Source organism: Haemorhous mexicanus, chromosome 25 (genome assembly GCF_027477595.1).
Source record: "Haemorhous mexicanus isolate bHaeMex1 chromosome 25, bHaeMex1.pri, whole genome shotgun sequence".
NCBI classification, from domain to species: Eukaryota; Metazoa; Chordata; class Aves; order Passeriformes; family Fringillidae; genus Haemorhous; species Haemorhous mexicanus.
The window spans coordinates 139568-261463 of NC_082365.1; the positions used below are offsets into that span (position 1 = coordinate 139568).

The following is a 121896-nucleotide window of genomic DNA, read 5'->3' on the forward strand; positions in this document are numbered from 1 at the left end:
AAGGTAACAGGACTACACATGCAGTATCCTCGTGTGTCCAGGGGCAGGGGGGCTTTTATAGTCTGGCTTTTTAACAGTAACATGAATGTACTAATATGTGCCTTACAGTCTCCATATCTAGCTGAATCTGAATGAGCCTTAACTCTAAACTGTGCTTTAGCTCTGTATTCTGCTTGGGGTTAGGGGGCGGGGGGATATGTGTGTGTTTTGGGGAGTTTTGTTGTTAAAAAGCCATAAAAAGCAGGATACTGGATTTGTTGAAGCACAATGGGCTTCAGGGCCGGCCCTAGATGAATACTGCTTCACACGCTTCTTACTGCAGGTCCTCTGCAGGGGAGATGCAGGCATGGGGCAAGGTGCTCCTTAACCCTCATGCCCAGTGCCTCCTAGCTCTTTAGGTGGTCTTTAGGTATGTTTTGAAAACACTTTAGCTACTGTAGTTCTTTAAAATCCCTGTTTTTGTAGCTGTTTTCTCACGGGATATTCAGGTTGAAGAAAGATGGCTGGGGTTATTGCTGGGCAGTGTCACCCACTCCAGTGCTGTGGCAGCCCTGCTTGCCCAAGCCTTCCCTGGGGACTGTTGGGGTCCCCCCTGCCTCCCCACTCTGCCTCAATCATGCCTGTTCTCATCCCAGTGCTGGGTGATGTGAAATGGGCTCAGGTTGTGGTGCTGGCATTCATGCTGTTGGCTGTGCTGCCCCATCCTGCCCGTGGCGTGGGCTTCCACCAGAGCATCCCATCCAGCCAAGTGTTTTGGGTGCCTGACCTTAGGCAGAGTGGTGAGGTGGGTGGAGATGGTACATCCCTGAGACTTTTTCTGCTTTTGCTCTTTTATCTGTTAGAGAAACCTCTTTTACTTGCTTCTGTTCAACTGAGATCTTAAGGCGATGGATGCTGAACCTCTCACATCTAGGACACGTAAGGGGGAGGAAAGAATTTGTACGTATTTATTTTTTATTTTTTAGTGTTGGAAAATATCTCAACGTACATGGAGCAGGTTAATGGCTCTCAAGTTCTAGCAATGTTGATCAGAATTCATGTTAAGAGGCTTGAGTTTTTTCAAATAAATTTGTTTTTTTACAATTTACTCATCAAATGTTGAACTTCTTTCTTAGAAGTGAGATTTCTATGCGCCAGATCACATAGATTTAGGATCAACTTTAAGGATAGGGTGAATGGGGATGTGGTGGGGCCTGGCTCTCCACTTTCTGCTCCAGCAACCTGTGGAAGCTGGACACGTTGAGAGAGTGAGATGCCCCTTTCCAGCTGGAAGAGGAGGCTTTGCTCAGCAGTTAGGATGGCACCAGCATGGTGTCCTCATGCCACTCTGGTTTTAGAAACCTATAGAAACCCTAGAGAACTGTCTTGATGGTGTGGGGGAGGGACATGCACTTAAAAGCCTGAATAATGTGCAGATGCTCCTGCTGTTTCCTTCCAAGCTGAGTGGAACCACACCTGTATGGGGCTGAAACTAAATGAAAGGTTAAATGAAGGTGGTCTTGAGGGAGTTGTTCTGGGGTCTCTGAGTCTGTGGCAGGTTCAAGCGCTGCATTGCAACTGCTTTCCTTGCTTTCCCTTGTCTGCAAGGCCCATTTTGCTTTTTTTTGGTATAAATATCTCATAAAGCAGCCTGAATTGTTGGGGGTTTTTTTTAAGACTAGATTATTAAGCCAGGGGAGTATTTTGCAAAAGAGGATGTTGTACAGTTACTGAGCTGTGATATTGTAAAGCCAGGTAACTCTATTTTTATAGCTGGGGTGTCTGGTGGACCACAGATATGGGCTCACATCACAATAACCAACACCTGGGAAACTTGCCCTGTTATCCAGATTTCTGCAGCTACAGACAAGGTCCCCTGTGTGTGGGATGGTCTCTGGTGGGACTCAGACTGCAGGAGGGCCTGGCCTCTGCTGCCATACCAAGCACTGGTGATGCCTGTTGGGAAGAGCATCTGTCCTGTGAAATGCAGAATGTGCTGAGCCCTTTTCTGCGGGTCCCTACCTCTTGTGGTCACTGGGGGTCCTGCCTGGGCTGTGTCCACAGCTGACATGGGTGTTCCCGTAGCCAGGGCCACTGGAAGAGGCTCGCTTTAGCTAGGGTAGGAAGCCAACCTTGCTTCTAAGGAAAAAAGTGTTTAAATAATTTCCTGCTGCTTGGATGTGGCTGGCTCGGAACACTTCAGTAGTAAATCCTGGTTGTTCTCTACTGGTGATCTCCATGCCCCCTCTGGAGCTGAGTGTCAGTCCTTGTTCCAGGATCTCCTGTGGGACTTGTACCTCTGATCCAATGCTGTGGAAATGGAGGTGAGAGAGGAAGGTGTCTGTTGGATTGGGAGGAGAAACTTGCTCTTGCCCTGCATTAGGCTATAAACAATAAGTGCCCTGACTGGGGTGGAGCACAGTCCTTGCTATGGCAGGCGTGGCATCCCTTCCAGGCCCAGCCTCCCCCACCGGGCAGTGGCTGTCCCTGTGCCTGCTCCTAGCTCAGCTCTCAGGAGCAGCAGAGCTATATTTAGTCATGTTATTTCTGCAAGCAAAGTTATCTACAGTGCTGGGAAGTACATGACCTGGGCTCCCAGAGCCTCTCAGTGCTATGTACCTGTAAAACAGGAGCTAAGATTAGGCACAGGGCTCCAAAAAGCAGATGGGAGCCCTGGCTTTACCCATGGTGATGGCTGAGTGGGCAGTGGATGCTCAAACCAGCCCTTGTGTTCCAGGGCTGCCCTGCAGGCTGAACCCTTTGCACTGCCTAACTGGAGGAGATGGAGATCTGCTGGATGTGGTCCCTTTGGAAAGGACCACAGTACATCCATGGGGACATGTGTGCTTCACTGCTCCCCATGCCAGGAGCTGTGAGGAATGGGAGTATTGCTGGCCAGATTCCTGCCATTCTTCCACAGGTTTCCTTTATGCACCTGGCCACGTTGCCTTCCTTCCTCAAGGGCTAGTAAAATAAAATTCTCTTCATAGCGAGCAGAATTGAGGAAATACTTGGGAGCTAATTTCCCTGGAGTTTGTTTTCCCAAACATCTGAAGTTGCCAGCCAGGATTGCTCAGCAGCAGCTGGGGGCGTTTGGGGCCTCCTAGAGGAGCAGGGTGTGCTCCAGCTGCTGGCTGGGAACTGCTCCTGGCTGCTGACTGCTGGTGGCAGCTAGGCCTGTTGATGGTGGGAACTGGGATGGGGCAGGCAGACCTCAGCTGTCCTCACTCCTTTCCCTTCTTCCCTGTTAGGGAATGTGGGGGCAGTTCACCTGTGAGCTCTCTGAATGCAGTGGTTATGGGCTGGGAGGCTGCTGCTGCCCCTGCTGTGCTGTTGATGGGCCATCCTCCATCACCTTGCTGCCCAAATGCACCCCAACCCCATGGCTGCCTTGAGCCCATTTTCCCTCATCTGTGGGGCCAGGGTGTCTGTGGTTCTGCAAGAGGCCTGGCAGCCCTACAGCTCTTAACCCACAGCCATTCCCAGCCTCCCGAAACAGAAACAGCCTAATCCTCTCTGCAAGGCATCACAATCCCCTTCCTGGGGAGAGGGGAGCCTGGCTGCCGAGCTCATTCATGTGACAAGCATGAGGAGGGGATCTGGGTCCCTGCCTGCTCCTGCTCTGCCCAGGGACTTTATTCAGTTCTTTTGGGAGATTTGGGTTATGCTGAGTGTGCATCTCTGTCCAAGCACTCTGGGCTGCTGCTCTGCAAACAAATGCTGCTGTTCCCAGCTGCTGCCAAGGTGCTGGTGGGGCCTGGCAGGGTGGGCAGCTGCTGGCAAAGGTCTGTCAGTCCCATAGCCAGCACTGCCTCTGGCTGTGGCTGTCTGCCCAGGCTGGGACCGGGGCAGAGGGAATTATAGAATCGTGGAATGTTTGAGTTGAAAGAGACCTTAAAGCTCATCTCATTCCACTCCATGATGTGGGCAGGGACACTTTTCACTAGACCAGGTTGCTACAAGCCCCATCAGCCTGGCCTTGAACACTTCCAAGAAATGTCAGGGTGATTAGTGCCACCCACATTGCTGCTGCTAGCTGCCACCTTCCTGCAGCAGGTGGGTGTATGGGGATGGCCACAGCTGCTCAGTGCCCATCCTGACTCCCACAAAGGCTTTGAGATGAGCCATGGCTGCAGAGACATTTCCTCCAGTATCACTCAAACTGCCCTGCTTGCAGCTGAGGAGCAGGAGGAACCTGTAGGAGGAGCTCCTGGCCCACGGGGAAGGCTCCCTCTTCTTGGGCTGCCTGTGGGACAGAGATGTATCCAGGTTTGTGCCCTGGAACAGACCGAACACCCTTGCACAATGAGCAACCTGATTTAGTCCTGATGTTGGAGAGTCCTGTCCGTGCCCTGGCACGGCGTGGAACAGGGATAGGTGTACAGGAACGGGCAGAGGGAGAGGGCCATGGCTCAGCCTTTGCTGCCTGGACTGGGCTCTGTGGAAAAACAACAGCCCCTTAACAGGAGCAAAGCTGAATTGCAGGAGACAGAGCATCAACGGCTGCAGGATGTTCGCCAATTATTTTCAGTGCACGTTCTATTCTGTTAATGAGAGCCCTTTGCTGTGTTAGGGTGGGGGGCTGAGCAATGTCCCACTGTCATAGAGCCTGGGGGGGGGAGGTGAAGGATACCCAGCTGTCATGGAGCTATTCCAGAGGAGGTGAGGGGTGCCCCAATGCCACATGGAGATGGGGCACAGCACATGCCCAGGGTGGCTCTGTGGGGCACAGGCTGTGTTCACTGCAAACACTGCCAAGGACAAACTCTGCTGCACTTTGCTCAGGCTTGTCCCCTGGGCGGACCCAGGACCTTTGCTCTGCTTCAGCCAGAGATTTTGGCATCCCTGTGTTGCTCAGGTGCAGCCTTAGGGAACAGCCTTGCAGTCTGGGCTCTGTAGTGATGTCCAGGCAAGGCTGGGATGTTGCTACCATATCCCCATGGAGGGCTTGAGGTGGTCTAGGCCAATGAGTTAAAGGAGGAGAAGCTGTTTGGAGGCACACAGTGGGCAGACTGGTCCTGTCTGTGCTGTGAGCTGGACTGCATGACAGGAGGAGGCTGCACTGGCCCCATGATGTGCCCAGGCACATCCTGAGCATCCCAGGTTTTTGGGAAGTGTGTGTACCTATGGGAGAACTGCAGCAGTTCTGGGCAAGCCTCCTATGCACCCCAACCACCATCCTGTTGGTGTTCCTGCCACTGCCATGGGCATATGGGGCTGGCATGCAGCCTGTTGTGGCCATTGTCCCTCCTCACCATTCCACGTGCTGCCCACACTGCTGTGTCCATGTAGACTTCTAAGCTTCTAGTCACCAGAGCGTCTCCTTCCTGTCACCCCAGACCTCGGGACTCTGATGAGTGCTAATCATAGAGGGGGTCTCTGACCTGCTTGCCTCAGCAGGGAGGACTTTGGCCTGGTGGGCAGAGAAGCAGCTCCACGATGCTAGGGGCCAGAGGGGAAACAGGGACACACAATTCCCCAAAATAGCTTTTTGATGCTATGGCCACACTGCTGTCAAAGAGAGCATCCATGCAGCGGCATGGGGGATCCCAACACGGGTGGCCAGAAAGGTCCTGGGGGCTCGGTGGGGGCTCAGGGCGCACTTGAGGGTCAGAAAGGTCCTGTGGGGGCTCAGGGGCACTTGAGGGTCAGAAAGGTCCTGGGGGGGCTCAGGGGCACTTGAGGGTCAGAAAGGTCCCGCGGGCTCGGTGGGGGCTCAGGGGGCACTTGAGGGTCAGAAAGGTCCTGGGGGGGCTCAGGGGCACTTGAGGGTCAGAAAGGTCCTGGGGGGGCTCAGGGGCACTTGAGGGTCAGAAAGGTCCCGCGGGCTCGGTGGGGGCTCAGCGGGGGCTGCGGGGCCGGGGCCGAACCCTGCGGCCGCTCGCGGCGGGGCCGCCAGAGGGCGCCCTGCGGCCTCGCAGAATTCCCGGGCTGAGAATTCCCAGGGCCGTTCCCAGCCCGGACCAGTCCCCCCAGCCCTGCCCCAGCATCCCACCCAGATGACCTCCGACAGCGTCAGGATATTCCCTCTTGTCCCGCCACTCCACGCTTTTGTCCTAAGTCCCTCTCCAGCTTTCTTTGTGCCCCTTTAGGCGCTGGAAGGGGCTCTCGGCTCTCCCTGGAGCCTTCTCTTCTCAGGCTAGAAAGAGAGGGCACGTCCTACAGTTAAAGTAAAACACTTCCTGCTGACACACCGTGCTGTGCTGGTCCTCTAGCTAGTTCGTTGGTAGAGGTAATGGACTTTGTCTAGAGAATAGGAGGCTTGGGGGCACCTTACCACTCTCCACAGGCGGCTGTAGTGGCACGGGAGCTGGTCCCTTCTACTCTTCTACCCAAAAAGTAGAGTAAGGTCCAGAGGAAGAGGCCTTAAACTAAGACAGGGAAGATTCAGATTACACATTAAAATTTTTTTTCATCGGTGAGAGTGGCTGGGCACTGGAATAGATTGCCCTGGGAGGGTGTGGAGTCTTTGTCTCTGGAAGAGTTTAACAGGAGTCTGGATCTGGCAGTGGGTGATGTGGTTTAGTGGCTGAGGGGTTAGAGGGGCAGTGATGGGTTGATGGTTGGACTGGATGATCATAAACTTCTCTTCCAACACTGATGATTCTATGTTTCTATAATTCCATTCTATGACAGCTTTCTTTAGCCTTGAACTTCAAAAAACCAAACTAACCAAAACAAGAAAAAGTGGGAAAAATAAGTACCAGCCCTCTCAGAATGTCTCTGTGCAAGTAGAACAAGTAGGATGAATGCACAGCAGGGTTGAATACATAAGTGCTGCTCTCCAAGGCTTCAGAGAAATAAAAAAGAAGGAATGAAAGCAAAGTGTGGGAGGGGAATTAAACTTCCTAAAGATGGAACTCTGAGCATTTCACTGAAATGACCTTCACCTGTGAAGCCTAGAGGAAACCCACAGGATTCAGCATTGCTGTCCCTCAACCTTTCCTGGGAGGCTGAGGGCAAGTGCCTGGCCCTGATACTGGTGAGAATTAAAGCTTCCTCAAGGCAGAAAATCCATCTGCTGCCACACAAGGACCTGAGCACACAGCCACCATCATTTGACACACAGAGTTACTTAATTTACAGGATTTATGGCCTCCAGCGCTTCCTATGTTTTCTCTACCCTCTCCTATTAATTCATAATCCACTATTATAACCCTTAGGAAATGATTTATAGATTTTTTTTCTTCCATTTCCATCTTGGAAATGGTACCTGTCAGCATCACAAATGGCTCCTGAGCTCTGGGCTGGGAGGTTGGATAGAGATGGTGGGAAGGGCCCGAGGAGAAAACAGGGGTGCCTTCCTGGCCATGAAGTTGTCCTGAGCCCCTGTGTCCCTGCACAGCACCAAGCCACAGATGGCCTGGTCCTGCCTGGACCAGAATGGTGTGGCATGGTCTGGGTGGGAGAGCACTGGGCACCAGCTGGACACAAAGCACCAGTAGCCCAAATTCCAGTGGCCACTGGGCTACTGGTCTGTGTAAAGTCATTTTCTGTCACTGCAGCCACTCTCGGCAGTCTGAGCACAGCACAGCTCAGTGTGCTGTCTCCAGAATTAATGCTCAATTGGCCAGGGGCAGGGATTGTTACAGGGAAACTATGCAACTAAATAGGTAGTTAACAAGTTGATTAAAATTCATAAGTGGGGGGGGGAAAGATAACAGGGCAGAGAACAGCAAGCTCAAATTAATTTAAACTGTTTGATGAGGAATCAGTGAGGTGGGGAATGAGATAAGGGAGGAGGATTAAAGGGAGTTCCTATTTTAAATCAGTTTGAAAAGGTGCCAGCACCCACTCCACTGGGACGGTCATTTTGAGACTTCATTGCTCCTTTCATTAATTCCCACTCTTTGGCTGTGCTTAGTGGATCCCAGACAGGGGGAAAGGGCGGGCAGGGGCTGACCTGCCAGGGGCTGCAGAATGGCCTTTCTGCCCCTAATAGATTTACTCAGGACCACAACAGCCTGGATGCTATGCCAGGGGACATGGAAAGGCAGAGTCGTGTCTGAGGAGGGCCCAGTGGTGGGTCTGAGGATGAGAGGAGTGTGGGGAGGGACAGAGGAGGAGGATGGAGCAGAAGAGCAGCGACAGAGACAGCTCCAGGTGTGGGTTGGTGCTGGAGAGGCACAACTGCTGCAGGAAACTGAGGAGGAAAGGAAAGGTGGCTACAGTGCTTCTGCCAATGCTCCTCCACCATCACCACCCGTCTTCTCATGATGGGTTTGCATAGATGAGGCTTGGAAGACCAAGCTGAACACATCCAGTGACTCCTGTCCTGGCTCAAGACATAAGCAAAGCAGAATAGAGAAAGGTTCCAGCCTTGTCCTACTACGCCTAGTCCTTGCTGAGAATGAATACATGCATTTTAAAAAATAATTTTCTAAAACATCGTAGAATCCCAGAATAGTTTGGGTGGGAAAGGACATTAAACTCACCTTGTCCCACCCCCTGCTATGGGCAGGGACACCTTCCACTATCCCAGGTTGCTCCAAGCCTCATCCAACCTGGTCTTGGACACTTCCAAAGATGGGGCAGCCACAGCTTCTCTGGGAAATCTGGTGCCAGGGCCTCCCCACCCTCACAGGGAAGAATTTCTTCCATATATTTAATGTAAATATGTCTTTATCTAGTTTAAAATTTTTCCCCCTTGTCTTATTTGCCTGTGTAAAAAGTCACTCTCTCTCTAATGTATAGGCCCTCCTTTAGGCATGGGAAAGGGCTCCAAATTCTCCCTGGAGCCCTTCCTTCTCCGGGCTGAACAGCCCCCACTGTCCCAGCCTGTTTTAACCCTTTCATGGTAAGCTTTGTGCATCTCTTGGGAGAGGCAGCTCCATGGCAGTGCAGGATGTGCTGCAGGGACACAGCCACAGCCTGGCGTGCTGACTTCCCACCTCCAATAAAGACCTGCTCCCAAACAGTTTGCAAACAGGAGACACACGTAAACTCAATTACAAATATTCCAGCTTTGTTTTCACTCTTGGTGACTTGTCAGTTTGGCAAACATTGGTGTTCAAAGCCATTAATCATCTGGGCTCCGTTTGTGCCATCTGGCTCCTCACCTCCTGAGCCAGTGGGTCTGAAATACTTCCACTGTGTCTTTAACTTCCAAATGATTTATCAAACACAGCACACAATTAAACTGCCCTTCTGTATCCATTAGCCACTGTATTGATCTTCTTCTTGCTGCCTTCACTGTGATCTCTGGGTATCAGATTGGGTTAAACCATAAATATTATTGCACATCTCCCTAAAATCCTTCTGATGAGCCTGCATGGAGCATCACCTGGGTTTGCTCCACTCTGCCTGTCCCCAGCTTTACAGGACATTCTATCAGCCCCTGGGGTCAATCCTCAGCTGCAGGTGACAAAAGGCAAGAGTGGGTGCAGAAATAGCAGACTTCTCAGTGAATCCAAAGTTTTCACTGCAGGGAACCAGTGGAGAGGGAGGAGGAGGCTCCTGCTGCTCCAGCTCTGGAGACAAGGGCCACTCTGGGATGTGCACACCACTGGGTTTGGGGACTGTGGCTGTCCAGTGCCAGCACCAGGAGGAGGGATCTCAAAGCATTCCCAAGCTCCAGAAATGCTGTCGAGCTTGTGGCTGGTTTATCTCAGTGCAAGGTTAAATGGCACAAAAAGGTAATTTAGTGATTTGCCTCAGGCTACACAACACATCAGGGAAGGCTGGAATTAGAAACCAGGTGTCCTCAGCTCCTCTGCTCTGCCCTTCCCACCAGATAAGCTACCTTTTTTGTCTTCTTTGCACAAATCTCAGTTTAATTAGCTGCTGTTAAATACCTGTTTTATCTCTCTTCCTGTGGCCTCAGAAACTGATTTCTCTCTTCATACCAGTGGGCTGTGTGTGCTCTTTGCCAAGACCACCCTCTTCACCCCAAGGAGAGGCAATAAATGAATTTACCCTTTGGACTAAGGAATATTCTTCTTGATTCATCAACGCACCAAAGTGGTTTGTCTCAATTCCTCTCAGAAGCATCCCAAGTAAGACAAGTTTCCATCTGTAATCCTGTGCTATCTCATGGCTACTTGGAAATAACACTTTAAGGAAAAACCCTGTACCATGTCAAACTGTCTGGGAGCGCTGAGTTAACAGCAAAGATAATTAGATACCAACACATTCCATGTTGTCCTCTGAATTGTATTTTTTAAAAAAGCTCTGGATCAAAGCAAAATGGAAAAAATGCTGCTCAGGTTTTTTTGTTTCCACAAAATCAAACGGACTTTAATTGCTCTTGTCCTCACAGCCCAACTTCTGGAGCCTGGAATACTGGATGGCCGCTGGAGGAGGGATGTCGGGAGCTCCTCTTTCCAGTACCCTGTTCTGGTTATACCAGGAGAGCACGTGGGTGTCCGAGGGTCTGTGCTGACCCCAGGGCAGACACAGCCTGACACTGGGGGGCACCAGGGGGAGATCCTTGCCCCTGCCCAGCCTGCAGCCAGGAGATGCGTCAGGACTCACACAGGAGAGTCCGTGGCATCGAAATTAATCAATTTATTTATTTACTTAATTAAATTGAAGTGGTGCCATCAGAGAGTCAGCAGAAAGAGGAATGAGAGTTATAAATAAAAGAGGAAAATGTAAACTTTGTCAGTGATCCCATGGCTTAGCTGGGAGGGTACTAGGGGCTGCAGGGCAGGAACAGACCCTCTGCCTGGAGCATGGAGGTCTCCGTGGGGCTGTCAGGAAGGCTCCTCATCTTCAGAAGTCCCATCCAGAGCCTTCCTGAGGCAAGCCTGTGTCTCTGCCTCTGCACAGCTTGCCCAGCCACCCACCTACTCAGGGGAGGATTAACATGGGGCAGTGCAAACTCCTCTGGCAGCAGCTCTCCCTTAGCCCTCTCATTCCTCTCTGAAGGGAATGAAGAATTACCCAAGCACATTCCGATTATTTCCACATTAATATTTTCTAATTTAAAATGCCAGAGCACATTAATCTAATAGGAGCAGAAGAACTTCTTTCCTGCTTTGGCCCTCCAGCAGGTTTGGCACGTGCTGGATTATTGCCATGTCTTCTTCACCCCAAAATTGCTGAAATCAAAAGGCTATAAACTAGGAGAACTTTTGCACATATTACTTTGAAATGCAAATTCAATGCCGTAATTAAAATTAGATACCTGTTCAGTCTCACAGGGTTAAAGGACAAAGGCCAGTTAAGAACCTGAAAAACAATCCCACATAACACTTTGTACTATCAGGCAGCTTTTAGCCCTTGTTTCTTTTACCTGTTTGATTTCCACATATCCAAGAGCAAGAACTCCTTTGTACTTTGCAAACAGCGTGGAGTTCCAAGCAGTGGCTGGTTCTCATTTCATCCTGTTGAGATTCACAGGGAATGTCAGATGCTGTGGTATGAGGGAATTACCAGGCTTTGCCTGTCCCTCACAGGGAGTTCCCCTTTTCCTTCCCTCTCCTCTCCTCTCCTCTCCTCTCCTCTCCTCTCCCTCTCCCTCTCCCTCTCCCTCTCCCTCTCCCTCTCCCTCTCCCTCTCCCTCTCCCTCTCCCTCTCCCTCTCCCTCTCCCTCTCCCTCTCCCTCTCCCTCTCCTCTCATGATTACCTAAAGCTGCCGGGTTTTCCTTCATTGTTAATGTTACTTAAACCCAGATGGATTTACAAACTCCCAGTCCTAGTCCTGGGCACAGGCTCCTCTCCAGCACACTCCTCAGAGGGGTGTTAATTAGACAAGGGGGATGTTAATTAGACAAGGGTGCGGTGGCAATAGCACGTAGTGAATGTTCAGTCCTCCCACTCTCTCGTGTGAAGCGGATCAATAAGCAATTCAGCCATTAGAAATAAGGCTACTCCTATTATCTGCTGATCAATAATTCATTAGTCTTGGACGTACCTGCCTTGGAGCACCTCAGGAAGGAGAGAAGCTTGCAGCAGACCAAGGGCAAGGCAGAGGATGCAGCAATGGTTTTCCCCTCCAACGCCCCTGTGAACCTTTGGTGCCTGAGGCCAGTGGGATTTTCTGCCCCCCAGGTCTGTATCTATGATTAAAATGCAATTGTAAAAGGCTTTTTATTATTGCACACACCCAGCCTCCCATCCCCCTGCCCTGCCATCGCTGCTCCCCACTGCCCCGCCTGGAAATGCTGTCAGTGATAAATGCCTGGCAAAGCAATCATACACATTAAGCTGAGAAGTATGAAGCTGAGGTCAAAACTATTTTCTTTCCCTAATTACATGGAGAGTAGATTGATTTTCCAATAAAAGCACGCAGAAGGTCATTGTGAGCAGGTGGTCACTCTGTCCCATCAGGAGCTGCCTCTGCAGCCATCCTCCCTGTGCCCCAAAATCAAGGTGTTCAGCTGGGGCATTTAACTAGAACATTGAGCTGGGAGAAAGCCCAAACCTCGGCAAGAGCTTTTTGCTTCATTTATGGTTCTTTTTTTACTTTCAGACGACTTCCCAGCGTCCTGAGTCAGCGCTCAGCTGGCTGTCCTGCTCTTTGAGCATGAGCCAGACCTGAAACAAGGGTGTTCCGTCTGAGCTCCTGTTTATGAAACTGTAACAGGGTTTGTTACTCTGTTAATGCACCACATAAAAAAAGCTGTGAAAGTCAACGGCCAGGTATAACAACCTGCTCACTCCAGCTGAATTGTCTTGGCTGCTTTTTAACTGACTTTATTCTCTGCAGAGGAGGGAAAAGAGCCTCATTCTGCAGAGCTGGGATGTTGTGCCCATCCTGCCTCATACCTGCTCCTACCTGCAGCTGGGGTGACCCTGGGTACTCCCCAGGACGGGCTGGGGAGCAGAGGTGAGTGGAGCACCCGTCCCTGTGCCCCTCAGGTGTGTCCTCCTGTGGACAATGTGGTGATGGTGCCATCAGAGGTGGCCTTGAGCTTCAGAACCTGAGCAGATTCAGTTTTTCCTGGGTATTAACAGAGTCTCCTGGGGAAAAGCATGTCATTGGCTTTCCAGGTGTGGGGTTGCATTTCACTGGATCTCACGTGTAGGAGTCAGCATTTCCCACCACCTCCCTGCCTTGGGGAGGGCCTTCGAGCAGAGGTGGGACACGGCAGCAGCCTTTGCTGGTCTCTGGTACCCACCATGCCTCAGCCATCATCCGTGGGAAGTTTTCACTTCCAGGAGCAGCTCACTCTGCTCCTGGCAGGGGCACAGGGCTGGGGGGAGCATCCAGCAGCACCAGCCCGGTGTCCTGGTGAGGAACAGCTCATTCTGCTCCTGGCAGGGGCAGAGGGCCAGGGGGAGCATCCAGCAGCGCCAGCCCTGTGTCCTGGTGAGGAACAGCTCACTCTGGCAGGGGCACAGGGCCAGGGGGAGCATCCAGCAGCGCCAGCCCTGTGTCCTGGTGGCCCTGGATGGGGTGAGCTGGGCACAAACCCCAGGACTCTCCCTCCACTGGTTAACGTTTCTACTCAGGCCTCCTGCTGGCTGGCTCTGGAGTATCTGATTGTGTGCTGGGACAGCATTTACACACCTTGAAATTAGCTTTGATGAGTTTATGCTTTCTTCGAATCCAAGACCTGAGACAATTAATCACTGCCTGCCTCCTTCTTGTGCAGTTAAAGTGTCCAGTTTGAAACAGAGACCAGGAACAAGAATTAATCTCTCTGTAACAAGGTCTTCAAACCAATCATCAGTGCTACTGTTGCACTGAAAGAGCGGTTGTGTTGCCTTGCAAATGGAGAGGGTCCTGCTCCAGGTTCCACCAGCAGCCAGGAGTGACAGGATCACCCTGAAACTGCTGCCAGACTTCTGCTCTTCCCACTCAGGTGCTGAGTGTGTCCAGAGAAGGGAAACGGAGCAGGGTAGAATGGAGGGGAGGTTCTATGATGAGCAGCCAAAGGGGCTGGGGTTCTTTAGCTTGGAGAAAAGGAGCTCAGGGGAACCTTGTGGCTCTGCAGAACTCCCTGACAGGAGGGGGCAGCCAGGGGGGTTTGGGCTCTGCTCCAGGGAACAGGGACAGGACAAGGGGAAATGTCTTCAGCTGTGCCTGGGAGGGTCGGGTTGGGTAATGGTAATAATATCCTGACTGAAAGGGTTGTTAAGCACTGGAATGGGCTGCCCAGGGCCGTGGTGGAGCCCCCAGCACAGGAGGTGTCCAAGGAATGAATGACCAGACGTGGCACCGGAGCTCAGGGCTGGCTGCCAGGTGGGGATTGGGCAGGGCTTGGTCTTGACCGTCCTGGAGGGTTTTCCCAAGGGGATTCCTCCTGCATCAGGGTGGGGTCAGGTGCTGCCCCTGACTCCTCAGCTGCATCGGGGCAGCCGCTGTTCCTGGAATCATGCGGTGCGCTGGAGAGGGAGGAGGGGGGACAAAGAGAAGGAAGAAAGTATTCCCAGCCTTTCCAGGCACCATGCTTGTGCCAAGCCCTCCCACAGGGCAGGGCAGCGCTCAGAACAGCTCCAGGGCTGTGCTTGTCACGGACGGGGTCCCTGTGTCCTCAGGAGCCCTCTGCTGCAGGCAGAGGCTGGGTGTGCCACGTTTCCCTCCCTGGCACCGCTGCCTCGGCGGGCTGGCGACCTCCTGCTGCTCTCAGAGTCAACATCTGGCAATACCTAGTGAAACTGCAGTTTATTAATGACTTCCATGCAACATTTACTGCAAAAGGGCCTTTCCCACAGCTGTTTAGATTTCAGCAGCAGTGTGTGCAACCTTTCTGTGGGATCCCCAGGGCTCCACTAAGGTAACAGCGTTTGATAAGGAGAATTCAAATCAACTCTTTTCCATTTTCCCCCTTTCTTTTTTAGTTCACAAACCACAAAGGAAACAGATGGGAGTTAAAGAGAGATTGAAAATGACAAAGGAAGTCTAGAGACACTTATTTCCACTTAGAACAAATTAATTAGCATGTCTGGGGACAACTGATTAAATTCCTGACAGAGAAAGGGAAAGCACCATTCCCTCTCTGTACAGGGAATGCTTTTGCACACTCAATCACCAAAGCAGAGTGACTGGGACGAGGGGACCCCAGCACAGGCAGGGCCAGGCTCCCTGTCCACGGGATGGGATCTGGGATGCTGTCCTAGAATCCTGGAATGGTTTGGGCTGTGAGCTACATTGAACTCATCTCCTTCCCCACCTTGCCACGGTCAGGGACACCTTCCACTATTCCAGGCTGCTCCCAGCCCTGTCCAGCCTGGCCTTGGGCACTGCCAGGGATCCAGGGGCAGCCACAGCTGCTCTGGGCACCCTGTGCCTCCCCACCCTCACAGGGAACAACTTCTTTCAGCCAGTCTGCTTTCCAAACTCCCAAGACACCTAAAGACTGGTTTTTTCTTCCTGAAGTTTTCTGAAGTTTCTTACCTGCATTATTTAGACAGAAAAAAAAAAAAAAAAAGAAAAGAAAATTAAGTTTTTAAAGATGGTAATTTTTCTCTTTCCCTTTGATATTGACCTTTCTCTCCTTCCCATTTATTTTGCATGACTGCCAAAGTGGAAGATAAATAAAGAAATCAAGAGTTCAGAGAGTTAAACCTGAAGTCAAAAGGAGAAGCAGTGGGAGAAAGACTGGGAGCAGCCTTTAATCTTAGAGATGTTCCACCTCAGGGGACTGCCCTTCCTCTCACCAGGCAATTAAAGCCTTTATTAGGGAGCCCTTCATTGAGACTCATCTCCTCGGAGCTGCTGCTGCACCAAACGCCTCTGCAGCTGCAGCAGTGACGGGTCTGACTCGGAGCAGAGGAGCAGGAACACCATCAGGCGTTAATCATCACCTTTAGTGGGAGTCCCGTGTCTCACTTGGGCGCTAATTGGGTGTGACACTACAGGTCCTGGCCCATACAGCAGCAGCTGTTCCGAATTTTGGGAGGCAGGTCAGCACTCAGAGCTTTGCAGCTGGCTCTGGGTTTCATTCAGCTTTGTTTGGTGTTCGTTTAGGCATTTCCAGGCAATTTCTGCTCAATGTGCTTATGGCTCAGGCAGAGCCAGGAAGGGTCTCGTTTGCTCCATTGGGGATGTAAGAGGTAGTTCCTGGTTACCTTGCTGGGATGTGCCACAGGGATGTCAGGTGCTAAATGGGGTCGTGGAGAGCTTGGCAGGAGCCCCTTGTGCATGCTGGAAATCACATCACCACCTCAAATTAATTAACTCACTGCTCCAGACTGCCCTGCAGCAGAGAGCCATTGCAGCACCAAAGGTTTGTGTTTGCAAAGCAAGGCAGGACGGGGGTTTCCATCCATTCTTGCAGGCTGGGAGGTAAGATCATGGCTACAAAACAAAATGCAGCTTTTCAGGATTCCCAGCATCCCTTCCTGGTGCTGCTGCAGCCAAAGGAGGAGAGTGGTCCCTGACCTGTGGTGGTCTCCGAGGCCATCACTGCCACAGGGTTGTGATGCTGGTGCCAAGCTGTGCAAACGCCTCTTGCCTATCCTGAAATGACAGCATAATGAGCCATTTCCATGTGCTGTCTCCTAATCTGGCTGGAAACATCACAGCACATGGCAGCAAAATGCTGTGTTTAAATCTATAATGACTCCTGGCACTATTCCTAATATAAATCAAGGGGGGTGCAGTTATGGAGAGAACGTTTTTATGACCCTATCTTCCTATCATCTGTCAAAAAGACAATTTGGCCTCTGCAGTATTCATCTATTTTTATCTAGACATGTGCAGTTGTTACTTCTATGCTATCACCTTCCAAATGGTGAGATTTATTTTTTCCCTGTTAGCCTCAGGAATTGCTTCCACTCCCCTGGATGCTGTGGGTGGGTAACTAATGGATCCACATTTATGGCCTGATGTAAAGTGTTTGAAAAGGCCCTTGAAACCCACTGAGTGGGTTGAAGATGGCACAGAGTGCCGGGGAAGTGGCAAAGTGTTGGTTGCACTTCTGCTGCTGTGACAGTTTCCTGTTCCCCATGGAAAGCTGTGACAACACCCTGAAGGGGAAGCAGTCTCTACCCGGGCCTCTAAAAAAGCTGTTCCAGCAAACCAGCAGCTGGAAATTGCTCTGTTCTTTCCCTCCCATTCTGTGAAAATGGCCTTTGGGCATCACATTATCTAAGTGGAAATTTGCCCATTTTTCCTGTAATAGAATCTGGTAACAGTCCTGGCATAGCCTCCTTGTGCCTGTTGTGTGCAAGGGGACACCAGGACAGAGACTCACATCTTTTAACTTCTGCAGCCCCTGCTGTTAGATAGCAACATAGATATGGAAAGCGTGAGGGAATCACAGAAATAATAATTTTTTTCAAAAAGATATAATTTGGAAACAGCTTTTCTATTTCCACTTTATTGGATATTTTCAGCTGAGCAGCTGTTGTCTTGGTGTTGATCTTAAACCTGTTTATTTCACTCCTAAAGAAAGAAATTTTTTATTTTTGTGGCTATAGAATTCAGCTTCAGAGGTCACTTACTGTTTCCAAGTTCAATGCACTCTGGAAGGAATCTATATTCTTCTCCTATGGTTCCTGGGCATGAAAGCAATCTCTAAATACTCAGAGGATGAAATGAGGTCAAACCTGCAATTCCACACGGCTACTGCCGAGGGAAGCCAGCACTCAATGCACTGCTTTGTTTCTGTCAAAGCAGTTTAGAAAACAGCAATGGGAAATTATTTCGCAATAAATAGAAACTTACAAGCGCAGATGGGCTGCAGCCTTGGGTTTTCCTTCTAGCTATTTCCCTAAAAAGAGATTGGGAATTCCAATTGGCTGCATTAAATTGGTAGGTGAAGGACAAGCTGTTTTACATACAAATTATTACAATTGCTTCATTTACAAATCCCTCTCATGCACTAAAGCCTTCATGTGTCCCCCAGCACAGGGCTCAAGCCTCAAGATTTCCCTTTGCACGTGGGTTAAAATGGTGCTCAGAGGTGGGGACACGGCATCCAGCAGCTCAGAGCTCCTGGGAATGGACATTTCTCTCTCTGTCTCTCTGAGTACTGAAGCAGGAGCTGAGGAAGAGCTGCCAGGGTTTGCTCAGAAGAGCTGAGACACTTCCTGGTGAGCTTGGAGGAAATGCTCTCCAGTGCTCATCCAGGGCTGGCTCAGGCCAGCCAGGCCAGACCCACGCTCCATGTCCCAGGGGAGGATCCAGAATCCTTGTTGGTAAGGCTGGAGGATCTCCAAGGTACCAAACCCAGCCTTTGGCCCAACACCGCCGTCCCCGCCGGGTGTGTCTGTGTCCCCGTGTCGTGGGGGGGTGTCCCGAGCCAGGTGCTGCAGAGAGACCCCTTCACCCCAGAGCTGGGGGCTGCACCTTACCCTGCAACTGCTGCCACAGCATTTCCCTTTCTTCTCTGAGCTGTTTGTCTGGAGCCTCCATTGCATCTGAGGCTCAGCGCGGGTGTTAATCACACTGAGCTCATTCCCAAGGTGGCTATTACAACGCTTTCCCTGCTGCAGCTTGGGGATTTTACAAAATTGTTAATACCCCTTTCTGGAGAAAATTGAGCATTCTGAACGTTTCCCAAAATGTGTGTAAAAATTTCACACAATTCAGCATTTGCAGGGGCTGCAATTAGCTAAGCCAGTGCAGAACCTCCCAAAATAACCAGCTCCTTTCTTTTCTGGTGCTTGTTATGACACACAGAGGTTGTTAGATGTTTTCTCACCATCAGATTGTAGTTAGATTCAATTCATATAATAGAGGATATAAAACCAGTTTCTTTTTAAGCCTGTTCTTACAAAAAAACTTCCTTTCCTCCAACCACCTGCATTTGAAATAGCCTGAAATACTGACAGATTTTTGCTATATGAAATCCAGGAAAATTTCAACATTCTTGGAACATACACCTGCTTAAGTTGTCCCTTTATGTGCTCAGAAGCTTAAACCCTTTATAAAGTTAAACGGATACACAAACTAGAATTTATGTATGTATAGATATACATACACAGTCTACCTTATCTCCTGCATTTCCTATTTCACGTGTCAGCAACTCTGTGTAGAAAAAATATTATGTGTATAAAGAATCTTTGCTCAGGCTGTAAAGCTGCAGGTGTCTCTGGGTGAGAAACATTATCTGTTTAACTGTGCAGAGCAGCACTACAAATCCATACAACACGAGGCAACATTATGACATTGTTATTTCCCACGGAGTTTGGGCAGCATCCGGCAGCCTGGGTGCTACTGATTTTCTGTATGAAATAGCAGAATTTGGGCAGGGATCGGGTAAGGTTTAATTTCTTCCGTAATATTCCTGGAAATGTTCAAGGCCAGGTTGGAGGGGACTTGGAGCAACCTGATCTAGAGGCAGTGGTCGGAATGAGATGAGTTTTAAAGACCCTTCCCACCCAAACCATTCCAGGATTCTGTATATCCCCTCTCTTGCAGGAAGGGTTATGAAACCTTTAATTGCCTAAGCAACTGGGTTTTTTCCTTACCTGGAGGACGATGTGGCTTTCTGTGCCCTCAGACTCCTGCTGTGCCATCACTGATATAGCCTAGCAGTGCTGTCTGCTGAAATCATAAAGTTTGCTTTCAGGAGCTGCCAGTCCTTTTTTTTTTTGAATCTGTCAGCCCAGAGTTTTGACCAACAGTGAAAAATAAGATGTTTAAAAATAAGTTTAAGCAACTCTGTATGTGTAGCTCATTGAAGTAAAAAAATTGCCCGCTGCATTTTCATGATCTTCATAATTAATACACGTGATTGATTGACCTCAAAACTTTGTGGCAGAAAATATATTCACTTGTCAATCATCTCAAGAAGAGCTGCCATTTAAAAAGGACTAAGACAGATGGCACCAATGAATTGTGCCACAGTAAAATGAAGCCAGGAATGCGACATCAATTTCTCACTTTCATCTGCACTGGAGTGTCACCGTGTTCATTTACAGAGCCTGTGCTCAGGACCACGCGCTGTGTGTAAAACAACAGACTGAGGCTGAGGGAGGGGTAAGAATTTGGTAACAAATTGCAGCAGGAGATGGAAAGAGAATGAGAAATGCTGTTCCCAAAATATGGTTTGCCAAAGGCCAGGTCTAGAGCGCCTGGTGGAAAGGAGGAAGCTCAGTGCTGCTCCCTGAAGCTGGGGGCTCTGAACTTCTGCAGGATCTTTTGTTGTCACCCCAGGAAGAGGCTTAATCAGCCCAAGGCCCTGGTGTTTGAAAAGCATCACCAGCAGAGAGCCCTAAGCTGACCAACAGCAATCTGAGCAGGGACCAAGGGACAGAGGAGAGCAGCACCATCCTCTGATCCCTCAGAGCTCTGGCTGTTCACAGAGGAGGCTTGGTTCAAGTTATCTCCCAAGGACTGCCCATATTGAAGCCCAGCTTTTATAACCACATTTTTGTAAAGTGATAAAGATGACAGCTTTATCAGCATCCTATTCCAGCTCCTGCCAGGCTGGTTTTATCACCCAGCCAACTGCTCCCATTCATTCCTACCTGGATGCTGTAGCTGGTGTTTTGTGATTCATACTTTTGGTTTCCCTAAATTAGATTATTTCAATCTGAGGTCCTTTGGGCTGCTGCAGACTGTTCTGGCATATTGCTGGGCTGCAGCTCAGTGTAACACCGAATTTTTGGCTGTGATCCCTGTTATGGATAATCTTCATCCACTTCCTTGCAGAATAGGTTGAGCTAAAGCTCTGCTGGGTGCTCTGCCCTCTCCACCCCACAGGAATCTCCCTCCTTCCTCTTATAATTTATGTGGTTTTGAGGCAGCCATGGGGCTGCAGAGCTGGGGTGTGTCCAAGTCATGTTCTGAACTCCACTCTGAACTTACTCGCAAAGAAAATTTCACCAGGTTAAAACTACTTTTCCCTTCCTGAGTGGAGTTGCTCTTGGTTCTGCTGTGTCGGTCCACCTCCCATTTTCCACACTGACAATAACCCCATCCAGGATCCCGGGCTGATCCTGGTGGGACTATGTCAACATCCCAGCCTTCGTCCTGCCACTGTGTCACTCAGTAGGTAGTATCCAAAAGATTATTTTGTTGGCATATACTGTATTTACTGTGCACAGTAAACAGACTTAAGTACTTGATTGAGGGAATCAAAATGTTTTTGCATGCTCCTTTACAGGAGTTTGAGTTGATTTTTAGTTTGTTATTAGTAATTAAGAGTGGAAATTACGGCTTCTAATTCCTCATTTTATTGTCCTCTGGTGCAGACAAGTTTCTGTGGTATCAGGGAATTTGCTGGCTGTGCCAGGCACTCCCACGGGTGAGAGATGGTGTGGAGTTCGCTGGGTAAAGAACCATTAAAAGTGACTCCAGGAGTCAATAAGCTCCCAGTTTCAGTTGTATTATCAGTATTGATTCAGTTAAAAATTATTTATCTTAATCCCAGGCCTGCGGCTGCTGTTGGTTTAACCCTTTGGAGAAGGCATGTTATGAAGGCATCTGCCTGGCTTCCAGGCTGGGAGAGGTTTTCTCCACGATGAGATTTCTCAGGGATTTTCTGCTGTGCTAACCCAGGTGCTCTGCCCTGGTAACTGACTGGAAGCTGGGGTGAATGGCAGAGTGGGTGGCTCTGGCTGGCACCTGGCTGGGATGTGAGCACTGATCCCACTCCACGGAGCTGGAAGGGACTGGAGCACCCTTATTCCCATCCAGGGGGTGTCCATTACTGCACTGGTTTCTCCTAAGACATTCATGCCATTTCTTGGCTTGACTGTGCCCCTTCACTCCCTTAAACTCCCCTACACCTTCCTCCTTCTTTCACTCTCCAGTATTAAACACTTGTTTCCTGTTTATTCTCAAGAAAAAACATTCTTTAACTTCTAATAGCTTTCCTAAAGCCATAACCTGCCTTGTCTGCTGTTTAATAGGGAATCAATATTGTTGTAATACAATGAAATTTACATTGATTTGTCTCATTTTAACTGGCAGCTAAACCAATAAGGTATTAGTCCATGTGCTCCTGCCGAGAGCCCCAGCCGGCTTCTTCAAGCCCGGCGCGTTTCTCTTTGCTAATAATTAATAACAAAGATCTGGCATAAGGTTTGTGAAGGAGGTTGGGACAATTACTACTTGCAGTACTTTTCTAAATTAATGCAAATGTGGAACCTGTCAGACTGAGATGTCTTTTAAATGTGCTCACACAGGCAGATGCAGGCTGGACAAGGACACCCACCTTGCCAAATCATCAAAGAATCCCAGAATAGTTTGGGTGGGAAACAACCTTAAGGCTCATCTCCTTCCAGCTCCCCTGTTATGGGCAGGGACAACTTCCACCATCCCAGGCTGCTCTGAGCCCCGTCCAACCTGGCCTTGGAACCTTCTGGGGATCCAGGGGAGCCACAGCTGCTCTGGGCACCCTGGGCCAGGGCCTCACACTCAGGTGGGTCAACAGAGTTGTGTGGAGCCACCAGTGAGTGCCCAGGGTCCTGATGATCTTACACTGACTTTCACTGCACCTATCTAATGGCCATCATTTCAGCTCCCTGATGCACACCCTGTTCTTCCACTAAAAATGTGGTTTTAGGATGAACTGTCTGCTCTGGAGATGGGGGAAGTCTGTGTGAGCAGTGGTGCTCCTCTGCCAGCCTCAGCCCTGCTCTGTCCCTACCACAGCACAGGCAGCAAAGTGTGGGCTGGAGAGCTGGGCCTGAGGTGTCCGTGCCATGCTCTGAATACCTAATGAGGCAGCAGCTTCTGTAATTACAGCAGCACAGCCTGTGCAGGAGTGTTCCCTAACTGGCAGCTTCAGGGAGCCCACTGCACATCCCTGGCTCAGGAGGGACCTGAGATCAGCCATGGAATGACACAGGCAGGGGGAAAGGGCAGGGCTCCGCTTGCTTTTGTTTCAAGAGCCAGCGTGGATCAGCCACCAAGAAATCAGAAGGTAAAATGGATTTCAGGCCAAGGGAAAAGGATGTTTGTCTCTGACTCAGGGGACTGGGAGAGCCATTTCTCATTCTAACAAAGCAGTGATTAACTCAGAGACAGGAGGCACTGCTCCTCTGAGACTGGAATGTTCTCAACTGCAGTTTACATGGGAGCTATGGTAATTCTGTTGTATTAATATAATTACCAGGCAATCCATTTCAATAACATAATCACAACCCATATTTCATTCCTCAATTAGAATTCTGATGAGAACAATTTCTAAGCCATAACCTCCTCACAAACCCACCACTAAAAAGAGAGCAATCCAATAATTTGTCTCACTATGTTAAGCCAATTAGTCAGTGGCTACAGAGCAGAGGGGATTTTTCCTACTGGGTACTCATCAGCAGTGGAAAGAGAAGTTTCAGGGGAAGAACATCTGTCTCTTCAGAGGCCTGTTTTTAGACTGAGCCATTTCTGCGGTCTCTCAGTTCTGCCTTGGCTGTCCTTTTCAATTTTGCTGTGGGCTTTTCCACTGTTTTTCCTGCTTCACCTTCCTGCCCTTCAGTAGTGTTTTCATGCTGATGATGACACCAGGCTTGGCCAGCTCCTGTTTCTGCAGCCAGTGGAGGGAAGGGGAAGGGTGACAGCTGAGCTCAGGGAGAAAGACACCTAAACTCAAAATGTTTGGACTCTCCCTGTCTCAGAGCTTGATCTGTTCCCAGCTGGGATGCAGCAGGTCACATCACCCTCCTGCAGGTCCAACAGCCTCCAGAGCCTGCACTACCTCCTGCTCCAGAGCTGCTTCAGTCATCAGCTCTGTACGTTCCAAATTTAAACAAATTACATTTCCACCTGTCCAGGAGATCACAACAACATGCCTGGGATGTATCCTGCTTACCTCAGCACTAGAATTAAGGAGCAGAAATGTGATTGTTTGCCACAGGAAAGCAGTTCAGAAAGCTGCACAGTACACATTGTCATGTTATACGTGATGACTTTGCATTGCAGTCCTTGGAGATTGTAATGAATAAAATCTTGACAACATTTTCTGCTGCATGAATCATTTTAAGCTGATCCTACAGGATACAAGGGCAAATTAAATTCTATTTGCAATTTCATGCATGATGCCCGGCACGGCCAATGCCTGAGCCAGCAGTTTTTCAGTAAGACAAGCATGTAAGCTGCAATTATGCAGTTACTTTCTCCCATGTGCCAACTCTCTTATTACTGACAAATTTATAAATGAAAATGTATGAATGGTATTAAACTCACCTTCAAGGAAGGAGCAAATGAAAATGAATGGTTTACAAGACAGTATTTGAAGAAAAACACTACTTTTAATGGTTCAAATGACAAATGGAACATGTGTGCCTTCACAGGCTGCAGAGAGCAGGAAGTTCTGATTCCAACCTGCTGGGACCAGCAGCCAGTCTCACACCTGGAAATCAGCAGAGGCACATCTGGCTCCATGGGATGGCTCTACCCTGTCCTGGCTGCTCCCCAGGAGCGCTGGGTGGGACACCCTGCTCCCAAGCAGGCTGCACAGGCAGCTCTCAGGCAGCACAGGGATGGCTCTTCACCAGGTGGGATTTTCCAGACACTTCTGGCTCCTTGTAGTGATTCCAGCATGCTTCCTTCTTCCTTTTTAAACTTCCTTTTGGTCCCTTTTCCAAAGGACTGATCCTGTACCGTGGGCCTATGGCTACTTCCAAATTAAGAATCCCCTGTTCCAGGGAGAGAGGCCCCGGGGGTGCAGAAGCATCCTCTGGGGTGGGACCACCCCTCGGTGTCTGAGCACTGGGGCTCATGCCTACCTTGGCAATGGGTGAGCCTTCCCAACACACAGAACCTGCTGGGACCCCAAAAGGAACCAAATGAGAAAAGGCTCTTGCTCGTCCCCTTCTTGTTTTGGTAGCGTTATGAGGCAGAGATGAGACAGCCCAAAGTTTCCTTTTAATTCCAATAGCTTCATTCTCCTCTGTTCTCATGGGGCACTCACACATCCACAGAACCAGGGCTGGAGGTGTGAATCCCTTTGGGGGCATTTAGGATATTTTTCTGATTTTTGGATATTCTTCCTGTCAAGGAAGCTGCAGCAGTAAGCCCAGAGCTGCTGTTGAGCAGAGGAGGCAGGTCTTTCATCTAAACAGAAAATTCAGAAAATAAGCAGGGAAAAAGCTTGGCTTAAAAACTCTGAGCAAACTGCAAATTATTCTGTTTAAAATAAATTAGCCTGTGGGAAATTTCCAATTGGACAGTTTGGTTTTGAGTGTTGGCTGATCAAAAGCTGCTTGTCCTTGGTGGCTGGAGGCAGTGGAGTGTCAGAAGCAATTCCCAGGCTCTGTGGGGTCCCTGGGCTAGGCTGGTTATTTGCCTGGTGGCTTTAACAAGAGTTCACTCAGGCTTATCTGTGATTATCGGGTCTTTAGGCTAGTCATGGTGAAAATGAAACAGCAGCACAGCAGAGGCAGACTGAGCTCCCTGTGCTCAGCAGACCCAGAGCCCCCTGCCTGCTGGGCCACCAGGGCACAGAATGGTCCATTTAACACTGGAACCAAAGCCAAACAGGAAAAAATTTATTCATGGCATTTTTGCAGCTTTTGTTTGGGATCTGCAGGGGGGAGTTCAGTGTAAATGTGCCCGGCTAGGCTTTTCCTAACCCTTGGTTTTCCTTGAGTGAGGGAAAGGGAAAAGCAGAGCTTCAGGCAGACTGTGTGGCTTCTGGCATCCTGTAAAAACCAGGGGTAAATTCCCGGAAAAAATTTCCCTTGAAATGTGGCACAGAAGCAGAGAGAGGAACAAACAGTCTCCTCCTCAGCTCATGGGCTCTGACTCAGCCCTATAAGTGTGCAGGGCTCACACCTCCTCTGACCTGGGCCATTTCCTGCCCTGGCAGGGCTCTGGGACCTGCTCCTGCAGGTTGGTGTGTGCTCCATGCAGAGAGAGCTCCCTTGGGGTTTCCTGCCACACCAGCTCTTGCTCTCACTACAACACTGAGGATTATTTTCCTGATTTTTTTTTCCTCTTTGTTTATTTTCTCCTGAATTCTCTAGTGTGTTTGGAGCACATTTCCGTTTGCAGTATTTATGCCCCATCCCTGGAAGTGTCCAAGGCCGGGCTGGAGGGAGTTTGGAGAAACCTGGTCTAGTGGAAGGTGTCCCTGCCCACGGCATGGGGTGGAACAAGATGGGCTTTAAGGTCCCTTCCAACCCAATCCACTTTGTGATGCTGTGACTGCTCTTCCCTTGCTGCTCCAGTCTGACCAGGCTGCCTGAGGCTCGCCTGGAGGCTCCTCAGAAAATCCCAGGAAAGGCTTTTGTACCCATTTATTTCATTGCTGATTTAGGCTTAGGAGTGTGCATTGTCACCTCAGTTGTAACACATCCTTTATGGCTCGGCAATGCAGCTGCCTCCCCTGGCAACACAGAGCAGCAAAGGTGAAGAGCCTGGGAGGGTGGGGCAGCCAAAGGCTTAGAAAGTGACATTCTTCAGAAGAGGTCTAGAATAAGCATTTCCTCCAGGGAAAGGGGACAGCATCCCTGCTCCAACCAGCACAGCAGGGAAATAGGAATGGTTATAATGCACTGGTGGTTAAAAGTATCCTGATGGACCAAATGTTTTACCCTTATGTAAACATGTAAACATGTCACTTCCAGAGCAAGGTTAGGGTGTTCAGCTCTGTGGAGTGGCAGCCAGCTGGTGTATGAAGTTCTGTACATTTGCATTATAAAGGATCAGATTCAGATGCAAATTATATGTCTTGTTTCAACAGAAGTATTAAGCAAGTGAAAATTGTCCTTTGAAGAGCTGATTCCTGTGATAGCAGACCTGTACCACCCTTGTGAGGAGCACCCTCCCTTGGCAGAGCAGGGATGGCCGAGAGTGCCCCCAGGAGCTGGTGGGGTATAAACAAAACCAAAATCTCTGGCCAAGAGCCACAGCAAGGTAGGAACTGGCACCTTGGTGCAGGGAGCTCCCCTGGCACTGCTGGGCACAGAATGAGTGAAAGCCTGCAGTTTTTGGCAGCCTTGGCATTGAAACCTGTTAAAGTCTAGTGCTGCCCTCACCTGCTTGAGGGACAGAGAAAACTCACTGTCATGGTCCCAGGGACCTGCTCGGTAATTTCCCAGCTACATAATTTTACTGAGCCTGTCCGTGCCCACTACCTGTTAGGGCTGCTCACAGGTGTGCCCAGGAGGAGGCAGAGGGCAGGGGCAGCCCAGCTCTGCAGTCACCCCTCGTCTCTTCCCCTGGGCAGCCTGCATGGAGCAGACCTCCCCCCAGGTGGAAAAGAGGGAAAAAATGAATGTGCATGCTGTGGAGCTGGGGCTGCACATAAATGCCTTTGCTGCCAAAGGGTTCCCTTGCTCTGGGGGTGCACAGAGCTGTCCCCCCAGCTGGGCTCTGCTGTGCCCCCCCGTGCCCCTTGGCTGGCTGCCCTGCCCCTGTGCCCTTGCTCTCAGCCCTGCTCTGGCCCCAGGGCCGTGGGCAGCCCTGCCAGCGTGTCTGGGGCAGCTCCTGGCGCTGGGCAAGGGCAGGCACAGCCTCTGCCCACTCACAGCTGTGGCTGGGGCTGCAGAGGTCCAGAGCTGGTCCTGTACCACAGCTGGAGAGAGAGCTTCTTCTGAGTCCTTGGGGAGGTGAAGAGGTGGTTTCCACCCCGGGAGACACAATCTGTCATGTACATGTTTTTGTTGTCTCCTCTGAACATATCTAGAGGATTAGAGAAAACCCACATCATACCAGGGATTTAAAGGTTATTAAGGGAGAAATGCATTTTTCAGCACCTGCTGCCTGAAAAGTGTGCAACCAAGTGTTTTAAATACTCTGGTGCTATTATTCATAGAAAATACTTTTCTTTCCCTTTTTTTTTTCCAGTGTAGCTGTAGTCATCACTCAGCCTTATAACTGTAATGGATGGTTGCTAGAAGCTTTCCAAACAAGGCAGCACAATAAGATACAGACAGTTAACCCACATCAATTCTCTAAGGAAATTTCATGTTGGGCCCTTTAATTCTCTCCTTTTGAAATTATTCTGATCAGTCAGTGCATAGGGCCCTGCTGAAGGGAAAAGATTGAACGTGGAACAAAGTGGAATGAGATTCAAAATAATAAAAATAAAGAAAAAACACAGAGGAGAGATTCAGGTACACTTCCAAAATTCTAATGAACTCATTTGCAGAGCTAAAAATTTCTCAGGGACTCCAGTTGATTCAAAGAGAAATGTACTTAATTTAAAACAACTCACTTCAGGGAGCTCTGCACTGGGATGAAATGTATTAAATAACTGATCAACCAGAGAATAAGAAAGAGGGGGGAAAAAAAGAAAGGAAAAAAAAAGGGGAAGAAAGGCACCTGGATGGTGTGTGACCTGGAAATGAAAGACACCTCTAGCTGGGGGGTGGGTGACACACTGAGAGGGTGACAGGGTTCCCAGGGCCACCACACTGTCCCCAAGGCTTGGTGGCACCAGCCAAACCGGGGACACAACCCTGTGCCCCTCCAGCTCTTCCCTCATCCCACTGGAATAACACAAGTTTGTTTACATTTCCTCCCAGTCCCAAAGCCCCAGAGAGAGCCTGCACCCTGTGTGGCCTCTGCCACGGGATTGGTTCCCTTTCTGCTTCGTTGGGTGTTTTACAGAGAGTTCAAAATAAAAACATATACTTCATCCCTTCTCCTCAGCAGCTCCAAGGGCAAATTATGATGGAGCTGATATGAAAACATACACACTGATAATTTTTGTGCAGTGGCTTGGATTTGGATGTAAAGTGGAAATACACATTTAGTGCTTGGCTGTGGCACTGCTGTGCATGCAAACAGCAATTAAAACCTGCAGCCAAATGCCATAAATCCACCAGTGACAGAATAAATGCTGTTAAAGAAGGAAAATGAAAAGGAACTGCAGCTCATTTGCATTTTGTAAGAGTAATTTTGTTCAGGCTACAGTTGTTCTGAATGAAATGTAACTTCTAAGTAAAGTTTCACTGCACTGAGGCCAGTCTGACAGTGCAAGAGGCTTCAAAACACAGATGGGCTGCTCTGAAGACTTAAGACAATTCCTGAAACACCAATTATTTTTTGTCCAACAAGTATGTGCATCTGTGGCATCATTCAACAAGTGAGCTAAACCCTTGGGGTTTAAAGCACATATTAAAATACAAGACTGAAGTCATAGTGACAAATTAAAGGAGATTATTTCAGTAAGTGTGAATGTGAATTTTCAGTCCTTTTCTTGCAGGAACATTTTTATCCTCTCCTCATCCAATTTCCATGGCAAGCTAATTGTTGTAATTGCAACAAATTTTTTGTATGTAAATTTAATGAAAGACTGTTTTCAATGTTTAACCAGCTCATTAGAAGGTTTTATCTTTGTGGAAAGGAAAATAATAACACATGCAGTGACTAGAAACCCCAGTGGGATGAGCCTGTATGGATCAGCCTGAACCCAGGGCTCCATTTCATCCTCCAGGGGTGAGGGGCTCCCAGGACTGGCTGGGCATGAGGGACCCCGTGGGATGGGGATGCTCGTGAGGCCAGGCACTGCTGCTGCAAGGAGAGGGCAGTGAGGGAGCAGGGGCTCCCACCTGGAGGGATCTGTCTGGGCTTTGGGTTGGAAATGTCCTCGTTATGCACCTGAACTCTGTCAGGCTGTCCCCACAGAGGGGCTGGAGAAGAATGCTGTTAACAGGGGCATCCTGAGGTATCAGCTGGGGAACAAATTTAGGCTGGAAATAACAAAACAGTTCCTGAGCTTGTAGCAGGGTGGGTCTAGGGTGTAAAACCCTTCCAAGAACAGAGGGGAAGAAATCCACTCTACTTCTCCTACATCTAAGGCTTGATGAGTTTCCGCAAAGATTTGCAAGGAGCAGTGCTGATGGTGGGACAGACAGTGACAATCAAAAATCTTCTTGCACTCTCCAGAGAACACCAGCAGAAGGTAGCCTGTGCACAGCATGGCTTTTGCACTGTGCTCCCTCCCGGAGCCAAATGCACCCCTTGGAAAAATTACTGATTGCATGGAAGTGGATTAACAGGAGGCAGGCAGCACCAAGGAAAGCAGTTAACTGCTTATTGCACCTTCCTTTGCCTGGTGCCTGGTGATTTTTTCACCAATGAATAATTCAACAGCCACTGACACATGAGTAACAGCTCCTGATTTGCATTGAGCATCATTCATTAGGAGGAGGATGAAAATCTATCTGCCAGCTAACACCTCACCTCTGGAAGTGTCCAAGGCCAGGCTGGACAGGGCTTGGAGAAACCTGGGCTGTGGGAAGTGCCTCTGCCCACGGCAGGGGGGTAGAACTGGGTGGGGTTTGAGCCCATCTATTGCAAGCCATTGCATGATTTGATGATAGTGCTGGTTCAGGCTCTTGCCCAGGACCTGGTGGCATGGCATGTCCTTCTGTGGGCAGGAGGAGAGCACCGTGCCCTGATCCCAGGCAGTTCCTACCCCATGGGAATTTTGGGACTGTCACCCCACTCAGCGCTGGCCGCCCGTGGCCTCCAGCCTCCATCACCCTGGCAGGGATGGGAGCCTGCCTCTCCCAATCTGCCTTACTTCCAGCATCAGCCTTTTGGTGTATGAAATCACTGAGTGCTATGCAGAGCTGATAATCAGATTTACTGATGGTGCTTCTCTGTCTCAGAGGCTCAACTAATCCCTTTTTATCCTTTTCTTAAACTCTTTCTTACAAGTGCTTACAACAGACTTTATCTTTCAGCTTTGCATCTAATTTTGGTTTCCAAATGTGGGGTTTTTTTTTCAAGCAAGCATGTAGCTCTACTCGTTATTTCTAAGTGGCTGAACTGGAACATATTAAACGTGCTTTACAATTATTCCCAGCTCATGCACCACCTTGAAAAATGCATCCAAACTTACCAAAGGAGCTGGGAGAGTCATGGACAGCAGCTTTGCCTTCCTAAAGGGTTTGTGGCAGCATCTGACTGACATGGGGCTGAGGCATGTCCAAGCTCCTGGCTGACAGAAGGGAGGTTTTCAGCTCAGGGATCATTTTTAGGAGAGATTTATGTGGTTTGTGGTGTATGATACACTGTCAGGATTGAGGCTCGGCACTCCTATGGTTTCTTTTGTTCCTTTCCATAGCTGGCAATAATCTCTCGAATGGAAAAAATATTCCATATTTAACCTGTGACCATTAGTGGTGAGATCAAGGCGAGCAAGGGCAAGGAAAGGAACAGCTTCTTGCCTTCCCACCAGCAGCAGGTGCTCCTCATGCCTGAGCAGTGACCTTTATGAATGAGGCTATCAGGGAAATGTCTTTGCTGGAAGGGTGGTCAAGCCTTGGAGCAGGCTGACCAGGGAAGTGGTGGAATCACCATTCCTGAGAGTGCTCAACAAACATGCAGATGTTTTAGTGGTGTACCTGGCAGTGCTGGGTAATGCTGCACTCAATGACCCTACAGGATTTTTCCAGCCTTAATGATTCCATGATTCTAAGTTAAATGTGATTTAGAAACTAGTGGACAAAAAATAAATCACCCATTTCCCATTTCCTTTTATTTTTTTTTTTAGTAGGCGCTACAATCACTTCAAGAAGCGGTGAGATTGTTCTCCTGTGAACGCCTCCTCACTGCATTCCAGCTCCAGTGCCCAGGCACCTTTTGGGATGGCTGAAATTATATAAAAGCCCAGCCTGAGTCACACCAATTAATCTCTACATCCGCAGCCCCACTCACTCCTTCTCCTGCCTCTCCTACATGTGGGATCCAATCAACCAGCTCAGCCTGTTCCCATAGAAACTGAGTAGCACATCACTACAGAGCCAGGCTGCTAGGGCTTTTTAAGTTCTCATCAGAGCTTTGTTCCCCCCCTCAGAAAGCCAAGCTGTTCTCTGTGACCAGGGACAGCCACTTTGCCTTGGCTGCCCGCAGATAATGGGACTCAGCAGCCAATGACCCCATGCCAGCACCCGGGAAACTCAGGAGTTTCTGTCAATATTTGCATCTCATTAATCAATTCCAGCTGCAGATGAGGCAAGAAAGAGAGGATACAAGAGAGGGTAAAGCTAGGGATGTCTTTTGGCCTATTGGCACCAATTTTGGTTCCTTTCCTAGTAGGTTAAAAACTGTTTTCATCATCTGCTATGAAGATCTTTAAGGTCCTTTCCAAGCCAAACCATTCTATGATCCTGTGGTTCTAAACCAGCAAAATTGCACATCCTCTTCCATCCCTGCCTGTTCCATGACAGTGTCCAACGGCTCTGCAGGCACGGGCTGCATGCCAGCTCTTGGATCAGCAGGAGGATTGGGGCAGTCAAGTCTTTTTGCATCCCACCATCTCCAGAGCATCCCCTGAGGCTTGACCCAGGCTTGGGCAGCAGCAGCAGCTCCCTAGTGTTTCTCAGCTGGGGGTTCCAAAGGGCTTTGGAAAAAGGAGGCAATGACCACTCACCAAGCCCTTCACACAGGGAAATTGAGTTTAAGGCCTTCAGTTAGGGTGACTAGTTGTTGTGAGCAAAGGTCTTTGAAAGATGCTTCTGAAAAAGCTGTCCCCGGGTTCAAGGGGATCCCTCCACAAAAATCCAGGCAGAGTCACCCAAAAAAATCCCACTCCACTGGGGAGAGCAGCAAGAAACCAGCAAGTTTCAGAGCTGCATCTGGTAGGAAACCTTAGTTCTTCTGCCTGGAGTTTTGGTTTTCTATCTAAAGCTGCTAATATAAATATTTACTGGCAATTTTTCCCATTCTATTAATGACAGCACTTTGCGCAGGCTAGGTTTCTTAAGGAAATACTTAAAAAAATCTACATATTCAAATAGTCTCCATTTTTTTTCCCCCAGGAGTAGAACTCCTGCACATATGGCTTTGCTTATACAACTAGTTTGATTAGATTTTATATTTCCATCTGTAATTTATGGTAAATTGGCTACAGATTCATTAAAAAACTCACCCTTTAAATATGTTCTGAATAATCTCTTCCATGTGTTTTATATATAGAAGAAAAGTGGGGTGATTCTGTATTCTGAAGGGACACCTACTGATAAGAACACGTTGCATTTGTAGCAGTTTAAATGCAGGATATAGCAAATGTCTATCTTGCTGGGATTTTAAATCCCCACTAAAATGCATTTCAAGGAATCAATCAGTACTGAGTCAATGTACAAGAATTGCTTTAATAAATCTAGAGGTGTCAGACTCTAAGTGAATTGCACATTAAATAAAATCTGATTCTTCATTGAATGTATTGATTATTACCATTAAGAGCAGATCTGCTACTCTTGGTGAGCAGAAGGCTGACAGGATGACAGCAGCACTGCTGGGCTCCAGAGAAAGGATGTTTTGTGTGCAACCTGGGAAGCATCACAGAATCTCAGAATAGTGCAGGTTGGAAGGGGCCTTAAAACTCATCTGGCTCCCTCCCCTGCCCTGGGCAGGGACACCTTCCACTGGACCAGGTTGCTGCAAGCCTCACCCAGCCTGATCTGAAGGGCAACTCCACGCACGTGCTCCCCGCTCGGGTGGAGAGCCCAGGGGTAAAGCAGGAGCTCACCTCGGACTGGGGATGGTGGGGACAGAGGGGATGGCTCACACCTCTGCTCCCGACACAGCACCATGCCCTGCCCTGACCCAAAGCACTGTGCCATGACTGCCCCAAGCTCATATCTCACAGATAATGATTGTAAAATAAAATTCAACCCACTGCCCTTGCATTTTCTTTAACTCCTTTACCCAGCTCAGGACCGATATTCCATAAATATATATTTTCCCCTAAAGGTCATTTTCCACGTATGGGTTTGATGTAAAACAAACTATTACAATGTCTGATTTATAAGGCATGTGAAGTCTCTAACTGGAAAAAAAAGATGATGAATTTCTCAGGTGTCTTGCTGATTTATTTGCCATGTGGCAATTGATTAGTCATGTCAGCAACTTCATAAGTAACACAATTAATTCTGAAGTTATCCTCAAGTTATCCAAGTCCGGTGTCACTGATGAATGTGTGATGAGTCTGAGTTATAGGTTTTCTCTGAACTTGACTGACTTGAAATAAGTCACCAAGCTGAGTTGTAAATCACCAGAGACGGATCTGAGTACATGGCTGAGTCACAGGCAGGTTTTAGATCACACACATCCCGATTTACAGGCGGGTGAGGTGGCCTCTGCTCTGCCTCATGGTTTGGGAGTAAATGTCACAGTGTAAATCTGGGATACCCATATCAAACAGCACCTTGGGGACATGCAGCACCTGGGCAGAGCAGCGATGCTCCTGCCACACCCAGGATCACTCTGGGATCAGCAGGGATGCTCCTGTCACACCCAGAGCGCTCTGGGATCAGCAGCGATGCTCCTGTCACACCCAGGATCACTCTGGGATCAGCAGCGATGCTCCTGTCACACCCAGGATCACTCTGGGATCAGCAGCGATGCTCCTGTCACACCCAGGATCACTCTGGGATCAGCAGCGATGCTCCTGTCAGACCCAGGACAGCTCTGGGATCAGCAGCGATGCTCCTGCCACACCCAGGATCGCTCTGGGATCAGCAGCGATGCTCCTGTCACACCCAGGACAGCTCTGGGATCAGCAGCGATGCTCCTGTCACACCCAGGATGGCTCTGGGATCAGCAGCGATGCTCCTGTCACACCCAGGATGGCTCTGGGATCAGCAGCAATGCTCCTGCCACACCCAGGATCGCTCTGGGATCAGCAGCGATGCTCCTGTCACACCCAGGATGGCTCTGGGATCAGCAGCGATGCTCCTGTCACACCCAGGAGCGCTCTGGGATCAGCAGCGATGCTCCTGTCACACCCAGGATGGCTCTGGGATCAGCAGCAATGCTCCTGCCACACCCAGGATCGCTCTGGGATCAGCAGCGATGCTCCTGTCACACCCAGGATCACTCTGGGATCAGCAGCGATGCTCCTGCCACACCCAGGATAGCTCTGGGATCAGCAGCGATGCTCCTGTCACACCCAGGACAGCTCTGGGATCAGCAGCGATGCTCCTGTCACACCCAGGATGGCTCTGGGATCAGCAGCGATGCTCCTGCCACACCCTGAGGGCTCTGGGATCAGCAGCGATGCTCCTGCCACACCCAGGACAGCTCTGGGATCAGCAGCGATGCTCCTGCCACACCCAGGATCACTCTGGGATCTGCACCTGCTTTTTCCTGCAGAGGGAGAGCTCCAGGTGTGCCTCATGTTTCCCTTCTCACCGTCCTCCCGAGGTACTCACAGGAAGCCTGACTGGTGCCAGCAGATATTGCAGGCTATTAATTAAGATGTCATTTACAGGCCCACTGGGTGACCTTAATTAAACTATAAAATGGCAAACACTAATAAGGAAGATCATATTCCTGTGGGGGGTGAATCAAACACATTAACCTCCTGGCGAGGAATTCTTTCTTTATCTGACAGACATAAGAGACCTCACAGCTTCATGCGAGGCGTCCTCAGGGTCCCTGCTGGGCTGCTCATGGCACAGCTCCTCCTCCCAGCTGTGGCTCCTCCCGTGGAGCACAACTTGGTGCAAAACTCCTGCAGACTTCACAGTGGCACAGGGATGGTCCTTGGACCTTTCCTCAGTGCATCAGACACTGCTTTCCAGGAGCATCAAGATGGGGGTCCTTTCTCCTTGCCCTTCTCTTTTTGAGGGTTTTCTCCCTTTTCTGTTTATTGCCACAGACTGAGGTGGAGATCACCAGGAGCTCTGAGGATGCCCATGAAGCTCTTCAGTTTGTTTTCCTTACTGTGCTTCGTCCCAGTGCTGTTACATCAAACACTCATTTCATATTCCCAGGGGGTGAGGGAGATGCCATGAGAGACACATTTACATCTGTAAACTGCAATCAAAGCTAATTGAACCCAACACAAATACTGATTAATAGAAGAGGGAACCTGATGTCAAGTCCCATGGCTCCATCCCAAATGACAGTGGCTTCTATTTTAAGACACAGATTTGCTTGTTCTCTTTAATTCCCAACATCTGGTGGCACATCTCCAGCTCCTGGCTCCAAGGCAGCTGTACTGCATTTGGAAGTGATGCAGGGCAAACCATCTGACAGCCAGAGCTGCCTGAAATGCAGCTTCCCTTTAAAAACTCACCACTGGGACACTACAGTACAACATAAGCTCCATCCTTGCGCTCATTTTGCACCAGGCCACTGGCTTATTTTTATTTCATTAAAGCTGAATTTATTCCAGCAAAGCAGTTAAAATATTAATTAATAGCCTTGCTGCATTTAAGAGTCCTGGATTCCTTGCTTCCAGGCATCAGCTTTCCAGATGAGGTCTCAAATGGAAATAGGTGCTATCAGGAGAGATGAAGGTGCAGAAGCAGCTCACACTGGAGTGAGTGGCCACAGCAGTTCCTGCACAGTTTTCACAACTCATAGGAAAAAGTTCTTACAGAACTGAGTATCCACAATATTTATTATTGCTGTTAATGAACATGGTCTCAGCCCCTGTAATAATCACAGGATTCCCAGTGTATTTAAGTATTATTGTACTTAAATAATTGATTGACTTAGAGCTCACTAATATGAATACATCCAGGAGTGTTTAATTGGATCATTACTTAATCCTGGCTCCGTGCACTATATCATGTTACCAATAAATCAATTTTGCTTCTCTCTGCCTGTAAGATCTCACTCCTGATGGCTCAGAGGACCAGGCAGGGCTGGGAGCATTGCAGAGAAGGTGACACAAGGGAGGGGGCCAGCCCTGCTCCACAGGGCTCCAGGGGCAGCTGGCTCCTGGCACACAGGGAGAAGCTGAGAGCAGAGAAAAGCATTTGAGGGAAATGGAGCATGTGCTAATTTGTCTGTGTTTGCAGTTAGCACGCATTTATTAGGATGTCTGACTTGCTCATATCCAGGTCAGCCTGGTAATATATTAACCTCTGGTGCCACAGACATGCACAGGAAAAAATCAAACCACAATTCCCAGGGATTTTACTCACTGCCCAAGGCACTTCCTGCCCATGCCCAGCACTGGCAGCTGGAGGCACAGCTGGCTACCACCACAGCATCCATCACCCTGACAGGGGAGAGATGCTGAGGCTCCTTATTCTGGGGCTCTGGGCCAACCAGCAGGGGATTGGGACCCCTGTGAGACTGGGAGCAGGGGACTGAGATGTCCATGAGACAGAGAAGAGGGGATTGAAACTATCCTGTCATGGGGAGCAGGGGATTGGGACCCCTCTGAGACAGGGACCAGGGTGTTGGGAACCCTGTGAAATGGGAAGCAAAGGATCAGGAAGCAGGGGATGCTGAATGGGTCAGGAGAGCCAGTGCTAGCTCACAGACTGAATGCTCCTGCAAATGTCAACAAAACCATACACATATTTTCATTTCTACCTATTTGACCCATGAACTAACTGCAAAATTTCTCTCTAATCCCTAGTAGATGAGCATCAGAGCAGACCTATGGTGCAGGCTAATCCCTTTATTATGAAGCAATGCTATGGAAATCAAATACCAGCAGTAAGTCAGGAGATTAACAAGCTGGGAAATGCACAAATTAAATTGCATCCTCCCTCTCTGCTTTGGCCCAGTCAATGGCTCTTTTTCTGCTGTGGCCACTGCAGCTGCCCCAGCAGGAAATCAAGGCTAGAAATCCCTTTATAAAAATGAGCCTCTGTTTAATCCCTGATCCAGGCAGTAAGCAGAGTCTGCCCAGGATGAACCCATGCTTGTGCAGCCCCTCAGGTCTATGTGCCTTTCTCCTGGGGAGGGGAGAGCATGATTCTATGATTCTGTGATCTTTTGGCAGATGGTGGGGCTCTCGGGGACGTCCTGTGCAGGGCCAGGAACTGGACACAATGGTCCTTGTGGTCCCTTCCAGCTCAGGATATTCTGTGATTCTGTGATCCCCAGGGATCCTCCTGGGGTGTGGCTGGAGTCAGGCCTGCAGCAGGGCCAGCTCTGCCCTGACCCAGCAGCATGGCTTCTGCCCTGACTGCCTTTATTGCACACTAGCATCTAAATGAATATTTTATTCATTCCCTTAAGAGCATCTTCACAAATGCACAGTTGAATAAAACATGAGGATGCATTTTTGGAAGAGCCATCTAATGCTTCCAACAGCCCCATCACAGTGTATTAACCAGAGAAGAGACTGTGCTGCTGTTTTTATCTTGGTGATTCTAATGGAGTCCCGTGGCATGCAAGGCAACGGGGAAGGTGCCCACAGGCCCGTGTCCCTATGGCCACGTGTCCCCACATCCTGGTGGTGGGGGCTGGGGCTGCTGTTGGCTTCTGTCCTGAGGGCAGGAGGGATGGGGCAGCATGTCTGGATGCTGAAGCCACTCGGTTCACATCCCCAAAACAGGGATATAGCAACTTTCAAACAAGCCAGAGAGGGGGGAAAAAAAGTAGAGTTCTTAGTGAAAGGTGTTGGCAAAGTAGAAAAAACCTGACCCACTTGCTCCTGTCCAAATACCCTAGTGCCAGAACAGCCACGTGCAGCTGCCATCTCTGTGAATCCTGGAAGCTGGACGAGACAGGCTCTGCTCCTCATCTGATAAACCAATTCCAGGTTCCTCCAACCCTGAGCACAGCACAGGAGATGCACAGGGATGTTTTTGCATAGCTGAGGTGATTCTAACAAAAATCTTTCTCCTTCTGGAAAAGACAATTCTTTTCTTGTTTGAATTCATTGAAAAGCAACAATAAAGAAAATAGGCAGAGAGGAGCAAGCAGAGCCAGGGCAGGAGAGTGGAGGGGGCAGAGGTTATAGGGAACAGGAGCCAATTAAGGCTGAGAGGAGGAAATTTAGCACAGTTAAAGAAAATGTTCCTCCAGCCCTAAATTGGACTTCAATTCACCAGTGCAAGAGGCCACTGATGGCAGGTTCCCTGTGGGATGCCATAGGAGCAAGACTTGCAAAAGTCACGAGGGTGGCACTAGTTAGAGCAGCAAAGCACCAGGGAAAGGAGACAGCTTTTGGGGAAGAGGACAGACCAGGTGTGGCCCAAATGCACCAGGGCTGGGTGAAGGAAAGGACACCAAAATGTGACCCTTGGAGGCATCACCTGCTCCTACAGTGACACAGAGTTCACCATCCAGGAGGGCACAGCAGCTGCAACGGGGACAAGGTGAGGTCACTGTGAACATCCTCCCTTGGAAAGCTCCTGTTCTGGAATAGCTTGGCATCACTGCTGACAGGTAGCACCGATTTATAAAGCAGAAATAAATGAGCCTGCTCTGCAATTTCACCTAATTTTGTCTCCCATTTCAATTTGCCATCTTTCAGCATAATGCTGGGTGGTTAATTATGTTTCCATCTTATTTCTTTGATAATGCTGAACTTTGTACTGCTCAAAGGGTTTCGTTTTACCTTTCATTTCACCTCCTAGCACAGCTCTACATTTAGTCAGCTTGTAATTTGGGGGTATTTTATGCATTATGCTTTTAGTATTTGTAGGTAAAATGGAATCCTTGTCTTTTAATTCACTCTCTAATAATTCTCCACCAAATCTTAATACAAAAGACTTTTTTTCCCCTGAAGACTAATTGAATGGGGTGTAATTATAATACCAAGGGAGATGATATTGAAAGTACGTTAACTGTGACAGTTTCCTCTGACTAATCACCCCTTGGGCAACTTCAGATCTTGTCTGTGCAAGCTCCCAGTCAGCTACTGCACAGATGTGCCAAGACAGAACTTGGCACAAGACTTCCCCACCAAGATCCCCCCTTGGGCAGGGTGGATCTGGGACCCTGCCATGAGAGCTTGGGGTGTCCAAGCTGCTGATGCAGCTGCAGGGGTTGATTTGTGCTGTCATCTTGTTGCAGGGGCTCATACTGTTGTCTCCTTATTGCAAACATTTCCTGGTTCTTGGTGCTTTCTCACGGGCAGCTCCTCAGAGCACTGACTCTTCTCTTCACAAAGCAGCCAACCAACTCCAGCTCCCTTCTCAACCACCCACCCCACTCTTTTATAGCACTCTTCTTCTCGTTGGTCACAGCTGTGGCCTGGTGAAGTCAGGCCTGTTCCTGATCTTTGATAACTGGCCCAGCTGCAACTCCTTAGGGGTAAGATTACTTTCTATACTATCTTTATTTTCTTATATTCTATCCCCCTACAGATTTGCTCTTCAGGGACCAGCAGTGTGGTCACATGGAAAGAGAAGGGATCAGGGTGCCCGAGGTCACTGGGGACCACGCAGGTGGCCCTGTCCCACTGAGGCAGGGAAGAGACAGGGCATCAAAGTCCTTGTCTCAGCCCAGAGATGTTCCCATCACCATCACCCTCCTCCTTGGTTTATTGCTCCTGCTAGGACTGTTTGTCTGCTTGGCCCAAGGAAAGCATTGAAAACACAGTGAGGGGAAGAAGGGCAGAGGGCCAAAAGTTGTGGCAGCAGCATCCTTCCCTGGCTGCTCAGGAGTCAGAGGTAACACCAGCAGTCCTGCAGGCTGCAACGTTTTCCTTGGAAACACATTTACCTGCCAGGAGAGGAGCAGCAATTTGCAGCATTTGTGTACTCAGATGGTGTGATCGCAGTGAGGTCAGCACTCAGCAGAGACACCAAGGGGCTCTTCCCCACTAAACTGTGGGATGCAGTAAGTGAAAAATAAGCTTCAAGGGTGCCTATTATGCAGGCAATAAAATGTTTTTATATCAATGTAGGTGTCAAGCTCAACACTTCTGCAGAGTGGATCCTTCACGTTGTGAGCCTGCTATGAAAATGCTCAGCCAAGCAGGGATATTCCCATCTACAGCCTGGTGTTTCCTACTGGAAATAACAGATTCCCACTCTGCATTCGACAGCCTGGGTTCTCAGAGGGCACAGGACTCCAGGGGGGAACCTTAAAATCACAGTCTGGCCTTTGGCAGTGGGAGCATCTTGGGGGACGTGGTGCTGCAGCAGTGGGAGCTGCCACACAAAGGTGAAGCCACAGGATAAGAGCAAAGCATCCTGTAGAAATTAATGCACTTTTCCTTAGGAGCACTATGAGCTACTCAGCCTTTGCTGGCCACCACAGGCTTTCAGCTCTCCTCCAAAGCCATCGTTGAACAAGCTGGTTGGGACTGGAATGGCCAGGGCAGAGTCCCCAGCCCCTCCACCTCGGATTCAGCAGCATGAGAAGCACTCCCAGCACCTCCCTTTGCTGTTAAGTGAAAAGATCTTTTGCAGAGATTAAAATGAATTTATTATTTCACAGTCTGGTATTTACATCACATCTGGAGAGGGTATTACATACCCCATTACAAAAATGTCTCAATAACATTTGAGTCCTGTGGTGGGAGCCAGGGCAGGAGGCAGGTGGCAGAAAAGCAGCAGTGACCCCCTCACTGCCATGGTCCTCACGCCATCTCCAGCCCCTCCTGCACCAGCACATCCCCTGGGGGGTCCCAGAGGGGTCCCAGAGCAGGGCTGGAGGTGTTGGTCCCACAGCCCCGGGGTCCCCAGCACCTCTGACACTGGGGGCACAGAGTTCACATTGTCCCCCACCTTGAGTTGCCACACCACAGGAAATGGTGTGTCCTGGAGAAGGTCATGAGCTCAGGGCCAGGAGGTGGTACATTTTTCTTTATTTTGGATTACTACAACAAAATCTAGCTTGGTCAGAGGCCCTGTCTGATGCCCCAGACACCCCAGAGCCGCAGACAGAGAGATCGCCTCACACAAGTCTGAAATTCAATTGCAAACACAAGCAGAAACTCAGTGCCTGGGATTTGCATGGTGGAAAACACTAAATTTGCAACCTGATTAATGCAATTACTGAGGAAGGAGAAACCAGCAGCATGCACCATGGAGACATCTCACCACCCCTGGGAGCCAACAGGGTGTCAGACACCCCTGACTACACTGCCACATCTGCTGCCTGTGGTCATAGTGGTGGGGCAGGGGAAGCCCAGGCTCTGAGGGCAGAGCAGCCACCAGTGACTCAGGATCAGGCTGGAGCTCAGCCACTGCTCCTAGAAACCCCAGGGCCACGAGCCACATGGGGAAAGGTTTCACATGACCACCGACTTCCAGACTCCAATGCACCTGGATTCAGCATCTCGGGGGGAAGGCGACTCACAGCAATGATTTCAGCTATTCAGATCAAAGCCCATTTTGGGAGCCTGCTGCCTGTCTGTCTCTGTATTGTCAACAGCTCTTACATAGTGGGAATATTTTATTTAGGAGGATTAGAAAATGAGCCCATTTCTTGGTTGGTGAATGTGTCCACAGAAAAGGAGGAAACCGTGGAGTGACGGGATTCCAGCAGCTGCCCTGGGACCCCTGCCTGCAGCCTCCAGGGAAGCTGGGGCGCAGAGGATGCCCTGATCCAGCAGCTGTCTCAGTCCTGCTGACGGGTGCAGCATGGCAGGCCTGGAGCATCCCCCCTCTGCAGGCACTGGCCCACACCCTGCTGCTCACAGGAGCACCAGGGCCCAGGGCAAGGCTGCTCAGCCCGTGCCACGCTGCACGGGGGCTATCGAGTGACCTGTGGAGGAGAGGAGAAATTATCCAGTGCATCCAGCTGGTCCCCCATCCATGAATGATCAGCAAACAGCCTCAAGAGGTGCAAATAAGATTGGCTCTTTACTTTCATTTAATGGAGTGGCCATTCCAAATGTCACCTTAAGAATGGTTTGTGATTTTTGTGCTCTGGCTGCAGTTCCCACTGAGGTCTGTCTGTACAGGGAACTGAGATGCAAATCCAGCCCTTTGGCACCATTCCAAAGTCACTAAAGACATCCAAAGTTACCAGACGTCCTTTTGAGGTCTGTGTTCCCAAAGTGCCACCTCCCTGAGGAGGGCACGGCACCCAAAAGGAGGTTGGCCACGGAGGGGTCTGCTGGATGAGGCAGCAGAGCAGAAGCTCCCGAGTTCTAGACCCATTCCAGATGGGAATGGTCCCAGTGAGAATTCAAGACAGCGAAGCCAGAGCAGAGGCTTTGTGCTAAGTTAGTTGCTGGGGGAAACCAACCAAACAACACCAAGAGGGGAAAAAGACAACCAGCTCAGTGTAATGCTGAAGTTACTGGTCAGTGATGGATGCTCAGGGCTGGAGGAACCTCTTTGGATGTCCATAAAAACACTTTGGCATGAAAGTGTTTTCTGTGCACAAAAATAATAGCAGCAATGAAAAAAATCCTGACATTGCTTAATACGATAATTTTGTGGTGGGGGATGTAGGGCGAGGAAAAAGAAAGCATAAGGAATAATTACACTCAACAGTATGAACAATGATTGCAAAATTATGCAGCTGATTAACCATGGCATAGATGTAATTACTAATGAGTTTGATAAAATTTTAATTACACCTTGTTCTTTGGGGTATTCAGCAAGCCATGAAAATAATAATTGTGTAGTGCTCTGTCACAAATGATTGCCTCAGACAGGGAGCAGGGACAGATTCAGGGCTGTGCCACTGGGTTGGGAAGGGCAACCTGAGGCCCCGGAGCAGTGGGTGGTGCTGGGGAGCAACCTGGACACCCTGGGAGCCCTGGGATGTTACACAGACACACCTAGGATGTCTGCTCAGGGGCTGAGCCATCCAACACCAAGCCTTCCAGCAAGAATGATCAAATGGAAAAGCTCTGGGATCCACTCAGGGTTGTGGGATGCCTGCCAGGCCCTCCAGCACCAGTGACAAATGCACAGCCCAGACCCTCTGCTCTGCTTCAGTGTGTCCTTATCAGTGGGTGCCCTGAAGGAGCTGGAGCTCTCTCCTTCCCCATGGAACTGTGGGTCTCTCCTGGGTTTTGCTTGCTTGCCCCAGGCTGGGGAAGGCACATCTGGGTTCCCCCCATCACCTGACAGGGGCATACCTTGGTCGTCTTCACTTTGTTGCCACTGCTGCAGCTCCATCCCGACAGGTCAGGCAGCACTCTGCATTCCTCCCCATCCAGACACGGCTCCATCTGGCACCACCACCTCTGCAGCACGATGGAGGCTGGGGAGAGCAGGGGATCAGCAGCACAGGGTATGGAGGACCAGCTCTGCCCACCTTTGGGTGACACCAGGAGATACAGCCCCTCTCTCCAGCACAGCTCACATCGAGCAGCCCTGGACCAGGAGCTGCTCCTCACCTGCCTGGCCTCACCTACCCCTGACCCAGCTGCTCCACCTGCCTCCAGAACACCCTGTTTTCTCTCACTACTCAAGGAAAAAAAGCCCAATGTCCTCACTCCCAGGGAGAGCAGTGCTGCTCAAGAACGTGTTTCAGGCTCCACTTACAGAGCAAAGGGATTGTTTCCTACCACTCTGCTCTGTTAGGGTCTTGTGATTCATGGCTCCAGTTTGGGCAGTCAGAGTGGGCTCTCATATTTGGGAACAATATGACCTGAGCAGCTGGGGACAGCAAGAGCCTTCCCTGACAATTTATCCTGGCATTACTTGGTGCTGCACAGAACTGCAGTCACAGGCCATTGGCTGTCAAGCAAATCAATGCCATGCTGGCAGGGGCTGGTGGTGCTCCTGGTGGCTCCTTGGTCATGGCACAGGATGACATTCAATAAAACATACAGTTTGTAAGCTTGGTGCTCCTCACACCGAGGAGCAATGGAATCATATCTCTGCTTCCAGCTGTGGCAGCAGGGTGAGGAGATGTGCAGGGATCAGTGCTGCAGACCTGGCCCCAGCCCAGTGATGCTGGAACCCCAGTAACTCCCCCACAGCCTCCCCCAGGGCTGCACAGAGTGCAGCATCACAGCCACACCGAGTGAGTGTCCAATGAGAGAGTGTCCCCAAAGTGTGCCCCCTTCCCCACTGCTCTGCTGCAGGACACCAGGGCAGGTCTCCTCTGGTAATGCCAGGGACACGGAGACCCCACACCTGTTTAACCCGTGGAGATGAGGTCAGGGATTGAGAAGGAAGGGGCTGCAGCATGGGCTACTCACCGTCCACGCAGGAGGGAGCTGCCCGCGTTGTCCCTGCCACCTGCCCTGGGAAGCAGGAGCACTTCACCGTCTGCGAGCGCTCCTCGATCTTGTTCTTGTTGCAGCAGCGGTGAGCCGCGACCACCTCGCACGTGCCGGGCTCCACGTGCCCTGCAGGAGAAACAGCCCCGTGAGGCTCAGGGGGCTCAGGCCATCCCCTGCCCACTGCCCTGGGCAGCACTCAGAGAGCTCAGGCCATCCCCTGCCCACTGCCCTGGGCAGCACTCAGAGACCTCAGAGAGCTCAGGCCATCCCCTGCCCACTGCCCTGGGCAGCACTCAGAGACCCCAGAGAGCTCAGGCCATCCCCTGCCCACTGCCCTGGGCAGCACCCAGAGACCCCAGAGAGCTCAGGCCATCCCCTGCCCACTGCCCTGGGCAGCACTCAGAGGGCTCAGGCCATCCCCTGCCCGCTGTCCTGGGCAGCACTCAGAGACCCCAGAGGGCTCAGGCCATCCCCTGCCCACTGTCCTGGGCAGCACTCAGAGACCCCAGAGAGCTCAGGCCATCCCCTGCCCGCTGTCCTGGGCAGCACTCAGAGAGCTCAGAGAGCTCAGGCCATCCCCTGCCCACTGCCCTGGGCAGCACTCAGAGACCCCAGAGAGCTCAGGCCATCCCCTGCCCACTGCCCTGGGCAGCACTCAGAGACCCCAGAGAGCTCAGGCCATCCCCTGCCCACTGCCCTGGGCAGCACTCAGAGAGCCCAGAGAGCTCAGGCCATCCCCTGCCTGCTGTCCTGGGCAGCACTCAGAGACCTCAGAGGGCTCAGGCCATCCCCTGCCCGCTGTCCTGGGCAGCACTCAGAGACCCCAGAGAGCTCAGGCCATCCCCTGCCCACTGCCCTGGGCAGCACTCAGAGAGCCCAGAGAGCTCAGGCCATCCCCTGCCCGCTGTCCTGGGCAGCACCCAGAGAGCTCAGAGAGCTCAGGCCATCCCCTGCCCACTGTCCTGGGCAACACTCAGAGGGCTCAGGCCATCCCCTGCCCGCTGCCCTGGGCAGCACTGCTGCTGTCAGCTGTGACCAGGGCACAGGAGAGCCCAGTATGTGCAGCACTGTCCTGGCTCTGGAATCCCCCCCAGGGCTGCTGGTGACACACAGCTGGTGCCTGGGCACAGCATCTTCCCAGCCCACCTGTAAGGAAAAGTGGTGGTTCCTGCTCCACATCTCTCATATCTGAGCTCTTGCTCCTAATAGCCCTCACCCCCATCGTGCCCTCCAAAGCTCATCCCCTCTTGCCACGGCCAAGGCAAGAGCTTTATTGAAACAAACGAGCACATTAGCTAATTGCAGCTGATAATGAGATGCACTTTGCTGCAAGAGGGGATGGTGCATTGTGCTGTTTTTGGCTTCGAGCAGAGCACCATCACTTCCGACCACAGCTACAGTCAGTGCCTCCCCCTTGCCATCACCCACCCTCTGCCTGCAGAAGGAAGGATCAGGGGGCGTTTCCACCCTGCAGCAGCAGAGAAATGTCACGGTGTTCCTCAGCAATTCAGGCTGCCCTGCTGCTCCCCTCCTAGTGCCATTAAAATATTAAGGAAAATAGAAAACTACCATGTTGGCTGATCACCTCTGGGATCAGAGTTTAGAGCTGGTCAGCATCTCAAATCAGTGCTCCAGCTGGGTAATGGCCCTCACAAGCACAATACAAATCAGCCCAAAAGGGCTGAGGGACTTCATTCCCAGCACCCCGGAGATCCCTGCAGGTCCTGCTTACTGAGCAGTGGAGAAGCAGCACAGAGCCACACACGGGCACGTCCTGGGTCCCGTGGGTCACCAGGAATGGGCTTTTCTTCCCTAGCAAACAGGAGCCAAGCTGGGTAGAGGACAGGGAAGCTGCATTCCTGCAGTGTGGCATCCCAAAATGGATGCAGGTAAGAGGGCATCGTGGCATTCCTGGTTGCTCCATGCCCTTGGCTCAGGACACTTCCCACACTCTGGAGTGCAGAGCCCCCAGGAGCTGTCACCAGACACAAGGCCTGGAAGGAGGTGCAAGCAGGACAGGCAGGGCTGTGCAGAATGATGTGTGCTGCTGCTGCAGGAACCTGTGAGCACGAGCCCCCTCTCAGCCCTCTCCCAGCACACGAGGCTCCAGCAGCTGCTCCAGCCCACCCTGCATTTGCCCCATCCTGCCCATGGTGCCCCAGCTCCCGGCTCTGCCTCACCCCTGGGCACTGCTGGAGTGTCCTGCTGGGGATGCCATCCCCCCCAGTGACGAGGTCAGGGGACCAGGGCAGCTGAGCTGGGCACGGCGAGTGCCCCTGGCAGGTCCCCACCCTCACCAACAAACGCTGCCCAGCTTTTGGAACGCAGCCACTCCGCCTGGCCAAGGAAAGCTGGGGGAAATGGGATCCCTCCCCCACTGCAGGGGAGAAATCCCTTTGCCTTGCAAACATTTTTGCACATCCCTGCTCAGAAATGCTCCTGGCAGTGTAAACGCCTGGCTTGTGGCAGCTGGGCATGGCTCTACCAGCTTCCAGTCAAAGCACTCCCTGCCCTCCCGAGCGCCGGGGGGGACACGAAGAGCATCCCCAGAGGGTGTGAGGAGCTGCTCCGGGACACGCCCTGTGCCCAGCACCACCACACACGGGCAGGACGGGCTGCACAATCACCATGACTTTAATTCACTCCATTTATTGCTGTTTCATGGTCATTTTCTTTTAATGAACCCTTACTTTCATTTCTGTCCATAATAATTACACCATTATTATATGGAATATTTTGTAATAATATCTCTGGCCGCAAATTTTATCTTCTCTTTGAAATGCTGTAGTAATTCAGCCTTAATAATGAATTCCATTCTTTTCGTACACAGAAATGGCAGACTTTGGTGAAAGTGGAAAGGAAAGCAACTCTTTGCAGAACAAACATGACTGTTTTGCCCTTTCTTTATGCTTCATGGGATTTTTCACATAAATTGAGGAAAAAGTAAAGATTCTTGGCTTGGGCTGCCTAGGAGCCCACATTCCTCTCCCACAAGGAGTCACTCTTCCTCCCCGTGCACCTCACCAGGGAATTTTACACCCTCAAGTCCCAGGGTTCACAAGTAGTTACGGTTTTGACTCATTTTCAGAAAAGCTTCATTAGCAGAGCTCTTCCCGGGAGGGCTGCCCAGGCAACCCCTCTGCTCCCTTGCAGTCCTGCTCATTTTCAGCCAATTTTAAAAGGTTCAGCCGAGGGAGAGCCAGGCAGAACTGAGAAATCGGTCATTACAACCATGCAATAGCAGTTTGCTAATGTGCTAAAGCCCTTTTAATTTGCTCGGAAAGGTGCAGCTCAGAGATAAAGAGAAATTTGACTCCCTCTGCCTTCCTGCAGCCAGCCGAGTGTGGGGCACTGCAGTGTCCAGAGTCCTTGCCCAGGAAGAGCTGCCTGTGTGGGGCAGGTACCCCATCGACCTGGCACAGCCCCCCAGCCCCTGGCACAGCCCCCCAGCCCCTGGTACAGCCCCCCAGCCCCTGGCACAGCCCCCCCAGCCCCTGGTATAGCCCCCCCAGCCCCTGGTACAGCCCCCCCAGCCCCTGGCACAGCCCCCCAGCCCCTGGCACAGCCCCCCAGCCCCTGGCACACCCCCCCAGCCCCTGGCACAGCCCCTGGCACACCCCCCCAGTCCCTGGCACAGCCCCCCCAGCCCCTGGCACACCCCCCCAGTCCCTGGCACGGCCCCCCCAGCCCCTGGTACAGCCCCCCCAGCCCCGGGTACAGCCCCCCAGTCCCTGGCACAGCCCCCCAGTCCCTGGCACAGCCCCCCCAGCCCCTGGTACAGCCCCCAGCCCCTGGCACAGCCCCCCCAGCCCCTGGTACAGCCCCCCAGCCCCTGGCACAGCCCCCCAGCCCCTGGCACAGCCCCCAGCCCCTGGCACAGCCCCCCAGCCCCCTTGGGGCAGCCACAGCCTCACAGCGAGGGCCTTGCTGATGGCAGAGCTGAAGAAGCAGCATGCAGCCCCAGGACCCATCCTGCTCTCAGGCCACCAAATACTTCCTGAAGGTCTTAGAAGTGTAGAATCAGAGACTGGTGAGGGTTGGAAAGGACCTTAACAATCATCTTATTGCATGCCCTGCCGTGGGCAGGGACACCTTCCACTAGGCTAGGTTACTCCAAAGCCCACCCAGCCAGCCTTGAACCCTTCTGGGAATGTGCTCAAGGGCACTCTGAGACAGGGCCTCGCCATCCTCACAGGGAAGAATTTCTTCTGCACATCTAACCAAACTGTCTCCTTCCAGTTTAAAACCTTTCCCCATTGCATTTTCTTCTGACCATCTGGCACACTGCCCTAGGACACGTGGCCACTGGAAATTTGCCCTCTCTGGGTGCCAGCCCCAGCCCTGGCAGCAGGACACTGCATCCCCTTCCCAGGCCGTGGCATTTGAGCCCATGGGGAGCTGGGTTAGGGCCATCCCAGCTGCCAAAACGCCCCTCAGCTCCTACACACCAGATTCACTTGTTTTCCCACTCCTGCCACTCGGGTTTTTCATGTCCCATGCCTGGGAAGTGAGAGCAGGGAGGCTGAGCCCACGTGCAGTGCGAGCAGCAGGCTCCAGAGCTCCCTGCAGCTGCCTCTGCTTTTGCTGAGCAGCAGGAAACTTGGAACAAAATGCGTATCAGATGGATGGTGTGTTTAACACCGACAGCAGGAAACCTCCCGAGAGCCTGGGATAAGTTCCAGAGCTTCTGGCATGCTTCTCCCTCCCATTTAACTGGTATTTCCCCACTGGAACCCTTTTTTAAAAGACACGGCTTATCTCATGGAACCATGAAGAATTGTAAGAGCAAACAGCTTTTGAATCCTGCATGCAAAAATAAAATAAAAATGCTGTCCTACTCTGATTGACCTTTCAATGAGCAGCAGAACATGGGGTTTTATGGCATAACCCGAAATGACACATTTTGAGTATCTCAGGGAGCGTGGGCACAACCCCACATGTACAGGGTAAAAAACTGCTTGCTGGTGGAGAGCTACAAAATGAAGAGAAGTTGGATGCATGTAAGTGTCAGGCAATGCCAAGAGAACCTCATTTCCCAAAAGAAAAAATCCCAGATGACATAAAAGCTTTTTTACTTCTGCTTCAGGTTGAGTGACAAGCATAAAGGCAAGGACAGCCCTTTGATTGTCAGCTTTAGAAGGTGCTGGGGCCACCTCTGTGGGTGTTGGGTCCAGGCATTCCAGCCTTGCTCAGCATGAAGACCTCACCATGTTACACAGGGGATTAAACTGCTGCTGAATCATTCCTCACCAAGGAGTCTCCCATTCTGTCTCCAAATGACTGTGCTTGGTTCAGGTGGCTCCTTAAATCCAACAACATCCTGCAGGAAGAAGCACTTTGCTTGGACAAAGCAGCACCTCCATGTGCTGGGTGGGCACAAGGGATCTCAGGCACGTGGTATGATTTGTGTGCAGGGCCAGTAGTTGGACTTAAAGATCCTTGTGGATCTCTTCCAACTCGAGATACTCTAAAATTCTATTATGAGACGTGGTTGCCACAGTCAGACATGTCCCTGGACAGCAAACAGAGGGTTTTCATGTGGACTCTCTCTTCAAAAAATTTTTAAGTTTGAGGTCACAATTAAAGAACTTCCTCTGCTACTGATCATTTTTAGGTGGTTTTCCCTGTGAATAAATACAATTCAAAGAAGCAGCTCCTACAAATTGATACCAGGGAGGACCAGGGCTCTCTGGCACTGGGACTGGGCAGGTTGAGTGAGCACTTAAGCTGCCAGCAGTGCCCATATCCCCAGCAGACCTGATTCAGTGCTGAAAAGTCATCCAGAAAAAAAGTAAAGAGTTTTCTCCCAGTTAGAATCACAGAATGGTTTAGGTTGGAAAGAAGCTTAAAGCTCATCTTGCTCCACTGCCTGCCATTGCCAGGGCCACCTTCCACTAGACCAGGTGGCTCAGAGCCCTGTCCAGCCTGACCTGGGACACTTCCAGGGATAGGGTGTCCAGGGTTAGGAGGAGGGAAGGGCAGGTAGCTGCTGACTGATTGGGGGAGGGAGGCACTCTGGAAGATGTGTTTTGGTTTTAAGCAATGTGGATGGGGATTACAGGATTAGAACTGCTTTAACTGTCAGGCAAAAATGACAGAAATAGGACAGGGTTAGGTGTGGGGTCAACCAAGAGCGTGAATGGTTTTAAATTAACCCCTAAGTGCCCTTTCCAAGCAGAGGCACGTGAAGCAGACAGCAGCTGTCCTGTGATCCAAGTGTTCACCTGCACTGCCAGGTGCACAGCTCTGCCAGTAACACCAGTAACACCAGTAACACCAGCAATACCAGCAACCCCAGCCTCCACCTCCCCATACATCCTCCCACCATGCTCCAAGGAGCCCCCAGCCCTGGACCACCAGGGCCCCCCTTGGCCCATCAGGCTCCTGTGAGAGAGAGGATGGGCACAAAGGGCTGAGCACAACCTCTCAATGCTTCTCTTCTCTGGACACAAACTTCAACCATGGGTTCACACAACTCCTCCAAAAAATCACATCCATGCCACAAAGCAGCAGAGGAAATCTCAAATTCACAGCTGGGAATAACAAATGAATATCTCAGAGCCACAATGATGTTTTCCACCAAGACTTTTGGTTCTACATTACTTTACACTTTTTCCATCTTCCTAGATGATCTTTGCAACCAGGGCAATACGAATTTTTATTAGAAATAAGTGGAGAGTGGAGTGGAGCGTGTCCACCACATAACAAGTGGGGTTTGTGATACTTATAGCAACTTGGGTGGAAAGATTTACATCCACTGCCCACAGAGCAGGAATTACTGCAACAATGGGTTCACACAGATGTAGCAGATGAACATATGGATCATTATATGTATCATATGGATCATTGCTACAGACAGAAAGAAATTCCTTCTTTAACTCCTTAGACCAACCCATCTCACCAAGCCACTGGTTTTTAATGCCCCATAATGAGTATTCACAATTTCTAACTCCAAGCAGCAGCTGCTATGGCTGCATGTTCCTCCCCATCTTGCAGGAGCAGTCCCGGGAGCTTCCTGCACATGTGGACACTCCAAACGCCAGCCCAACAACTGTCACAGTGGCACCCTGTGGTGCCTCTTGGTGTCTGTTTGCTGGATGCTGCCCCACACATTTGGCACACTCATCCTTGCTGCCTAGGCCCCAGGAAAAGGGATGGACACTGAGCTCCTTCAGGCTGTCAGCATTTGGTCCCCAGAAGACACCTGCCTGCTCCAGGTGTGCACCACAGCCTGAAACTCCTCCTCCCCCCCCAAGAAATGTGAGACAGAACTTCACCAAGCAGCTCATCCCCACGTAACCCCCACCTCAGGCACCCCACGAAGACCCCGAAGTGCTGCGATCATCATGGGGACCCAGATGTGACACATGCAGCAAGGACCTTGCTCCCCTACCTGAATGGCTTCTGTGCTGATGCGTGGAGGCCAGCGTCAGTCGTCCCCACAGCGTGGTAAGGCAGAGACTGAGCACGAAAACCCATTTGCTCAGGCTCTGTAGATCCCTCTCACTCATTCTACCGAAAACAAGAAGAGATATGTGCAGGAAGAGGGACTGAGGAGGGCTGGGAGGTGCAGATCCACTCACCAATGCTCCTGCAGGCAGTGGTATGACTCCTGAACGTTGTGAGGACTGGGGTGTCTGGCTGTGGGGACATGGCCCTGGGAGATGAAGGGATTCACCCACCACCCTCAGATGACCTCAGACTTCATCAGCAGCATAGGCCATCTCAGCAGGACAGAGAGAGATCCCACCAGCAGTAGTACAGGTGAGTGATGGTTACCTTTTACTGGTGACTCACGGTCACATCTGTGCATCTGCCAACCTCAGGTGGGTCAGGTCTTTGCAAGGAGCAGACATCAGCACATCTGAAAGGAGAAAGAAGGACACGGGCAGTGATACCTGCCATCAGCACGAGCCACTGTGTCCCCGGGAGTTGCTGGGGACAGCTGGGAATTTCACCAGCCCCACTTCAGGACACACACTCTCAGGTGCATGAGCATGTGTCCATGGCACCACTGAAACTTCTCCAGGAGCTCAGCCCATAACCCTGCTCACCCCTTTGAACAGCAGGACCTGCAGAGCTGCTCCTGATTTTACTGCTGAGAGCACAAGATCAGTTCCTTTATAGTAGGTCATTAAGGGAGATGACAAACACTAAATGCACAGGCAGCGTGTGTGGGAAGAGCCAGAGCAGATCAGCAGCGAGTCATTTCAGGTTCTGCCTTTTCTGTGCGTGCTTTTTTTGTCCTTGTGTCACTGAGGGCCCTTGCAGTGATCCCAAGGCTTGGCACCTGTAAACCACTTGCTGACAAACAGGAGGACGGGCTGATCCCACTGGATGTCCTGGGGCCAGCACTCACAGGACAGGAACGGGGCAGCTGGTTGCCAGTCGGATACACAGAGCCCGTGGCAGCGCCAGGACCTGCAGTCTGCTCTCCCAGGGCGTCACCTTCTTCTGGGGCTGCTCCTCCTTCCAGCACAGACCCAAAATTCATGACACCACACACTCAAAACTGCACCAGCCACCCCTGGACACACCGAGAATCTCTCTTGGCACCACTCCCACTCCATGCAGCACACGCTGGGAGGAAGCCAAATTTTACATCATCTGAAGCCCCTAGAGAAAAATGTAAGTCCCAAAAGGTTTTGTATTTTACTGCTGGGTTCTTTAAATATATTCTCTTCACTATTTACAGCCCCTCAGATGGGAACAGCTCTGGCACTCTGCAGGCAGTGGTACCAACAGCCATGTCCCTGCCTGGCAGCTGCCAGGTGACGTGGTGACCTCCCAGCCTCCATTGTCACCTGCTGGGCTCTCACCAGGTCCAGCAAACAACGATGGCCCCCATAAAATTTTAGTGCTGGATCATAACTTACTATCAAGGCACCAGAAAGACAAGTGGTGATGACACTGAGGTTGGGGAGTGCTGCCAGGACCAGCAGCAGGTGCCAGGGGTACCCCTGCCCGGTGCCAGCCTTACCCCCACCGTCCCCTCCTCGGGCAGTGCAGAATTCCAGCAGTGCACTGGACAAACCCACACCCCTCAGAGAAGAAATCTTCAATTTTCAACCATGTTTTAAATTTCTGTCTGCTCTGGACCATGAGACAGTGAAACCACAGTCTCCTCTAATGAAGAGCCAGGACACAATATGCTGATATTTTTAATCAAAATGAAGTGATTTGAAGTGGTAAAAAGGACATTTCTTGTTTGAAAGCATTTAAAAATGAATTTTCCTGTTTTAAACTGGCATTTCAAAATGAAAAATGCTTCATTCTGAATTGGTGATTTAAAGTGATATTTTGCACTTTGATTCTCCCATCTGGAAAACAAAAATCAGAAAATGTCATCAAAAGTGTTGACATTTGCGCAGGAAGAAACCAAAGGTATATTGACAAAACCACATATTTTTTGCTAAAAAACAACTTAGAGGTAGGGAAATACTTCTAATTAAAGCTGTGGGATGGTCAGCTTGGCCAGGAACAGACTGAAGAGTGTCTGGCAGCATCCCACTTGCTGTCCTGACTCCATCCCTGCCTGCTGGTGATGAAGGGCTGCTCCTGCCCCAGTCCCTCCATTGCCAGAAAGAATCCAGTATGGCTCAATGTGCAAGAAAACCATTGCTCCTCGAGGTGATGCAGTGGGACTGTATCTCCCCCTGTGAACCCAAATTTAGGCAATCTCTGATGCTCTGGTACAATGTGCTCTGCCTGAGGCTTCTCAGGGGGGATCACACAACAGCTGGTACTGCTGGAGTCCCTTTGGAGACATGACAGCCCACTGTGTAAATACTGGTGTCAGCTTAAAGCATGCACTATTTGCTCAATGACAAAGCAAACAGCTCTCTCAGAGCTCAGTCCTTCACCTGAATCTGGAGGCAGTGAGTGCCACAGCACCCAGCAGGGAGCGGGGCACGTGCCCACACCTGGGGCCACCCCTGCCCAGCCACGCTGCACACAGCAGGAGCTGTGTCCCAGCTGTCTTGGCCCGTGATGGGGCACAGCTAGCAGCCCAGATGTGAGGACAGCAGACACAATGCTGGTGCAATCTTTGCAACAGTGAGTCCCCAGTGCCAACGAACCTCCCCTGTGCCTTCCAGCAGAGCAGCCAGGCCCCGTCAGGAGACCCTGGTTTCCTGGCTGCTGCTCCAGCTCCTGCTCCATGCAGGGAGCACAGCCCAGCTCCCAGGCACCAGACTGAGCCCCACAGTGCACACCAGAGTCCTTCTGGAGGAGCCCATCCCCAGCTCCTCCCCGTGGGACCCTACAGGCCATCTGAGCTTCCAGGAGACATTCCTAAACCTCTCAGCTGGACCAAAAGCCAAGCACTCCACTGGGCACTCCATCCCACAGAGCACAGCAGCACACTCCCAGTGCAAAGTATATTTAGCTCAAAAAGGCTGGGCTGTTTGCTATAGCCAAGGAAGCATAAATAAATTACAGTGTTATCAATAATGCAATCCACACTGTCCATGCCACACTCCAAAGGGAAACCACTGAGCTGCGCAGGAGCCACGCTGGTGGCCAGGAGAGCACATGTGGTTCAGGAGAGCAGGAGGACACAGGGCAAGCCAGTGCTCCATGCTGGCAGAGGCACTCAGAGCTCCCACTCATGCCCAAACTCCCATCAGAAAACTCAGCTCCACAGAAATTGCTGTTTTGACAGTTATCAACCTCCAGTGTCGTGAGATTACAACTACAAATGTTTGGTCTGACTTGAGATTTTTCAGCCTGGAATGTCAGTGAAATGAAGAGTGGTGTTCTGGCATGTCAAAACACTCAATTTTGATTGAATATCTTGGTATCCTCCATTCTGTTATGTGCTGTTTGGAATGTTGTGGATTTTTTCACTAACATTTTTTAGCTGCTTTTGCCTTTTGGGTCCGAGCTGGTACCTGAAAGAACTGTCAAATTCCCTTGCCTCTTAGACTATCAATCTCAGTTGCAACCAGAGTGTCAAGAGATGGTGGTTCCTCTGTGAGGGTCCACATCCCTCCCTGTAGGCACATGAGGGCCATCATCCACATGGCAGCTTCACTGAGGTTCTCAGCACAGACACACTCCAGGAACAGCTCCCTGCTGCTCTCCCAGACAACGACCACTCTGCCTGTCACAGGAGCTATGGACGTTTTCCTCCTCCTCCATTAAAGCCACACACGGAACGGTGCCCCTCCAGCCAGGGTCCAGTGCCCCACAGTGCTGATGAGGCTAATGAACAGCCCCCCAAGCCTCTCCCTGCAGCAAAAGGGGTGGCTGATGAGCAGGAGGAGGAGACTGCTGCTTCCCTGCCTTGGCACCCACAGCCTGGACAAACTCATGACTCCAGAATGGGATGGTACAGCTCAGGCTCTCCTCTGAGCCCCTGAGCCTCTGCTCGTGGTGATGGGGCCATCTGAGCCGTGCCCATCCTGTGCCCCATGAGGCAGCTGGCTCTCAGTGCCACTGCCCTACTCCAGCCTGGTGCTGGCCAGAGGCAAACCCATCCTGGCTGGAGGAGCTACAGCAGAGAGGGAGGAAGCAGAGGAAGAGTAAAGCCCCCCATCCGAGCCTGTCCTGCTCACGGCTTTGGCCACAGGGACAGCTTGTGCTGAAGGCAGCAGCAATTGGGATCTATGGCCCCTTCCAGAGCAACGGATCATCCCTGGCTGCAGAATCTGGGATCTCTCCAGCAGCGCTCTGCCTCCCAGAAAGGCGAGAGGCTTCGCAGTGCTGGCAAAACAACATCCGTGACGAGCCCACTCCCCGAGCTGGGTCCGGACCGGGCCCCAGCGGGTCCGGTTCCCCCCACAGCCCGCAGGGACCGCGGCCGCGCTGCTGTCGGAGTCACCGGTAACGGGGCGCAGGGCAGAGCCGGCCCCGTCAAAGTCACTGCAGGGGCCCTCCCGAGCCCCGCACCGGCACGGGGGAGCCCCGGCGGGCGGCAGGGGACCGGGACACGCGGGGACCGGGCAGCGACGTACGGCGGCCGGGCGGAGCCGGCAGCACCGGACCCCACGGCGGAGCCCTGGACCGGCATCCCGGTGCCAGCGGCACACCGCTCCCGGCGGCTCCCCGACCCGGCTCCCCGACCCTCGGCGGGACTCAGCGTGCCCTCGGAGCGGCGCCGGGCCGGCGCTCGGCACCGCGGCGGGAGCGGCCCCGGGGCTGCCTTCTCGTTCCCCCCGCCAAACTTTCCGCACGTACCTGCCGGTGGCCTCGGGGCGGGCGGGGGCCGACGCTGCCCATGGCCGGGGGCCGCTCCGCTCCGCTCCGCCGGGTCAGCGCCGCCTCCGCGGGCCGCAGCCGCCGGGGGCCGCGGGCATCGCCGGGCGGCGGCGGCGGCGGCGGCGCGGGGCTGGGCGGGGGCGGCGGGCGCGGAGCCGAGCGGAGCCCGGCGGACCCGCTGCCGGCGCGAAGGGGCGCAGCGCCGCCTGCTGCTGCTGCCGCCGCCCGGGGACCGGCCCCGCGATCCCGGGCTGGCACCGGCACCGGCTGCTCCGCCGTCCCGGGACCGGCCCCGCGATCCCGGGCTGGCACCGGCACCGGCACCGGCTGCGCACCGAGCCGCTCGCCGCCGCCCCCTCCCGCCAGGGCGCTGCCCCGCCCCGGTCAGCCCCGGTGCCCGTCAAGGCTGTCGGGGAGGAGGAACAGGCAGAGAGAATTCACGGGAAAAATTATTTACACAGACAACCCCTTTCCCTCCCCCCCGCCCCCCAAAAAACAAAGAGGGGGTGATGGCCCCGCGAGCTCCGAGGGATATGGAATGTGCGGGGATGGAAGGACAGCCTGCCAGCCCCATAACTGGCCCTGGTACTCTCCTCCTCAAAGGATGAGCCTGGGCAGAACTAATTTACCCAAAAACTAATTTTCCCTGCCAAAAAAGGTGTGATGGATCCGCGAGCACAGAGTGGTACTGGATGGTGTGGGGATGGACAGACAGACAGATGGATCCACTCCTGCAGCCCTCTTCTCCTCAAAATGTGAGCCTGTCTTTGGTGTCAAACCACCAAAACTCAGCTTTCCTGGAACGGAAATAGCATCACCAGCCTGGATCGGGCTCTGCAGAAGACTCTCCCTAACACAGGGGATTTCAACACCTGGGACCACAACACCAGCCTGGGCCAGTTCTTTCCCCAAGGCAGCTCCAGGCTTGTCCAGATAACCTCTCCTGGGGCCCCCAGGGCAGAGCTTGCGTGGCTCTTCTCTGCAACAGGCTGCAACAGGCTTTAAAACACCAACAAAGAGCCATGGCAAAGGTTGAATTTTCACAATTGTTGCCATGAATTAGACCTGCAACCTCAGCACAGCTGAGAGGCTGAAGTTCCATGTACTCGTTTTTGTTGCTTTGCTCAGAGCTATTTGCACATCCATGAAAGCCTTTGGTTTCTGAAGACAGCTCACTGCTCACTCCTGGACCTTCCTCCCCACCACTCAGCTGGAAGTGTGGAACCATTTCCAAGGCCAAGCTGAGTCACAGGTGAGCAGCAGCTCTTCATGGAACTCACACGTGGGCAGTTTGCAATCTCCCAGCCATTTGCTTTCCAGGGGATCCCAAAGCCTTTGAGCGTGCCCTCTCCCTTCCCCAGAAACCAGCCCCTGGAAAGGGCACTGCTGCGGGTCCCTGCCCAGTGCCACGAGGGGACCCCTGGCAGCTCCTCAGGGCACCAGACAGACGGCAAGGCAGAGGCCCTGGGGTGACCCACCAGCTCCTGGGGGATCCACAACCCCCAAAGTGCACACTGGTATCCAGGGGAGAGCATCCCAGCCCCTGGCAAGATTAGGTTACTTTGCTATTTTGTCCTAGGAAACCAAGTTCCTTTTCCCCCTTTATAGAGTCAAAATTGCCATATGTTAAATTCCAATTAGTTAGACTTGGTTACTCAAAAGAAAAAGGAAAAGCTCTACAAGATTAACCCAAACCCCAGTAATAAGATATTAAGGAAATACAAGCATCTCATTCTTCAGATCAGAGGGTTTTAATAATAATGACAAAAATCAATATGAAACTAAATTAAACCTGCTGTTTATATTCATCAGGAAATTTGATCGAGAGCCTGCCAATGCAGGTCTCCAGTGCTGTGATAAGTAAATACAAACACAGTACTTTCAGATCACAAAGTTTTAGTGGAACGATCAAGAGCAAATTAAATCAGAGCTATTTTCCACACCAGCCAAATTCCAATTAAATTAGGCCAGATTATTTAATAAGGAAGCCTACAAAACTCTAGCTCTTTATTGATGTAATGATACAGAAATATAAACTTGTTGCTTTCCAGATCACAGCATTTAAATGCAGGGGAAAAATTAAGACTTCAGTAAAACTGGTTTAATTTAAATTCAGCTGGAAGTAAGCACTGAAATTCCTTTTCATCATCATCCTGACTTCTTATTGAGTGTCCAGCAGCAGCCTTCAGCCTGCTCTCTTCCCTGGCTGTGACCCTCAAGGAGCCTAGTACTTGACTGGATGAGGGCACCCAAGTTTCCAGCATCCACAACAAGCCAAGTCTGGAAAGGAAAGGAAGTGCCCAAGAAAAGCCTAGCAACATTTCCTGATGTATCCTCAGTGATAAATCCTGTTCCCATGTAAGAAACCTGTCACATGCCTGGAATCCTTCTGTGCCTTGCAGGTGAGCAATCAGCTGTTTTTTCTTTTTCAGGCAGAAAACTCATGGACTGGGGCTTGGGGTACAAGGAGGGTTAGGGGCAAATGACCATGCAAAGGCAGATGGACATGCCAGAAGACTTCAAATGCTCAGTGCAATCGACTCATCTGCAGCTGCTAATAGGCAGAACGGTACAAATTATTTTATTAAAGCTGGAAAAAGCAGAACTCCTGCTATTTTATTCCTGGGGAAGATTTATCACACCCTGTTTTCAGTGGATCACTGAATTATGATCTTAATTCAGTTTATTTATTCCCTTCATCTGATGAGGCCCCAATGCCTCCAGGCTGTCTCAGCACCAAGTACCAGCATCTGAGGATTTTGTTCCCTTTTCAAAAGGTTTTGCTGACAACAGGGGATTTCAGTGCAGATTCCCAGCCTGTCAAAACAGCAGCCCAGGAAGAGGATCTCTGGGGAGCCTGGGCACTGCTGCAAAAGCAGGGAGAGGTCCTGCTCCCTGCATCCTCTGGAATGTGGGTCTGAGCTTCCAAATTTAAAGTAAGTTCCACAAAGGCTCCATAAATTCCAGTGAATGTTACTGTTATACATTTATTATTCGTCTTCTGCATTTCTACTGTCAGGTAATATTAAATGAGACCAGGAGGCTCCTGAGGACTTTGAGAGCAGAATTGTGAATGAAGATCCCTTGAGAGATATGAAAATTTTATGGAAGATTTTGAAGCTGCAGAGGGGGAAAAGCCAAGTGACCCAAGGAGGTTAATGTGCCCCCTTCCCCCTCCCCTTTGCAGGAGGAAAAGGGTAAAACCCTCTGAGAATCTGCACCAAATCCAGGTCATCTGCTCTGCAAAACACTGATGTACTCACCTGCAGAGAGCTCACAGACACACCCCGAGCAGCAACGCTCCAAAGGCTTCTCTGCACTCCTACAGAAACAGACAGGGAATAACGATGTGTGGATAACCAAATTATCCCTTCAAAGAAATAAATGCTGAACTTCCCAATTACAGGGGACATACAAACCTTGGAAACCGTTAAGAACCACTTCTTCTGTTGATGAATTATCCAGGGTGCACAAAGCTTGCTGAGCTTCACTGTACTGTGCTAATTATAAATTAATATATTACTCATTACACAGTCAGGCTCTACAGTCAACTAATGCAGTGCTGCAAAGAGCCTGTTTTAAAACATTCTCTAGTACTTTTATGATCTAGATGTTTAATTTACTTCTGTTCTGGCTTAAATGCAACCAACATGTCATTCTTTCACAAAGAAATATCCCTGGCTCCATCCTACCTCCTCTGGGGCTCAGCAAAATAGATGAAAGATGAAACTTAGGCTTTTTTGATGCTAAGCAGTTGCATGAGAAATTAACTAAAATAGCATAATTTAAGGCTAATTCCTGTGTTACTGATTTTTAAATCACTGTTTACCATGGCAGCATGCTGGAGTGCTTCACCTGAAGCTGTGTCCAGGGAAGGTGAGTACCTGACACCCCCATGCTCAGGGGTAACTTTGTGTGAGATGGGGAGACAGGGAAAGCATGAGCATCCCAGGCAGGACGCCCAGAGGGATGGGAAGAGTGAAGGGCAGAGCTGCTGGCACCTGAAGTGGCTGTTTATTGGCGTTAGTCTGACTCAGCCTACAACATCTGCATCCCCAGGCCTTGTGCCAGGCAACCTTGTGGAGAGGAACATCAGCCTCGCAGATAAGGAGAAAACTTTACACGGGTCTGTCTGGCAGGATGAATAGGGGGAAATGGAGCCCTCTTTCTTGGAAAACAGCCTTTAATTCCACATTGTTTCAGGGAGCATTCCTGCAGGAACGTGTTTATTTGTTAGACCATTCTTTCCATGCTGTGCTCAACATAACGGAAACAACAAATACCGAGCAGGGTCACAGAAGTCACTCTGGAAACTGCCAATTCCTTCTTTCCAAGGAAAGCATCCTGGTGACTCAGCAGGACGGGGCAGATTGGCAGTCCCACTGCAGGGGAACACAGTCCCTGGAGAATCCGCCTTGATAACAGTGATATTGCACTCAGAATGTCTGAGAGCACCCCGTGCTGACCAGCAGCTGGACAGGGATGCTGTGAGGGGAAGGCATCAGGAGCTGAGGAGAGGAGCCATGAATGCTGGAGAGGGACTAGAGGGGTGTTGGCCTCAGGCTGGAAGGGTTGGTTAGGAAGGGACCTTAAAGATCAGTATTTCCAACCCCCCCAGAAGGGACCTTAAAGATAACCTTTACCAACCCCACACCGTGGGAAGGGATGCTGCCCACTAGACCAGGTCCTGAAGGGTACTGGAAGAGCTTTAAAGTGTACTGAAGACCTTAAATCTTGGGATTAGAAGGTGGGAATACAGGTACCACTGAGTCACTTCTGTACTGTGATCCTAATAATCTGATACAGTTTGAAGATCTCTGCCTGAAGATGGCTAAAGCCTGGAGGTCTTCTCAGTGCTGCTTCTGCTTGTAACTTACAATGCAAAACCCCGTGTGACAGGAATCAGAGGTTCCCCTGTGAAACTGAGGCACTGGGGCACACACATTTTAGGAAACAGACTCAATTTTCCTTTACAGTAGGCAAGTATTGCGTATTTTCATCAGTTTTTTTGCTGTCACAGGGGGCAGGGGGGTGCTAAGGTCAGGCTGTGCAAGCGGTGATGTTTACGCTGGCGACTCTCCCCCTCCCAGCCAGGGAGGATGTGTTGTTCTGCATCAGCTAAATCCGCATCCTGCTCACGCTGGAGCGCAGCATCCTGGGTGAAAGGGAGGGAGAGGTTCAGCTTTCAGCCCTCTCACGGTACGTCCCCGCTCCTCCGCAGGCTGCGGGCTATTAATAGCCTGGAATGGCCGCGCGTGGGCTGATGAGCGCGACAGGGGTGACAAAGCACCTGGCCCTGGACGGGGACGTTGTCCCGGAGTAGGTGGCTCTGCTGGAATCTTGGGGCGATCCAGTTAGGAAACTCACCTGTCGGCAAAACGCGTGCTCAGGGCCAGCCTGTCCCCGCGCAGCCCCGTCTCCAGCCGGGAAAAGACTTTCCCCGAGCATTTTCTGCTCCGGGGTGGCTCATGTCCCCGGGGCTCCCGGCTGGGCGCCGGGTCCCTCGCCGGGAGAGCCCGACCTCCGCCTCCGCCGGCTGCGGGATAACGGCGGGGTTTCTTTACCCGGGAGGGCTCGTTCCCCTCCGATTGCGGGATAACGGCGGGGTTTCTTTACCCGGGAGGGCTCGTTCCCCGCCGATTGCGGGATAACGGCGGGGTGTCTTTACCCGGGAGGGCTCGTTCCCCGCTGATTGCGGGATAACGGCGGGTTTCTTTACCCGGGAGGGCTCGCTCCCCGCCGGCTGCGGGATAACGGCGGGGTTTTTTTACCCGGGAGGGCTCGTTCCCCGCTGGCTGCGGGAGGTGCGCGTCCCCGCTGCGGCGCTGAGCTGCCGCGCCTGCTTCCCCCCCGTACCGCGGCGGGGGGAGGCGGGGCGGGGCGGCGGGCTCGGCTCGGCCCGGCTCGGTTTGGCTCCGCTCGGTCGGGCTCGGGATGCTGCTGCGGGTGCGCGCCGCCGTGGCGCAGCTGGCGGCGGGGCTGGGCGCGGGGCCGGGCGCGCAGCCCCCCGCAGAACCCCGGGGCGGCGGGGCCGAGGCCGCTCGGGGATCGCCGCCGCCAGCCGCCTTCTGCCGGCCGGCCTTCCTCCAGCTGACTCCCGAGGAGCTGCGCCGCGCCGACGACCACACGGGGCGGGCGGTGCAGAGCCCCCGCGACGGGCGCCGCCGCCTGCCCTGGAGCACGGGATACGCAGAGTGAGCGGGGCCGGGAGCGGCGTGTGCAGCCCGGGGAGGGCGGGATGGCACCGCTGGGCACTGGGGCCCTGGGCACGAAAGTGGGTCGCGGCGGGCGGTGAGCTGCGGCTGTCCCTTTTCCGGCAGCGAGGAGCGGGCGCTGTGGGTGCCCGAGACGGGAGAGCATCAGCGAGGGGCTGCGCTCTTACCGATCCCCGAGGGGTTTAGGTTCTTCTGCACGTTTTGTTTTCTGCGCTCTCTGCACAACACCCGCTGTCACAGATGGGTACCGAGGGCAAGGAAGCTGCGGCGCCTCTGGCAGGACTCGTGGGGAGTAGGGAGCTGGGGATTTCTTGGGAGTGACACTACTTGAGACTTCCCCTTCAAGGACCTGATTGTCTTCTTTCACTAGCTGCGAGTTTCAGCCCTTACTGAAAGCGGGCGGGAAGGTCAGACTTTGAAGGCTTTTGCTGCTTATTGCTGTCAGCCCACTCCGGCAATCCCTTCCTCCAGCTGATCTTCCCGATATCCTAGAGAGCTTTATGAGATATTGATTTTCCCCTGGAGATAGTGGGCTAGGAGGACCCAGAGTGAAAAAGTCCCTTTTTCGGTGTCCCAGGAGTTATTTCTGCAAACCACTTGGAAAGTCTGCCCAAAGAAAAATCACCCTGCTGTGTTTACAGCTTCTTCCTGAGAGCAGGTTCTGCAATCTAGACCTGAAATCTGCTGTGTCAGCACCGGCTGGGAAAAGTCACTGTGAATCTTTTTGCAAAAGTTCTTCTGGTTTCATCATCATCATCACCTTCTCCCCACCTTCCCTGAGCCCCCTGCTCCCCCCAAAAGGTGATGGGACATGGGTGAGGCTGTGATTCTCTCTGTGTGTCCCAGGGGGTGTCTATCTGAGGCTGATACAGGTTTTGGGGCGATTATTCTGCCTGGAGCAGTGCTAGGGACCTTCAGCAAACCCAGTTTATTTCCGGTCACCTCCCCTGGTAGGTGTGTGGACAACTGCTCCCCCCTGGACCCAGCTGTGGGTGGGACTCAGTGCTGCTCCTGGCCCCAGGTCAACCCACACAACTGGTCTGAGACACCTGGGACAGGACAGGAGCACCTGTGCAGGGCACCCCTGGCATCTCTGGGGACATGGGGCCATGAGTGGAGGGTTGGGGGAAGAGGTGCTGTGGGATGGAACGTGATGTGAAAGAAAGGGTCTTTACATATTTCTTTCTCCTGGCAGGGTGATAAATGCAGGGAAGAGCCAGCACAATGAGGACCAGGCGTGCTGTGAGGTGGTGTTTGTGGAGCAGAGGCCCAGCCCAAGGGGCTGGCTGTCCAGGGAAGGCAGCGGGGAGCTGGATGGGGTGAGAGCCTGGTGGTTCACAAGCAGGGACACGGCAGGGAAGATGCCCAGCAGTGGGCATGGGATGGGACACACTGGGGATTCCCTTGGTTTGTGGCCCTTCTCTCCGCCTGCTCCTCCATCCTCCACCCCCATGTGACCAGGGCTGGCCATGGAGAGCAGTGGCCCACGTGCCCTGGTGGGCTGCAGAGGTGGCTGCTGTGCTGGCACCGTGGTGCCTCCGAAGGCACGAGGGTTCTGACGCAGGGCTGGGCTCCAGCCAGGGCTCAGCTGTGCCCAGGCACCCTTGGTCAGCTGCCCACATTGCTCCTGCCTGCACTGACACCTGTGGGGCTCGTGTCGCTGTCCTCAGCTGGCAGCGCCAGCTGCTCTGAATTCCCCATGCCATCTGCTTCCTCGCAGGCTCATTTAGCTTTCCCTCTTCTCCCTGCAGGGCAGGAAAGGTTTTTATTTCCACTACTGGGCGTTGTTTGATGGCCATGCAGGCAGCGGCGCTGCTGTCATGGCATCCGAGAGGCTCCACCTGCACATCTGTGAGCAGCTCCGGGAGCTCGTGGAGATCCTGCAGGACCCCTCCCCACCTCCCATCTGCCTCCCACATGACACACAGACCGGTTCTGCAGACCCAAACCAGACGTCCAATGCAGAGGACCGTGGGGAGGTCCTGAACGATGCTGTGCCACGGTTTCACCTGGAGAAAGCAGTGTCCCATGAGAGCCTGGTGATCGGTGCCATCGAGAATGCCTTCAAGCACATGGTGAGCGTCCTCTGCCTGTGGGATCACCCAGAGCATCCCCTGAGAGCCCTCTTTGCTGTCTGGGTCTGCATCAGCTTGACCCCACCGGTAAAAGGCAGCTCTGCAGCAAGGAGGGGATTGCAGGGAGGGCTCCAAGCATGGTGGTCTCAGAGAGGGCTCTGTGATACTCTGCATTTTGAGCTTTCAGAATGTAGAGGCTTTGGGCTCCGGGCCTGTGTCATGCAGAAGGCTCCACTACACTTTGTCCCAGGAGGCCCAGCTGCTCCCCTCCTGCCTTGCTCTTTCCTGCCCCAGTGAAGCCACATCCCTGGCTGCCCCACAGGACCCCTGGCCCCTCAAGCCCTAGAGCCACTCCATGGCAGTGTGGGGAAAGGTGCCCTGGCTGGTCCCTGCTTCCCACCTAGAGCAGCCAGGTGCTTTCTGGGGCTGCCCCCTACCCTGCAGCCTCTGTGTCTCCCCAGGACGAGCAGATCGAGCGGGAGCGGGCGTCCCAGCACCTGCCTGGGGGGTGCTGTGCCCTGGCTGCCATCTACCTCATGGGCAAGTTCTACGTGGCCAACGCTGGGGACAGCAGGTACAGCCCCACAGGGCAGCCCTCAGCTTTGCTCGGGGACTGGGGACACCCCAGGAGAGTGGGGTGGGGCCAGGGGGATGGCTGGTGAGGAGCACCCAGCTCCACCCCTGTTAGGGGAGGGTGGAGGTGGCACAACTGGCAAGAGTCATCCCCTGCCTGCTCCACGCCCCGGGGACAATGTACTCTGCTGTGATCTCGGTGTTTGTCAGGTACACAGAGCTGTAGAATTGCCTCCCAAAATCTGGGATGTGCTCCCTTCTTTCCTAATCACATCCTCTCTGCTATGCAGATGGCTCTGGACACCCTGGCCCCTGCTGCTGGCACTGGCCTGGGCTGCAGGTTGGAGAGTGAAAACTGCACTCAGCAGAGCTTTCATCTTAGAGTACACTTCATACCAGTGACCTGTTCCAGGAGAAGGACACAAATCTGTGTGCAGTGGGAGCCTGGAGCCCAAGAGCTCCAACTGCTGTGTGATTTCCAGGGGTGGGCTACTGTAACTGCACCTGAGTGTGCCCACAGCCCCAGGCAATGGCAGGGCAGGTCCACCTGACACTAAAGGTGACACTGCAGGTGAAGCTGGTTTGAACTGCCCTGTATTTATCATTGGATCAAAGAATGGTTTGGGTAGGAAAGGACCTTAAAGCTCATCTTGTTCCACCCCCTGCCATTTGCAGACACTTTCCACCAGACCAGGCTGTCCCAAGCCCTGTCTGACCTGGCCCTGAACGTTTCCAAAAATGGGGCAGCTACAGTTGCTCTGGGTATTTACTGTAGGTTACCTTGTCCTCAGCAATGTCAGACCAGCAAATACTGACTCTGCTCAATTTTCTGAGGCTGGATGTGCTTCCAGCTCAGGGACAGAGAAGGAGGAGATGCCTTGTTCTGGGTGCAGGTCCCTCTCCACGGCAGCAGCAGCCAGGCTGCAGGATGTCAGCATGCACAGTGCTGAGGGTGTGGCTGTGCCTCTGGGTAACAGCCTGTGCTGCCTTCTCAGGCATCAGACACTGCCAGAGCTGAGCCCAGCCTGGCCTTACATCACTGGAGGAGACTCACAGTCACCAGTGCTGGAGATCCTTGGGCCTACCATGACATCCAGAAACATCACATAATCAGACCTTTATGTTTTCTTGAGACATTAAACTGCACGAGCAGACCCAGCAGCAAGTGACAGTGCTGGTGTGGGGTGGGCACCTGTACCTGTCTCCTGCTGCAGGCAATTTCTGCCCTGCTGTGTGCAGCTCCCCTCCAAAGGGAGCCTTTGTGCTGCTCCTTTTCTAACGATATTCTGTCCTTTGATTTGGTCTGCTTCATTCCCCTCTGCCTCACGTTTCTCTCCCATTTCCCCTTCCTCCTTGCCCCTCTCCTGCAGGAGGGGGAGATGCCCTGCCCTGCCTGGGGAACAGTGACCCCAGGAAGCAGCCCCCACCTCAGGCTGGGAAAAGGAGGAGCAGCAGAGGGGAAGGGGTTGCACCACTCCTGGGAATCAGCCCTGGAGAGCCAGGCTCAGCTCCTCCACCAAGTCTCCTTCTCTCTAATCTCATCCTTCCATGTTTCATTGCAGGGCCATTATCATCCGTAATGGGGAAATCATTCCAATGTCCAGGGAGTTTACTCCAGAGACAGAGAGGCAGAGGCTGCAGTTTTTAGTAAGAAAGACCTTTCTTCTAACCTCATTCCTGCTGAAACACCTCCTGGCCTCTTCCCAGTGCCCTGTGCTGCCTGCTGGGCTGCTGCCATGGTGGGGTTCTGCACCCGAGGGCAGCCCCATGGCTGGGACCTGCTGCTGGCACTTGTCCCTCCCAGACTGCTTCCTGGGATGGGAAGAGGCCCTGGGATGCAGGGAGCTGGCATGGGGGCATCTTGTGGCTGGCAGAGCCCTGGTTTGCTGTGTCAGAGGAACTGCAGTGCTCCTGCTCAGTCCTACTTTCTTCCCTGGCTGCTCCCTGGAGACTCACAGCTGATGTGTGCCAGCGGGTTTCTGTCTTTGGCCCTGAAAGCTCCCTGTGCCTCTCCTGGACGAACCCCCTGATGCCACCCAGGGAGACTCTAAGGTTATAAAGACCTCTCTGAGGGCAGCACAGGGGAGGAGGAGTTTATGTTGGAGAAGGTCTTGCTGGATGAAATTTCCTGGCTTGCAATGTACTTGGAAAAACACTGAGGTGTTTTTTCTGGAATCTATTTTTGAATGACCAAGAGGAGGGAACTGCTGTGATCAGAATCCTCCCCAGCTGGCCGCGAGGGGCAGGGCACAGCCTGGGGACAGGCACAGGCTGCTCTGCCTCAGGGCTGTGGTCAGGGCTCCTCCAGGGTGGGCTGGGGGTCTCCATGCCTCTGCCCCAACCCCCTGCCATCCCATCTTCCCGAGGGATCTCCTCTTCTCTTCCTGCTTTTCTTTCCCCTTCGGCATTTTCCAGCACTCCCTGCTCCTGGTCCCCTCCACACTGTGCTCCATGAGGGCTTGGGGCTGCCCTGGGTCGGGCTCTGTGCTGCTGCTTGTCCCTTGTCATGGTCACAGCTGGGACTCTGTTCCAGAAAAGACCCATCACTCTTTTCCTGGGGTGAGTGCCATGCCCTGCACTGAGCCTGGGATCCTGGGAGGTTTGCAGCTGACTCCTTCTGGGTAAATTCCAGCTTCTCCTGGAATTTGGAGATCTTTATTTCCCAAAACTCTTTATGCAAAAGCTTCACCTTCTTGCTGAGTGCTGGCATGGCTGTCCTCAGCTCCAGTTTCCCCTCTGGCTTAGCACAGGTGTGTGGTTTGAAGCTGCTTTACCAGCACCCATTCAGGTGGCTCCAGAGCAGCAGACGTTATCCCACCACGGGATGTTGTAGCTGAGGTCCCAGTGGATGGTGGATCCTGATGTGGGCAGCGCTGGATCCACAGATCCTGCTCTCCCAGCCCTGTGGCTGAGCCAACACTCCTTCCTGCAGGCTCTGCTGAGGCCCGAGCTGCTGGGGAAGGAGTTCACGCACCTGGAGTTCCCCCGCAGGATCCAGCCCAAGGAGCTGGGGAAGAAGATGCTCTACAGGGACCAGAACATGAATGGCTGGTAACCCCAACCCACCAGGGGCACTGGGGTCCTGCTGTAGTGGCTGCTCATCTCTGGCATCCCATCCCCCGGGCAGGGGGCTCTGCCACACTGGGTACCCAGGTTCCAGGTGGTCAGAGGAGGTGCTGGAAGCTTCACCTGCTGACACGTCATCTCTGGCTTATTTTAACCAGGGCTTACAAAAAGATAGAAGAGGATGACCTAAAGTTTCCACTTATCTTTGGGGAAGGCAAAAAGGTAAAGTACTGTGGCAGAAGCTTAGCAGGGGTTGCTTCCTGCCTGCTCTCACTGTTTTGGGGGATTTCAGCCCATTTTTGGTCGTGCTGTCATCACCAATTCTCCACTGGGAATGGAACTGGAGATAAAGCTGCTTAAAGCTCTCTTTTGATTCCACCATTCTCCAGGCTCGGATGATGGCCACGATTGGAGTCACAAGAGGCCTGGGAGACCACGACCTCAAGGTGTTCAGCTCCAACATCCACATCAAGCCTTTCCTGTCCTGCTTCCCAGAGGTAAGCCTGGCTGCTAGGCAGCAGCTTCGCACCCAGGGGCCCCTGCAATGGCCAGAGCCACTTGGCAGGCCCAGATCCACGACACGCCCAGGGCAGCAGGAGCCTCCTCTGCCCCTCTGCCTCTCACCCTTGTGTCCTGCCCTGTTGCCTGCCAGGTCAGGGTTTATGACCTCACGCAGTACGAGCACTGCCCTGACGATGTCCTGGTGCTGGGCACTGACGGGCTCTGGGATGTCACCAATGACAAGGAGGTGGCTGGTGTGGTGATGGAGGTGCTGACCAGCTATGAGCCCAACGACCCATGCAGGTGAGCTGCAGGTGGGCAGGGGGACGGGCATGTCGTGCACTCCACCACCTCCCTGGCCTGGCTCCTTGGAGCAGTGGCCACACATCCCTCTGGGCTCCACAGAGTGCATTGCTCCCCGGGATGTGCATATCTGAGCCTGGATCTCTCCAAGGGACCCTTTCCTGCAGCTCTAGCTGCTCCAGCTTCTCCCTCCTTGCCAGGATGCTGCATCAGGGGTCTGGGGTCACTGCTGAGCCGTGCTGTGCTGTGCCTGCAGGTACACCATGGTGGCCCAGGAGCTGGTGGTGCGCTCTCGGGGGGTGCTGAAGGAGCGTGGCTGGCGGCTGGCCAATGACAAGCTAGGCTCTGGTGATGACATCTCTGTTTTTGTGATCCCCCTGGGTGGCCCTGGCAACTACACGTGATGCTGAATGAGCCTGGCGAAGCTCACCTTGCCTGGATGGAGACACTGTGCAGTGGGACACCGAGGCTCAGGGCCACACCTCCTCTAAGCACTTGTTTTTTGAGCCAACTGCAAGAAGAGCAAGAAACCTGGAGCCTCAGTCTGTGCTCCTGTCCAGAGCATCCCCCTCCATGTGCTTGCACCCCAGTCCCAGGTGGAGATGGAGAGGCCTTGGATAGAGTGTGACCACTGGGGTTGAGGGATGTTCTTATGCTGCTGCTTTCTCAATGCTCTGAAAAGCCTGAAGGCTCCTTGGCTCCTCAGCATGTCCTTTGCCTCTTGCCATGGCTGTGCTGGCTGCAGCCCTGCGTGACAGCCATGGGCCTGCTGGGGCACTCATCCCTGCTACAGTCACCCCCTGTCTCCTGCCCTGGGATGCTTTGGCCAGTGGCACTGAAGCTGCTGTTGGAGGTGGGAGCTGGGGCTCAGATAGGATGTGACTGGGAGTAAAGCCCCACAGGCAGCTGGGCAGTGCTAAACCTGGCACAAGTCCAGGTGTGGCCCCACAACGGCCATCCCAGCCTTGTGCTCCCGATTTTCAGCCCCTCAAGCCTTCATTCTGCCATGGACTTTGCCTCAGTCTCCAGGCTGGGAGATTGGAGCAGTGACCAAACTCTGCCGTGCACCCAGAGCCCTGGGCAGGGATAAGCAATTGCACCAGCACAGGCTGTGCCACAGGTTCTACCCCTGCTCTCTCATGCCTTGGGTCACTGCAGTGCTTCTGGAGCCAACTGTTTGTTAACTGCAGAGCTGAGCTGGAAAGTGTCTAAATCCTTTTTTGGTGTGGGGAGTCTACGGATGTATGTCTATGTTTTGGAGTGGTTCTGAGTTAGCAGCCTCGCACAGAGCAGCCCTATTCAGGTGAGCTTAACAGCTTAACTGCACTGGATCTGCTTAGCCCAGGGCTGGGAGCCCACAGTAAAAGCAGCTTGGTGTGACCAGGGCAGGGAACGACAGCTCCCACGTTTTCCTTGGTGGTCTCAGAACTGGTGCAGAGGGGAGCTGAGCAGTTGATCTCTGCACTGGATTTTTGCATCACACACGTCTCTAACCTGGAGCATCCATTTCCCAGACCTCTGCAGAGTCCTGAACATCCCAGAGAGGGATTGTCCCATCCTGGCGGTGTGGCAATGGGGAGAGCTGGGCCCTTGTTTGGGAAAGGCTCTGTGGCACCATCCTGTCACCAGATGCAGCCAGCTCTTGTCAAGTGTCACCTCTAGTGAAGGTTGTTTGTGTCCTGCAACCAGCGAGATGTAAATAAACTGGGTGCACACAATGGAAAGTGAAAATTATGCAGGAGACTTGAACCTGTTGGCACCCATGCTGAAGGGAGTGGTGCTGGGGCCGGGAGCCTGTCCTTGTGGAGCACTGTGTGTTTAAATAAAGATTTTGCCACTCGCAGTCCTACTTCAAAGTCTCTCTTTGCAGAGCTCCTGCAAAGACGACTTACTGGAAAGCCAATTAGCTCTGATTAATTTATGTGGGCAGGCAAAGAGGCAGAGCCATGTGTGCTGCTGTCCATCTGCCCTTGGCACTGCTCCGAGCCCATGCAGTGTCCATCCAGCGGGCAGTGGCACCGCGGTGTGCTGCCAGTCTCAGCACGGTGCTCAGGGGGCCCTGGACCCCTGGCAGGGAGGCAGCAGAACGGCCAGTCGGGTGGGAGCAGGAGCACCACACACGGAACGGGAGGGAGAAAAGGCCAATGGCTTTCCTGGCTGCGGGGGACGCAGTGGGGCAAGCTGTGGCGCTGAGGAACGTGTCCCTCCCCGGGAGTTCAGGCACTCAAGCAGCAGCTGCTTCTGCCTCGAGGGTGGACTGCCTGCTGGAGACATCCCCACGTCCCTCCGGCGGCCACCTGGTACCGCTGATACTCCTGATGCTCTCTTCACACTTGTTTGCACAGCCCTGCTCCCCTGGCACATTCATTTTCATGCTGGTGGCTGAGAACTGGCTCTGCTTTTCCAGGTCACTGCCCGGCTGTTGGATAAGACCAGGAGGCAGTGGCTGCTGCATTTAAAGCTTCCTCTGTGGTTCCCTTTTTTACCAAGGAAACATTTCCTTTGGAACCAGCTCCTGGCCTGGGGCTTGATAAATGAAGAAAAATAGTCTGCAAGCCCTTAAAATAGCAGCGGTTTATGAGCCTGGGTCTGGGCCAGGCTCCCGGGCTGCCTTTCCCCGGCGGAGGGACGGGAGCTCTGCCCTGCAGCGGATGCCAGGGGCAGCAGCCGCCCGGTCTCCCTCCCGCAGCCCACCAGGGGCACCGGGGTCACCTCAGTGCGGGGCACAGCCGGCCACAGCCCCGCTCTGCCAGTGCCCTGGGAGGGGACCCTGGGGACAAGGCGTGTCCCTCGGCCATCTGTGTCTGTCGCAGCGGGCAGCGGGCTTTGCTGCCGGCCTTACCTGGCACGGGGGGCTGAGGGCAGCAGCTCAGCCCCTCCGGCAGCTGGGCTCGCCCCCTCCCCACTTGGCCCCGGGAACCCGAACCGGTAAAACGCCCCCGGGCTCCGGGGGAAACACCGGGGGGCTGCGAGTGTGCCGGAGCCGGGCGGGGGCAGCGCTGGAAAGGGCTCGGCTCGGCTCGGCCCCGCACGGCTCGGCACGGCCCCGCACGGCTCGGCACAGCCCCGCACGGCTCGGCACAGCCCCGCACGGCCCCGCACGGCTCGGCTCGGCCCCGCTCGGCTCGGCTCGGCCCCGCTCCTCCGCTCCGCCCTCGGCGGGCGGCCCCGGCCGGGGCGGTGCCCGGAGCCGCGCGGCGCGGCCGGGAGCGGAGCGGGGCCGGAGCGGGACGGGGCAGCGGCGGAGAGAGGTGCGGGGGCTGGGGGAGCCGAGCGCGGCCGGGGCGCTGCTGGGGGCTCGGGGCTGGGGAAGGGGCAGCTGGGGAGGGGGGACACTGGTGGGGTGCGGGGTGCTGGTAAGGAGTGGGGCCGGAGCGGGGGTCTGGGGGAACGGAGGTCTGCGTTGTTACCGGTTGAGGTGGGGTCTGAGTCGCTGGAGAAGCAGGGCTCTGTGGTTACCGCTGGGGCCTGCGGGAACGGGGATCGGGGTTTACTCGTAGGGTTTGGAGGGATTGAGATCTGGGGTTACCAGTGGGATGTGGGGCCACCGGTTCTGGTAAGGTGTGGGCTCAGAGAGGGGGTCAGTGCAGGGGTGGGGCAATGGGGCAGGGGGACAGGGTGGGGTGGGTGTGCCCAGGGTGGGGTGGGGGTCCCTGGGTGTGGTGAGGGATGGGTCAGCTGCGCCTCAGTCAGTGCAGGTTGTCATTCCCCGAGGGTGGCCTTGGGCTGTGGGTTCCAGCTTGCAGTTGTCTCCCAGGCAGTGTCTGACCCGGGGTGAGAGCCTGGCAGCTGCTGCCCCATCCCACATCCCTCCCCACAACTCCCACCCCAGCAGGGTCCCCATGTACAGCCTTGCCCGTGGAGTGGCCACTCTGTGTTTTCTTCAAAAAGAGGGAAAAAAGTTCCCTTTCCTTGCTGCTGAGCTCATTCTTAAACATTTGTATTAGGGGGGTTTGTGGGGAGGGGAAATAATTGTGTAATGTCTTAGGAGCAGGGGAGCATTCCAAAAGCATGACTGCGTGGCCTTTTCCAGTGCTAGCAGTCTGGCAGCCAGGGCTCCCGGTGGCCGCCAGCCTCCCTCAACCCAGCCCAGCCCCTCAACAGCCCCGGGAGAACGGGAGTGAGACCCCTGGGCTGCATCCTCCTGGGGGCTGGGAGCAGGGGCCTGGCTGAGCCCCCCAGGCTGACATCCCTGGCACAGGGTTCCCGGGGAAACTGGAGACTCCAGCTGGAGGATTGGCTGGCTATGTGTCATGGGGACCAGTTGCATTTTGTTTCTATTTTGCCAAGTGCTTTTGGAGTCCAAACAGTTTCAGTTTAAGTCCAGCTCTTCCTTCTCAGCTCAGGTAGAGACTGCATGAGATTTTGTGGACTTTCCCTTGCATCCAGGCTCCTGACAGCTACAGCTGCTCCAGGGAAACGTGTAAGTGGAAAATAAGCCAAGTCACTGTCTTCCAACAGGTTATCAGGAGCGTTTACCCAGGCTCAGCTCCCACCTTGCTGTTTGCACTGGAGAAGCGTATTGACATGAAAAGTAAGGAGTTGTATTAGCAAACGTTGATCGGCGCTGGGGCAGGCAGGCGTTGCCCAAGTTCAGGCATCTGCTGAGATTGTGGCGTGTTATTTGGAGCTTTCAGCAAGACACTGGGCTACCGTGAGGCTGGGAAGGCTGTCACTGCTGCAGGAGGTAAAATAAGAACATGGCATGATGTCCTTTGGAAAAGGAGGTAAGGGCAGGCAGCTTTTCCCTCAGTGCTCAAGCACTTGTGGTTTGAGCTTTGTTTAGGCTTTCAAATTCTTCTGTTCCAAGTTCCTTTCTCTGTTTTGCTTGTGCATGTTTTTTGTGGGATTTAGCAGTGAAAATGAACCAGCCTGGACACTCTGCTCCGGGTCTGGGTCTGGACAGTTGCCCTTTGCCACTGGAGTGTGTGTTAAGCCCAGCCTGCCTGGCTGTGCCCAGAGAATGTGTCAAAAAAAATGGGTAAGGTCCAAACTTGAGCACTGGGTTGAGCTCGAGCTCCCGTTTTGACAATCACTTGTTTGGATCTATATCCAGGAGCCCATGCTCTGCCCTGCCCATTGCACTTCCCCTTAGCATCACTGTTTGCTTCCAGCCCTTTTTGGAATTTTTTTCTGCCTTTCAACCTTAATGATTCTGTGATTCTGTAGTCAGAGTGCCTCTGGTGCTTGCAGCTGTGGCTGGGACCCTCGTCCTGTACTGCCTTGGCCATGGCTTAGGAGTCTCAGCAAATGAAGTTCCCCACTGTGGGCATTCCTGTGGGGCTTTAATTTGGAAGTTTATTTCTTTTATCATTGTACCAGTGAGTCCAAACTGCTGAAACCATTTCTGCAGTGGGACTGCCCCACAGCCCTGGGGGTGTCCCTGTGGGGGTGTCCCTGCCAAGGGGCTGCTCCCAGCACAGCTCTCTCCCCCCAGCCCTGCCCAGAGTTCAGAGCTGTGCCTCTGGCCAGGGCTGTGATCCCTGGTGTGACCGGTCTGGCCAGGGCGGGGCTGTCAGCAGTGCTTGGGAATTTCTGCTTTAGAACAAAACCCCTCTGTTACCTCTAGGAAGTCGAGTCTGGCCAAGGAGGTTCATTGAAAGATTTCTGTCCCTGGTTGGAGCCTTCAAAGCATTAACATCTTTCTCTGCTGTTCCTGAGTCCCCATAGCAGACACTGGGTGATGGACACATCCTGCTGCCAGAGGAATTCCCTGTATCCTGCTCAGCAGGAACTGCACATTTTGAGGCACAAAGCTGGGAGAGACCAGCAACACAAGGGCTGCCCTGGAGCCTGGCTGATTTTATGGTGATGGCTTTAGAATAATTGCTTGCAAAGTAGATCAGAGCAGTCTGGGGTCATGTTGCAGCTTTTTGGTGAGCTGAAGGAGACGGCTGCTGAGGATTTGGCTGGTGCTGGCAGTGGTGGCACAGATTAAACCCACAGCTGTCCCCAGGGGGCCCAGCCTGGCTGCAGCAGCAGGTGCAGGGGTGGGCACGGGAGCCCTGTGGGGGTTGGCAGTGGGAAGTGCTGGCACACAGCTGCTGCTCCCGTTTGTTTTCTCCATGGATGAGCAGGAGGCATCTCCAGCGGGGCCCTGCAAGTGCTGCTCACACCCAGGAGGTGCCAGTGGGGATTGCCAGTGTGGTTGGCCAGTGCTGGCTGTATTTTGGGGTGCTTGGCCCTTCACAGATTTAAAATCTCAGTTTCCATGTCTGTTGTGGATGACTGTTTGCTTTCAGTCATTTGGCCTGATGGCAGTTGTAGTAAGGCTGTCCTCAGATTATCACAGAATCCCAGAATGGTTTGGGAAAGCTCTTGTTTCACCCCCTGCCATGGCAGGGACACCTTCCACTGTCCCAGGCTGCTCCAAGCCCCAGCCAACCTGGCCTTGGACACTTCCAAAGACTGGGCAGCCACAGCTGCTCTGGACAGCCTGTACCAGGGCCTCACCATCCTCTCAGGGAATAATTTCTTCTGGAAGTGGGTCTGAGGTCTCCCCAGAGCCTTCTCTTCTCCAGTCTGAACAGCCCCAGCTCTCCCAGGCTGGCTCCAGAGCAGAGGGGCTCCAGCTCCATGGCCTCACTCCAGCAGCTCTGTGTTCTCCCTGTGTTGGGGGCCCCAGCTCTGCAGGTGGGGTCTCACCTGAGTGGGGCAGAGGGGCAGAGTTCCCCCCTGCCCACGCTGGGGGATCAGCCCTGCACATGGGGGCGTTTCTGGGCTGCCAGTGAATGCTGCAGTGTCATGTTGAGCTTCCCATCCACCAGCACCCCCAAGTCCTTCCTCTCATGGCTGCTCCCTCTTAATTCTTCTGCATTTGTACTTGGGATTGTCCTGTTTGTCTTCATGAAATTGTCTTCATGTTTTCCACTCTTTCTATCTGCTCATAATCTGGCAACAGTGCAAACAGAATCCTCATCCCAGGGTCTGGCCTCATCCTGCGGAGCAACAAGAGCATCGCCTGGCAAAGAAGCTCATCTCTCCTGGATCTGAGAGCTGCTGGCATCCAGTCCTGGTGCTGTGCCAGCTGCTGGGTCCAGGGCAGGACTGGGGCACCCAGCCGACCCCTCAGGCTCACAGCTCTTCCAGCCTCCTTGCCCTGCTCGCCCTTGCACACCAGCTCTGGATTAGTAATGGGCTATTTCTGGATGGCTCTCCTGAGTAATGGAATGAATTGTGCTGAGATTTTGGGTGGGGACAGTGCCTCTGCCCTCTGAGTCACCGCTGGGCACCGTGCCAGGCAGGGCTCCGGAGCCGTGGGAAGGAGCCCTGGCTGTGGGGCTGTGCTCAGCTTGGGCAGCTGCTGCCCCCTCTCAGGGCAGCACTGGGGCAGGAGCAGTGCCACTCTGGCTGGCTTTGGTTCCAATCCAGTGCCTGCACGCTGGGCACAGACAGATCCTGGTGTCCATCTGGCTGTTTGTGTCCTTGGGCATCTCCTGCTCCCCACGCTGCAGAAGAGTTCAGCTGCCTGTGCTGTGGGTCAGATATTGGCACGGCCCAAACTGCCTTTCCTCTTGGAGATAGGGAGTCACAAAGCAGCATATCATGCTTTGCTGTGGGCAGAGAAGTTTGTGTCCAAGTGAACAGGCTTTTTTCTCCCTGAGCTCTCTGTTTTCTTTGCTGTGGACATGCTGCTGGAGAGAGGACGAGCCTTTGGTCAGACAAGGATGGTTTGCAACAAGGGTTGCACTTGTACATCTTGGAGGTCTTTTCCAGCCTTAATGATTCTGTGGGACTGTGGGTTTGCCTGGCCCAGCTGGGCAGGCAGGAGCAGCAGGGCATGAGGAATAGGGACAGGAGCTGTTCCCCCCCATGCTCAGTACTTGCCTCCCTGAAAAAGTGCCCCTGGTTCCTAAAGGGACCCTTTGGCACACCTTTTTCTGTTCTTCCCTGACTTCAGTGTTGCACAAATGTGCTCACCTTCCTGTAGACTGGGAAGGTCTCACTTCCTGCTGTTCCTCTGGGAGGTGTGCTGACACCAAGGATCCCAGCTGAGGAATGTCCCATCTCCTGGATGCAGCCCTTGATTCTCACTCTTCTCACCTTACAAGTGCCAGCTTTCTATTTTTAATAACAGCTCCAGAGCACTCAGCAGCCATGAACCATTCCTGCCTCAGTTTGTGAGCCAGAATGCTTGGAACCTACAAAGATCCATGGCTGCAGCTGGGTCTGGTCTGGGGATGGGTGAAAACTCTCTGTCTTTTGCCCAAACCATTGGACAGTGTGAGTTGTGAAACTGGGGTGGTTCCCTGGGCTTTGTGTGACAGGGGTGACCTGCCAGGCACATGGGTGAGACAAGCAGGTCTGCAGCCTGCCTGTGGAATGCCAGGCAGCCATTCAGGCTCATTCTTAATCCTTCACTTGCAGCTAGTTATGATGCAGCCAGACTCCTGCTTTACCCTTTTCCTCCCTCTTCTGTTGGCACAGGGTGAGGGTGGGATCACTGGGGCAGGGACAAGTCCTGGCCTTTGTTAAGGCTCAGTATGAGAGCCCTGGTTAAAGGCCAGGCTTGTGATGTTCTGGCCTTCCCAAGGTGATCCCAGTGATCCTGGAGTGATCCCAGTATGATCCACTCCCAGGGCTTGCAGCTCAGTGCCTCAACATTGATGTGTGTGTGTGTCCTTCCCACGGGGTTCTTTCCTGGGAGCTGTGTGCTCCCAGCATGAATGGCTCCTTCCCACCCTGCTGCCTGGGCAGAGGGTTTGGAGAGGGATAGGGCTGAGGGGGAAAGCGTGTTACATCCCTGCCTCCAGGAGAGGTTTCTTGGTCACCTGTAATTTCCCCCAGAGCAGTGTGAATTTTCAGGGGTTAACCCCTGACATGTCAACCTGTGTCATTCCCAGGATCCCTGCGGGGACAGGGAGCTGGTGATGTGCTGAAGGTGTGTGAGGAGTAGGACAGGCTCTTTGGGCTGGGAATCTGGGCATGGAAAAGAGAGTTTGGTCACACGGTTGGGGAGGGATGTGATCCCACTAGGGCTGATTTTCTCATGCCTCATTCAGATGCTGTGCCAGGCATTTTGTGGCATTGTCCTGGCTGGTTCCCAGGCTCAGCTGTAAACTCCTTTTGAAAGTGAGGGATGCAGAGGCATAGCTTTCCTTGCAGAACTGCGTCCTTTTCCCGTGGGGCAGAAAGCTGCCTGCTTTGTGTGGGGTTTCAGCTCTGTTTGCTGAGGGATGACTGGCAGCTTCTCCCGCTGCCAGTGCCAGCGTCGGCTCTCTCGGCTCCATGCCAAGGGCTCCTTTTCCAGACAGGCTGGGATGGGGCCAGCCCAGTGCCAGGCACAGAGGTCCTGCTTGCCCAGACCTCCAGGAGCTTGGCTTGGTGTGTTCCAGCTGCTGATCAGATTATTTAGGGTCTGGTGAGCATGCTGGGGTGAAATCCGAAGCACAGTTTCTGCCCTGAAGAATTTATAATTTAAAATAAACCCAGCATGTGTGTGGAACTCTGAGACTGTCTAAAATCCTGCTTACCTGGGTGGTAGCACAGCAAAACCAGGGAGGGTTGGATGTCTGGGGAAGGCAGAGTGGTTTGTCACCTCCCACAAGGTCCCTGTGTGCAGCCACCAGCCCTGACCCCAGCTGGGATGGCTCTCCCAGCCACAGCAGCAGTGCTGGGTGTAAAAGGTTCCAGTCAGGCCAGTTCTTGTGGTGCCCATGAGCTGGAGGGGTGTCTGGCAGAGGGCTGGGACCTTCTGTCCTGTCAGTCACTGGCAGCTCTCAGTGGGATGTGCCCAGGTGCTTGTGTCTGGAATCTCCCAGGCTGTGTCCACAGGAATTTGGGGGCCAGGAGCATGAAGTGCCCGTGCTGCTCTGTCCTGCCCACCTGCTCGTGTCTCCCCAGCGATGGCAGCCATCAGGAAGAAGCTGGTGATCGTGGGAGATGGTGCCTGTGGGAAGACATGTCTGCTGATCGTGTTCAGCAAAGACCAGTTCCCCGAGGTCTACGTGCCCACGGTGTTTGAGAACTACATTGCTGACATAGAGGTGGATGGCAAGCAGGTAAGGGCCGTTGCCATTCCTGTCCTCTTGCTCCGTGTCCCGTGCTGGCAGTGCCACTGCCCAGTGCTGCTGCTGGGATTGCTCTGTGTGCTTGGATGCACCTGCAGCGCACAGGGGAGCCCGTGGCTCCGGCATTTCTGGGTCACCCTGAGCCTGTCCCAGTTTGAGGAAGAGCCCAGCTCTACGTGAGGAAGATAAATCTGTCACTCGTGGCCTGCAGAGCCGTTGAGCCATGTCCTTGTCCCCTCTCAGGTTGAGCTGGCGCTGTGGGACACGGCAGGACAGGAGGACTATGACAGGCTGCGGCCCCTCTCGTACCCAGACACAGACGTCATCCTCATGTGCTTCTCCATCGACAGCCCAGATAGCCTCGGTAGGACCTGGGGGTCCCACAGGACTCAGTGCTGCTACTGAACCCCCTGGGGTCTGGGAAGCCCCCAAGCTGCCCCTGGAGGATGCCAGAGCCTTCCCTTCATGCCCCGACCTTGTGTGCCCTTCAGGGAAATGCTGGCAGCTTGCTGACTGGGCAGAGGTGGTGGGAGAGGGGGGCTCTGTGGGGTGAGCTCTCCCTGCTGCGACAGGAAAAGCTTGGGGCTGGTTTCTGTGAGGAGGCTGTGGGGCAGCAGCCCCTCGGCTCATAGGATTCCACGTGTGCCTGTTGTAGAGAACATCCCTGAGAAGTGGACGCCTGAGGTGAAGCACTTCTGCCCCAACGTGCCCATCATCCTGGTGGGGAACAAGAAGGACCTGCGCAACGACGAGCACACGCGCCGGGAGCTGGCCAAGATGAAGCAGGTGGGGACAGCCCCGGGTCCCCCAGCCAGCAAGCCACACCAGATCCTGGCTGGAAGGGCTGCATGCCCTAAGGGCAGTTGCTGTTGTGTTCTGGCAATGTTTTTAAATCCTGTTTTTACTGCTTCCTAGGAGCCGGTGAAGCCAGAGGAGGGGAGGGACATGGCCAACAGGATCAACGCCTTTGGCTACCTCGAGTGCTCGGCCAAGACGAAGGAAGGGGTGCGGGAGGTGTTTGAGATGGCCACCCGGGCTGGCCTGCAGGTGCGCAAGAACAAGAAGCGCAGAGGCTGCCCGCTGCTGTGAGCAGCCCCTGCCGGGGGCACTGCTGGCACACAGCCCCAGCAGCACCTCGTGGTGCCACCACCTGCCCCGAGCCCTTTGCACCAGAGCTGCCACCCAGGCTCACAGGGTGTCCCTGCGACATTCCAGGGCCATGAGGGGCCAGTGCCTTCAGCACCTGCTGCTCTCCGTGGGCCGGTGCTTGTGTTGCTCCCCGCGTCGCCCCGTTTTGTACTGAGCTCCCCGGTTTTGCCTTTCCCACGGGCATTGCTGCGGGGTTCCCTCTCTTTCCCCAGCTCTGGGCAGTGCCACAGGAGCAGGAGGTGCGGGTCGCAGCTCATGTGGGGGGTGTGCCAGGCCCTGGGTGTGCTGTGGCCGTGCAGGCAGCACACAGCAGTGTTGCAGACTTGCCCGGGCAGTTTCAGCCCTGTCTGAGCAGAGCTGGGCTCAGCTGCTGCCAGCTCTCCTCCCGGGACGCGTGCCCAGCTCTGCCGGCATCGCCGCCGTGGAGTCTGCCTCGGCCGTGGGCTTGGCAGCACTAAACCCACTGCATAATTGGGAGAATAAATGCAAACTGGTATTTTAGTAATTGTAACTCTGCGTGTGTGCTGTTCTTCTGGCTCTCCTTTGTGCCTCTCAGTGCTCCAGGCTCCTGCCTGGGCTCAGGGCCGTGTGCTGCAGGGGGGGACTTGCCTGGCCCCCAGCCCCTGTTGCTTTAGCTGCTGGTGGAGGATCAGGGCTCACTAGTCTGTACTTGCAAAGGAGCCAGGAAGCAGAATACGTGGGAAGGACCAGGCAGGAGCTTCCCAGCTGTACCCAGTCCCTGGGTGATGGGTACTGCCATCACTGCTGGAGCCATCCTTCCTCTGGAGCAGGTCAGGGCAGGGCTGCAGTGAGCCTGATGCTGCTCTGAAGCCCCATCTGTGTAAGCAAGGCCCACCTAGGACTCAACAATACACTGCTTTTCTTTAAACATTTATTCAAGGGAAATAGAGTGCCTGCACAGTCATGCCAGCGCTCAGGCCAGGCAGGTGCCCAGTGCAGAGCTGAGCCAAACTGTCCCAGACCAGGTCCCTGCCTTCCCCAGTCACTCATCACAGCAGCAGTGAGCTCCCCTGTGCACCCAGTGATGCTCTTTGGAGGCCAGAGCCTCCAGGCTTAAGCCTTTCACTGAATGGTGAGACCAGTCATAGAGAATAGTTCTGCCACAGCCATGTAAAAAAAGGATTAAAATGGAGAGTTGTCCCAGTCTGATGCTGGCATGAGCTTCGTGGCTGGCAGCAAAAGCTGGCAACACCTTCTGGTCTGGTGGGTTCAGCCCCATCTCCACAGGGATGCATGGAGCACCCCGGGACTGAGACAGAAAAAGCAGGAGCTGCTGCAGGTTTGGGACAGGCTGAGGGGGATGCACCTTCATGGGGCTTCTCCTCCCTTCCCAGGTGCATCTCCTGCAGAGAAACCTCATGGCAGAGCTGGCTCCTGACTTTGAGATGGAGACATGCAGGTGCTAAGCAAAAATCTGATTTAAGTCCTGTTGCATTTGGGGCAGGAGAAGCCACCCAGTGCCCCAGCTGTCACCCTGGCCATGCTGCTGCCCCAGGGTGCTGGCATGTAACCCTGCTGCTGTCAGGGCCCCACTGGCAGTGCCCAGCTCTGCTCACCTGGGTACTAAACACTGAGCTGCAGCGTGTGCAGGTCGTGGGCCAGTCTGTCCTCAGCTGTGCTCTCATCCTCGTAGGGGTATCCGGTGTAGCCACCCTGTTCCTTGCAGTACCTGAGGAACCTGCAGGTGCAGAGGGAGGGGAGTGTGGGCACGAGGTGGCACTGGCCTCACTGCTCCGTGGCAGTGGCATGGCCAGGCACCACGTGCTGGCAGCAGGAAAGGGCAGGTGCTGGTGAGCACTGCCAGTGGCAGGGCCAGGAGCACAGAGCAGCTCACCTGAGCCAGTGGTTGTCCTTGCTGAGCACGGTTGGATTACCCACCACGATCAACAGAGCCTTGGCCCTGGTGATGGCCACGTTAAGCCTCTGAAGAGGACAAACAAGGGGGCTTTACCTGGCTGCAACACCTCTCATTGTCCTGCAGCCCCACCTGGGTGCAGGCAGCTCTGGTGACGTGAGCACCCAGAGCAGCTCTACCTGCCTGTGGGAACCACAGGGAAGAAGGGGATGCCAAGGAAGAAGGGCCTGCCTGGGGCTGGGCGTACCTTGGGGTTCTTGAGGAAGCCCAGCCTGAAGGTCTGGTCGAACTGGAGGTACGTGCTGCAGCTGCGCACGGTGGAGATGAGGATCACCTGCCGCTCCTGGCCCTGGAACTCTTCCACAGAGCCCACCTGGGGCAGGGACAACAGGTGAGGGGCCAGGAGCACCCCTGGGTGGGGACTGTCAGGGCTCCTTCCTCCTGTGGCACGGTGTGCCCAGGACCTACCTTCAACTGGCTGATGTCCGGCAGGTTCTGCAGATCGGGATCCAGGGAGGTGACGGCTTTCCGGATCTTCTCTACCTGATTGGAAGCATGTGGCAAAATCCAGCCACCACAGGGCCCTCCTTGTGCCAGCCCTGGGGCTGCCCATCCATCCCAGAGTTCCCTGTCCCTTGGGGAGGTCTCTGCCTATGCCCTGCCTGCAGAGCTGTGCTCCTCACCTGCTTCCTGTAGGGAGAAATGATGCCGATCTCTTTGGGGGACACGCTGGGGCAGCTCCTCTGGCCCTGGCTCTGCAGCAGCTTCTTGAGGTAATGGACCAGGACCTCAATTTCGGCCGTGTTGAAGAATGAGGGACTCTTGGCCTCTCTCTGGTCTTCCCCACAAACCCCATGGAAGATGATGGGGAAGCCCTGGGGATGGAGAACATTGGGCTGTGCTCTGCCTGTGCCTCGGGAACCCCCTGGGTCAGTCCCTCCTGCACCCCTCACTTTTTTGGGAAGCTCCTCCCAGGTACAAAACAGATTCCGGATGTCAAGCCCATCGCTCTTGTACACCTTCAGCTCATTGTCATAGAAGAGCTCGTTGGGGATCCTGAGAATGGCCTCGTGGGACCTGGGAGAGGCAGGACCATGCCAGGGTAGGTGCCACAGGGGTCCAGAACCCTCTCAAGCACTGTGAACCCAGGACAGCAGGTGCACTCCCATCTGCCACACCAGCTGGGGCACTCCGAGGCTCTGGGGGACAGATCCTGGAGTGCCATGCTCACCAACCCCTGCCTGGCTCGATCCCTTCCTGCACTATCCCTGTCCCCACCTGTAGTTCCAGAGCAGTTTGGTGATGAACTGGGGGTCGTATCCTCCACTCGACTTCTGGTACAAGTGGTTGTGCAGCATCAGCCTCTCCAGCAGCGAGGTGCCTGTGCCCAGTGACATCCTGTGGCTCCCCACAAGGCCACTCAGCCCCGTGGGGTGCCCGCAGCATTCCCACTCCTGTCCCTACTCACCCAGACCATACTGGATGGCCAGTGGTGAGGTCAGGACGGGGCCCAGCTGCTTGGGGTCTCCTGCCAGCACCAGCTGCCCTCCATTGGGGTTGGTCTTCTCATCCATGGGAGCCAGGAGCCCTGGGAACAGGGAAGGCTCAGCAGGGAACGGGAGGGACCCCAGGCCATGCAGAGAAGCTGGTCCTTGAGCAGCAGGCGGGCACCGCTCACCCGCGATGGCGACGACGCTCTCCGGCTCGACCGCGTGGCCACACTCGTCGATGAACACGTGGGAGAAAAACCCAGGGGGGAAGTTGGCTGACACCAGCCTGGAGGAGAGATGCAATGAGGCTGTTCGCAGCATCCTGCCCCACGTGGCCATCCTTCCTCTCCTACCCTTCACCCTCATCCTCCCACAAAGGAGAGATCTCCGCCACTGCTGCCTGCCCTGCTCCAACTCCTCCCTCTGAGGCCCAGAGGGTCTGCCTTCACAGCCTGGCTGCAAGGCAGCCCTGGGTCCACCTGCCACGGATGCTGGGGACAATCCCAGCTCCTCTGACCTTCCTGCTGTCACCAGCGTGGTGATGATAATCCGGTAGCGCCTCAGGCTCTCCTTGCTTGGGTACACGTAGCTGCTCTGCTCATCATCCCAGTTGCAGCAGGGCTGGAGCACAGGCACTGGGTGAGGTCCCATTATCCCATGAGGGATGCCAGCCCAGATGTGCTGTCAGGATTTCAGGGTGGAGGGGCAGGACCTACCCTGATATCAGTGGGCACTTCCCTGTAGCTCCTGGAGCTGGCGATGAGCCTGTAGACGTTCTGAGGGGCAATGTCCTTGATGATGCACTGGCACAGCAGGTCTGCAGCACTGTTGGAGGGGGCACAGGCCAAGATACGGGCATCCTTGAAGCATGTCCACACCTGGGTGGGAGGAAGAGGTGACAGCATTGAGCCCCATGGATGAGAATGGGCAGCAATGCTCAGGGCTGGATTTGGGCACCAGCCACTGACCTGCTTGATGGCCTCCACCATAGTGACTGTCTTGCCAGTGCCAGGGGGGCCAAAGATGAGGTATGGGGCTGGCCGGGACACCCCCGTCACGATGTGGGTCACAGCTTTGCACTGCTCCTCGTTGGTCTCCAGCTTGCGGTTAAACCACCTGTGGGAGCCGAGGCTGCGCTGCCCGAGCCCCATCGCCTCCATCCCCTCACCCCTCGGACCCTCCCACCCTGCAGAACTGGGACTCACCGGGGCTGGAAGGGCCCTGAGAAGAGGGACTTGTGGCAGGAGGCAGAGGGGAAGAGGAGGCTGAGCAAGCCACGGCGCACGGCCAGGACTGCAGCCCGGTGCTGGACCTGCAGTGGCAGCCGGCTGAAGGTGAAGGTCACATCGAACTTCAGGTTGTTCACAAACTTCTTCTGCAGCCTGGGAAGGAATGCTGTGAGCAGGGCACGGGGCACTCTCCCATGCCCTCCTGGCCCTTTCCAACCCACTCCTGGCCTTTGGCACCTCTGAGAAAGGCTGCTGGGACCAGACACCACTCACTTGGAGGAGAAGCCCAGCCTGACCTTCTCCAGTTCCACGCTGTGCACGTAGCCCTTGTAGCGGACGAGCGGGGAGTGGTCCCGCTCGCTGCTCAGGTGGGCAAACAGGTGGTCCCCTCTCAGCAGGGACGGGCGGTTCTCGGCCACGCCAGGCACCTGTGCCAAAGGGCCAGTGTGATGCCAGGCACTCTGGGAGTGCCAGTGTTGTGCCAGCAGCCCTCCCGTCCCTCAGCCCCCCACGCACATTGAGAACCAGCAGTGCTCTCTCCTGCACCATGGTCACATCCTGCATGTCGTAGCGTCGGATGTCCACCTCCATCTGAATCTCCTCCAGGTGCAGCAGCAGCTGGAATTTCTGGTAGTAGTTCTCAGCCTGCAGAGGTGCTTCCAGCAGCGAGCTGAGGGCAGCAGCAATGTCATTGTGTCCCAGGGACAGCTTGGCACTCAAGGAATACCTCAGCATTGCTCTCAGCCCTTAGCACTCACCGCATGGCAGCCCAGCTGGAGCTGACACTGGTGTTGGGTCCGAGCAGGATTGTGTCCTTGAGGCTCTTTGGGTACTGGTAGGTGCCCAGAGGGATCTCCCTCTCCAGTTCATTTTTCAGGGAGCTGGGTGGAGGGGACAGTAGTGCTTCAGGGACTACATGGTGTCCCCAGCCCCACTGAAGCACTGTCCTGTGGTGCCAGGCAGTCAAGGAGCTGAACCTTGTCCTGGCTGGAGAACAAGCTGGGCCCCGCTGCTCAGGATGGCAGCAGGTGAGCTCATCACATACCTGTCAGGGGGGATGCCATCCTCGGTGATGACTGTGACAAGGCGCTGGAGGCTGGCCTCATAAGGCTGGAAAGGTGCTGAGGGCCCCAGGTCCTTGGCCAGCTGGCTCTCAGCAATGGCAGCGACATAGCGTGAGATGCTGAAGGACTCGTCTGGCTCCTTGGTGAACTCGAAGAACACCACAGCACTGAAGTGCCCATTGCAGGTGGTGAGGCACTTTACCTGGATGGGGTACATCCCACCTGCGGGGTGAAGGGGTGAGACTGGGTCCTGCATCCTCTCTGCAGGGCAGGGCACGGGGCAGGGGACGGGATGGACCCTACCTGGGTGTAGCAGCAGGGACTGGCCCTGCACTGCCCCTTGCTCATCGGTGAAGGAGAGCTCCTGTGCCTGCTGCCGCAGCTGGAACCGCTGCAGTGTCACCACCCCGGTCCCACAGTTCTGCACCAGGACAGTGACTGTGCGGGGCTCCCCCGGCACCACTGGGAAGCGAATATTCCCATTGCCCTGGTCATGGTCGGAGGTGATCTCTACCCCGTGCTTCCCACGAATGAGCTCAGCCCTGTGGGGAGAGAGGGTCAGGCTTTCCCAGCCAGGGTGGGGGATCCAAGGGACATGCCAAGGTGGGGTGCTGCTGGTCATACCACTGCTTGGCATAGCTCTGGGGCATTTGTGGAGTGGAGCTGAGCTGCTGTCCTGAGGCAGACGTGGACACGGATGTCTGAGCATTCCTCCTGGGTCGCCGGTACTGGTCTGCCACCACCACACACCTCTTCACCTGCAAGGAGCAGCCAGAATCAGTGTGACCCTGGGAATCTGCAGGGGGCTCCTGAGGAGCCAGTCCTAGTGGGCACTGCCCCAGCATGAACTCACCTTGAATTTCACCACCTCTCCCCGCACCTGGACCTGGTGGGTTGTCTTCAGCGCGTACAACATGGAGGAAAAATTGGGAGTCTTTGCGTCAGTCCTGAGGAGACGAGGGTTTGTGTGGGAGAGTGCAGCTCGGCTGCCCTGGGCACAGGCAGCTGAGGTGAGGCGAGCGGGAAGATGCAGCAGGACACTGAGGCTGCAGTGAGGGGGTTCTCAGGAGGTGCCCGCTGCTCCAGGAGAGGAAGAAGGACTTGGCCTTCCCACTGGCCTGTGCAAACCTTACATCCCTGCTGGCTGCTCCAGCTGTGCCGGTGCTGTCCCAGCTATACCACAGCCATTCCAGCCGGCCCACTGCATCACTGCCTGGCCCTGACAGCCATGCAGCCCCTGCCCACGCCAGTGCTCAGGAGCTCAGCTGGCACAGGTGGTGGCTCTGCTAAGGCACAGCCACTGTGCTCCCAGCAGCGACGACTCCCCAGGTACCTCCTCCCACCAGTGCACGGAGCCCTGGCTTTGCAATGATTAACTGCGGCGATATTGCACAAGGGCCAGTGTGATTGGTGTCAGCAGGGTGAGGGGGGAGTATGGTGGGCAGTGGGTGTCCAAGGCCATCCCCAGGCAGTTGCTGGGGGCCCATGGAGCTGGGGATGATCCCAGCAGGGCTTTGGTGAGACAGGCGAGCTTGGTGACCCCAGTGATGTTGCTGGGGACCAGTGATGCTGGCCAGGCACCGGGGGTGCTGGCCCGGGGATTGGGAGATGCTGGCCAGGGTCTGTCCCAGGCGATGTCGCCCGGGTCTGGCCGAGGGCTCTCACCTGCCCCGGAACTCCTGGTTGTAGATGGTCCGCAGCGCTTCCCGCAGGCTCGCCTGCTCCCGCCCCGTGTCCTGCAGGAACTGCACGAATTGACAGCCCCAGAGACTGGCCTCCGCCACGCTGAACCGCGGCATGGTTGAGCCGAGCCGAGCAGTGCCGAGATGGTGCCGCGTCCAGGAGTGCCAGGTTAAGCCGGGCTGGGCTGGGCCGGGCTGGGCTGGGCTGAGCCAGGGCTTGTCGCGCAGGGAGAATCGAAAGCGAAAGAGGCCGTGGGACCGCGGGCCCGCCCGGCACGGGGCGGATCGGGGCTGGCAGCGGACAGCCCGGGGCAGCAGCTGGGGGGAGAAGGGCCCGGAGGCAGGCACGGAACCAGGCACTCTGCAGGATGATTAGCTAAAGATTTGGGGAAGGACAAAGAGATAGAAACGCTCCTAAGGCTGGAGCACTGGCGGTGAACTGCGCCCAGTGAGCCCGAGGAGCAGGAGAAGACTAGCCTTGAGGCAGATAAAAGCTGTTTTGTGTGCAGAGTCTTATCTTGGGCCCTGCTTCGACTTCGCATTCTTGGAATTGCTGCGGCGATTTCCTGGATGGGTCCAGGGCCGCAGCCCACAGCACCTGAGGCCCACAACAACCTCTCCTCTCCCCTGGGCGCTGCCGCAGGCAGGAGCCTCTTAAACTGACCCTGAGTAGCCCCGGCAGAGCTGTGCAAACCCTCCAGAAGCCCTGCTTATAGATGCAGCCGGCATACAACCTGGATGTGTAGGATACAGCCAGGAGTGTCTGAAGTAGGTGCTAAGTAAGACACCGAGAATGAGTGGAATGACTTCCTTGCTGCCTTTTTTCCAGGGTGAGGAGCTGCATTAAAGCTCTGTGGTTGTTTCTATTTCAGTTTGGAAGCTCAGCCCTCCAGTTCCCATGTCTGTATACCCAGGTGGGAGCATCACCCACGGGTCTGGACTGATACCATCCCTGCCTTAATCATGGAACTGTTAAGATTGGAAAAGACCTTTGAGCTCATTAAAGTCCAACCATCAACTCAGCACCACCACTGTGATCACCACTAAACCAGGTCCTCAAGTGCCACATTCACATTTTTGAACACTTTCAGGGATGGTGATGCCATTTCCTAGACTTCAGGAATTAACAGGAGTGAGACCACGAACGAACAGACACAAATGGCTTCAAACAAAGACTGGTGTATTTGCACTAGACTAGTTGATACAGAGGATGCCTGAGGGATGAATTGTCAGTCTCAGCAGCAAATACAAATATATTTTAATTAGTTAAAACTCACAAAGGATAAGCACTTATTTTGCGGTGTTACTGTGCAAAACCTGAAGTGTAATGCATAGGCAGCCCAACCCCTCTCTTCCCAACCCTTTTTCTTTTGTGTATTTAAAAACAAGAAGACATGAACCAGTTTAAAAAACAGAACCTGCAAGGCGCCCAGTGATAACCAAGTGCAAACAAAGCAAAGGGAGTTTACCAAAGGAGGCTCACTTTGTAGTGAACCTGTGTTCCAAGATCTGAGAAAGGCATATGTCTATCTCTTCATCCTCCCCTTCAGAGAAACTGTTATGACTGCTAGCTTTGATGTTAGAGGGGGGAAAATAGGAACGCAGAGCAAGCATGTAGAAGAGATTCATTCCAAAATCCCCTCTAAGCATGACAAGAAACTGTCCACAACTGAGACAAATGGAAAGGATTTTTTCTTTCACTTTGGTGCAAGTTTATTTATTTTGTACACTATCCATCCATACACCTGTGATACAAATCTATGAACCTGCCACAAAGCATTAAAGCACAACATACCTATTATTTTGTAGACATTTGCATTTTTAATCACCATCCAGCCCTTGTGGATCAGCAGTGACTCATCTTGTAGTTCTGTAAAAATGCAGATGTCTGGTAACCGTACGTACACGAGGGAGGGGAGAAGAAAAATGTTCACTTTTAGGGAACATGGCTCAAATCTTCAGATTAAAAAACAGTTATGTCCTTGGAAGAGCTGGGTCAGTAAAGGGAATTCTGTAAAGGATCCTGTAAACTCATTTTCTACAGCAAAATCTAAGCCTGCAGGCATCTGCTTTGTGGAGGTTGGGAACAAGGATACACGAGGACTCACTGTCTTGCACTTACTGTGTCTTGCAGCGCCGTGAGCTCTTGGCAGGTTTGACAAACTTACTGGATACCTGGAGTGCTGGATACAGGTGAAGGGAACGCTCTGCACCCTCTCCTGGGGTAATAATAGGGCTTTTCCAGCTAGGAAGTTTTCCAGCCAGTGACTGAGAACAGCTATACTTCTGAGCCATGAATGGCTGAATTTAAATGACCTATTAAATGCAGCTACAACAGGAAGTTTATGTGGCAGGAAACACAAAACACAAAGACAACTATTTGTTCCACGGTTCCCTCTCAGGCTAGAAAACCTGTTAACTTTGAAAGCCCTAAAAAATGCTGCTCTGGTTTAAAAACCATCTACTTGGCATAGGACCGTATTTGTTTTTTTGCACACGACTGTTTCATACACCTCCTTGTTTCTGCATTAAGCATTCTGCATTTCTTTGCCAATCTTGTAGCTGAGGATTTTGTTCCAGTCAATCTTGGTGCGGGTGACGGGCAGCTGCCGGCGTAAGGCTTTGAAAGTGGTGTCTGACATAGTCTGGTAGTTTTCACTGATTGCTGTCTGCAAGGGCAAGCAGATTTCGTTAGAGCACACATAAAACACTATGAGAAAACTCAACTTAGTGTTAAAGCCACAAACTCCTTTCTGTAAGGTGTAAGGCACGCTATTAACTAAATTAATGCAGTCATCAGTGTGCGTGCAAGTCAAAGGCTTTCCATTCACCTCCTCTGTAATGCAGCAGCATCTCCTTAGGATTTTCACTGACATCTCTTTCCAGTCTCCTTGCACAGAGACTGGGACAATGCAAAAGCTGTTGCACAAGTTTCTTCCTCAGAATTTTTAACTGTCACAGAGGAAAATACATTGACTCACCCACTCCCCTCCCATGCTTGTTCCAGGTATCATTTGTAACCCTTTAAAAAAACCATACAGCAAACCTGATAGTTAATTACAACACAGCTTTGTAACTTTACAGCTTTATAACTATATTTTTAAACAAATACTGCTACCCTTTTCTAAGTAATTCTTACAGGCAATACCAGATTCAACCAGGAACAGAACAAGTTTTCCATGTTTCCATTAACTGCAAATGGAGACTGATATGATTGTATGTTTTATTTAACTACTACTGATCTTACCTGGTACTCGTTTTCTGCATTTTCTATGATCTTAATAAACTCCTTAGCAGTTTGGACATCACTCTGCAAAGGAAAAAAAAAAAAAAGCATGTTTAAGAGCAACTTACATAAGCTACACAATAGATTTCTTCTCAAATGATAGGCTGAGTATAGATAAAGGTAACATCATCAGCTTATGCCTTGTGGTTGTAGCTGTGTTCCTTTCACTTACTACATACTGGAAAGAGCTTGTGCTCCAAACTGGAACAGAGCTGCACCCTAGTGAGCAACAAGGAAGTGGACCTTCACAGTAAAATGAGTCACTTTGCAGCTGTTGCTCCCTCTACCATACTAGAGGATTTCTTAATTTCCTTGAGCATATGTCTCTTACTGTTTCTTTCCCTTGTACAGAGATAGAAAAGCATATTCTGTCCTTTTTAACCCTAACTACCAAGAGAAGCTTTCCAATAGAGACTTTCTAATACGACTGAATTTTAAGCAGTTGAGTTGGGAATCTGGGATTCCTGTGTGACTCTTAACACCACAATCACTGTTCACTCTAAAATTACTTCAAAGTCAAGAAAATGCAGTCATAGCAGTGGATGTTTCGTGAGCTGTTAAAGGAATGAAAACAGTTGCTTATCATAAAGATCTTTTAGCATACTTACTGACACCTGTACAGAGTCCTGAATGTCTTTGTGACTAACCAGCTGGACGTTGCCATCTTCATAGTAATGGACCTGGACAAAAAGACAGAATGCTGGTTTTATTATGACCACTCCCTCCAGAATTCCTGAGCCCCCAAATGCTGCTAAAATGGCACAACAGAGCATTGTGCCAGTCTTCTCTGCTTACGTGAGACTAAAAGCAGGATGGATTTTCTAAAAGGTTTCATTCTTTGTCAAGACTGTTCAAGATTATTTTAATCAGTAAATGCCTAGAGCTGAGACAAGAGCAATTATAAAAGACTCAAGGTAGAGGTTTTAGCCCTATAAAGTGAAGCAAAGTGGAGGCCTACAGGGTAATGCTACATAATAAACCACAGGGCAGATCTGAGACTATTCCTGGAATACCAGATTTAAGAATTACTTTCTTGAATTTTTTAGTTTAATAACATCCTGCCTTGAGAAGGACATCTCTGTTGCATTTCAGCATCTCATTCTGAGCCAAATGCATTTGTGTAAGAGAAGCACAATGTAGCTTCTCCTCTTACTGCTAGGAAAAATAGCTCACCTGGATTTTGAGCACTGCAGCCACTTGAGCTGTCGGTGGTGTGATGGTAAACTTCCATTCTGATCTCCAACGCCCGTTCCTAAAAGCAATCAAAGCATGAAAAACTATTTCCAAGAAGCAGCATAAAAATGAAATTATCGACCAAGTTGTTTCTGATGTTTTCTTATCACCAATACCACATGGGATTTAGTATTTTAGATGGCAATGAGTTAAATTTCTGCAGCCCAGCTGAATATAATACAGCTTCAGTATACAAAGAAGCTCCAGAGATGTAAAGGAGTATCTATCCAGCTGTGCTAATGCCTTTTCCTCTGGAGAGGTCACAGGAAGAGTTTTGGTAAGTGCCAAGGGGGCTGCAAGGAAAACAGACTACAGAAGGAAAAGAACTTCTTGGGAAGCCCAAAACTCCCTGTCCTTCAGACCATGTCAGAGCTAGAGGACGGGTTGGTTTGAGGAACCAGGCAAAGGAAGAAAACACACTATGTTGAAATAGTCTTACCAGAAGTTTTTGGGCTGAAACTGGTGGCTCTCAATACAGGCAATAATTGTCTGCTGTCCATCTATAGATTTACCATAAACCTGTATTTAGAAAAAGAGTTAAAAAGGCCCAAGAGCTAAGGAAAGCCATTCTTCATCTCTGTTCTTGGCAGCAGGGTGCAGGCTGCTGTGGTGGTACCTCACGGGGAACATGCACCACGAGTGACATTGTCCAACCCCTCCCCTGGCAGGCATCCTACTATGGGTAGGTGTGAAGGTGCTTGGCAGTCATGCCTATGAAAAAGGTCGAATTCATCTTGACCTCTGTGTGCATACCGAGACAGCTGCACCCTCTTTGGAAGTGTCATTCCAAAGTTAGCCAAAATGCTAGTGAGCATGGAGGATTCCAACAGCTCTGGCCAGCAGCCTGCTCTGGCACTGAGTGGCTCAGAGCCATACACCTTCAGGGAAACAAGACGGATACTCAACAGTGCAGAAGCCATTGGGGTAATGATCTTTGACGTAGGCCCTCAAAGCACTGTCACAGGCATCTCTCCATTGCTTTAAGGCCGATTCTGTGTCCTCGGGCTGGGGATCACTTGCTTCTTTCCTTAAGTGGTCAAACTTAAAAGAAAGCTTGTTTCTTGGGTCTAAAAATCTGCCATTGCCCAGATCACCATGTTCTGTGATTAAGACCTGGAATAGAAGTTGAAATGATGATACATTTAGGCTGATATAGATGTGTTATTTTGCGTTTTTCCCTACTTGCATATCAGTGTTACAATAGGTTCTTTCATTGAGCTATAAGGTCACATAAAGAAAAGCAAGAATTTTCAATATTAATAATTTAAATTAGTAGTTTTTGTGAGGCTAAAGGTAACTCTCTGCTCTCCACAGTAATACTGCACTTAGATTTCTGTCCCAGACAAGGCTGAACCATAATAATGTATATATTTGGCTTAAAATTTGGTATCCTTACAATAGAAGCAAGTTGCCTTGCCTTTAAAGTTATTTTAGCTGTTTTCCTTCTTCATTTCTAAAGGAAACAGAGACACTTGCTCTGAAATCTACCATTTATTGCCATGTTCCATGTTTTGAAATAGCTCTACTTCTGGGCAAGAAGGGTACACAGATGTGACTACATCTAAAATACACCAACTAAAGCAGACAGCAAAGCAGCATTGCACATTCCCCTTCTTTTTTCTTTTTCACCTTAATTCTCTGGCTTCCCAAATACTGACTTTATAAGGGTGGGGTTTTTTTGCAGGTTGTACTGTAACTTTCTCATCAAAGCTATTTCTACGAACAGCCCTCTTAAAATATGCCTCCCATACTCCCATAAACACATCTGGGACACTAGAAAAGCTGGGTCAGAGCTTGGCTCAGAGAACAGAGCAGATGGTCAGGCAGCTTTCTGGCTTCTCTACGACTTGTTGTTTGTTCTAAAAAAAAAAGAATTTAAAAAACCCCTGAAATAACTTGTTTTGCTGCATAGACTGGATAGTATTAGGTATAATCACTACACCAAATCAATGATTTGGTATAAACAAAGATAAGTTTGTTTTTTAGGGTAGCTGGGAATGGATTAAAATTGCAGAAAATGTATCAAACTTTTAAGAATCTATTATCAACTGTCAGTAGGAACTGTAAGCAAGTAACAACATAAGGATTTTAAAGTGAGCTTTAAATAGACAGTAATCTTTAATCACTCATACTCTTAAGTAAAATTCCAGTGACTTCAGCATGGAGCTTTGAGGAACAATGAATTGGATGTACTAAGTAGTACGACACAGAACTTAGAGAATATCTTGGTAATGATTTATTCTTATCAAAGAAAGTTTGTCATAGTGATATGTGGGGGAAGGAGGAGGGGTGGTACCTTGTGAGCAGAATGAGTGATTCAGCTGATGGTGATGTTGGCTTGTGAGCCAACATCCTGATGGAACAACATTTTTATTGCTTTTTCACAGTGCAGTAATACAACCTCGAGTGTACAAAGTTTCCTCCTACCTGATCCTCGTACCCTTCTATCTTCACCGGGGTGAACTGATCCATGTTGTACTGTGCAAATGCACTGTGGAGCACCAAAGGAACATGAACTTTAGCTGCACGTGCACATTTATTCTGACTCAAGGATTATATTACTGCAAACATCAACTTAACTGGGCAAGCAATACGCACAAGCACTGCTAAAAGATTTTCCAATCCCTTTTACTGTAGATAGCTATAAAACCCCAGGTCTAAAAGCAGGTTTGTTTAGTGATGGCCAGGAAAGCACAGAGCTCAAAAGCAGAACAGCAGATAGCCCGAGGAAATGTGAGCAAGCCAAGGCAAAACAGGAACACCCCAGCTACAATTTAGACAGCAGCAAGGTAAACAACTGAATAGACAAATATTTAAAACAATTTTCTTATGCAAAGACTTGCTGACTGACATGTCACCTAGCTTGAAATAGATCTTAGCATCAAAAAGCCTGTATGTGTAATCTTTAAGCACCTTCTGATGAAGCTGTGGAAGCAAACAACAAATTTTGAAAAGTTTTTATTGAGGGCACTTCTTTTTCTGAACTTAGGCTATGGATTAATCAGTATTTCAGGCTTCACTTACTTTATAACTCAGATGATTAAACATGATCAGACATTTCTGCTGCTGCAGAGTTAAACTTTTTGGCAGAATGCCTTCCTGTCAGTTTTATATAGCACAAATTCCAATTTAGGGCTTTTAAAAAGAATCATCCACACCTTTCATTATGTATTTTGTTAGGTGGGCTAAGGAATTACGTAAGATTGCTCTGAATACAGCAAATGGTGTTCTTTGTCACAGAATGATGGGTACAAGAAAACAGAAGGATCTCTGATGGTAATTTGACTTGTGTTTGAAATCTCAGTACTTACTGTGCTGCTCCTTCCCTGAGAAGATTGTCATTGTTAAGCAATAACCGGACATCTGGAGAAGAAAGGGTCCAAGGGTGTTACTGGATTTTTTTATCTAATGTTTCTCTTTATGCACTTTATTTTCAACTGCACAAATGCAAACTTTAAAAGATTAAATAACTTCATTAGGCAGAAATAGTCCAGAAGGACTGCACGCTTTCCCAGGCCACTTAACCTTGAAAGCAGTATGGTGTGACACAGCCTTAGATTCTTATAATAGATAAAACATGAAGAAAACACCACAGATCATTTTTTCCTTAATTGCTTACCATTGAATACTTCATTGAACTCCCCAGGGGGTGCATGAGTGATGAATTTTGCAGCTATACGCACCTACAATGAAGCAGAAAAGTAATTAAAGACAAAAGGTAACTTACTGAGTTCACACATCCTGAAGCAATTCACCAACAAAACCACCTCTGAAGTGACAGAAGGTGGCAGATTTAGGGAGAAGTCTAGGCATGCATTGTCAAGGTAGAAATAGTCCTGTAAGACTGTTCAAACCAAAGCTGGACAGGGCTCGGAGCAGCCTGCTCTAGTGGGAAGTGCCCTTGCCCATGGCAAGGGTGGAACTGGATGATCTTCAAGGTCCCTTTCAACCCAAACCATTCTGGGTTTCTGTGAAGGCACGTGATGATGAAGGCATCAGTAAGTGAAAAACCCAACTTTCGATGTCCAGAAACTCTGAATCTGGAAAAGAAAAACCCTGTCTCTTCTAAAAGTGTAATAAAACTGCAGTGTGTTCCAAAATCCAATATACATGTCTTGCACAGTTAGAATTTAGGTGGTCCAAGTATTGATTCTGTTGGAATTGGTAAGAGTTTATGGTTTTCATTATAAAATCTTTTATGGCTTTTACAGGACCAAAGGGAATAGAAAGATCTTGGAAGAAAAGAAAAGGAAATGCCACAAAATTAAACGTCTCCCTTAGAATAATAAAAATATCCCATTTCCTCTGACAGCTAACATTTCCAGCTAACAAAGCTGACCAACGAGCCTCTCTGGTCTAGCAAGACATTTATTGAAAGTGACTAAAGAATTGTTCATTAGAACTCTGATTACTTTCTACTTTTCATTCCGAGCAGCAAAACAAAGAATTGTGTATATATATGTAACTGCTTCACCTGAGTTATCACCAGAGCTGGAAATAACTCACTTTTCTCAACAGTCTTCCCTGTTTTAATTAGAAATTGTTTGTTTTGTTTGTCACATAATTATTTAAAGCAAGCCACAAAAAGAAATAAACACTTTTCCAAACAAAAGGTAATTGCCTTATTCCAACAGGATCAAATAACAACTCTGCCTTAACTGGATTGAGCTTCAGATAAAAATAGACTGTCTTCCAAATTAGCAATGATTTCAAAAAATAGATATACATTATTTGTGCCTGAAGAAATTAAGCAATACAAAGAAAACATTAAAAAGACAGTATCTTGGGTAATTGATCAATAAACAGAAAACATTTCAGTCAAACTAGTGAAATCTTTGGTGCAGGAAATGGGCTGGGGAGTGATTAACTTGAAATGTCAAGCACTTGAATGGTTGTTGGTTTTCGGAGCCGGTTGATTGGAGGGTGGTGTCAGGATGCTCCTCTGCAGAAACACCAAAATAGGACTTTCTGCAATCTGCCCCATTTCCTGGCCCCCGGGGCCATTTCAGGTGTCATTTCAGTTCTGCAGCATCAACTTCCTGCTTCTAAAATGGGGAAAGTGTCTGAGGGGAAGGGAAGCTGCTCAGCCGTTAGTTCAAACTCTGGCAAAACAGCAGCAGAATGAACTTGAGCAAAATGGGAGATTTCAGAGGAACTTACAAGAAAATCACAGAATCACAGACTGGTTGGGTTGGAAGGGACCTTAAAGCTCCTCCAGGGACACCTCCCACTGTCCCAGGTGCTCCTCAATGTCCAGCCTTGCCTTGGGCACTGCAGGGACCCAGGGGCAGCCCCAGCTGCTCTGGGCACCTGTGCCAGGGCCTGCCACCCTGCCAGGGAACAATTCCTCATTGCCAACCTCCCACCCAGCCCTGCCCTCTGGCAGTGGCAAGCTGCTCCCCCCCATCCTGTGACTCCAGGCCCCTCCCCAGGTTTCTTGGAGCCCCTTTAGGAGCTGGAAGGGGATCCAAAGTCTCCCTGGAGCCTTCCTTCTCTGGACTGGACACAGCCAGCTCTTCCAGCCTGTCTGAGAAATTAATCTCTTACCTAAAATACGCCCAAAGAGAATAAAGGAGCGAAGTCTGGAGGATGGAAGGAATTAATTTTGTTGCCCAATTGATGTTTTTGGGTTTTTTGCTTTACTTTAAAGTACCTCTAAACTCAAATTTAAAAATTAACATATATAAAGTTCTAGGCTCATCTGAATAGTCATATACTACAGTAAATCCTTGCTACATGTTTCTCTTTCAGATCCTCCCTTGAGGTTATCCTCCTCTGCCTGTGTGAAGCATGGAGTTAATTGAAATGGAATGTTCTAAAGGCCTCTATCAATTCAGCTCTGGAATACTTATTTCAAACAACACAACTTAAATATTGACTAACAGATGAACTGCACCTCTAAAGCCCTGCTTGTTTCACAAATGATGTCACTGAAATGAAGCTGAAAATGCACTTTAAGGGAAAAATGAAAGCAACATCTGGACTTGTAGGATCCCTGAAGATCCATGAGCCTGAACAACTCCTCCAGAATGTTAAGACACAAAGCAAGCAGTAAGTGTAACACTTCTATAATGTAAGAAAGAGTAACAGTGCATTTTTAAACTACTGTGTGCAGACAACAGTTATTACCTACAAGACAACTTGCAGTAAGTAACTTTTCCACATTCTGACCCAAGAAGAACAAACTGCTCATTTCCCCTTTCCTAAAATAATTATGGCTCTATTTGCTCCGACTTAGTTCTTTCCATCCAGTATAATCCTCAGGATCTACATCGTAGTTCCTGTCAGCAGCTGGGGTGAACAGAAAATGCGAAAACACACTCAGAGGGTGGTTAGGAAGTGAAGAGATTGCAAAGCACCTTACAGACACGCTGGTTACTTTGCTGATTTGGGAAAAGCAGCACAGAAAATACATTTTCACAAAATCATTTTGGTTGGGACAAACCTTCAAGATCACCAAGCAATCCACCTGTGACTGACTCCCACCTTGTCAGCAAGACCAGAGCACTGGGCACCACGTCCAGTCCTTCCCTGAGCAGGGATGAGGACTCCACCACCTCCCTGGGCAGCCCCTTCCAATGTCTAATTGCCCTTTCTGTTAAGAAGCTCCTCCTGATGTCCAACCTACACCTCCCCTGGTTTAGGTTGAGACTATGTCCATTTTCATGCACAAGGACTGGCCGAGACGCATCAGCTGCACCGAGGCAATAAGGAAATCGAACGGCAATGAGGAAATGGGAAGGCAATGAGGAAATGGGAAGGCAATGAGGAAATGGGAAGGCAATGAGGAAATGGGAAGGCAATGAGGAAATGGGAAGGCAAAGTGCTGGCAAGGGACAGCCGGTCCTTCAACCGGGCGGCAGTGGCCCGGTGGTCTCGGAAGCCCGTCCGCCCCGAAGCGCTTGCAGGCCGGCACATCACCACCAGGCGAGCTTGCCCGCCGCTCCTACCCACTGCCTTCCCGGGGGCAGCGGCGCAGGGCCACGGCGGAGAGGGGGCCACCCCCTTCCTTTACCTTCTCCTCATCCGACACCCGCTCCTCCAGGTCCGCCATCTTGGCAGCTGTGTGCCCGGCCCCGCGCACTGCATGCCGGGAGCGCCGGGCGGCGGACAGAACGCCCTGGTGGCGCCATCTTAGCTGCGGGCAGACGCCGCGTGGCAGCCATCCTAGAAACGGGTGGGTTCTCGCGGTACCGGCTGACAGAACAGCCACTGGGGCTCCCGGTCATCCTGTGTGATATGTTCTGGAGGAGCAGTGGTGACGGACTCGACGAACAGTCGGCCGAGAGGATCCCAGCCCTGTCCCGGCGTGCCCCTTGGGCTGAGACGGCCAGGAGCCGTAGACCGGAAGCGTGGCCGCCGCCATCTCAACTGTGGGCAGACGCCGTGCAGCCACCATCACAGGAACGGGCAGGTTTTTCGCTACCGGGAGCACGGCGGTGGCGGACCTGCCGCGCCCTGGAGCCTCCGGGCATCCCGGCTGTGGTGTGGGGGATGATCGGTCCGCGCTTCGCCCTGGAGCAGCAGCAACGGGATCGGCGAACGGGCTGCCCCCGCTGGCGGAGCCCCGCCCCGGTGCTGGCCCGCCCCTGTCCCGGCGTGCCCCGCCGGCGGTGATGGCGGAGGGCAGTGGCGGTGGCGGCGGCGCCGCGAGCGGCCGGGGGCCGCCGTGCCCCGGGACGGCCTCGGCGTTCCGGCGTTGGGAGCAGCTGCGGCGGCGGGCTGCGACGCCCTGGGCCCGCGGGCTCCTGGCCGCGGCCGCCGGGCTCGGGCTCCTGTACGCGGTGCTGCGGGTGCCGGTGCGGCTCCGGGACGGTCTGGCGGCCGGTGAGGGCGGCACGGGGGAACGGCGCGCCGGGGGGAGGCGGACCCTGCCCGTGGAGCCAGGCGTGCGGGCCGGGCAGGCTCGGCCCGCCGTCCCGGTCCAGCGGCACCGGGCCGGGATTGTCCCGCTGTGCCGCGCACTGGCGGGCGGCTCCGTACCTGCCGTGTCCGCTTCTGGGACCCGTTCAGGAGGAACGTTGAGGGGCTGGAGTCTGTCCAGGAAACGGGTCTGGAGCCCCAGGAGCGGCTGAGCTGGAAGGGGCTCAGCCTGGAGAAAAGGGGGCTCAGGGGGAACCTTTGGCTCTGCACAGCTCCTGCCAGGAGGGGACAGCCGGGGGGCCGGGCTCGACAGGACAGGGGGACACGACCTCCAGCTGTGCCGGGGAGGTTCAGGTTGTTCATCAGGGAGACTTTCTTCATGAAAAGGGTGGTCAGGCTTTGGAATGGGCTGCCCAAGGAGGTGTTGGAGTTCCCACCCATCGTGGTACCCAGGGAGCAACTGGACCTGGCACTCAGTGCTCTGGTCTTGTTGGCAAGGGGGGGCTTGGTCACAGGTTGGACTCGATAAGGTCGTTTCCAAACTAACTGACGTTCTGATTCTGTGAGTCTGTCCCAGCCATGCCTACAGGCAGGTCGTACATCCCACCTTCGCTCGGTGACACACTGAGCTTGTCACCTAACCCCAGGGTTAGGGACACGGCCGAGGACTGGGCAGTCCTGGGACAGCTGAAAGCAGCCAAGGCACTGCCTGAGTGCTGCTGCATGCTCCCACCTGGGGTCTGTCGGGCTGGAGCCCTGCCCTGTCCCTGTCCAGCCTGCGCTGGTGGCAGGTGACAAGGCTGGCGTGCAGTTTGAGTCCAAGCCATGGTCAGAGCACCACTGGATAACTGCATTCTCTGCATTGTGCTCTCATAGCAGGAGGGAGAGGTCTGTGGAAAACCTATGTTAGCACTGAATACAAACTTGCATCAGAACAGGATGATTTTGTCTCAGACTGAGATAATATATTGAATTGGTAGACAAGCTACTTTTTCAGTTCTACTTATTAAGTCTTTGGTTTTGTTTCTCTTAACAGTGACCATGTTCTTAAGCACTTTGACTCCAAAATTTTACTTCGCCCTTACAGTAACTTCATCTTTTATATCTGGACTGATATTTGTAAGTAGTCCACTTCTTTTTTGTTAAACTACTTTAGCACCTCTCAGATGACTTTATGAGGGGTGAAGGGAGTGAGTATCAGACTCTAGAGGGTGCCTTTGTACTGGGAAGAAACGTCTCTGATGTATTGTTGCAGCTCTTTTGCTGTGTTGTATGTTGGGACTGTGTGAGTCTGAGAAGATAACTTGTGCAGAATGCTGGAATGGTTTACCTGCCCTGCACAGCCCCCCTGGGGCCTGTCACTGCTCACCAGAGAGAGCAGACCAGGCACAGGATCCAGGCTGGTCCAGGGCTGACAGTTTGGTGATATGCAGATATTTTTAAGAGCTTCAAAAAGAGATGGTAATATTTCTGGCCCTGAATTTCTGCTAAGTGACTGTTATTGCTGTTGACTTAGCCTTGTCTCTTTGTTAGCCTCTCTCTCTCTGGTTAGCAGAACATCTCAGTTTAATGGGCCATTTTATCCTTTATTCTTTTAGATTATTTTTGTGAAATGAAAAAACTATACCTGTGTTGAATACTACAAATTTGGTACTGCAGGTAGGGTTACAGCTTGAAATATCCTCACCAGAAAGGAGGGTATAATGTTTTTTGCCTCTGTTCACAGTTTCCCTATACAGGTACTTCTGAAAGGGTTTCTGAGTTACCCTAATGACTTTGGGAGGGAGGAACATAACGTATGACTAAAATTTTGCTGTTTTTTTCCCAATCTCTTTCATGTTCTGTGGGTGATCCTGCATGACAAGACAGGCCAATCTAGATCACAAGTGTTACTCTGTGTGGAGATAAGTTCCACCCCTGATCGTTGGCAGGGGGACGGACTCGCTGTGAACGCTCTTCGTCCCTCGTGTTTGCTGGGAAGGTGTCCCCTAAGGAACTTTGTGGTGCTTTTTTCTCCCGTGACAGGTGTTTGAGTGGTGGCACTTCCGAAAATATGGCACATCTTTCATTGAGCAGGTTTCTGTGAGCCACTTGAGGCCCCTCATTGGGGGTGCAGAGAGCAGCCCCCCAGCCCCAACAGCTTTCTCGGCGGGGGAGAATGAGACCAGCAGGCAGAACATGCCAGGTGATTCCTGATGTGTCCCAGGAGCTTTCCCTAAGCTTTGAGGTGGCTTTTAATGGCTTTGGCTCTGCATTAGTGCTTGTGGACAAAATGGACAAAGCCTACATCTTACAAAGTGTTTTGTTAGTAGTGCTAAAAATGAACTAAATAATAATTGTTTCTTGCTCTAATCCATTCATTGTTAGATATACATTTAGCTAAAACTGTTTCAGTAGTATTAGTTATTTACTGTTCTGAAAATAAATACTGCATGAGTGTATATGCATTGCCTAATCTTCCTGCCCTGTGCTTTTGTACCCCAGCAATGTTGGGGAGCAAAAATATTTATGGAATAGCAGAAGTTTATGAAGATGATGATTGCATAATAATAAAATTAAAGCAGGTTTTGAAAACACAACTAATTTGCATTACTGCATTTTAATGCCAAGGTAATATTTCCTGTGCTTTTAATTTAAAAAATACTTTTATTTTGTTATTTCTCAGAGTGCAAAGTGTGGCGAAATCCTCTCAATCTTTTCAGAGGGGCAGAGTATAGCAGGTATTAATTTTCTTGCTTTCCACTCCATATTTTTAAATTTAATCAGGGGCATGCACACATGCACATGACTTCTTCACAGAGCTTGCACTGGTAATGTCAGGAGACAGCTGGAGACCTGCAAGATTGTAGGGGTGATTGATACCAATCCTGTGTTTAAAAGGCACCAAGCCAAGCTTTGGCAGTTTCATTGTTAAGAACAAAAATATTGCTGTAACATCAGGGCTTTTTGAGAGTAAAGTAGGGAAAAAAACTTTATTCAGAGGTTGAGACAGTGATTGACAATCTAAATTCTCTTTTATTAGACTATATTGTAAGACTCCTGGTGTTACTTCATGGGAGAAGCTGCTTTCTAAGAAGCCAGTTCCCAAGTAGTTTAGAACTTTACAGGTTATTGAACAGTAGTACTCGAAACTTTGTGTTAGTAGCTTTAGTCTTTTATTCGAGATTTTCTGCACTAGGCACATCAGATATCACCTTGATACCAGCATTGCTAATTGCTGGGAGTGCCTCTTACTGAAATCTGTTGTTTTAGGTACATGTGGGTGACTGGGAAGGAGCCTCTTACTTACTATGACATGAATTTGTCTGCTCAAGATCATCAGAGCTTTTTCACGTGTGACACGGATGCCCTCCGGCCTTCAGACACAGGTACTGGGAAGGTGTGGAAGTGTTGGGCAGTGTCAAGGCTGTGTCTCTAGTGAACTCAAAAGTAGTGCAAGTTATCGTGTCAAGTATTTCATGAAACCTACAGCCTTTCTCAACTACTAAAGAGGTTTAATAGATGTAGAGATCATAGAGTGGTTTGTGTTGGAGGGACCTTAAAGCCCATCCAGTTCTGCCCCCTGCCATGGGCAAGGACACCTTCCACTAGCCCAGGCTGCTCCAAGCCCCTTGAAATTTAGTGTTTAGTGAAATTTAGTGGAAAGATGTTATTTTACATTGTGCATTCTCTACAACTTCAGTGCTGTCACAGTCCTGATATTTTTTAAGATCTCACACATTTCAAACAATTAACACAATATTGCAAACCTGGATTATATTCTCAACAGCCAAAATGTGGTTTCATTTAAACCTTAATAATGAATAGTGCAGTCTGCAGATTTTTTTCCTTGTGTTTCACATGTTTAGTGCAGAAAATGTTTTTTACCTGGTTATTGTCAGAGTGGGTGTGAATTATTGTCAATTTGTCGCATTCCAGAGGTGTTCCTTGTCAGCTGGCTGTGACATGTTTGATATGAAAGATGTGTTTTTATTTCACAAAAGGGAGTGAATTGTCTCGCTTGCTGAGCCAAGACTAATATTTTGTTTCTGAAAGAAAACTCAAATATTTTTCCACGTTATTCTTGCTGGACAGCAGGAGGTTTTGTTCCAAAAGAAACATGTATAGATTCTTCAGTTTTCTTATCGTCCTTGAGATAGGCCAGATATAGAACTCCATGAATGTAAGGTTTTGGAGTTCTTTCAGGGCTGGTTTTTAGTGTGAAAGTTAATAATCCTGCATAGAAAATGGTACTTCTGAATGTGTTGTTTTCCTAGAAGTTGGTTTTCAGTTTGTGTTTTCAAGTTTTGCCAAATGGAAGCATGGTAGGAGAGGTTTAGAGTCATTGCATTGAAATAATTTTGAATTTCAGTTGTAGTTCAAAGGACACTTCTGAATAGATTTCACCCTTTTTACTTGTTCCCAAACCAAATATGCTGATAAATGTATATCTTGAATTGGCTTTGCCTTGTGATGCCACTCAAATGTGCTTTGTAAATTTTAAAATAAATTGTAACCCTTCATCATATGACAGTTGTCTAAAAATAATCATGGAACAGAATCCCAGAATATTTTGGGTTGGAAGGGACCTTAAAGCTCATTCAGCTCCACCCTCTGCCATGGGTAGGGACACCTTCCACTATCCCAGGGTACTCCAAGCTCCAGTGTCCAGCCTGGCCTTGGACACTTCCAGGGATCCAGGGGCAGCCACAGCTGCTTAATATTTAAGTATAAAACTCTACCTGTGCAAGACAACACTTACTCCGTCACTGTTTCCTTTGAAGTTCTGTTTGAAAGCTTCAATTAAGGTTCTTTGCAGGTCTATGCAAGAACCTGTGTTCAACAATTGCTCCTGCCAAGCTTTCAACAAGTCTTGGGAAATGTTTCCAAAAATCTGTAGCAATTTAGAAATTGTACATCTGCCTGGTTATGTAAGCTGTGTCTGTGCTCCGTGTAGGAGTTCTGAAATGATCAGTGAGGAATCTTCCTGGTGGTGTTGCTTTCTTATGCTAAATTTGGGCTGTAATGAGCTGTTGCAAAAATTTGATGCTTGTGGTAGGAACAGGCTGAAATTCAAACACGTGTTTGTTCTTCCTTATAACAATCATACAGCAAACAGGAATTTTCAGACTGGAAGGGAATGTTGATTAGGGCTGGCTCCAGGCAGGCAGTGTTGCCTGTGCTGGCTGCCAGCTCTTTCACAGGTGTGCATGTCCCTCAGCAGCCTTTCCATGTGTTTCCCACAGTTATGCAGAAAGCCTGGCGAGAGAGGAACCCGCAGGCCCGGATTAAAGCGGCGTATCAGGCTCTGGAGTTGAACAATGAGTAAGTTTGTACATTCAGTTGCTGTACTTCTAGTGTGAAGGATTGAGTGGATGGATACTGAGCACACTATCAGTTTCTTCATTTAATAATTCACTTACAGCAAAGTTCTGAATGCTTTAGGGGGACTCTTTGGACTGAAAATTGCACACGGGGCTGTAAATTGCCCTGAAATACTGAACTCTTCCACTAAAAACATCTTTTGTGCAGCTTTTTTTCTTGAATCACTGTGTTAGTGGCAATAACAAATGAGACATCATATTCAGCTATGGAGTGGTCTTAATTGAATATCAGATCCTGTATTTCAGGGATGGTATCACGGTAGAACTGTATTTGGAATTCACAAATGCCACCTCTGTAAAGGAATTAAAAATACTCTGTAGCATAAACCAAAGAATTTCACCCACAACTGTGATCCACTTTGCTATGTTGTCTTGTTATTTTTGTATAAAATGTTTTAAAACCTCCTGGTTTTTAAAAAGCAAACCAAACAATGAAAAACCTTTCCAGACAATTACAGACCATTTTTACAGTTTCAAGGAAAAGAATTTAACCAGCTTTAACAATTTTTTCTTTTGCTTTTGCTCCAAATGGGAGGAGTATGTGTGGTTTTGTTCTGTAAAATGGAAAAGGGTTTATTTTTTCCTGTCACTCTCCCTTTGAACTCAAGTCAGTATTTTGGAATTTTAATGCTGTCAATGCTTGCATCTTAAACATAAATGAATCTTGCCCATTTCTAACACTTCTGTCACTTAATAAAAACACTAAACTTCCTCCCTCAAGATAATTAGTATGTTTTTCTCTTATTTCAGTTGTGCAACTGCATATGTCCTCCTGGCTGAGGAGGAAGCAACAACTATTGTGGATGCTGAGAAATATTTCAAGCAGGCTCTGAAAGCAGGAGAAATGATTTACAGAAAATCTCAGAACTGCCATTCCCAGAGTCCCCAGCATGAAGCACAGCTGAGTAAGGACTTTGAATCACATAACTCCTGGGTTTGTGTGAGCAGAAATGTACAAATAAAGTTATAATTAGAAGAGGTAAGGATTGAAATGGATAGACTAATACTTTTTGTCTTTGTAATCAGGAAGAGACACCAATGTGTTGGTGTATGTGAAAAGGAGACTAGCTATGTGTGCCAGGAAACTTGGAAGAATACGAGAAGCAGTAAAAATGATGAGAGATGTAAGTAAAAGTAAAAAAACAGCTGAGTTAACAATTGTTCTCAATCACATTGTCCTAATTGATGGTTTTAAGTTCATTTCTAGGTGTCATAATTAATCTAATTGAATTATTTCCCCATGAGTTTGCACATGATTGAATGGGGCTTTGTGTTAACCTGGTCTTGTAGGAGATGTCCCTGCCCTTCTGCTGTGGCAGGGGGCTGGAATGAGATGAGCTTTGATTGCTTCCCACCCAAACCATTTTGTGATTTTATGAAATGATGCAGTTCTTTTCACGCTGCTTCCATGCCAGCCTCTAACACTGAGACAAAAGGACATTTAAAAGCCCTACATTATTGTACTGATTTCTATTAAGTATTTCAGGGATTCAGCTGTAATTCTACATGAAATTTATTTCTCTTTACTGATTTGCAGTTGATGAAAGAGTTTCCACTTCTCAGTATGCTGAATATCCACGAAAACCTCCTAGAGGCCCTTCTGGAGTTACAGGCTTATGCAGATGTCCAGGCAGTTTTAGCCAAGTATGATGGTAAGTGATGCCTGTTGGAAAATGTAGGTGTTTTTGAATAAGAGAATAAGTGGGGTGGGCAAGGGATGTCTGTCCACAGGCAGGAGTGTACCCATGACCTCAGCAAGGTGAGCAGACTCCCTTCATCAGTAACAAATAGGTGCTTGCAGACTGCAGGTCTCCTTTTGACTGCTGAGGTCAAATTTAGGCAAACTAAATTGCCTGTTAATTACCTTGTGCTAATCTGTAAAGAAATCCTCACTTCAATTCAAGGATTATTTTAATTAATCTCTTCTACATCCCTGGATATGCCTAAATTCATCAGCCTTTTTCAGCCAGCACTTTGCCCTGAAAGTAATTGATGTAAATAAGCTGGAAAAGATAGTTTTCCTTTTTGTCATCTTCCAGGCTTGGTCTTGTGCTCCTGTAGTACTGAGGTTGCTTGTCAGAGATTAGCAGTGTGCAAACATGCTGCTGCCAGAGATCAGTGGTGTGCATCAAATGGTGTAGCTCGCTTTCACTTTCTCTCTTGATTAGTAGGTTTTGGATATTTTGTAAGTCTAAATAAATGTTAATAAAGTATATACTTAATTTTTTATTGCCCTCAGTTTTGCCACCTGGATAGTGCCCACTTCATGAGTGTACAAAAGGCTGCTGTCAAATTAGGACCTTAAATCCCCTTTGGAATGGAGGGACATAGGAGTATTTTATTACAGTTATTCTCAGAAGTTGTAGAGTTCTCTCTTATGTCAATTCTTTATTGCCTCAGGGAATCAAAGGGATGATATTTTTGCCCAAATCCTGTGCCACTTGTACATGGTCAGCCTAGCACCCTGCTTCCATTCCTTGATCCTCTTCTGGGTAGATTCTTTTTTAATTTATGAAAACCATTTGCACTTTGCGCAGTGCTTCTTTCTGTTAACACCAGGAATTGTGACACTTTCTTAAGAAAGCATTGCTGATTTTTTTTTTCTGAGCATCTGGAAAAATGAGTACAAGCTTCAAACTCCCTGCAGCACCCCTGTGTTTGGCTTGACACCACAGCCAGACTTGTAGTAAGTGATGGACAGGCCCAGGATGGGATTTACAAAAAAAGCAAGAACCATCTGACTATACACAATGTGGTACTTGGGAATTAGACCCCAGACTTTGTCTGCTTTTAAAGTAAACTTGCACTGTGGAGTGCTAACCTTCTAATCTGTAATTGTCAGCTCAGACTTGGCTTCAGCTATGCTACAAAGCTACAACTAACAGAATTTTCCCCCATGGAACTGCAGAAGAACGGAAATCACATTTTTGTTAAAATTCATCTACCTGTCTGTAGTGTAATTTTTTGCAGTCAGCTTCTGGTCAGTCTCTCAGTATTGTACAAAACGGTGTTAATGTACAGTTGCCAAATTTAGTAAAGATCAGAAGCTTACTTTAAATCTTTGTGGGTTAATTCAGGAAATACATTCTGTTCTTAAATGTATTTATATGCACATTTCTCTTTGGATTCAGTTTCAGTGTGTTGGTACATTTAGAACCAAAAGGTGACTATCACCTAAATACAACTTTGGGTTTTCAATCTGAGACTGACTGGTGACTGTCAGAAAAAAGAAATTCAAAGTTTCTAATCACAGCTGAAATGTTCCAGATGTTAAATTCATTGTCTCCCATACCCAAGGAAAAATGTTTAACTCAAAGGATGTAGGATTAAAATGTTTGTATTGCCTTAGAATCTTACAGCTTAATTATTTTGTTTTATCACAGATATCAGTCTTCCCAAATCAGCAGCAATATGTTACACAGCAGCTCTGCTAAAAGCCAGAGCTGTTTCAGAAAGGTAAGCAAGGACATGTGTGAAAACAATGGTTTGTCTCTATATCTTGGGTTCTGATGTAAAATATGAGGGAAAAAGGTCTAAATCCTTTATGTTTTAAAATTACTTCTAATCTGTAAAGAGATCTTTGCTTCGATTAAAGGATTATTTAAATATTTTAGTCTTTTTTACATCCTTGGTTATGCCTAATTATGTAGCAATTACATTTCTGAGAGCAAGTTGAGTGTATTTTTATATATATGTATATATACATATATTTGTGTGCGTAATAAAATACTATTTAAAACGACTTTTAAGCATCCACAGAGTTATTATAGGGGAGGATGCTTTTCCCAAGCCTGTGTATTGGCCAAGTGCTTTTGTGTAAATTCTGTTTTCAGTGTTTTGCTTACGATTTATGTTTTGGATATTTGTGGTAGTTGATGCTGGCATTTCACCGTGGTCTGAGCCCAGCCCCACTCCCAGCAGGTGATGCTCTACAGGGAGCTGAAAGTCAAGATCGACCTGATTTCATGTGTCATATGTCATGGGTAGCAGTCAAGATACCTGACTTAACCTGAACATTTTTCTCCTAGTGGGGTTTGTTTATCTTTCTTGATATATCAGCCAATTTTTAATGAACTCTGACCTTGCAGTGTAAATAAACACCTGGTTTGCATTTATTATTTATTACTTTTGTTCAAGGTGGGTTTTTCCCTTCAGGTTCTCCCCAGAAACTGCCTCCAGGAGAGGACTTAGTACAGCAGAAATTAATGCTGTGGAAGCAATTCACAGAGCTGTGGAATTTAACCCTCACGTTCCAAAGGTAAGAGTATTTTATTTCCTATTGGACCGCTTGTAATGTATTCTGAAAAATACCATATTGTGATATAATTTTGTTATTGGAGCCTTTCTAGCCCCATATTTTCTCGAATTTGGTTATAACTCCCACTATGGAGTTGTTAAAAACATTAGTATTTATATAATAAATATTTTGTGGCTAAAACCATGGTTTTTTGCACAGAAATTTAAACTTCAATTTTCCTAACTCATTGGAAAGTCCAGTAATGTGTTACTGAAGGCCCTTTACTCTCAATAAGGGTGGACATTAACAAATATAAATGTAGATATTTAAAGTCATAAAATAATCACAGAATGGTTTGTTTTGGAAGGCACCTTGAAGATATCTTGTTCCAGGACCCTGCTTCCAAGTCCCTAAAGCCAAATTAAGTTCTCCAAACAATAATCACTCTAGTATTCCAAACCCCTTTATTCTGCTGGGCTTCCAACCATGGCTCCATGGTTATTGAAAGATCTGCAGTCACTTATTTTCTTCATCCACGTGTAAACAAGATTGAGAGTCTGTATCACCACAGGCTGCAATTGAATGTCTGGCTTCAAAACCCAGATCGCACAGAGCGTTGGGTGAAAATAAAGTCTTGCTTTGCTTTTTACTGTACTAGGGATGCTTTCAGCATGAACCTTGAAGCAGGAGGCTGGCTCAGTGCAAGGTCTAATCCTCTGCAAATGATGATGGAGCCCCAGTGGCTGCTGCTGGGGAGGCTGGAATGATCCGGCCGCCCCGTCCTGTCTGCCTGTCCAGTCCAATAGAATGTGCACTGAGGAAGCTAATTGCTGGGAGAAATTGCTGCTGCTTTGCATGACTGATCAAGAGCGTAGCAAGTTCATTTCAGACAGTCTCAGACAGATTTTTCTTTAGCCTCTGCCTTTAGGGGCAGAAGATTATAATACATTATCACTATCTAAAAGTTCTTTTGTTTTGGGTATCCTCCAGTTGCTTCTGGAGCCTCATATACCTTTTTAAAGAACTTAGAGATCATTTAAACAGACTGTTGTTAAAATATGGTCTGTAGTTCTGCAGACACATGCAGAAACTGATTCCAGGTTTCAGTAACTTGATTTTCACTTCTAATTGTACATCTGTCCATTCTTCATGGGTTTTTTATTACAACATTGCCTTGAGGCACTGCTTGGTTAGATGACAGAGCAGAATTTTACTGGTGCAGGCTGTTTAGAACTCTGAAATGTTTATGGTCAGAGCAAACAAGTGAATAAGGGCAAAGAAGTGAAGCAACTTGCCCAGTGGATCACAGAGGGAGAAGAAAATCTGATCTTTGAATTTCTACTCTGTCCTATCCCATAGACTAAAAACGAGTGTGTAAAGCAGGAAATCCCTCTGTTTGCACATCGTATGAAAGTGATTGTATTTGTTCATAACATTTTGCATAAGGAAAATAAATTGTTTCTTTTTGTCCTGCTTTTACAAGGCTGGGGTTTGTTTGGAAAGTTAGAACCAGCTAGAAAAGTGGTCCTCTTAAGCCATTTAAAATTAGAAATCTGTAGCTGAATTGTGGTTCTTTACAAAACAGTCTTTTGCAGTCATCTTCTGAATATCTTAGAGATTTTTATTGTGTATAAAGACTTCAAAACTTCCAGTTCAGTATTGAGACACCTTCAGTACTGACACCTTCCCTGTTTTATGCATAAACATGGATGTGAAAACCTGCCAGAGTGGAATTTTTCTGTTTATGTGGTAACATGGGCTCAGAGAGAGCCAGAGCCTGGAGATGAGCATTGGTGTGTTGTGGCAATACTTGCAGTGGAGCTTCACCACCACTGCTGGGTTTATATTCCCAGTTAGCATAATGGAAAAGTGGGCACTGTGGAGAGCATGAGGGTTGGGTCAGGGGTCAGATATTTGAGACCATTTTCCCACAGCAGTGCTGTGTGAGTGATCCTTTACTGTGTAAAAAAAAAATAAAAATTGAAGAGGATTAGAGAGGATTAGCAAGAGTATTACCCTCCGTAGTGCAGGCCCTAGGCACTGAGAGAAGAACCTAGCCAGGCAGCAAATGTGCTTTATTTGGCTGGGGCACAACCCCTCCTACATTCCTTGAAGAGTCTGAATGGGAAAAGTTAAGTCCTCAAACTGGATTAGTAAATAATCTCATAGTTTGTGGCATCTGCTGAAATAAATCGGTGAGTTAGCTGCATTCTTACACTTGGGGGGACACTCCAAGGAATTGCCAGCTATGTTGATCAAAGATGTGGATTAACTTTGGCTGATATTGAATGAGACACTATATGGTAGGAGAGGACAGCTCACAGGTGAATACTAGAAGAATGAGAAACTGTCATTTCATTCTTGCAAAAAGTAGTCATCTGTTTTTAAAACCTGAGTTCAAATGAATACCTGACTTTTTTAATATACCATGATAAAGTGTGGTACGTTTAAAAAATTGCATGTTCTGTGTTGCAGAGAAATAGGAAAGGATTAATCCTTGTGTTCTTTGACTCCTCTGAGCATCAGATTTTCTCCTGATGGAGAGGGCTGAAATTGAAAAAATCTGAAATCAAAGGTACTTTGTGGTAGCATAGGAAGACCACATTAAAAGATTTTCCTGGGTTTGGTTTATTCTTCTTTTGGTTAGCACGCTGACACTTTCAGGTTTGCTGCTTATACTTCAGAGCTAACAAGTCCTCAACCACCTACACTAAAACTCTCAGTGATGAAGAAATGAACAAAAAACCCCTGGTGGTTTGGGGTTTTTTATCAGCCTAAATTTGTCCCTCATTGGTGTTGCACCTGCAGCATTATACTTAATGTCTGTTCCACAAGAATGTATTTTTATTTGTCCTACTGAAGCCGTATGTTTTTTCGTGCTTTTTTTTTTTTTTGGTGTGTGTTAAAGCCTAATTTAAGAGTCATACACACAGGAGTATGTTTTGCTGCTTTTCATTTCCCACTTAGTGCAGCCTGGCTGCTGTGTGCTAGCAGCTGGCCCTGGCCCCTTCTACGCTCAGTTACGCCTAAAATGATCAATTATGTTTCCCAATCAAAGGTTTTGGAACATTCCATGTAACCAGGTGTACTTTCCATTTTTCCTTTCAGTATTTACTAGAAATGAAAAGCCTAGTGCTGCCTCCAGAGCACATTCTGAAGCGAGGGGACAGTGAGGCAGTAGCATATGCTTTTTTTCACCTCCAGCACTGGAAGAGGATAGAAGGGGCTCTCAATCTGCTGCACTGCACATGGGAAGGCAGTAAGTATCTCCTTTTATTCTTTTCTGTACAGTAGACTAGTCTCTCTGCCTTTACCCCCCTCAGACATGATTGGTTCTCTTTGTGAGAAGCTGGTTGCCTGATTAGATTCAGATCTAATGTCTCTCACCCTTTTTGCAGCATTTAGGATGATCCCGTACCCATTAGAGAAAGGACATCTTTTCTATCCCTACCCGAGCTGCACAGAGACAGCAGACAGAGAACTGTTGCCAAGTAAGTGGTTTCTAAGCAGTAATGATAATAAAACACAGGGTAAGGACGTATTCAGTTTGTGGTATTTTGTATTTACCTTACTGTGATTTTTTTAGTTTGAGCTTCCTGTGAAGGGAATTCAGCTATTTGTTGATGTCCCTCCCAACAGATCCTGAAGCACTTGACTTGTGTGTGTGGTAAATGTCAGCTTGATGCAGTAATAACCTAAGTCCTTCAGAGATTAAATCTGTGTGTGGTACATTCAGACTGAGTCTGGCCAGCCTTAAGAACAACAAAGTTGACCATTTGTTAAAAATTGCTTTTAAAAGAATTCATGGATTTGACTGCTGTTGTAGCAAGGAATCAGGCCATGGTTCCAGTCCTGCACTGGCTATCCAGTAAAACCTGTCTGATCTTGCAGAGAACCTTGGGGAACCTGTAGCTTCATAGAACATGGATTGCTTTCTGTCATTAATTCAGTGGTCTGTATTGATCTGCTGGCTGCCTCCTGGGACGTTTTCTACATGTATTTCTATGGATTCATGCTAATATTTGATACTGAAAAGCAAGTCCTATCCAGCTGCTCTTTGCTTCAAGGTTACTTTATGCAGTGATGAGCCTACATGTTTTTCCTACAAATAGACTATATCATTACTGCCTGTACTCATGATATTTAGGAAAATAGCATTAATGTAGATTAGAATTGAGCTGTTAATTATACATCTTAATTGAATTCCTTTGGGGTTGAGCTTCTATATCTTGAAGAAACACAGTTCCCCTGGGACTGGAGAGGGCTACTGCAAAGGCGCCGGCAGCCCGAGAGAGACCGCAGCTGTGGAAAGGAGAACTGCACAGACCTGTTTCTATTTAAAAGCCTGAAGTTATATTTAAAATGTGTAATTTAAATTTGCCCCCAGACTGCTTTAAATTACTCATTTCTCACTTATGCAGGATATTGCACAAGGAATTCCTTGGTTAGCAACTAACCCTAAATTGTAGACTTCCCAGCATAATTAAACACCAACACAGGCAGATATTTCAACAGGATCACTCACGCATTCCTGCTTTGTTTTAAATATAGAACTACCTATAAATAAAATCATCTTAACACTTTTATTGCAGTTCTTCTTCGAGAAATCTCAACACTTAATTTTTAAAAACATTATCTATTTAAAATAATGTTGACCAAAGGAATGATTCAAAAAACCTGCATTGGTTTGATGAGTAACACTTCTCAAATGTCTGTGAAGTATAGAATTAGCTTTAGTTGTCTTTACCTGTCTTGAATTTGGGTTTAATTTCCCAGTGTAGGAAAAGCTACTGCAAAAAGAATGAATTCATATTTTTTCTATATAGTATGAATCTCTGGGTGCCATTAACATCTCTGATGGATGATAGACATGGATCTCCAAATAGTCTGTGTAATTGTGCTCCAAAATCATATAATTAAATCAAAACAAACCCTGAGCACTTTGCCATGAATGAATTGCAAGGGCACAAGACACTTTTGCTGGGTTTACTCTTCTAATGGTGCTTTAATGTGTTAGCATTCAGAAGCACTAACTGGGAGGGTAAAGTGTCTTTTTCCTCTGCAGACTTCCGTTTAAGAAAGAATACAATTGTATTTTCTCATTTTACAAAAAAAGGGCTCATTTATAATTTTAGGTTTTTGTTAGATTTTAAAAACAGCTTGTCAAGAAGGGCAGTCCTTTTATGATTACTTATGTCTATGGAAACTTTTTTTTTCTTCATTTAAAAATCTTCTGAAATCCATTAGATAGAAATCAGAGCTGGAAGTATCCAGAGCCAGTAATTGCAAATTCACCCAGCAGGTCCTGGGCGAGTGACCAGTAGTAGTGTTGTGAGTGCTGAAAGCTCCACATGCCACCCTTAGCCTGGCTAATCACCTGCTTTGGATTTTGTTACCAGAGATTGGAAATTGCAAGGAGCTGCTATGTACAGAATTTATAACCCCGTCCTGGCACTGTTTTCTTTGAGGTCTGCTCTGTCAGCTGCTCTGAACAGATTTACTGTAGTCTCCAACCAGAAGTCTTCAAGAAGTACTGGGAAATATATGTGTATGCAGCATGCTGGTTGTTTTGTACTTGCTCAGCTTCTTATAGGGTGTGGAGATGTACTTTTCTTTTCAGGTAACAGGATTAGAGCTCTAGAGAGTTGAAAACACTGAACTGTTTAGTTGGTTCAGGTAATTTTGACAGCTTGTGAACTTTACAGGTGTTTCCTCTGTCCTGTTAGAAAAGCAGGTACCAAAAACTGAGCCTGATTTAAATAGTTCAAAAATAAAGCCCATGCAAGTGAACAAGAAGCCTGGGAAGAGAATATTAGTAATGAAAACAGATATGTGAAGACTCTTAATAATGAAACAAGCATGTGACGTAGGTAAAAAAATTTTAAGAAGTTAAAGTACTGGAACCTAAGATGTGCTGCAGGAGTCTTTCCTTCTGAAAGTCCAGAAATGAGTTACAAGGCCATAAATAATTCAGAAAGCAGTCCTTGATTATCAAATGTCAACATTCTTCCTTTTTTTCCTTTCAGCATTTCACGAAGTCTCTGTTTACCCCCAGAAGGAACTTCCCTTTTTCATCCATTTCACAGCAGGCCTGTGTTCCTTTTCAGCCATGCTGGCCCTCCTTACCCACCAGTTCCCTGAGCTGATGGTCATTTTTGCAAAAACTGTAAGTACTGTCTCTGTCATGGGGCTTGTTAAGATATCTTGTGGGTTTTTGGGAATTTTGAGGTCCAGGGTGAAGTAGCCTCTAGTCAATCTCGTGCTTGTGGAGCATAAATTTTTTATCTGTTTTTATAAGAATCTCAGGAGTGACAAACACATGTTGAAATTTGGGCAAAATGTCTACTTTGACAAGACATTGACTATCACTGTTACATACCATGGCTTTGATTTGCTCTGTCACAGTTAGAGAGCAGCATTTCAGCACCAGAGAAATTTTTCCACAGAGCGCTGTGGTGAATATGGATTTTATCCTTGTGGAAGTGCACAGCTGCAGTGGGAAAGCCTCAAAAATAAATTTGTTGACTGGAGACTATGAGCAAAATGAGTAAAAAACATGCTCAACTACAGGAAACAGGTCTCTGTGAGCACTGAAAAACCACAGCATGATGTAAATGGAATGGATGAGAACAGGTAAAGTAACTGGTGACTTCAGACTAGATTCAGAACTGAGTTCAGCTGTCACTTAACCTTTCAGGAGCTCAGCCAGTGGTTGTCTATCTCTTTTTAGGGTTTCTCTCCCTTCCTTATTTGTTAGCATCTGCTGTCTGTAGCCTTGTCATCTTTCCCTGCATTCTGGAAGCTGAGAAGCAAAGTGCCTAGGCAGCTTCCTGCTCCAGCTTCTCAAACTACTCCAAGCAGTATGTTTGGCTTTTAATGAACTGTTAATCTCATGCAGTAGAGCAGAGTAGCAAATAAAGAGCTCTGAACTCTTAAGGGAATCATTTATTCTGGCTTTTCTAGTCAAAATAGAGGGTAAAAGACATTTGCATCCTGGCTGGTTTAATGCAACAGGTAATGGAGACCCAGGAGGAAAGCCTTTCTTTTTTGATAATACTTTGTTGCTAAAAGTGTTGGCTTTACTGGTGAGCCCAGTCTAGTGTCCAAGTCATGCAGGTCAGAGAGTGGGGCCTCATTTCCACACAGTGGTGTTGATCTTCATGCTGGAAAACATAGTTGGACATGCCAGTGACAAATTTCAGTGCTGCTCATAATTGACTGGGTTCATAGTAACTAGGGGCTAACTATTTGATTAATTCTGTAAGGGCTGCATCAGCAGAGTTGTATGATTTCCAAAGAGATACAAGGTCAAATGTTATGCTAACAAAGAATTGCTTGGTGAAGTTCTCTCTGCTGGGTTCCTTTAACTTGTAAGAAACAATGATGCTCAACATCAAAGTAACATTTCTGTTTTTATTGCTCACAAACAGGGGTGTTACAGCTAGATGACTTTAAAGGTCCCTTCCAATCTGTGTTTCAGTTAATAGATTGCTTCAATAGTTTTACTACAGATAATGCTTTGATGGCTGCTAACACTTTATAAATACTCTCTTGTCTTCTGGAGGTCTGTAGTAGTAGCACTTACTTGAATTTTCATACCAAAAATGGAAGATTATCTTCTATTTAATGATACCAGCCTTTCCACTCAAGCGTACTCTGATAAAGCAATTATTATTTGTTATATTGAGCATTATATCTTCAAGTAATTCCAGTACTTCAGGCTTCTAAAATTATTTTTTCCTATTTATTTCATTACTTCAAGTATTTTTCATCTTACTGTTCTTTAACGTATTAAACAGAATAATTTGAGGTAATAAAGTTCTAGCTGGTATATCTGGAGTGCTTTGGCTGTAGATAAAAGCAATGCAAAATGTATTTCCTACTCTTGAATTTCCAAGAAACCTAGAACAGAGTTTTAGGAATGGCAATTGGAAAGTATTGTGTGTTTATGGAATTTTTCACTGTAAATGTCCAAGCAGTGACTCCTTAGATTACATTTCAGTTACTTCTTAATCAAACTCTTTTTCCAGCAGTTGAATTCACAGCAAGCTGAATGCCTCAGAAGGAGTTTCAGAAGTTGAATACCTTTCTATGGACTTGAAAAGTCTGAGTTTACATATTTTCATTTGTTAGTGCTTGAGTTTGTTTCCTCCATAATAAATCACAGAGTAAACCTTGGCAAATTGCTAAAAATATTCCAAGTGGCCAAAAATCACAAGGAGGCGTTTCGTAGTTGCAGTGCATGCAGAGTGATCCAGCGGCAGCGGGAGCCGCGGCTGCCCCAGCCCTGCCAGCCGGCGCCACCGGGATTTCTGCTGTCCTGCAGCCTCAGGGGCTCTGCAGCTGCTGGGGGCTGCTGCTGGCAGAGCCTTGAGCATTTGCTGGTGCAGTTAGAGCCCACGAAGGTGCCCAGAGAAGCTGTGGCATCCCTGGAGTGTCCAAGGCCAGGTTAGATGGGGCTTGGAGCAGCCTGAGATGGTGGAAGGTGCCCCTGCCCTTGACAAGGTGTTGAAATTAGGTGATCTTTAAGGTCCCTTTCAACCCAAACTATTCTGTGATTCCATGATAACTGTGTGAGTTGGTCCTGGTGAGCACAGTGGAACAGGCAGTGGCAGAGGATCCACAGGAGCTGCAGTGCCAGCACAGGTGCTCCCTGGGCCTCGCTGTTTGTTCATTCAGATTTCTGTTCTCTTGGAGAATCACACTGTTCTGGATCATCAGACAGCTCTGTTTCTGAAGTAGCTGCTGTTTAGATTCTTTGCAGTAAGTGACAGAAGGGAGGAAGGTATGCAAGTGACAATAATCTGAACTGTCTGAACAAGCTGAAAAACGCTGCTAGATAAACTGTCAAAATTGCAGACAAAAGGGTCTGATTGGTTTTTCATTCAGTATGAATTTTTATTTTTTAATAACTATATAGATGGAGGACTGGGTGGACGTGTACCATCTTGCAAAAGTGAGGTTGCACAGTTCCATCTGTAGTACAAAGACACCAGGAAGTCTGCGAAGAACACCAGTGATACAGAGTGATAGCAGGCACTGTAAACAGATCTCAGAAGTTCCTGAGAACAGTGAACATACCTTGATAGAGTCACAGAGTGGTTTGGTGGGAAGGGACCTTAAAGCCCAGTTCTACCTCCTGCCCAGGGGCAGGGACACCTTCCACTATCCCAGGGTGCTCCAAGCCCTGTCCAGCCTGGCCTTGGGCACTTCCAAGCATGGGGCAGGCACAGCTCCTCTGGACAATTCCAAGTAGATCAATCCCATTTTTTACATCAGAACTTTGTTACTGGAATAGAACAGTGTAAATTATTATTAAAGTACTGAAAAAACAGTGCAGCAGTGTTCTTGCTGTATCCTACTGAAAACAACTTTATTTTTCAGGGAATTGGACAAAATCTTAAGACAGTCTCTGTTCCAAAGTGGTTTTATATGGATTGCTTGATACTTTCACAACAAAGAAAGAAGTCATGGGATTTAAATTAAAAATTGGCTAATTTTTATGATTGCAAGATTAGGAGAAAACATTTTTCATTCTGGCTGTTCCCTCGCTTTGTGTTGGAAGATTCCTTGCCATTTTGTCTGTGGCAGCCGTCTAGGGACAGAAAACAGGGCAAAGCAGAGCTGTGTCTGGCAAGTCCTGCTTTGTGTGACACTCTGCTTTACTTTAAGAACAAATCCCCCTACCACTTTCCCCAAAGCTCATTAAGTGAGACTGGAGAATTAACTTTTTAGCCAGCTGCTGAACTTTTCATATTTATAAACACTTGAGTCTTTTGCTTATCTAAGAGAAAATGTGTATAGTTTGGAGATGTGCACTTCCCTGCCAATGTGTAATGAGTGGTTCTACACTTGGTAGGGAAAAAAAAGCCTGAAGTTTCCTGTCAGAGCTGAGTGTCGATGCCAAGGGCAAAGGTTTCTTGCCTTGCTAATCTACATCTTAACTCATGCACTTAATGTGAAGGTGCCACACGCTAACAGGCAGGGAAGAAGCCCACTGCAAGGAAAAGCCCCTACACTGCTGTGAATGTTATGTTTTAAAAGCCTTTTTAATGTAATATTTGAGGTTATGATAGAAGCCAGGAGGGCCAAAGTAAAACTTTCAAAGTAAATGAGTCCTGTTGTTGCTAACTCATGAAATGAGGGTTTGCACAAGGATAACCTGAGTGCCAGCAGAATATCTGGGGGATGGGTTGAGAAGGTGCAGGGGAGTTTGCACAATTTGTTTTAGCCTAATCTTACTTCTGGAACTGTTTAGATGGCATCTAGAATATGGATCCCGTCTGGAAGCACAGACTGGTCTTGGTGGATGGGCTGTTCCCTTTGGGTCGGTGACCTGTAAATAATCTATGCCTGAATATTGAAAAATCGGGTGATCTTTAAGGTCCCTTCCAACCTAAACAGTTCTGTGATTCTCTGAAAATCCACTGTCCTGTGCTCCTAGTCTGTAGAGCCTTGAAGGCACGGTGCTGAGCATCTGGCACAGTAGTGGAGAGTGCCATCCTAAGCCTTGTGCTTCTGCCCAGGTGCTGCGGGTGCTGTGGCCAGTGAGTGCTCCCAGCGTTCTGGCCTCCAGCTGAGGGGACGGCGCCAGGGGTGAGTGCACGAGCCTGCTGCTGGGCCTTCCAGAGGCTGCTTCTTCTTCTGTGTGTCTTCATTAATGTCTAATGTTTACAACAAGCCTATTCATGGCATCAGCAGTGAAGGGGTTGGAATTCTGTTGCCCTGAGGGCTAGACCCAGGGTGGTTTTTGCTCATACCTTGAGTCTGCAGAAGGAAGTTGGTCTGGAAACTGAACTGATTTATTGTTGTGTTCCGTTTCTTCCAGTGCTTTGGGACTCTTCTTTCACCCTTCCTCTTCACTATGGAACACATTGAGGACCTGCTGCTGTCCAGCCCCTGGCACCAGCTGGCTAGTGTGACTGGCGTGTGTTTTCCGTGATAGTTTGATTTTGTTCTTATGAGCCTCACTTGGTGGTTGGCTGACCCCCAGTTGTGGGAGCCAAGGAAGAAATCTGGGCTCTTCAAACTGATATCCTTGACTGGCTTCCATGCTGATGGTGCTTAACATGTGAATTTCTCCTTTGGCCTTAATCTGTAATCATCTAAGAAAATAGTTCTTGTTGAGCAATAGTTTATTGCTCTCTAAATCACTTGGACAACTGGAAGCTCATACTTCCTCTGTAAGAAAGGAGAATACACAAACTGAGCAGGTGTTTGGAGTACTGATGCTTCCTTCTCAGCTGCAGATGCACCAGATATTTGGCTTAGATTTAATTTCATAAGCCTTTTTCAAAATATTTGTTAACAGCAAAGTATGGTTCTGCTTTCTTTATTAAAAGGTTGCTACTTAACACATTGAATTTGTTGACTTCTTGAGTGTCTGTTAAATATAGATTACAATGTGCAAACAAAGATTTGTTTCTTCTCTATCTTATGAGCTTGCATTACTCAAGGAGATGGTAAACTCTTCTATTTCACATTACTTCTTTATTAGAATTAATTGACTTTAGAATTAATTGTGCATCTTTTATTCTTCAAGACAAGGCATTTTGAAAGACAGGATAGCTTCTGAAACTGCCCAGAGTGTTGTGGTATCTGCAGGGGAATCTGTTGGGAGGCCTGAACGTTCAAGTGTTAGTCCAAAGTAGTTTCACTGTTGTTATGAAGACTTGAAGAGAATGGAGATGTGGAAAACTCTTCAAAGGACTTGTTTCACCTACAGACCAGCCCTGAGGGTTTGTTTACTGCAGGGGTGAAAAGATGGCTGTGGCAGCCACGTGGTTGGAGGTAATTGGTGTGACTTCCATTTCCACTCTCCCATTAGAGCAAAAGAAGAATTAATTATTTTTCTTTTTGCTTATTTTCAAATCCTTCTTTACCTTGTAAACCAAGTTCTGTGGAGCAGAAAGTCACCTCTGCATCCATGTAAATGTAGTTTATTTGTAACTCTGAAGGGAAACATACTTGCTT

The 121896-nt window shown here is 50.4% G+C and overlaps 7 protein-coding genes across 16 annotated transcripts in view; 4 read left to right on the plus strand and 3 right to left on the minus strand.

Moving 5' to 3' along the window:
• SLC16A1 (solute carrier family 16 member 1) overlaps positions 1-1087 on the plus strand; it is a 15719-nt gene extending 14632 nt beyond the window's left edge. For both annotated transcript variants that reach the window (XM_059867491.1, XM_059867490.1), the window contains exon 5: positions 1-1087. This exon is cut by the window's left edge and continues 423 nt beyond it. The gene's annotated coding sequence lies outside the window, so the exon portion shown is untranslated.
• Positions 1088-40774: 39687 nt separating this feature from the next.
• On the minus strand, positions 40775-56804 carry TAFA3 (TAFA chemokine like family member 3). Of its 2 annotated transcripts, none has more exons than XM_059867797.1 (6): positions 56688-56804; positions 52287-52371; positions 51901-52164; positions 44484-44633; positions 43413-43537; positions 40775-42082 (listed from the first exon to the last, which is right to left on the minus strand). In XM_059867797.1, exons 2-6 carry the CDS (start codon positions 52318-52320, stop codon positions 42071-42073), a joined length of 585 nt encoding a protein of 194 aa, XP_059723780.1. In that variant the 5' UTR covers positions 52321-52371; positions 56688-56804; the 3' UTR covers positions 40775-42070. The 2 variants fall into 2 exon arrangements, with proteins under 2 accessions (XP_059723780.1, XP_059723779.1); XM_059867796.1 differs by having other exon boundaries at positions 43413-43591.
• A 5808-nt stretch (positions 56805-62612) lies between these two features.
• On the plus strand, positions 62613-71284 carry PPM1J (protein phosphatase, Mg2+/Mn2+ dependent 1J). The gene is made up of 10 exons (XM_059867750.1): positions 62613-62902; positions 64119-64242; positions 64675-64998; positions 65460-65572; positions 67134-67218; positions 68504-68622; positions 68796-68859; positions 69027-69134; positions 69290-69441; positions 69698-71284. Exons 1-10 carry the CDS (start codon positions 62643-62645, stop codon positions 69843-69845), a joined length of 1497 nt encoding a protein of 498 aa, XP_059723733.1. The 5' UTR covers positions 62613-62642; the 3' UTR covers positions 69846-71284.
• Positions 71285-72601: 1317 nt separating this feature from the next.
• On the plus strand, positions 72602-81111 carry RHOC (ras homolog family member C). Of its 3 annotated transcripts, none has more exons than XM_059867489.1 (6): positions 72602-72692; positions 73903-74168; positions 79216-79442; positions 79695-79815; positions 80107-80237; positions 80367-81111. In XM_059867489.1, exons 3-6 carry the CDS (start codon positions 79287-79289, stop codon positions 80538-80540), a joined length of 582 nt encoding a protein of 193 aa, XP_059723472.1. In that variant the 5' UTR covers positions 72602-72692; positions 73903-74168; positions 79216-79286; the 3' UTR covers positions 80541-81111. The 3 variants fall into 3 exon arrangements, with proteins under 3 accessions (XP_059723472.1, XP_059723470.1, XP_059723471.1); XM_059867487.1 differs by having other exon boundaries at positions 79285-79442; XM_059867488.1 differs by having other exon boundaries at positions 72608-72692; positions 73903-73975; positions 79285-79442.
• A 367-nt stretch (positions 81112-81478) lies between these two features.
• MOV10 (Mov10 RNA helicase) lies at positions 81479-88187 on the minus strand. Of its 3 annotated transcripts, none has more exons than XM_059867484.1 (22): positions 87925-88187; positions 87113-87206; positions 86884-87017; positions 86563-86801; positions 86241-86481; positions 85954-86076; positions 85712-85865; positions 85469-85623; positions 85172-85348; positions 84935-85082; positions 84683-84844; positions 84484-84587; positions 84155-84252; positions 83945-84064; positions 83755-83857; positions 83430-83553; positions 83160-83351; positions 82945-83019; positions 82724-82849; positions 82456-82544; positions 82178-82299; positions 81479-81964 (listed from the first exon to the last, which is right to left on the minus strand). In XM_059867484.1, exons 1-21 carry the CDS (start codon positions 88056-88058, stop codon positions 82185-82187), a joined length of 2907 nt encoding a protein of 968 aa, XP_059723467.1. In that variant the 5' UTR covers positions 88059-88187; the 3' UTR covers positions 81479-81964; positions 82178-82184. The 3 variants fall into 3 exon arrangements, with proteins under 3 accessions (XP_059723467.1, XP_059723468.1, XP_059723469.1); XM_059867485.1 differs by having other exon boundaries at positions 81479-81999; XM_059867486.1 differs by having other exon boundaries at positions 81479-82023.
• A 1442-nt stretch (positions 88188-89629) lies between these two features.
• Positions 89630-99628, minus strand: CAPZA1 (capping actin protein of muscle Z-line subunit alpha 1). The gene is made up of 10 exons (XM_059867703.1): positions 99476-99628; positions 96080-96143; positions 95772-95823; positions 94888-94951; positions 93367-93573; positions 92900-92979; positions 92401-92479; positions 91836-91907; positions 91189-91251; positions 89630-90610 (listed from the first exon to the last, which is right to left on the minus strand). The coding sequence occupies exons 1-10, from the start codon at positions 99512-99514 to the stop codon at positions 90470-90472; spliced, it is 861 nt and encodes a 286-aa protein (XP_059723686.1). The 5' UTR covers positions 99515-99628; the 3' UTR covers positions 89630-90469.
• A 182-nt stretch (positions 99629-99810) lies between these two features.
• ST7L (suppression of tumorigenicity 7 like) lies at positions 99811-121277 on the plus strand. Of its 4 annotated transcripts, none has more exons than XM_059867700.1 (16): positions 99811-100287; positions 101360-101442; positions 102349-102508; positions 102989-103043; positions 103576-103691; positions 105549-105627; positions 106437-106591; positions 106713-106810; positions 107224-107338; positions 109070-109142; positions 109824-109944; positions 113032-113182; positions 113322-113414; positions 115950-116089; positions 120450-120519; positions 120752-121277. In XM_059867700.1, exons 1-15 carry the CDS (start codon positions 100077-100079, stop codon positions 120501-120503), a joined length of 1704 nt encoding a protein of 567 aa, XP_059723683.1. In that variant the 5' UTR covers positions 99811-100076; the 3' UTR covers positions 120504-120519; positions 120752-121277. The 4 variants fall into 4 exon arrangements, with proteins under 4 accessions (XP_059723683.1, XP_059723681.1, XP_059723682.1 ...); XM_059867698.1 differs by having other exon boundaries at positions 100062-100287; positions 109842-109944; XM_059867699.1 differs by having other exon boundaries at positions 100126-100259.
• The last annotated feature ends 619 nt before the right edge of the window (positions 121278-121896 follow it).

Bases quoted from the DNA above. Each gene is read 5' to 3' on its own strand.
- ST7L (XM_059867700.1), top strand. From the start codon at position 100,077: ATGGCGGAGGGCAGTGGCGGTGGCGGCGGCGCCGCGAGCGGCCGGGGG. The intron at 105,628-106,436 runs GTAAGTTTGTAC...CTCTTATTTCAG, and splicing joins GCTCTGGAGTTGAACAATGA to TTGTGCAACTGCATATGTCC. The intron at 107,339-109,069 runs GTAAGTGATGCC...GTTTTATCACAG, and splicing joins AGTTTTAGCCAAGTATGATG to ATATCAGTCTTCCCAAATCA.
- TAFA3 (XM_059867796.1), bottom strand. From the start codon at position 52,320: ATGCACAGATGTGACCGTGAGTCACCAGTAAAAG. The intron at 44,634-51,900 runs GTAGGGGAGCAA...TTTCTCCTGCAG, and splicing joins TCAGCACAGAAGCCATTCAG to GGCACGTGGAGCCCGGCACG. The intron at 43,592-44,483 runs GTGAGTAGCCCA...TGTCACCCAAAG, and splicing joins AGCTCCCTCCTGCGTGGACG to GTGGGCAGAGCTGGTCCTCC.
- RHOC (XM_059867487.1), top strand. From the start codon at position 74,147: ATGATGTCCTTTGGAAAAGGAG. The intron at 79,443-79,694 runs GTAAGGGCCGTT...GTCCCCTCTCAG, and splicing joins TAGAGGTGGATGGCAAGCAG to GTTGAGCTGGCGCTGTGGGA. The intron at 79,816-80,106 runs GTAGGACCTGGG...TGCCTGTTGTAG, and splicing joins CGACAGCCCAGATAGCCTCG to AGAACATCCCTGAGAAGTGG.
- CAPZA1 (XM_059867703.1), bottom strand. From the start codon at position 99,514: ATGGCGGACCTGGAGGAGCGGGTGTCGGATGAGGAGAAG. The intron at 92,980-93,366 runs GTTGAGTATCCG...TTCTAAATACAG, and splicing joins ACCCCAATGGCTTCTGCACT to GTTTATGGTAAATCTATAGA. The intron at 91,252-91,835 runs GTAAGTATGCTA...TTTCCTTTGCAG, and splicing joins AGGACTCTGTACAGGTGTCA to AGTGATGTCCAAACTGCTAA.
- PPM1J (XM_059867750.1), top strand. From the start codon at position 62,643: ATGCTGCTGCGGGTGCGCGCCGCCGTGGCGCAGCTGGCGGCGGGGCTG. The intron at 64,243-64,674 runs GTGAGAGCCTGG...TTCTCCCTGCAG, and splicing joins GCAGCGGGGAGCTGGATGGG to GGCAGGAAAGGTTTTTATTT. The intron at 68,860-69,026 runs GTAAAGTACTGT...ACCATTCTCCAG, and splicing joins TCTTTGGGGAAGGCAAAAAG to GCTCGGATGATGGCCACGAT.
- MOV10 (XM_059867484.1), bottom strand. From the start codon at position 88,058: ATGCCGCGGTTCAGCGTGGCGGAGGCCAGTCTCTGGGGCTGTCAATTC. The intron at 85,083-85,171 runs GTGAGTCCCAGT...CGGCTCCCACAG, and splicing joins TCAGGGCCCTTCCAGCCCCG to GTGGTTTAACCGCAAGCTGG. The intron at 83,020-83,159 runs GTGAGGAGCACA...GCTTCCAATCAG, and splicing joins TTTCTCCCTACAGGAAGCAG to GTAGAGAAGATCCGGAAAGC.